The sequence below is a fragment of the Marmota flaviventris genome, chromosome 3 (assembly GCF_047511675.1).
Source record: "Marmota flaviventris isolate mMarFla1 chromosome 3, mMarFla1.hap1, whole genome shotgun sequence".
NCBI classification, from domain to species: domain Eukaryota; kingdom Metazoa; phylum Chordata; class Mammalia; order Rodentia; family Sciuridae; genus Marmota; species Marmota flaviventris.
The window spans coordinates 62,917,027-63,057,934 of NC_092500.1; the positions used below are offsets into that span (position 1 = coordinate 62,917,027).

Consider the following 140,908-nt stretch of genomic DNA (forward strand, 5'->3'; position numbering starts at 1 on the left):
TGGTGGCTTGGGGGACTGAGGCAGGAGAGTAGCAAGTTCAAGGCCAGCCTCATCCATTAAGTGAGGCTCTATGCACTTTAGACCATGCCTTAAATTAAAAACTAGAGGGCTGGGGATGTGGCTCAAGTGGTAGCACGCTCGCCTAGCATGTGTGAGGCACTGGGTTCGATTCTCAGCACCACATAAAAATAAAATAAAGATATTGTGTCTATCTAAAAATAAATAAATAAATAAAAAACTAAAAAGGCTAGGGATGTAACTCAGTGATATGGTGCCCCTAGGTTCAACTCTCACTACTAAAAAAAAAAAAAAATACAATGGCAAATTTTTTTTTTAATTATCTATCCAGGGGAACTATTGTAACTAAAGAGAATGTTAGTTCTGTATGCATTAAATTGGAGAAAGATCAATGGCCCATTAAACAACAAAAGTAAGTTGCAGAGTGATTTATCTGGTGTGATTCTGTTTTTGTTGTTGTTTTTCTCCTTTAAAAAATATAGGCCTGGGCTGGGGATGTGGCTCAAGCGGTGGCGCGCTCGCCTGGCATGCGTGCGGCCCGGGTTCGATCCTCAGCACCACATACAAACAGGGATGTTTTGTCCGCTGAAAACTAAAAAATAAATATTTTAAAAAAATTCTCTCTCTCTCTCTCTCTCTCTCTCTCTCTCTCTCTCTCTCTTTAAAAAAAAAAAATATATAGGCCTGGGGTTGTAGCTCAGTGGTAGAGTACTTTTCTTGCATGTGTGAGGCACTGGATTCAATTCTCAGCACCAAATATAAATAAATAATAGAGGTTCATCGACAATTAAAAAAATTTATATAAAGAAATTATATATAAGAATTAATTATATATATATGAAATTTATATATAAAAAATATACATAAAACTGGACAGGGCACAGTCGCACACGCCTGTAATCCCAGTGGCTAGGGAGTCTGAGGCAGGAGGATTGAGAGTTCAAAGCCAGCCTCAGCAATTTAGCAAGGCACTAAGCAACTCAGTGAGAACCTGTCTCTAAATAAAATACAAAATGGGGCTGGAGATGTGGTTCAGTGGTTGAGTGCCCCTGAGTTTAATCCCCGGTACCCCCAAAAAAGTGTGTGTGTGTGTGTGTGTGTGTGTGTGTGTGTGTGTGTATGAATGACTGGAGGCTGGAGTGTTGCTCAGTGGTAGAGCACTTGCCTAACATGCTCAAGGCCCTGGGTTTGATCCCCCATAATAAATAAAGTAAAAAGACAAGACTGTAATCACATTAAGCTATGTTTGCAAATATTTATATTCTGTTCATTCATTCAAAAATGTTTATTGTCGGCCAATCATGAATCAGGCACTCGTCTAGGCCCTAGGGATAAAGCAGTGAAAAAAACAGTCAAGTCCTTTCTCTTCTGTAACTTGCATCCTAGCTTCAGGGCAGGAACAAACAATAAATGCACCCCCAAAACAGTAAACTGTATAAGGGGTTAGATGGTGATAAATTACATGGAGAAAATTAAAGCTGAAAAGTAGAACACAATTTGGAATGGCATTATTCATGGTGTGGTGGGAGTGGGAGATAGAAGTTCAATAGGGTGGTCAGAGAAGCCCTTACAATAAAAACTATCTATCTTTCTCTCTATTTATTTTTGAGATGGGGACATTTAATGAAAAACCTCAAAGAAGTAAGGCAAATGAAGCACATGGATATTTGGGAAACAAGTATTTCAGCCAAAGAACAGAGGGAGCGGGGGATGTAGTTCAATGATGAAGGCCCCTAGGTTCAATCTCTAGTCCAGACAAGGAAGGAAGGAAGGAAGATAGGAAGGAAGGAAAACTTCTTTGGAGGTGGAAGCAGGAGGATCACAAGCTCAAGGCCAGCCTGGATAGTGAGATCCTGTCTCAAGATAAAAATCAAAAAGGGTTAGAGATACAGCTCAGTGGTAGGATGCCCCTGGTTTCAATTCCCAGTACCAAATAAATAAATAAATAGTTTGTTTGTTTGAATGTCTGTTTTTAATTCTTTTGAATATATACCCAGCAATGGTAAATTCTGTTTAACTTTCCTCAAAGTCAAATGATTTTCCACAATGGTTGTACCATTTTACATTCTTTTCTTTTTTCGGTACCAGGGTTTGAATTCATAGGCACGCTACCACTGAACTACATCCCTAGCCCTTTTTCCTTTTTATTTTGAGAAAAAGTCTTGCTAATTTGCTTAGGGCCTCAATAAATTGCTGAGGCTGGTCTTGAACTTGCAATCATCCTGCCTCAGCCTCAGTCCCTGGGATTTCAGGCATATACCAACATTTTACATTGTTCACAGAAATGCATGAGGGTTCTGATTTCTCCACATTCTTACCAACACTTTTTACTTTCTGAGTTTTTTGGTTTTGTTTTTGTATTTTTTTTTAACAACCATTCTAGTGGATATGAAGTGGTGTCTCATTGTGGTTTTGATTTGCATTTCCCAAATGACTAATGATTTTAGCATTTTTTGTGTGCTTGTTTCCATTTGCATATCTTCTTGGGAAGAATGTCTATTCAAGTACTTGGCCCATCTTTAGGTTGGGTTGCTTTTTAATTGTGAATTAAATCCAGCAGTTCATGCATGCTAAGCAAGCACTCTCCCAACTGATCTATACCCTCAGGCCTGAATTGTAATTGTGTGTGTGTGTGTGTGTGTGTGTGTGTGTGTATTCTGGACATTAGTCCCTTATCAGAAACATGAATTGCAAATATTTTATGCTATTTTGTAGGTTGTAGGAAAGCAATTTTAAGATGATTAATTTTACAGTTTTGTATGCAGAAAGGATTGGAAGAGAGATGGAAGCCAGAAAGATCAACTAGGAACCCCTTGCCATTCTTCAGCTTATAGCGAACACAACAGCAGAAAGCTGTCCCCAAAATACTGTGTACCTCAGGTAAAAGTAGCAAAAGTCAAAGTGTAATGGATTAGATTAGCCATCTGTAGAAGTAGCAGATGATCTGATGTAGTTTGAGAAAAGCATAATTCTATCAACATATCTATAGTACTAGCAACCTAATCACTTAAAGTAAAATGGCTGGAGCACTAACACAATCAAAATCTAACCCAATCAATTATAACAACATGGCTGAAGGGGATATAAAAAGAATCAATTATATTAACTTGCCTGAGCTGAAACCCAATCAATTGAATTGTACCTTGTTTTCATAAGAAGGGGGAAGTTGAGAGATCATCTGCAAAGAATCTTCTCTCCTGAAAAGAAATTGTGTTTCTCTGGTGACATGTAGGAAAGATTTCCTGTTTGACCAATATGAATGATTGTCTTATATCTTTATAAACCACATGAATGCAGTTCTTATTTATTTACTTATTTATTTTGGTACTTGGGATTGAACCCACGGGTACTTAACCACTGAGCCACATTCCCAGGCCCTTTTTTTGTATTTAGTTTAGAAACAGGTCTCACTGAGTTGCTTAGCGCCTCACTAAGTTGCTGAGGCTGGCTTTGAACTCTCAATTCTCCTGCCTCAGCCTTCCTAACTACTGGGATTACAGGTGTGTACCACCGTGCCCAACTAGATGCATTTCTTTTAGTCATGAAAATTATCCAACTAATTTCACCTTGTTCACTAAAAAATCTTTTTTTTTTTTTAAAGAGAGAGAGAGAGAATTTTTAATGTTTATTTTTTATTTTTTGGCAGACACAACATCTTTGTTTGTATGTGGTGCTGAGGATCGAACCCGGGCCGCATGCATGCCAGCCGAGCGCTACCACTTGAGCCACATCCCCAGCCCACTAAAAAATATCTTCTAATTATCATATTTGCCTTCCAAAGTAGTCCACTATTCTATCAGCTAATAGAATCATCTAGGCCACTGTGAGTTTTATAGAGAAATATGTAAATCCATCCTAAGGCTTCTATGTCATTCTCTTTTAAATTTAAATTTGGTCAGCATAAGTGAGGGGTTTTTTTTTAATTTTTTTTTTAATTATTGGCAGACACAACATCTTTGTTGGTATGTGGTGCTGAGGATCTTTTTTTTTTTTTGGTAGTGGGGATTGTTGAACCCAGGGGGTTACCACTGAACTATGTCTCCAGCTATTTGTATTTATTTATTATTTATTTTGAGACACGATCTCACTAAATTGCTTAAGACCTCACTAAATTACTAAGGCTGGCCTTGAACTTGAAATCCTCCTGCCTCGGCCTCCCGAGTCACTAGTATTACAGGGATGTGCCACCACATCTGGCATAAGTAAGTTCTTCCAACTGAATTAATTGGCCAAAATTGAACCTCTGGGTTTAAGCCAAGATCTGGATCTTCTTACAGAAAACAAGCTAGCAACTTTTTTTTGTTTCTTTTTGGTTTGTTTATTTGTTTGTGGTTCCCAGGATTGAACCCAGTTGGACTTTACCACTGAACTATACTCCCAGCTACCCATCACCCTTTATTTTATTTTATTTTTAAAATAACTTTATTTCATTTATTTATTTTTTATGTGGTGCTGAGGATTGAACCCAGCGCCTCACATATGCTAGGCGAGCGCTCTACCACTGAGCCACAACCCCAGCTCCCATCCCCCTTTATTTTAAATTTTGAGCATGGTCTCACTAAGTCACTGTGGCTGACCTCAAATTTACGATCCTCCTGCATCAGCCTCCCCAGCCACTGGGATTATAGGCATGCATCAAGCCCAGCTAAATCAGCAATGCTTCTATTTATTGTCACTAACATCAACTCAGGGTTGAATGGAGTTTTCAGAGAGAGAGTAAGAGGAGTTTTTAAGTTTTGTTTTTCCATTGTAAAGTAAACTGGAGACTCAGAAAAGTCATTCATACTGTCTGGGGAAAAAAAGTTAAAAATTGCCAGGGGCCACATAGTTCACCTTAACTCCACCCCAGGCTTGCTCCGTCTCTTGTTATAGCCATCTTAGGCTGAAATGCAGAATGGGAAACAGACTGAATGGTGGTCATTGCAGGCAGCAGTTCCGAGTGTCCACCTGGAATTGTGGGCACATCCCTGCCACAATGTGACTGATTAGGGCTCCCTGAGCTCAGAAGGGCATTCCTGGCAGTGACACAGGTCTTGGGGAGAGAGTAGAAGAAGGGTAGCATCTTTCTTTTTATTGCGGGGGGGTGTGTGAATGGGGTTGGTACCAGGGATTGAATTCAGGGGCACTCAACCACCAAGCCACATCCCTAGCCCCATTCTGTGTTTTATTTTGGGACAGGGTCTCACCGAATTGCTTACCTCCTTGCTTTTGCTGAGGCTGGCTTTGAACTTGTAATTCTCCTGTTTCAGCCTCCCAAACCACTGGGATTACAGGCATGTGCCACTGCTCCCGACAGGGTAGCATCTTTCTGATGCAACAACAGTTGGCTTAATCTCTGAGGTATTAGAAATGTCTCCCCAACATAGGGGTATGATGAAACTTAAGTCCACAAAGAGGAAGATTCCTGCTACTTATATCCAAAGGGATGGGTACTGATTGGAAAAACTTTTCCTCTTTTTTTCAGTGCTGCAGATTGAACCAAGAAGGGCCTCATGCATACTAACCAAATGTTCTACCACTGAACTACACTGCCAGTTCCCTGGATGAACTAGACTGCTGTTTGAGATCCAGCCCAACCTCTGAATTACTTTGTCACCCTTCCTCAGAACTCTATCACACATTGTCAGCTGTATAGAGATCAACATTGCTGTGGAGCAGAACTGGATGTTAGCTGTGTGTGCTCCCAAGGGAAGGCCTCAAAATAGGAATACCTCTTTCATCTTAAAGAAGTAGAAGGCCATGCATGAGAGAATAGATACAAATAAACTAGTGGATTTGGTATGGAAAGAATAAGACAGGATGATTGCATCTATTTTATCAATGAAATTAGAGGCAAGGTCTTCATCTGCTGAGAGGAAAGTGGAGATGGTGTTGGAGATATAGAAGAAAGAAGGTGTGAAACAGTCATTGCACAGAGTGGAAAAGATAATTCACTAGGGAAGTAAAAAATTAGTTTACAATGTTGAGTTTTGGAGATGTAAATTTAAAGTTATAGTAGTTAGCAAGATTCTGAGACTTTTTTCCATCAATGTTTAGCTGTCCACATATAGACAAGGATAAGACAAGTAGAATTATTTCCCAAGGTAAGTGTGATGGAGGGGGAGAGGATCAAAAAAAATGTCTGCAAGTTTATGTTTCTGAATATGAAGAGGGAATGAAGAATGTTTTAAGAAAGGGGGATAAGGAGCTGGGGTTGTGGCTCAGTGGTAGAGCACTCGCCTCGCACGTGAGAGACCCTGGGTTCGATCCTCAGCACCACATAAAAATAAATAAACAAAATAAAGATATTGTGTCCATGTACAACTAAAAAAAATATATTTTTTTAAATTTTAATGTTTGTCTTTTAGTTTTCGGCGGACACACATCTTTGTTTGTATGTGGTGCTGAGGATCGAACCCGGGCCGCACGCATGCCAGGCGAGCGCGCTACCGCTTGAGCCACATCCCCAGCCCTAAAAAAAATATTTTATTTATTTATTTTTTTAAACATTTATTTTTTAGTTTTAGGTGGACACAAGATCTTTATTTTCTTTTATGTGGTGCTGAGGATCGAACCCAGTGCCTCACGCATGCCAGAGGAGCACACTACCACTTGAGCCACATCCTGAGCCCTAAAAAAAATATTTTAAAAAAGAAAGGGCTGGCGTTGCGGCTCAGTGTTAGCGTGCTTGTCTAGCACATATAAAAACAAATAAAGGTATTGTGTCCAACTACAACTAAAAAATAAATATTAAAAAATATTTTTTTAAAATGGAAGGGGAATAAATGAATTATTTAAAAAACAAAATATGGCCAGGTGTGGTGGCACATGTTTATAATCCCAGTGGCTGGGGAGGCTGAAGGAGGAAGATCTCAAGTTTGAGGTCAGCCTCAGCAACTTCACAAGACACTGTGTCAAAATTTTAAAAATTTTTTAAAAGTGCTGAGAATATAGTAGCAAAAGGACTCCTGAGTTCAATCTCCAGTATCACAGAAAGAAAAAAAAAAAAGAAAATATGGGCCAGGAGTGTAGATCAGTGGTAGAGAAATTGCCTAACATGCTCAAGGAACTGGGTGGATCCCCAGCATGTCACAGATAAATGAATAAAAACACAGATAAATAAAAATAGAGGGGAACGGTGTTGCACACCTGTAATCCCAGCAGCTCAGGAGGCTGAGGCAGGGGGATTGAGAGTTCAAAGCTAACTTCAGCAACAGTGAGGCGCTAAGCAAGTGAGTGAGACTCTGCCTCAAAAAACAAAAACAAAACAACAACAACAACAAAAAAAAACAAAAACATAAAATAGGGCTGGGGATGTGGCTTGGTGGTTGAGTGCCCCTGAGTTCAATCCCCAATACCCTAAATAAATAATAAAAATAAAAGAGTACCCATAGTTTAGAAGTCATTGTGGGAGCCGGAAACCTGTAATCTCAGCAGCTCAGGAGGTTGAGGCAGGAGGATCACAAGTTTAAAGCCAGCCTCAGCAATTTAGTGAGGCCCTCAGCAACTTAGGGAACCAGTCTCCGAATAAAAAATAAAAAGAGCTGGGGATGTGGTTCAGTGGCTGAGTGTTCCTAGGTTTAATTCCTGGTACTAAAATAAAAGAAGTCTTTGTGGGAGGAGGGGCACTTGGGGTGGAAGGAAGGATGTTAGGGTAAGAAAAGGGGTAATAAGGTAAGAGAAATAAATAAAATGTAAACTGAAGGTCTGTGGGCTCAGAGGTAGAGCACTCATACAGTGTGGGCAAGGCACTGGGCCTTCCAACTGAGTGTGGGGGGGCATACCTGTAATCCCAGCGATTTAGGAGCCCGAAGCAGGAAGATTATAAATTGAAGGTTTGCCTGGTCAATTTATTAAGATCCTGTCTCAAAATGTAATAAGGGGGCTGGGGTTGTTGCTCAGTGGCAGAGTGCTTGCCTAGCATGTGTGAGACACTGGGTTCGATCCTCAGCACCACATAAAAATAAATAAAATAAAGATATTGTATCTATTTCCAACTAAAAAAAAATTAAAAGAAAAGGCAGTCTTAATAAAATAAAGTAATAAGGACTGGGGATGCAGCTCAGTGGTAGAGCACTCCTGGGTTCAATCCCCAGTACAAGCAAAAGAAAAAAACAATGTAAACACTGTGAGATACATGTTCATTTCAGAGGGTTTTCTCTAGAATGAATTGCCCAGTTTTCCTTTTCTTTTCCAGTCCTTGTTTTTCCCTTATTTCTTCTTTCCACCTTTTCTCCCGCCAAAGAGAAAAGAACAGTGAAGTATGCTTTTCCTGTTCTGACTGGATGATTTATACAGAGGACTGGCTCTCTACCAATCCTCAATAGGGGCCTCTGCCTCACCTTTTCTAGATCTTCATTTTGGAAAAAGAAAGCTGATTGTTGTGGGGAAGTGAGGCCAGGAGCCCCCTATACCTTCCTCTTAGTGGGTGTGCCATTCTTTGGCAAAACATGGCCAGGGGCAGCAGAAACCAGGTTATGGAATGTTTTTAACTGCAACCACAAAGAACAGAAAAAGGGATCACCAACAGGGAGAATGAGAGGTCCTGGCTTGGAGACAAACATTGTGTGTGTGAGTGTGTGTGTGTGTGTGTTTTGCTGGAGATGGAACCCAGGGCCTTGTGCATGCAAAGCAAGCACTCTACCAACTGAGCCATATCCCTAGCCCTGGAGATAGTCTTGGGGAAGAACTTTAAATATGAGAGAATTTGGGAAGGGGCCCAAGTCATCATGCCAAATTAGATGAACTCTTACCTTGTGTCTCAATGTACTGTACATGAAATTTGGAGGAACCAAATAAGCCTGGGTCCACCACAGTTAAGAGAACCCCTCCTTGTTGGTTTTGGCCAAATGGTCATTCACAAGACTGGAAGTCACTCAGTAAAGCCCTCGGGGTTCTCCCAACAGAACTAGGATAGGTGGGCCCAGCCTGCTCCAGAATACTTGAAGGGAGGGGGCTGAGAACTCTGATAGGTAACCAGACTTCTGCAAGGGAGTGGTCCTTGAGCCCTGACCACTATGACTTATCTCCTGTCTTAGGAAAACTCTGGAAACTTCCTCTCCACCCAAACCTCATTTTACAACAATGGGCTCTTATATGCTACTGTGAATCAAACCTTTATCCCCTACAACTGTATATTTACATATATTGATTTTTTTCTAGCTGGAATGTTGATTCCCATGTTTCTCTCAAGAAAATTTGGGCTTTTCCCTCCTTCAATAGAGGTTGAAAGACTTATCTCCTCCCTGAGGACTTTTTTGTAACAATTAGTTGCTCCCTATCCTTTGTTCTCAAAGAACTTTTTTTTTTTTTTTTGAGAGGGGTCCCACTAAGTTGCCCAGGCTGTGTCTCAATGGGCTATATGTGAGACTTGTCTCTAACTTTCAATCCTCCCATCTCAGCCTCTTGAGTCATGGGGATTATAGACTTGCACTGAGCCTGGTTCAGAGAATTTAATTTACCTTATTTACACATCACTAGCCACATCTATTTGTTTGCTTATATGTGTGTCTGCTCCATTAGACTGTGATTGCTCAAAGGCAAGGATCTCACCTTAATTATCCTGGTATCTTTTTTTAAAATTTTGTATATGTATTTTTAGTTGTCGATGGGCTTTATGTTATTCATTTATTTATATGCGGTGCTGGAGATTTGAACCCAGTGCCTCACACATGCTAGACAAGCACTTTAACGCTGAACCACAACCCCAGCCCCTACCTTGGTATCTTCTGCATTTAGCGGCTGAGTACACACTCTATAAATATTTGGTTTGTTTTTTTAAAATTTTTTTTAAAAGAGAGAGAGAGAGAATTTTAATATTTATTTTTTAGTATTTGGCGGACACGACATCTTTGTTTGTATGTGGTGCTGAGGATCGAACTCGGGCCGCACGCATGCCAGGCGAGCATGCTACCACTTGAGCCACATCCCCAGCCCTATAAATATTTGTTGAACAAATAACTACATATAATACTCAGAACTAGATACTTAATATATATAAAAAAACTAGACTATAATCCCTCCCACTAAAAGTTTATTAGTTAATAAGAATTTAATTAAATAATGATAACTTGATATCTGATATTTATTTAATAATTTAATAATACTGACTATGTGTAATATATATATATATATATATATATATATATATATATATATATATATAGACTGGATTTAATGTATCTGCCTTTTTTTTTTTAATGATGCTGGGGATTGAACCCAGGGTCTTGTGCTTGCAAGGGAGCTACATTCCCAGCCTTGTATCTGCCCATTTTTAAACTTATTTTTTTTTTCACTTACATATAAGTACTAGTATGATCCTCAAATTACAGACAGATAAAATTAAGCTAAGTGAAATTAAAGAAATTGTGCTGGGAACGTGGCCTTGTGGTAGAGCACTTGCCTGGCATCCTGAAGTCCTGGAAATTCCCTACAAAATAAAGACAGAACTTGAAGAATTTGTCTGAGATTTCAAAGTAAACGTCAGCCAGGAATAATGGCACATGCCTGTAATCCCAGCAACGTGGAAGGCTGATGCAAGAGGATCACAAGTTCAAAGCCAGTCTCAGCAATTTAGTGAGACCCTATCTAAAAATTAAAAATAAAAAGGGCTCGGGAGGGCGGGGGTTGTGGCTCAGTAGTAGAGCCCTTGCCTAGCATGTGTGAGGCACAAGGTTGGATTCCCAGAACCACATATAAATAAATAAGTAAAATAAAAGAAAGGTCCATTAACAACTAAAAAGAAAGCTCTGTAGCTCAGTGGTAGAGCGCTTGCCTCTCACATGTGAGGCACTGGGTTCGATGCTCAGCACCACATAAAAATAAATTAATAGGGACTGGGGATATAGCTCAGGTGGTAGAGTGCTCGCCTAGAATGCACAAGGCCCTGGGTTCAATCCACATAAATAAATACATTAGTAAACAAAGATTGTGTCCATCTAAAACTAAAAAAAATATTTAAAAAACAAAAAGCAGGCTGGGGATGTGGCTAAGTGGTTAAGACCCCTGGAGTCAATCCCTGGTACTAAATAAATAAATAAAAATATATAAAAAGTCTGGGGATATAACTCAGTGGTAAAGTGCTCCTGGGTTCAATCCTCAGTATATAAAATAAAAGTAAATGTCAGAGCCACAGTTTGAGTGCAGGCCTTTTGGACTCTGAAACTCATCCTTTGGCGATTATTCTATGGTGCCTGACACAAATATACAATACAGCTTATACCGTCATTGTTATAGGATAATATAGTAAAGCACAAAATTATATGGTTCAGTTAGAAAATATTTAACTGCGCTGGGCACAGAGGTGCACTCCTATAATCCCAGCTACTTGGGAGGCTGAGACAGGAGGATTACAAGTTTGTGGCCAGTCTGGGCAATTTAGTGAGACCCTGTCTCAAATAAATAAATAGGAAAGGAAAACATTTAGCCAGGCATGGTGGTGCACTCCTCTAATCCCAGCTACTAAGGAGAATGAGGCAGGAAGATTACAATTTTTTTTGGTGGGGGGCATCCTGGGGACTGAAGTCAGGGGCACTCGGCCTCTAAGGCACATCCCCAGCCCTATTTTTTTTTTTTGTTTTGATAATTTTAATATTTTATTTTTTAGTTTTCGGCGGACACAACATCTTTGTTTGTATGTGGTGCTGAGGATCGAACCCGGGCCGCACTCATTCCAGGCGAGAGTGCTACGGCTTCAGCCACATCCCCAGCGCCCCCAGCCCTATTTTGTATTTTATTTAGAGTCAGGGTCTCACTGAGTTGCTTAGCAACTCGCTGTTGCTGAGGCTGGCTTCTTTTTTTTAATATTTATTTTTTAGTTATAGATGGACACAATATCTTTATTTTATTTTATGTGGTGCTGAGGATCAAACCCAGGGCCTCACACGTGCTAGGCAAGTACTCTACCGCTAAACCACAATCCCAGCCCCTGAGGCTGACTTTTGAACTCCTGATCCTCCTCCCTCAGCCTCCTGAGCCACTGGGATTGCAAGCGAGCACCACCGCGCCCGCAGAAGATTACAAATTTAAGACCAGTCTCCGTGTGGGCTGGAGATATATAGCTCAGTCGGTAGAGTGCTTGCCTTGCATGCATAAAACCCTGGGTTCGATCCTCAGCACTGCCAAAACAACAGCAACCAGTCTGAGCCTTTCTTAAAGTTAAAAACAAAAAAGACTGGGGATGTAGCTCAGTGTTAGAGCACCTCTGGGTTCCAGTGCCACAAAAAATACAAAGACCCTGCATCAGAAACTATTTAAATGAGGTTAACTATAAAAGGGATTAGAGAAGAGGAATATGCATATGAACTAGTCAGAAAATGTGATGTGAGAGCTTGAAATGAACTGGGCCTTGGAGAATAGATAAGAAGGGAACTAACATTAATATTCTCAGTCATGAACACGGCATGTACATTGCCTCATCTGATCCCACACATCCTGTGACAGAAGCTCTGTTCTCCCCATTTACCAAGGTGAAATAGAGACTCAAGAAGGTTCAATAATTCGTCCAAGTCCACACTTGTTGAGCTGAGACTCGAATCCAGATCTCACTGGTTAGAGAGAAGAAGCAGGCGCAGACGGGATACTGGACAAGCAGGACCTTGTGAAAGGGGTAGTAAGTAAATAGCCTGGCAACTGACCTTCCATCCTCTGAGGGCGGGACTTCCTAGGCAGCTCCGCCCACTGCAGAGCATTGCAACAGTGGGGTGGGGTAGGGGTTCTGAGGTTCCTGGAAGGTGACTGAAGCCCACAAGATTGGCACTGTGCCCACTGGGTGGCTAGCACTAATCCCACCCGACAATGCCAGGATGGAGGAGCTGTGCCCTAAGGGCTCATTCCTGGAAGTCTAGCCACCAGCTCCATGCCTCCTAGTAACAAGTGGTTTCAGCCCTGTACAAAGCATCTCACCACCAGAGGCTGGCCTCCAGATAAGGTGTTCTCAATTCCTCAAACCCCAGAAGACTCTTGCCTCCAGGTACCTAAGCATTCATCTCCTAATAGTAACAGGACTCTCTGTATTTCTATTTCATTTTATGGGGTGCTGGGTATTGAACGTATGTCCTTGTACATGCTAGGTAAGCACTCTACTACTGACCTACATTCCCAGCTGTCTATCTAGATTTATAATTAAGCCTCAGGGTTTATTATCTAGGATATTCTAGATTCTTTTTTTTTTTTTTTGGTACCAGATATTGAACCCAGGAGTGCTTAACAACTGAGCCACATCCCCAGCCCTATTTTTATATTTTATTTAGAGATGGGATCTTAATGAGTTGCTTAGGGCCTTGCTAAGTCACCGAGGCTGGTTTTGAACTCATCATCCTTCTGCCTCAGGCTCCTGAGTTGCTGGGATTACAGGTGTGTGCCACTGCACCCAGCTAGATTCTTCTATGTTGCTGGGTATAGATGCCAGGGTTTAGGAAGCTTGGTCCTATACAACTCCCTTTTGGCCTGAGAGTGGAGCTCAGTCTTCCTTACCTCCTGAGTCAATCCTCCAAGAGTTCTTATCAAAGGAAAGAAACCTCCTCAAAGACTTTTTTTTTCTTTCGTACTAGGAATTGAACCCAGGGACACTTAACCACTGAGTCATATCCCCAGCCCTTTTTATTTTTTTAAACAGGGTTTTACTAAATTGCCTCACTAAATTGCTGAGGCTGGCCTTGAACTTTTAATTCTCCTGCCTCAGCCTCCCGAGCTGCTGGGATTATGGGAGTGCACCACCACACCTGGCTCCTCAAAAGACTTAAAAAAAAAAAACAAAAAAACAAAAAAAAACTATCCTTACCCAAACTGGAACACAAGGAAAAACTGAGTGGATGGCTCATGAGATCTGGCTTCACCATCTGGGCCTCAGTTTATACCATTCCCCTTTCTTTAGTCAAAAGGGCCTCACTATTCCCTGGTCCCAGTCCTTCACCACCTCCCCCATCCGGGGTAACCGCCCGACTCTGTTGCCTAGGATAACGCCCAGCCCTCCCCTTACCCCCTGTGGCTGCCTCCCCTTTCCGTCTGTTGAGAGAGGAAGCCAGGGGGTGGCAAGTGCAACCCTGTGGGGCACTGATAAAGGGCCAGTGCTATCCCCGCCCTCTGGGGCCACTGCGGTCAGACCAGTAGGCAAGCAGGCAGGGCAGCCAGCTCCCTCTGGGACCCATGGCCCTCCCCTGGTTCCACCTCTACCCACCCCGCCCATCTCTTCTCGGGAAGCTGGTTGCATAAGCCAGTGGGGTGTTTGGCAACATTACTTGTGGCTTGACCTGATGCTGATGGTGGTGTGCACACACATTGTAGGGGTGATGGTGGGGGTGGGTTGACCAGGGGTGGCAACAGTTTAACCTTTTAGGGGTTGGTGAGCAGCATAGGTGCAGAATGATAGGACAGGAAAGCTATGTAGCCACCTTTTTCTCTGTATTCGTCTCTGCTACGTTTGTTGAAGTGGAATAATTTGGGGATAGGAAAGTGTTAGGCATCGCTGCCTTGCTGAGCTACAGGCACTAACAACCCAGTCAGGCCAGCACTCACCTAAGGCTTTGCAAATTGTAAACTGAGCCAAGGAGACTTAAAGTAGAAGGGTCTCACCTTTGGACTTTAGGAATCTGAGAGGAGGGGGCTAAAGGACTGATTCCTTCCCCCTGAGGTCTGGAAAGGGTGCTGGGGATTCAGGACACAGTATGGGAAGCATACTTCCCTTGTAGGAGGGGACTTACGAGAAGTGGGAGAGTGTCTTGCCTAAATGAAGGCTGTCTGCTCTTAGCTCACCTTTGTGACCATCTCTGTCCCTACAAGTAAGTAGTAAAGGACTCCAAACACTTCCACGAGTCCCTCTTGCTGCTGGGTGTGGTTCATGTCTGTAATCCCAGTAATTGCAGAGGCTAAGGCTGGAAGAGCACAGGTTCAAGGCCAATCTCATCAACCTACCAAGACTCTTAGCAACTTAGTGAGACCATCAGCAACTTAGCAAGACCCTGTCTCAAAATAAAAAACAAAAGAGCTGGGGATGTAGCTTAGTGTTAAAGTGTCCCTGGATTTTATTAAAAAAAAAAAAAAATTCCCTGGGAGGCTGAGGCAGGAGGATTCTAAGTTCAAAGCCAGACTCAGCAACTTAGTGAGACCTGATCTCAAAATTAAACATTATATATATATATATATATATATATATATATATATATATATATATATATATATATATATATATAGAGAGAGAGAGAGAGAGAGAGAGAGAGAGAGAGAGAGAGAGCCCCTGGATTCAATCCCTAGTAGAAAAAAGAAAAAAAAAATCCCTATTGCTTATAGAGTAGAATATACTCTCCATATCTTGACTTTCAAGACACTTTACAATTCAGCCCCAGTTAAAAATTTCCAGGCTTATCTTCCTTCTTCCTTTCTTCTTTCTTTCTCTTTCTCTCTCTCTCTCTCTCTCTCTCTCTCTCTCTCTCTCTCTCTCTCTCTCTTTCTTTCTTCTTTTGCAATGCTAGGGATATGGAACTCAGGCCCTCACACACCTCCTCTTTTCCAGAGCCTCCTTCAATTGTCAACCTCATCTGTAAAGCCTTTCATGATTTTCACCAGGCAGAATTGATTTTCCTCATCTAATCCACAGCATTTTAGAAAGACCTCTATTAATATAACTCCTCAACTACACTGTGAGGATATAGGCCATGTCTTATTCATCTTTGTGTTTCTGGAATGTAAAACATAGTAGACAGTAAATATTTGTTAAAGGATTGAATGAATGATAAAGGTTGTGTTATCTATAGTTGTATCTGCAATGCAGTGTCCGAAACTGGTAGTTCTCATTCAATAAATGTTTGTGGACTATCTGTAAACTGATATCATCGGATAATCAGCCACAAGCATGACTGTCACCACTTCTCATCCCCTGTGAGGGGTCCAAGTAAGTATGCAATTGAGGGAGCTGTACCTGAGTGCCCATGTATGTGACCTGCCAGATTCATGCCCAGGTCAAGAGATTCTGAGCCCACATGTAATATTTAATGAAGTCATTGGATTGCCGTTTGCCCTACACAAATCATGCATGCACAGTCATGATCTGCTGGGATACAGACGGAATTCAAAGCACTTAGCTATGGGTTTGGCATGGGCATTGATTAATCCCAGCAAGGCAAGCTTACTCAGGAGGCTTCTTGCGGTATCAACACTACTCTCTTCTTGCTTGGTTATATTGCTGGGTTGTGGGGATCTTAGGAAAGAACTGGGATGGCTAAATTGAGGTGCAGTGGTGAAGGAACACTTGGAGGGCTCACAGCAGCTGTTGTTTATCAACTGGGACAGAATAATTTTCCATTATTTTAATGGTGAACCCAATCTTATCAGAATGTGTTGGCTGAATGCCAGCTCTACCTTGGGGTAGCACCTGGTTCCTCAGTCTTTAAATGTTTCCAATTTGGGCCGGGGATGTGGCTGAAGCCGTAGCGCTCTCACCTGGAATGCGTTTGGCCCGGGTTCGATCCTCAGCACCACATACAAAGATGTTGTGTCCACCGAAAACTGAAAAATAAATATTAAAAAATTCTGTCTCTCTCTCTCTCTTAAAAAAAAAAATGTTTCCAATTTAACTTGAACATCATGAAAAAAAAAATAGAGGAAAAGTGGCTGAGTTTGGTGGCTCATGATTGTAATCCCAGAGGGTCTGGAGGCTGAGGGAGGAGAATTCCAAGTTCAAAGCCAGTCTCAGGGGCTGGGGATGTGGCTCAAGCCGTAGCGCGCTCGCCTGGCATGCGTGCGGCCCGGGTTCGATCCTGGGTTCGATCCTCAGCACCACATACAAACAAAGATGTTGTGTCTGTTGATAACTAAAAAATAAAATATTAAAAATTCTCTCTCCCTCTCTCTTAAAAAAAAAAAAAAGCCAGTCTCAGCAATTTAGCAAGGCCCTAAGCAACTTAGCAAGACCCTGTTTCAAAATAAAAATGGCTAGGGATATGGCTCAGTGGTTAAGCACCCTGAGTTCAATCACTGGTCAAAAAAAAAAAGAAAAGAAAAAAGAAAAAAAAGTGTGTGAGCTGCAACTCTAAGTATTGAAGTACTGCAGCTAGACATAAAGGACTTTCCTTATGGCTGAAAATTACTAAAAACTGGGAGGAAGAAAGATTTCTCCTACTCTCTAGAGAGAGATCTGTTTAGTCTGGGTCTTGGATCAAACTCTTGGAGACAAAAGGATGAATGAGAGACACTTCTAGGGGTACAGGTAGGCCTGATGCAGAGCTGCTTGGAGATGAATCTGATAACCTGCACATGTGTCCTGGCTTGTCCAGGGTATGTGGCTGCCATGTGGCTTGGGTACCTTGCCTGGAAGAAAGGAAGCAGAGGCAGGCAGGGGTCTCCTTTTTGGGAGGTGAATAATCCCCTTACTGGGCAGCCCCCAACCCAAGTCTCCGAACACACTGACAAAACAAAGCAAAGCAAAACAAAACAAAAAACCTGGCCAAGAAAGAAGCCTTTGTCCTGGGACATCTGAGGCTGAGGGGGAAAGGGAGAAGTCTAAAGGTGAAAGGACACATCAAAGCAGCCAGCAGCCCCTCCTCCCCCAAGTAGGTCCCTAACCGTGTTCTCAGGGCCTAGGTGTTCCTTAGAGGGAGGCTGTACCCTAAATGCCCACCTGCCTATACAACTGGGAAGCTAGACAGCTGGTCCTTACCTTTAGCAGCCCTTCACCTTGCTATGACTCAGTTTCCCTGTCGCTAAGAAAGCCACGGGGACAGAGGAAGGAGGTTCCAACCTGCATACAGTTTAGAGGTCACTCTTGAGTGGACCATCAGGTTGGAATTCATCATATGCATGGGAGAAACGCAGACCTGGCTGGACTCCTGGGTGAAAAGGAGGGCTGGGAGAGGCTTGGAGCCCTGCGTGCCCCCGCTGGCCGGGAGTAAGGCGGGGGCGGGGTGTGGGCAGAAACCACACCGGGCTCAAGTTTCCTCTCTTGGCCAGAAGGGGCAGGAGGAGAGGAGGGCCACGGGGAAAAGGGGAGGGTTGGAGGAAGGACTGAGAACTCAGACCGAGGGCTTCAGAGACCAGTCCGGTGCTCCAGCCAGCTTCAGGACTCTGCGCTCAGCGGGTTGGAGCCTCCACACTCAACGCCCAGAAATGGCCCAGGGGCGGGGCGCGGCCCTGGCCGGTTCTCAGAGGTAACAGGGATCCTCGCCCAGGAGGTGTCAGCTCTGACCTAGCCTCCCCAGAGCCAACACCCGGAGCCTCACCTCTCGCCTCATCCTGCTTGGATTCTGCCACAGGTGCCTGAAAGGTGGGGTGGGGGAGGGGAGCGATCCTAGGAGGACCCACGGGTCACGCTGGGGAGGTGGAGGAGGTGGAGGGAGAAAATAACCAACTTTCAGTACGGTTCTAGGAGATCTTCCCAGACTGCCCCTGGTTTAGGAATTTGACATCTTTGGGAACTCCTCTGGGAGAAGATCTAGATGGCTTCTTAGGTGTTCTGGGATCCTTCCCATGGGAGGTTGTGGGTGCCGACCACCTGAGGCGCTCCTGAGGGACTGAAGAGTAGCCAGAAGGAACCTTTCACTGGTGGGCTGTCCTGGGGGAACCCAAAGACTCCCAGGTGTTATGGTAACACCATTTCATTCTGCTGCATTGTCCAGCGCGCTGGGAAGATTGTGGGGAATCGCGGGATTGGAGACCCTGGATGTCTGGACTTCTGAGAAGTGTTGCTTCAGCAAGATGTGTTGGTTGGGTGAAGAGTGCTGGGATTTTGCCTCTCATTGTCCCTTCTCTTGTATGGGCCCCGTGGCAGTCGGGATCAGCTGGCACTGCAACAGAGAGGAAGGCATCCCAACCACAGTGTCGTTCCTTCCATCTGGAACTTGGCTACTGGGGAAATGGGGATGCGGTGGAAGAGAATGGGGATGGTATCTGATCTGCTGAGGTCCGGAGTCTCTAGTCATAGGTGTCAGAAGATTGGAATTTGGGGTCTAGGGATAGAATGACAGGATAGCAGAAACCTGTCTCCCCCTTTCCCTTGTTCCCATACACATGTTTGAGTCATATATGTCCCCAGAGGACTGCACTCACTCTGCTCAAATCTCTTTCTTCCCTTTTCCTTCACACAAGTACTTTCTCTGTCTTGCCTCTGTGTGCTTCTCCCTCTTTGGAAGTTCTTCCTAATCTTTTTAACTAAGTTGGTTACCTGATAACCCACACTCCAAATTTTATTGATCTTTCCCCTGTATTGACACCTGGAGAAGTGGAAGTAGTCTAATAAGCCTGAGAACTGGGACACTGGGGCAAGCCCCCTCTCTATCATACTCCTTTGTCAAGGAAGTTAAGAGCCTTGGACAGTGGTGGGGGCCAAATGTCCTCCTGCCACCAGCATCCTTCTCCAAATGATCCTGTATCCCTAAGCATAAAGCTCTGTTTCATTCTGTGAGCACTTCGGGATTGTGATAAGATCTTCCTGGAGATCTGGGGATATAGCTGAGTGGTAGAGCACTTACTTAACATGTACAAGAACTTGGGTTCAATTCCCAACACTGCCAAAAAAAAAAAAATCCTTCTGACTGACACCATCTGGGTGAATAAGGAGGATGGATTTTCGTCCCTGATAGTGACTCCATTTCTACCTGATCCATAATGTTGAGAAATAAGAGAAGGAATGAAGTAAAGTGGTTGTGTGATGTCAAGATTTAGAGATGCTAATTACAAAGAAAAGGGACATAGGGAAGTCCACTCTACTTCTTTTTTTTTTTTTTTGTGGTACTGGGGATTGAACCCAGGGCTTTGCGCGTGTGAGGCAAGCCCTCTACCAACTGAGCTATGTCCCTAGCCCCATTTTTTTTTTTCCTTTTTTAGTACTGGGGATTGAACCCAGGAGCACTAAACCACTGAGCCACATCCCCAGCCCTTTTTTATATTTTATTTAGAGATAGGGCCTTTTTTTTTTTTTTTTTTAATACAGGAGATTGAACCTAGGGGCACTCGACCACTAAGCCACATACCTAGTCTTATTTTGTATTTTATTTAGAGACAGGGTCTCACTGAGTTGCTTAGCACCTTGCTTTTTGCTGAGGCTGGCTTTGAACTCGCAATCCTCCTGTCTCAGCCTCCTGAGCTCCTCAGATTATAGGCTTGTGCCAGCACACCCAGCTGTTTCTGCATTCTTTATGGCCGTTCTGTCTGATTCATTTCTGATTACATCCTCCTTAGTGATCTAGCCACTGGCTGCCAACTTGCTGGTCCTCTGAAAGGTAGGCTTCTAGAACCCCCCAAACTTTACTTCACTTTCACTTGTTATAAAGACCATCATTCATTCTTGAGTTTTGGAGAACATCAAGCTCTTACTTCCCCTGCAGCCTGGTGCATCCTTGCTGCTGCACCAGACAGCTGGCTCAAGCTGGCCCAGAGATCTCAACTCCTTCTCTCTCAGCCTCCTGCCTCTCCCTGCTCTTCTTCCATGTTCTCATTTTCCTATTACAGCAAGAAGGGGAAGACTGAGTTCCAGGTCTTCATCAGAAAGGGCTGATTTTAGCCAGTGTGGTGGTGCATGCCTGTAATCCCAGCTGTTCAAGAGCCTGAGGAAAGAGGATGACAGGTTTGAGGCCAGCCTTGGAAACTTAGCAAGACCCTGTCTCACAACAGAATAAAACAAAGGCTCATGACATCTAGGCTCAGAGATGAACTGCCTAGATCAAGGTTTTTTTGTTTTTTTTTTTTGGTAGGGAGGGTACTGGGGTTTGAGCTCAGGATCACTTGACCTCTGAGCCACATCCCTGGCCCTATTTTTTGGATTTTATTTAGAGACACAGTCTCACTGAGTTGTTTAACATCTTGCTTTTTGCCTGAGGCTGGCTTTGAACTCTCATGGGATTACAGAAATGCACCCCCACCCCCAGCCCAGCCTAGATCAAGGTTTTGAAGCTGGAAGAAATCTAGAGAAGAACATTTGCTGATCTCCTTTCTGGTTTTCTGTTCTTTCCTGTAAATCCATACAGATGGATTATTTTAGTGTTTCTCATGGTGAAATTGGGCTGTTGCATGAGAATCATCAGGCACTTGTTAAAATGCTGGTTCTTAGTTCCTATGCTATGAATTTAACCCAGCAGGTCTGCAGCAGCTTTCTGGAATCTTGTTTTTTACACGTATCCCAGGTGAATGTGGTACACAAAGGTTGTGACTCCCAGAGCTAGATGTAATCTATTTCCTCTCAGCAATAAGTTTCTTCAGTCCTGTCTCCATTTGATGGAAGAGACTGAATGTGAAGTAATTTGCCCAAGGTCCTGCATCTTGAAGGCTAGAGAACCTGGTCTCCTGCCTCCTAGAGCAGAATCTTTGTATTGCACCTTTGGCTCAGATCCAGGAAGACAGGAGAGACAAAGAGGGGTGAGGTGGGTGAAGAACTGTGAAGCAAGAATCATTGTCCCTGCCCTCCAAGCCCCCTTCTCCATTCACTTTGCCTTTGGGCAATTTCCGCCAAACCTGGGTGGGGGAGGGTGGGTTTCCGGTGTTGAAATGGCATCCTGGACAGACATAAACACCCCACCCACTCTGCCCACTGGCCAAGGGCCTGTGCCTACATGGACTCCCAGCTCTGGGGATGGCAGTATAATAAGGGGGTGGAGACAGGACTCAGGGAGATCCTCTTTCAAAAGAATAATTTGTACTTTCCACCAATTTTATAGTTAAGTCCAAGGGTAAATTCCTTATTAAATAGTTGTGATGGTCAATCCTTGTGGTGGGTGGATGAGGTTAACCAGTCCTATCCTCTGTCCTATAAATTTCCTTTACTCTAGCCTGCTTCTCTTCTATGTGGCGGTGGTTGTAATGGTGGTGGTGTATAAACCTAGGCATGCCGTGTCTGGCCTCAGAGATCAGAAATCCCCTGCTAAATCTACTTCTCTTGCTGAAGTCAAGGAGAACAGATGCAGTGTCAGGGAATAGGAAGGTAGGACCAGGAAAGGGACTGACAGAGAGAAGACAAACAGAGATAAGGGTTTTCTGAGGATTTTAAGCTGTCAAGCAGAAAGGGACCTCCAAGTTCAACTTGTCTAACTTCTTAGTTTTATAAATGAGAAAAGAACAGGCTCTGGATAGGAGTGTAGTACTCAAAGGTCTAAAGAGGTATTCCCCAGCAGGGCATGGTGGTGCACACCTGTAATCCCAGCGATACAGGAGGATGAGGCAGGAGGATCGCAAGTTTGAAGCCAGCCTCAGCAATTTATCAAGGCCCTAAGCAACTTAATGAGATCCTGTCTCAAAAAAAAAAAAAAAAAAAAAAAAAAAAAAGGCCTGGGGATGTAGTTCAGTGGTAAAGTGCTCCTGGGTTCAATTTTCAACTCCTGGTACAGGGAAAAAGAGAGAGAGAGAGAGAGAGAGAGAGAGATATTGCCCAGAAGAGAAAAGGGACTGAGACACCACAGAAAGAACTGACTGAAGTAGACTGCCAATAGAGGCCCAGAGTATGAAGACCCAGAAATGATACTGGGAGGCCTTATGGATGAGCAGAGTCAGGTTCCAGATCATATCCTGCCATTTTTCAGCTTGGATCAAAGACCTTATAGGATCTGTGGAAATCTTTTCTTTTTCTTTTTTTTTACTTGGGATTGAGCCCAGGGGCTCTTTAACACTGAGCCACACCCCCAGCCCTTAATATTTTATTTTCAGACAGAGTTTTGCTAAGTTGTTGATGATCTTCTTGCTTCAGCTTCCCTAGTCACTGGGATTTCAGGTGTGTGCTACTGCATCTAACTGTGAAAATCAATCTTATAAACTAATAATGCTTGTAAAGCACTGGAACAGTTCTTTTTCTTTTCTCTCTCTCTCTCTCTCTCGTTGAGACAGGGTTTTGCCCAGTTACTAATGGTCTCACTAGGATGACGAGGCTTGCCTTGAACTTGTGATCCTCCTGCTTTAGCCTCCCAAGTTGCTAGGATTAAGTGAGTGTACCACTATGCTTGGCTTAGGACAGTTTTGACAAGGACTTAATAAGTCTTTGCTGTGGTTGTCATATTACCTCGGAAGAGGAAAGACCCCTATTTATGTGAGTTAGGGTATGGCCAAAATGACCCTATGGGGACACAGGGAAGAGGTCCAGGGTCTCTAGAACCCATTCCTTTTTTGCCTCTGCTGCCTGCGGCTGATAAACCTCTTATCTGGCCCAGGCAGGGGAGCCCAGGGTCAGGATAGGAGGAGAGGGCAGGGCTGCTATCAGCCACCAGGCCTGGGCCCTATCAGAGAAGGGGAGGGGCTGTCTGCACTTCCCAAACACTCCTTGGGGATCCCCCACTTACTCTCAGGAAGAAAAGACTGAGACCCAAAAACTGAAGACACAGGAGGAAAGCTGGGGTGACTCCTGATATTTCTTCCCAAGATGGAAAACCAAACCAAATTTAAGAAGTTCAGAAGATCTGACCCTGTCTCTGGCCAGGAATATAATTTTGGAGAGTGAGAAGTAGGGCAAGGAGAAAGCACCTTGTTTGAAAAAAAGGTAAAAGTTTACTGCGCTCCTCCTAAGGGAACTGCCATGGCCATGGTAGCTGCGATGGAGACCACATCACACAAAAGGACCTTCCAGTTTAAGAGTCCAACATGAGTGCGCCGGCAAGGTCTCCCTCCCCTCAGGTGAAGCTGGAGGGAGCCCAGAGGCAGGACAAACTTGCCAGGCCTAGCAGAAGCTGCTCTAATGCCTTTCTTCCTTCCATACAGGTTGTGGAGGCCCTTCGGGCTTTGGGGGACCCTGGCCCAGATCCTGGCCCAGTAGGATGCCCCCGTGTCCTCCCCAGCAGAGCAGGAACAGGGTGACACAGCTGCCTACTGTAGAGCTGGGCGAGATGGAACTGACTTGGCAAGAGATCATGTCCATTGCTGAGCTGCAGGTGCGCAGGAGGGGAGGACTGGCGCAGGGGTGGGAGGAGCAGATCTCGGGCTGCCAGTGTTGCCAACAGTGGAAAAGAAATGCTGGGGGGTGTGCATGGAAACATCTGGGGACAATGGGGAGATGGGAGCGTGGATGGCTGGGGAAGGAGTGGTGGGGAGGGAAGGGTCTGATTAGGGTAGAGGCCCCTCTCAGAAACTGCCTGCTCGCCTCTCTACCCTACCTCCTTTTCTGCCCTCCCTTTCTCACCTTCTCTTTTGACCTCACTGTCCTCCAATCCTGCTCATCTTCTTCCCTTATTTCCTCCCCCTGCCCTTAGCAACGGGGCCCCTTTCCCCCAGGTAGCAGAGCAGTAGTTCAGGGGCCTTAGGAAGGGGAGTCACACTATGCCGGGGTCCTCTCCTCCTACAAGTTGGACAAAGGGGTGTCTGTTGGCCTAACAATGATGCCTTTGTCCCCAGCTGGGTTGGAGCAAGGTGGCTCCCCTACGTGGGTTGGGGGCCTTGTTTCCAGCATGTTCTCTCCTCGCTGCACCTGGGCAGGGACAGAAGGACTGAAGAGTTAGAGGGTAGAGCTTGTGCAGGTTCCCCAAGGTGCTTCTTAGCCTCCAGGCCTGGCTCTGTGCCTGTCTCCAGTCACTGGCCCTGACACCTTCAGGATCTGCCCTAGGCCCTCCTTCCACACAACAGCTCCCTCTGCTGGCACCCAGGGCATGGCCAGGGACTGAACTTGACCCTTTGTCCCTAGATTACCACAGCAGGAAGGGGTTCTGAGGGGTCATCTTGGCTAACAATACCTTGCCTTCCTGAAGGAAATAATGGAGCAGGAGCTATTTTAATACAGTAAGAGCTTCTCTTGAGGAGGAGGTTCTGTAATTGTTCTAACATTAGGTGGTCTTCTCTGAAGTCTGATCCCAGTGACCTCTATTCTTGCTTATGCTGCTTTCTTCTTGGAATGGTTGCATCTCCACTTTGCAAGAAGCTTCCAATTTTGTGCACATCTTTCCTCATTGGGTCTTTGGAAGGACTGTGATAGAGCTGGTTTCTTCTTTTTCTTCTTCTTCTTCTTCTTCTTCTTCTTCTTTTTTTTGGTGCTGGGGATTGAACCCAGGGTTTTGTGCATGTGAGGCAAGCACTCTACCAACTGAGCTATATCCCCAGATTTCTTTTTAAAAATATTTTTTAGTTGTCAATGGACCTTTTTTAAAAAATTTTTTTTCAGTTGTAGATGGACACAAGACCTTTGTTAATATTTTTATGTGGTGCCGGGATCGAACCCAGTGCCTCACACATGCTAGGCAAGTGCTCTACCACTGAGCCACAATCCCAGCCCCAGGGCTGGCTTCACTTTGGTAGCCTGTCTCCAAACTCTTTTCTTTTTCCTTGCAGGGTCTAAATGCTCCAAGTGAGCCATCCTTTGAGCTCCAAGCCCAGGCCCCATACCCTGGACCTCCACCACCCCCAACCTACTGTCCCTGTTCAATCCACCCAGATCCAGGTTTTCCACTTCCTCCACCACCTTATGAGCTCCCAGCATCTGTGACTCATGTTCCAGAAGACCCCCCATACTCCTATGGCAACATGGCCATTCCAGTCTCTAAGCCACTGACCCTTTCAGGCTTGCTCAGTGAGCCCCTCCCAGACCCCTTAACCCTTCTAGACATTGGGCTGCCAGCGGGGCCACCCAAGCCCCAAGAGGACCCAGAATCAGACTCAGGATTATCCCTCAACTACAGTGATGCTGAATCTCTTGAGCTGGAGGGGACAGAGGCTGGCCGGCGGCGGAATGAGTGTGTAGAGATGTATCCAGTGGAGTACCCTTACTCACTTATGTCCAACTCTATGGCCCACCCCAACTATGCCTTGCCCTCTGCTGAGACCCCCATGGCCTTAGAGCCCTCCTCAGGCCTGGTGCGCACTAAGCCTACTGCACGGGGTGAGGCAGGAAGTCGGGATGAGCGTCGGGCTCTGGCCATGAAGATTCCCTTTCCTACAGACAAGATTGTCAACTTGCCGGTAGATGACTTTAATGAGCTGTTGGCACGGTATCCGTTGACTGAAAGCCAGCTGGCACTAGTTCGGGACATCCGACGTCGGGGCAAGAACAAGGTGGCTGCCCAGAACTGTCGTAAGAGAAAGCTGGAAACCATTGTGCAGTTGGAACGAGAGCTGGAACGGCTGGGCAATGAAAGGGAGAGGCTTCTCAGGGCCCGGGGAGAGGCAGACCGTACCCTAGAGGTCATGCGCCAACAGCTGGCAGAGCTGTATTGTGACATTTTCCAGCACCTTCGGGATGAATCTGGCAACAGCTACTCCCCTGATGAGTATGCTCTGCAACAGGCTGCAGATGGGACCATCTTCCTGGTGCCCCGGGGAACCAAGATGGAGGCTACAGATTGAACTGGCTCAGAGAAGGGGACTGATAAAGGGAACCTTGAGATCCAGAAGACACTGAGTTCATTAGAACTAAAGAAGGGGGAACCCTGGCATTTGGAAGCTACAAGTTGTGTTTGAAGAGGTTTGCCTTGCCTGGGGATGCAGCTGTGGAAGATGATTTGTTTGCTTGCATAGCATGCTTAGCAAGTACAAAACCCTGGGTTTAATCTTCTGCACTGCAAACAAACAAACAAAAACAGGGGGTGGGGGGGGTTTGAGGGTGGGGAAGGAGCTTAGCTTCTCAGGCCTCCAACCTCCACCTCTAGACTTTGGTCTATAAAAAGTTCTGCAGAAATAGCTTTCCACCGTTTTCTTTCTTGAGGGACCTGGGTACTCCCTATGACACTGCTTGTTGGGGTGGGGAGGGAAGCCTAGGTATTTATCTACCTTCATCCCCCTTTAAGAGACAGGGATAATGGATGATCTGAGGAACCCGTCTCTCTCTGAAGACCCATTAATAAAGTTGGGAAAGGTGCCAAAACTGGATGGGCCCTCCATGCAAGGTTCCTGATGTTTAGATACTGGGGATTTAATCCAGGGGTGCTTTACACCCCCATCCCTAGTCCTTTTTATTTATTTTTGAGAGGCTCTCACTAAATTGCTGAGGCTAGCCTTGAATTTGCAATCCTCCAAATTGCTGGGATTACAGGTGTGTGCCACCAAGACCTGTTTAATTAGATCTCTCTTCTCTCTACCTGTGGAGCACAAAAAAGCCCACAGGCTTTTTTCTTTCTGCTTCTCAGCTTTGGTCATGATGTGCCAGAGCTCTCAGAAAACTGAGTGAACTATTGTTCTTGATTGGAATGAATTCAATTACATACCAAAGTTTCAGAGCATTTCATACCCAAGCACTGGTAAAACCTAGTCTAAAGTGAAGTAAAATGTGCACTCTCATAAAATCTTTGGACATATTAGATAATTACTACTCAATTCTTGTTTTGGGGCCTGGGCCCTCTTCAAGATCTTGAAAATCTTTTATTAGCCTTGTCTCACAAAACTCCAGGATATAATAAACTAAGTTTTAGATTTTTTAGTCACATCAAAGTTTAATCAAACGCTTTAACACCATATAATCTTTTCGCTTGGGGTTTGGTGCCTCTCTATCTCCTCCATCACTGAATCACATCACTTCCCTTCTGCAGTGTTTTACCTCCATCCTACCATACCATTTTACAAACTCCATCCCAACAGGGAAAACACACTTCCAGTAGAACCCCAATGCTTACAGATTCTGAAACACATGGTCTCTAGCCTAGGTTTAAGGAATAAAAGCCTAAAGCTTCTTTGCACCCCACCACTGCTAAGGGTGGCTTTGAACTTGTGATCCTCCTGTCTCAGCCTGCCCAGCTGCTGGGATTACAGGCATGCACCACACCTGACCCACCTTTTTTGTCAGGGGAAGGGTACTGGGTATTGAACTCGGGGCCACTTAATCACTGAGCTAGACTCAGACCTATTTGTATTTTACTTAGAGACAGGGTCTCACCGAGTCACTTAGTGCTTCACTTTTGCTGGGGCTGGCTTTGAACTTGAAATTCTCTTGCCTCAGCATCCTGAGCTGGTGGATTACACTTTTGTGCCAAATAGGCTCCATGCCTCCTATTTCTAACAGGTTTGAAGATATTCCCACATTTCAAGTTGTAAAGAGCAGGGCCTTAGACTAGCTGCTTAGAAAAAGCCTTCTTCCCATGATCACATTCTAATGGGGGAAGGCAATAGTGTACTTTTTTTGATACATGGTAATCTGCAAAAGCTGGAAGTTATCTGGAAAAAGTTGGAAGTGATCCAAGTGGTTATAGGAACTTGAATAAGATATCAAATCTATTTCCTCATGTGAAAAGTATGGAATTTGCCAGGTGTGGTGGTACACACACCTGTAGTCCCAGCAGTTCTAGAGGCTAAGGCAGAATATTGAATTTAAAGACAGCCTCAGCAACTCAGTGAGGCCCTAAGCAACTCAGTAAGGACCTGTTTCTTAAAATATAAAAAAGGGTTAGGGATGTGGCTCAGGGGCTAAAGGCTTCCAAGTTCAATCCCCAGTACCAAAAATGGGGAATTTACTTTCATAATCTTGTCTAAGTAGAATATGATAAAACTCACTTTTCAATTTCAATAGGAATTATTTTAGTGAACTACAGGATCCTAGAATTCTTTCCCTTCATATAACTGTCCAAAAGATGCCTTTTAGCAAATCCAAGTCAAAAACAGATCCCTGACACCACTCTTAAAACATGTAAGGGTGGAAGACTCTCACCATGAAGTATTTCAGAGTAACATAGCCATGAACAGAGGAAAAATCTCCCCCTAATTCTTTGCTAAAAATTTAGGGCAGAAATGGCACTGTGTAAAATTGAAATGATCTTACCAAGTTGCTCAGGCTGGCCTCCAACTTGTGATACTATTGTCTTAGCCTCTGGAATTGTTAGAATTAGGCATGAGCCACCATGCCAAGCTTCGTTTTATTCATCACCTTTGACTTTTGAGATGGGTCTTTTGTTGCATAGGCTAGCCTCAAAATCATGTTCCTGTTTCAATCTCCCAAATAGCTACAATTGCAGACATCATGTCATACCTTTAAGAAACTCTTTCCTTTCATATTCAGTTCATTTCTTACCCTTGGAATGAGAATTTTAAATCTGAGGTATCTGGTCAACAAGTACAACTTGTTAATCAAAGATGAGTTCTATCATGCTTCTTCCTCTCCATGATAGGCACACAGCTCCCAAAAGAGATTCATTAAACCCAGTGGCAGGTGTTAAGCTTATATAACTTGACCTTTCCTTGGCAGGGGAGCTAGAAACACATGCTCCAGTAGAGTGAAGTAAACAATGTATTTCTATTGGGTCATATTATCCCCACTGTGCTTTTTTGGCTTTTACTAAACCATGACTCAGTGAGTATGAACCATAATGTATCCCAAACATATAAGCTTAAGGGTACAGAACAGCAGCAAAATATCTGTATAGCATGCTGAAGGCCCAGGATTCAATTCCCAGCACAAAACAAAGAACCAGAGTATTAGAACCACTTCAGGAACTCAATTCGAACAGGAAACAAGATTTCATTTTAAGCATCCATGTTGTTTTTCTGGCTTACCACCAGACAACCAGTGTAAATCACTAAAACCCCTATAACCTATTCGCCAATTTGAAATGGTTTCAAAGATTGCAGCATCAGGTCATTTACTTTTACTATTAACAAAGAGGAACAAGAAACAAAGCTAAAAAAAAAAAAAAAGAAAACAAACAACCAACAACAACCCAGTTTATTAGAAAAGTCACTCACAAAATTGAATGATTACAGAGCTGCAAAGCAGCTAAAAACCAACTGCATGGCAGTGAGAATGAAGTACATTGACTCAGATAAAGGTTGTCCTCACAAGGATGTTCCTGCAGAAAGAAAAAGATTATCAGTATTTACATAAGCAGAGTAGAAAGATTCTATGACTGTATCTACTCATTATGATAACACTTAGTTGTTCTAATAATTCTGCTGACTACAAACAATCCAACATTATGAAATATTTTTGTTTTGATCTGAGGTGCAACATCTCATTCTTTGGAAATGGTAAGTGCTGATTGTTAAAACTTACCTTTAGCAATGAACTTGGACAGAAGTTTCTGGCCCTTTTTTTTTAATCGAGCTGATAAGCCTGTAGTAGCAGATTCCTCCTAGAAAAGTAAACAACCTTTTAGAACAAACTCTTTTCTGAGACCATGTCCCATCTTCAAGTTATACCTCCCACCTCCCATTAAACAGCCCACCCAACCTCCCACCATTTTGGGGAAAGGATTCTAGTCATTACTTTGAGCCACTGTTTTAAGGAAACGAGTGAAAGGAAGGTAATAAGTGAATAATTTATAGGGCAAAAATATACCTTCACAATAGAAATAATTTAATGTGCTCACTTCCTTCAATTGGGAGTCAACAAAGAGCAGGGTATTAAGAATTCATCTCCAGAAAAACCAATTGCAGCTTAACTGGACTAGTTTTGGCTCAATTTATTAAGGAGAATGCAACAGAAAACTGGATTTTAGATAACTAATGGATGTAAGTAAAATCTGTTCTTACCTACCAGCATAGCAATAAAACCTTTCCTCCTGGTTCTGACTGCTAGTCCTAAGAGTCAGGTGTGCCTTACTCTTGTCTGCCTCCTTTCTTGCGATGATCACTGAAACTTCACTCCCTCCTAGCTTTCATGGAGCGTGCCGTGGCCTGCCCCTGGCTTATCTGTACTCCACATACCACAAGTGTCTACTCTCAGCTGCAGAGTGTCTGAGCTCGGAGCCATTCGCGCTATACTTGCTAGCAGTTCCTAGTAGCTGAACATCTCCTGGAACTTTAAAGGCTTTGTCACGAATCCTGAGGTATCTGCAAACTCCCTTAATAGTTAAGGTTCCACCTGCTATTGCAAACTCAGCCAGTATCATGGAACTATCATCCATGCTTCCCCACCCCCACCCCCTCCCACCCACCCCACCCAACCACCCCCCTCCTCCCCAAAACTTCCAAGTGATACACCCATGAGATGGAATATACAGTCCTATTGTATAAACAAATATCTATGCTACTAGGTACAATGGCACTGAAATTGAGAGGGTACCAAAGGGAAGGCTCAAAAGTATCTATGCACAAATAACAATTATTGGGTCTATTTGGAATTTCTACACAATTATCACCGTAGGATGATCGTGTTATCTTTGTGTTGAATTTAAAGGAAAACTGCAGTTAACACAAAATTACATAGAAAACATGGCTCCACATATTTCTAGTTTTACCCTCCAGGTAACTGGTTGATATTATATATAAACCTTTTTAGACCCACCCAAGACCATGACCCAGCAAAACTGCAGTTTTCCTTTAATACAAAAGCCTATTTTCATGTAAATTAAAATTCTTTTTATCAAATGTCTCCCAAACACTTCTAATCTGTGGCCTTGAGGGGTGGCACTAGCCAGCAACTGGTTTCTATTCTCTGGCAGAGCTTTGAACTTGCATTGTGATAGAAGCATTCAACATTTATGGGGTAGTGGGTAGGAAAAGTACAAATCTCTGCCAGTCCCAAATCCATACAGTTTTCATTCCATTCAAGAGAATTAAATCGTTTATTGATTACACATGATAATGGATGATACACAAGCTTCATTCCCATCTATTATTTATCTGGTACCATTATTCAATTTAGATATTGCATAGGATATGCCAACAATCATTTTTTTAACCAAATAATTCCATGACTGCTTGGGTGACCCTTTCAATGGTGAACTTCAGAAGGTCACAACTACACCAAGGTTTCTGAACCTGGCATCATCCTGAATGAATTCTAACTTCACACTGTTGGGGAAGTTTTACCAAGATGGCTTCAGAGTAGACTAACTTTACACAGCACATTTAAAAAAAGACACATTTATTCAGCGTCATGATCAGACTATTACATTTAGCAATCAACAGCATGGATCCAAAAAAAAAAAAAAAAAAAAAAAAAAAAAAAAAGTCTACATTAAAACCCTTTGTTGGAATGCTTTACACTTTCCACAGAACAGAAACTAAAATATCCTGTTATACAATTAGTCACAAATACAGTCCTCGAGTTTTTTTTGCCCATACACATGAGTATTGTCTAAACCATGTCTTCTTTGTAGCAGCTAGGCCCTGCCACCACTGTGCTTGGCTGAGTTCACAAATCTGTTGTAACCTGTAGCTTCCCTGTCACTTCTCTGGCTCTCCTCTCCTGCTAAGCTTTGTTTCCTGTTGAACAATATGGAATAAAGTTGTTAATCTAAACATATTAAGACTCAAGGCTATAATCCAATAGCAAAGTTGTTTCCCACAAATTTTGCTGATCTGAATATTAACTTAACATCCACAATTTACTGCAATTATAATGTTAACTATGTTGCACTGCTCAGCTATATTAGGGTTACTGGGTTCATCAGCAATTATAAAAATTAAGTCAACATGTAAAAAAAATAAAAGGGTACTACTTACTTACCTGGCAGTATTAAAACCTTCTGCCACTGCCATAGCTACTGCTGCTGCTGGAACCGCCATAGCCACCTAAAAAATTTTTTTCATTTATATTTAGGAAATGTCAGTGAAATACCGATTTGAGGCAATGACACGTTCAAAGAAGGAACGGCCATTAAAGTGACCTTCACCTAGAGTGACAAAGGTGTGAGGAGGTCATGTTGAGTTTTCAAATTTGATTGCAAATTACTTACAATTGTTAAATTATCAGCTTTTCATTATTTACATATATACCACCTTCAAAACTGGTAGTCCTATGAGATCAATCAATATTACAAATATATAATACCTTGGTTTCGTGGTTTGGCAAAATATTGGCCTCCACCACCGTAAGGTCCAGAGCTTCTGCCTCCAAAGTTTCCACCCTTCATGGGTCCAAAATTTGATGACTGATTGTTGTAACTGCCAAAATCATTGTAGCTTCCACCACCTCCAAAATTGCTTCCTAGGAATGGAAAGAGGGACTTGTCTATTACTTGAGGAAGATGACTGATAGTGCCCAATTCTGCTTAGTGTTCAGAATAAAAAGAGGTTATATATTAGCTGCCTGCCTTCCTCCCAAACTGGTGGCTCCAAATCCTTATATTTTATCTGGGCAAGGTATTCAAAACCCATCATTCAACTCAACAGTTTTCCCCTAGTGGCATTTGCAAGCACTCTCCAGCCTTAAGGCCTTTCTTCCACATCCAAGGCCAGTGCAAATACAAGCTTCTTGGTTAAATCACCTAAGTACCTAAGGTCCCAATGTTGTTTCAAAACTAAGTGTCCTGCCATGGTACTGCATATCTAACTCAAATTTAAGACACCACTATACACATACCCATCTACTTATAAGGGAGTGAGGCGGCCCCAGCTTAAAGCTAGGAGGAGGTAGCACAGCAAGCTTGTTTTAAATGTACCATGCAGTGTACCACACAATGCTTTAAAAGCTCCAAATTCCAATACAGGCATAAACTCTATAAGGCTAATCTAGCTATCACACCAAGTACTTGGATCACTGGATACCTACCACTACCACCGCCAAAGCCGCCTCCGCCTCCTCCGTTGTTATAGCTGTCATAGCTGCCACTCCCGCCATAGCCACTGCCCTGGTTTCCATAACCCTGTCCACCACTTCCATAGCCTCTGCTTCCTCCAGAGTAACCAGGGCCGCCTCCTCCTCCATAACCACCTACAAGAATACAATTCTTCTCAATAAGACAAAAGTATTCAACAATAAAAACCGGTGCAAATTTAATAGCTAAGGGCCTCCTTTACAGCATGCAAATTATGGGCCAAGTTGAGTTCGTCATGCACTAGGAGTTTTAGTTTCTACCATCCTATTCTAAAGGTATAGGTTGCCAGAAATTTTTACTTACACACACATTTCTCTAAAAACTTACCATCATTACCAAATCCATTGTAGCCATCCCCGCTGCCACCATATCCACCACCACCACGACTGCCACCAAAGCCACCTATAATAAAGATTTTATATATGAGGTGTATAATATGTTAATTGCACACTAAAGATTAACTTTTGGTTAGGGTCAAGCCAGAACCATGATTAAATAAAAATGTAGCTTTGGAAGTGTAGGCCAGTTGTAACTATTGTGGGTTGTAAAAAGGATGTGATGTAGAGCAATAGAATTATATGGTCACTATCAATTTTCACTAAGCCTTAAATAACAACACATACCACGACCACTGAAGTTCCCTCCACGACCGAAATTGTCATTTCCACCAAAACCACCTCCACGACCACCACCGAAGTTTCCAGAACCACTTCGACCTTAATAGAAAAAAAATTTTTACGTGTTAAACCACACATTGGCTCACAGTAACTCAGAATTACCTTTACATCACAATCAAGTAATAATAAATGTACCTCTTTGGCTAGATGAGGCACTAGCCATCTCTTGCTTTGACAGGGCTTTCCTCACTTCACAGTTGTGGCCATTCACAGTATGGTATTTCTGAACTAAAAAAATTTAAAGATAAAATTCTGGTCTTAGATCGAGACTTCAAGTGGATCTTAAAACCCTCAGTAAATGTCAGCAATGTGTTACTTACTGACAATCTTATCCACAGAGTCATGGTCATCAAAAGTTACAAAAGCAAAGCCCCTTTTCTTTCCACTGCCTCGGTCAGTCATGATTTCAATAACTTCTATTTTCCCATACTGTTCAAAATAATCTCGTAGGTGATGTTCTTCAGTGTCTTCTTTAATGCCACCAACAAAGATCTTTTTCACAGTTAAGTGGGCCCCTGGTCTTTGAGAATCCTATCAGGAGGAAATTTACTTAAGTTACTTTACACAAGCAAGATCTATTCCCAAAAGGAGAACTTTAAAAAGCTTAGAAGACTTCCAAATCAGTAGCACACCTTCAAATGAATATTGGGGGAGGGGAAAAATCACTCACTTCTCGTGAGACAGCTCTCTTTGGTTCCACAACTCTACCATCCACTTTGTGTGGTCTTGCATTCATGGCTGCATCCACTTCCTCCACAGTGGCATAAGTGACAAACCCAAAGCCTCTGGAGCGCTTGGTGTTTGGATCTCTCATTACCTGCGAACAGTGTTAATTCACTTAATACACAGCCCAACTCTACAAAGTAATGTCATTTCTATTTTAAGGCCAAGAAGAAACTTTACACCAATCCTGTATACAAAGCCATTCAGTTTCCCACTACGGTAGATTTGAGATAGTTTTGTACACTAAAGAACAAAGGCAGTCCCTTTGCCACGTTATTTCTAATTATTACCTCTATTAACCACCTTCACAAAGCATTCTGACAAGATTAATATCAGGATAAGCCTAGGAAATCAACTAATTCCAACTAATTCTACTGCCTTTTGTCCCTTCCAAGTCTTACCACACAATCCGTGAGTGTTCCCCATTGCTCAAAATGGCTTCTCAGACTCTCATCAGTTGTTTCAAAGCTCAGCCCTCCGATGAATAGCTTCCGCAGCTGTTCGGGCTCTTTAGGGGACTAGAGTGTGGGGAAAACGCGTTTAAGTGGGGCTATAACACGGACGCTTCCAGTTAGGACAAACAAAACCAGACACCAACGTGCGTATAACTTATTGTTCCTTGAAACCCCAACAAACCACGTGCTTCTCTCCATCACTGAGGGTGGTGGTGGTGGTAGTGAGGGCTGGAGAGCACCAAGCGCATGCGCCCCTACTCCAGACGCACGCGCAACAAAAGGACTGTGCGAAGGGGTGCATCGTCAGTAAGATACGAATAGCTCTACGAAATTAGCCCATGCGACAAAGCAAAAACTGCCCGTATGCGTCTACGAGTTTTGACATTAGTAACGAGTCCGGCGTGATAACTAATAATTAGCGGACGGCGGCCTCATGGCGACGACGAGGACAACAAAATGGCGACCTCAACTTTGGGAGGAGTAGGCCCTGGCAGCGACCGAAGGATCTGCTGAAAGCGCTAGTGCAAGCCGCGAAACCACATAGCATCTCACCCAACTCAAAAGGGTCGAGAAAGAAAACTCAACTTTCGAACAGCGTCTAACTCACCTCTGATTTAGACATGACGGCAGCAGGAAGACAGACTTTAACGATGCTTTCTCGGCGGCGTCCACGGGCAGAAAGGAGTAAGCTAACGAACGTATCCACCAGCCTACCTTCAGCCTCGCCTTTTTATCCCGCCTCCTCGCTTTCGGCATTGGCAGACTCCGCCCCTCCAAGGCTCCGATTGGCTGTCTGAAATCACTTCCTCCTTCTATTGGTCTATGGTTCCGTACTGCTGTGAACGTCATCCGTTTGGGCGTTCTACGCAAGCCCCGCCCCCTTGAGTCATTGGTGCCTGAGCTACGTTACTCTTAACCAGTCTGATTGGCTAGCCCGCCAATCATTCATATTTGAATATGCCCAAGGTATGTAAACGCCTTTTTCGTCTTCCACACCCATATAATACATTCACCTCGCCTGGCAAAGCATAACTAATACTATAAATTAGATAAGTAGCTTGTAAAAACTTTTTTTTGCAGTCACTACTTACAGAGCGCATGTGTAGTAAAATGGCGAGTTTACGCAGGCGTATTATGAAGTTCCGCCTGCCGCTGGAACACGTGAAATGGCGGGCGGGAGTGGGCGGTGAACCTATGGCGCCTGCGTAGTGGCGGGAGTTGTGCCCTCTTTTGCGCAGGCGTTATGGGCGGAGAAAGGGTCCGGTTCCAGGATTGGTTGCGCAGGCGCAGGGAAGGATCCGTTTTGGCGGGCGGTTGGCGTTGCGCAGAAGGCGGCGGCAGCGGTGGCTTGTGGTTCGGCCCCACCACACAGGAACAGGGCAGACGTTAGTGTGAGTGATCACTCTCGATCCCGGGTAAGTGGAAGAGAGTCTTGTCTACTCATACGAGGTCTTGAACCGGCTCCATTTGGGCCCGTTATTGTGTGAAATGAATGGACCGCGGGGTGGGGGGGATAGTGAAAGGGCAGCGATGCATCGGACCAACCAATAAAAGAACAGGGGGCGGGATATTTTATCCTTGCAGGTTCTTTGGGGCTTTGCAGCCGAAGAATTTGACTGGCAAGTGTATAGGCCAATTGGGTCTGCCTTGAGCTGCCGAATGACCGGCGCTTGGGCCATCGGAATGTGGGAGGCGGGTTTTTCCCTCCTGAGCAGCGTCTTACTGAGCCAATGAGAACGAAGCGCGCGGTAGGTTGGCCTTCTCCAAGAGGCAGCGGTTTGACTCCAATGGGGAGCGCGGGAGTCGGGCAGTTAAATGGATGGACCGAGTCCGGAGCCAGTAGGTGAACGGGTACTCCAAGAGAGGGAGTTATCTTAGACTAGGAATTGTTACTTGGATTTCAATACCTGTGATGGTGCGTGGGAATGAACATTTTATCCATAGTGACTAACCTAATGAAATCTTCAGGTTTCCATCCCATACACCTTTTGGGGAAAATGTTTTCCCCACCTCGGGACATCATATATCTACCACTTTAGTTTTAGGGAAAACGAGGAGTTTTAGACTTATTTGCTTGTTTAGAAGACCGTTAAGATGGTAGAACAAATAGGATAAATCTTCACGTATCTTTATGGAATGCATCCAAGAAAAATCTACATCATAATCATATTTCCACGGACATATAGGTACGTCTGTAGGTCCAGAGAGAGTTTTGAAAGACTACATATTTGGATATGACACAATGGGATCGAGGCAGATGGGATTTCTAATGTTTAAATCTTTTCAGAGATAATTTGTTATAAAATTGAATAAAAAATGATAATTTGTCATTAAAAGTAAATAAATTTTTTTGTTGTTGTTTCCAGTCATCACGTATTTCTCATTACCTCCTTTCTCTTTAATTATGTATGTTCTGGGTGCTTTTATCTTTGGTCTCTTCCACTGAGGAACTTTCCTTACATAAATGTATATTTGTTTACACCATTAAAGATTTCCCAAGCCCCTCTTTCCTGCTGTTCTTTGAGAATGTCTGGTTTGGGGTGAAAAAGAAGTTGCTTAAGGAGGGTATTGGGGAGGGAAGAACCACCCATCACCTGGATCACCATTCATTGCCTTTTGGTTAGGTTTTCTTCTTCTGTTGGTAATGCCCACTGTATTTATTCTAGGGCTTTTTAAATTTTTTTATTATTATTATTTTTTTGTACTGGGTTTTGAACCCAGCCAGAGGCAGTTTACTACTAAGCTATGTTCCCAGTCCTTTTTATTTTGAAATAAGATCTTGCTGACCATCATGTATAACAAGTTAGAATAAATAAATAATTTAATAAGTAAAGAAAAAGATCTTGCTGAGTCGCTGAGGGTCTCTGCTAAATTGTTGAGACTGGCCTCTGACTTGCAAGTATTCTGATTGTAGGCCTGAGGTATCTACCCTGGCTGTGTCAATTTTAATACTTCATTGTTCACTGGTTAATGGTAGAGTCAAAGGGAAAATATTTAAATGGCCGATAAAATCAACTATATATGAAATAAATTTAGGATTAGAGACCTTTGGGGTTTTTAAAAAATATTTTATTTATTATAAAATTTTAAAAAATATTTATTTTTTAGTTGTAGGTGGACACAATATCCTTATTTCATTTTTATGTGGTGCTGAGGTTTGAACCCAATGCCTCACGTGTGCTAGAAGAGCACTCTACCACTGAGCCACAGCCCTGAGTCCTTTACAGTTTTGTACAAAAAACATAATTCCAGTGCAGCTTATAATGAACAGAGGAGTGATTTCCATGTTAACTGGTGCTTGCAAAGGGATAACATATTATCAGTTATACACCTATTTATAGGTTATGTTAATGATGCAGTTGCTGAGCTTCTAAGAACTAAAGTGATAATGGATTAAGGATATTTATCATTGGTGTATTTAGGTTTGAAAGAAATACCAAGAAAGAACAATAAAGAAAAATCTAATCATGGTCTAAAATGACCAATGCCAGAGTTTATATTTATATTTTGAAAATATTTTATATTTTCAAAATATTTTACCAGTTGGAAATTAGGAAAGCTGGAGATGATGGGTGAGGTGTTGAGGGAGTGACCTTTGGTAAGGGAGCACTACATTTTACCTGATTTAAGTGATTTGGACATTCCTGGAATTCTTTTGGGCCAGAGTCTCAAATTCTCCTTTGACCTTGATTTAGTGAGAAATAGATTTTACACTGGTCCTGTATACATATTGAAACATGTTTCACCAGACAAAAGTGCAAAGAACACTAGCACTTTCTCATCTACAATGTATTTCATTTTTTAAAAAACCAGGTCAGTTTCCACTGAACTGATTTCACAACTGTTATAAACCCACAGTTTTTTTGGGGAGGGGTGTGGGGAGAGCCCTGCTCAGAGGAATGGGCAACCAGATCATAGCACCTTAGATTATTCTGAGTGAATTCATTTCATCTCTAGTTTCAGCTACCTGAATTTATAAGCAGATTCATTGGTGGTCTCTTATATGGTGTTTTTACATGTATTTTAGCTTTGTGAATTGAGCATTTCTAGTTGTTGTGCAAGTAAAAATTGCTTGTTTTATTATGAAGTGTATTCTAATGGGATTGTAGGTTTGATGAATATTTCTCTGTGGTGGGGGTATTTTAATAGATAATTTTCATTGAAATTCTCAAGACTATCACATGAAAAATCCTAACTAGACTTATCCTTTGCCGTGGAAAATCTGGTAGGGTTGTTAACTTAAAACCACCCCACAGTAATACAAAGTGTTGGGCCTCCATTAACAAAAGTTAAAGCACTTGCACTTCGAGTTTGGAGGGCTACTAATGCATCTAAACCTAAAAGGGTTATTTACTAAAAGATGTAACTGAAGATGTTACATCTTCACTGGTCTGTATAAAAAAAATAAGTAGAAGACTTTCCTATAGGTGGTACAGAATTTGCCATCCTCTTGTCTTAGTCTCCGGAGTTGCTAGGATCACATGTTTGTGCCACTACCCATGTCCAGCTATATCAGAGTCTTAGGTAAGCAGGATGGTAATTGGGAGGGAGAGAGAAAGAGCATATAAGTCTGAAGTGACCAGATATTTTCTTTAAATGTCTAAGATAATTTTGTAGACTTTTCAGAGCCTTTAATAATACTTTAGAAAAGAGAATGGTTTGTGATTCAGGATGCAAAGTTTCTGAGGAAGACTAATGGGTGTTTATTTTTGGTTTTGGGGATTTAAACCCACCAGAACCTCTTGCATGCTGAGCCAGTACTGTCGCCCCACCCCCACCTCTTTTTAATTTTTAAGGCAAATTAGTAACCACAGCATAATTTTCATCTTTTTAAAAATATTTTTAGTTGTCAATGGACCTTTATTTTATTTATATGTGGTAACAAGATTTGAACCCAGTGCTTCACCCATGCTAGGCAAGTGCTCTACCACTGAGCCACAATCCCAGTCCCCTAATTTTCATATTTTATTGGAATCACTCATTTAATAAGTTCACCTGGTAGAGAATGTTGAGCTTTCATTTTGTTCTTTTTCTTGGTCTTTTTTTATTTTCAGTTACCTGAAATCAGGCCTAAAGCTGTGCTATGGATATTGATTTTAAAAGCAGAATATTAATGTGGTTATTGTTTGATTCAATATAGGTATTTACATATTATTATTCATGAACTTGGACTCTGGGCAGTCATCTTTTGTCACTAACATAAACTTTGATTTTCCTTTCTTGCTCATAGAGGGTGACTTTAACTGATCATTGTACTAATAGGAAGAAGTCCAGGTCGTCCTGAGAAGAGTTGGCTTATACAGAGTTCAAGATGCACATTTGTTGGATTTCTGTAAGCCATTTGATGCCACATATTCATTTCTGATGACAACTTTACACTTGTGCTGGCAGAACACCCACAGTGACAACTGCTGTCTATGTTTAGTCTGTCCAAGACCTCAACCAGCTAGTATGTTTGTGGAAAAACCTACACTGTTCTTGTTAGCAGCTATGTAAATATTAGACCTCTCTCTGAGTTTATCTTCTCAGGTCTGCCAATTTATTTTTGGGCAGTTTAGATCCTGTGATTGCCTCAATTTACCCTTTGAAATGAGGGATTAAAGGTTTTAGTTATCCTTTGGGTTAAGTGAAGCACAATTCTTTTTGAATCGGTACACGGTTTTATATATGTCCAGTTTATGATGGATGTGTGTGTTGGGGAATGAACCAGCGCTTTGAGTACATGCTCTTACTTCCGAGTTACACTTCAGGTTCCTAGCCCCAATTTATGGTGGTGCCTCCCCCCCACACCGCCCCGCGGCCCCAGTTCCTCACACATGTTGGCAAGCATTCTCCCACTAAACTGCACGCATAGCCTCCTGGTTTGTGATTTCAAAAATTTTACTTCCACTGTTTATTTGCTTCCTGTGGTTCGTACAACATCCTAGCACAGACTTGGTAGCTTAAAACAACAGGAATTTAGCTGAGCACCGTGGCACTGGCCTGTAATCCTAGCTACTCTGGAGACTGAGGCAGGAGGATCACAAGTTTCAGGCCAACTTTGGCAAATTAGTGAGACCTTGACTCAAAGTAAAATATAGAAAGGGTTAGGGATGTAGTAGCTCTAAAAAGAAAAAAGTATAGGGATACAGGTCTATGGTAGGGGGCCCCTGGGATCAATTTTAGTACCACAAAAAATCCTAAACAACAAAAAACCAGGAATTCTCATAATTCTAGAGGCCATAAGTCTGTAGTCAAGGCTTTGAGTCCCTTGTGGAGGCTCCAAGGGATAGTGTCTGTTCCTTGCCTCTTTCAGTTTCTGGTGGTAATTACCATTCCTTGACTTTGGGCAGTTTAGATCCTGTGGTGTAAGGGACTAACTAGGCCATTTCCCTCTGCTCTTTAAAGGATACATGTGAGATTGCATTTAAGGCTAGAAGATCAGGACTAATTTCTCTCAGATCTTTTTTTCCTATATATTTATTGGTGCCTTATAATTACACATAATAATGGGATTCATTGTTACATATTCGTACATGTACACAATATTGTTTTCCCATCCTTCCCTTTCCCTCCATCCCTTCCCCTGGCCCACATCTTCTACTCTTTCTAGTCTCCCTTGTTTTCATGAGGTCCCCTCACCTTTTTTGCCTTATTTCTTTTTAGCTCTCATATATTCCCTCAGATCTTTTAATCACATCTTTTCTTATATAAAACAATCACAGTTTTGTGGGTTAGGAATTGAATATCTTTGGGGGGACCACCATTTGGACCACTATACCTTGGTTCCTTAACTCCTACTCAAATAAATTTGACCTCCCTCAAAAAAAAAAAAACAAAACAAAACAAAAACGTTATTTTAAATGAAAGAGGCAAATGAAAAACAAAAAAAGCTCAGAAACCTTGGTTCTTTTCCTATTTCTGCCATTAACTAGTGGCATATGGGGATCTCTTTGCCGTCGGGTCTGGAGTTGGATAAGGGATAGCTAATAACTCGAGACTAAAACTTATGAAGTGGCTCCTAAGTCATCTTAGAGTTTATTTTTTATACCAATAATTGTAAGTGCCAATTAAGAAATTATTCTAGGTCTGGGGATGTGGCTCAAGTAGTAACGTGCTCGCCTGGCCTGCGCGGGGCGCTGGGTTTGATCCTTAGCACCACATAAAATAAAGATGTTGTGTCCACCGAAAACTAAAAAATAAATAAATTTTAAAAAGAACTTATTCTAAAAAAAAAAAGATCACTCAAAAATAAAAAGTGTGTCTTCACATTAGGGAAAAAAATAAAAGAACTTATTCTAACATTTGGGCCAGTGTGATCCTTTGGTATTCTTTCCTAGGACTTGCAAGACAGAAGACTGACTTGCTGGCTGATTGTCAACTCCCCAGGGCATAACACAGGATAACCTTTACTCTGTGCTTAAAACTTTTTTCAAAGAAAAGATTTTCTGCAAAGGGTGTTAAGGGACTAACTAGGCCATTTTCACCCTTTTCCTAGTGAGACAAAGGGCTATATAGTTTGAATTTCCTAGTAATAGTAGTCCATCTAAATTAAACACAAATTTTTCCATCTGAAACTAGATCATGGACAGAAAAAAATTTCACATGCAATTTTAATCTTCAGACTTACTGTGTGCCTGTTCTATTGTGCTTCATGGCTGGAAGGGCACTAGCAAGCAAGCGTGAGATCAAGAAATGGTATACTTGAAAGGGCTGTTTTAAAGCACACATTATTTCTTCCATGGAGTGGAGGAACCAAATTGAATTCAAGTATTTCTCTGATCATAATCTGTTTCTTAGAAAATAAAGCAAGTTCAATCTGAGCCAGCGGACATAATTATGTCGGAATAAAACGCCCTGTGCTAAAGAGGTCAACTAACAGGCTGGGAAATCTTGAAGTTTAGTTTTGGAGGCAAATCCTTGAACTCCATGTGCCTTGTTTTTTGTCCCTAAATCAGTAAGACTCACCTCACAGGGAGTTGTAGAGGGTAATATATTGCTAATTTGTTCAGTATTTTACAACAATAAATTATCTCAAAAGATCTGATAAAACATAGGCAAACTTCATTTATATGAGTAGCTGGAGACAAGCATAGATAAAACTTACAGATAATTCAGAAAAGTTATTAAAGTTGTTTTTAACTTCCACTATTAAACATTTTACCTTATATGTCCTATATATTTTCCAAATTTTTTTAAGTTGTTGATAGACCTTTATTTTATTTTATTTATTTATATGTGGTGCTGAGGATTGAACCCAGTGCCTCATGCATGCTAGGCGAGTACTCTACCACTGAGCCACAACCCTAGCCTCTCTTATTCTTTTTTTTAATAAAAGATCTATGGCATAGGGCAAATAGCAGCAGGTTAGGTAATAAAGGAATCAGTTCATCAAGAGGATGTAACAATCCTGTGTTTATACAGCTAATAATAAAAGCTTCGTAATACATAAAGGAAAAATGAGATAATAGAAATCTAATTATATTTGGAAATTTTAATACCTTGCTGATTGATAAGTCAAGTAGAAAGATCAATAGGGAAATAGAAGACTTCATATAATTGATGTTTGTAGAATAGTTCACACGACAGCAGAGTACTTTTCAAGTATACATAGAACACTTAACCTAAACAGACCATCCTCTGGTCATAATACAAGTCTCATATTCAAAAGATTCAGTTGTGTACACTATATTTTGTTTTTGCAGTACTGGGTATCAAACCTGCATACATTTGAGGCAAGAAATCTTATCACTGAGCTACATCCCTAGCTGTGTCACTTTTTTTTCTTTTTTAATTACAGTGTGATTAAGTTTGAAGTCAGTAACAAAGATATCTGGAAAGTCCCCAAATATTTTGAACTATAAACACTTCTAAGTAGTCCATGAATTAAAGAGGAACTCATGGATTGGGGATGTAGCTCAGTGGTAAAATGTGAGCTTAGCATGTACATGGTCTTGGGTTTGATCTCTTGCAACACAAATATGCAATCACAAAGAAAATTAGAAAATATTTTGAACTGAATGAAAGTGAGAGCATGACATATCCAAACATGAAATACAGATAGTGCAGTGCTTAGGGGGAAACTTAACTACAAAAGTGAATCTAAAGTCAGCGACTTGGTTTCCACCTTAAAGCCCTAGAAAAAGAGGAATAAAATCCCAAGTATCTTCACAGCCTGTAGTCCCAGCCACTTGGAAAACTGAGGCAGGAGGATCGATCTCTCTTTTTTTTTTTAATATTTATTTTTTAGGTGTAGATGGACACAACACAATGCCTTTATTTATTTTAAAGAGATAATTTTTTTAATATTTATTTTTTAGTTTTTAGGTGGACACAACATCTTTATTTTATGTGGTGCTGAGGATCGAACTCAGCACCCCATGCATGCCAGGCGAGTCCTTACTGCTTGAGCCACATCCCCAGCCCCAATGCCTTTATTTTTATGTGGTGCTGACAGTCAAATCCAGGTCCCACCCGTGCTAGGCGAGTGCTCTGCCACTGAGCCATAATCCCAGCCCTTCTATCTCTTTTTTCATTTTGGTACCAGGGTTTGACCTCAGGTTCATGTAGCCATTGAACCCCATCCCCATCCCTTTTTTGTTTTATTTAGAGACAGGGTCTCACTGAGTTTCTTTGTGTCTTGCCAAATTGCTGAGGCTGGCTGTGAACTTGGGATCCTCTTGCCTCAGCCTCCGGTGTCACTGGAATTACAAGCCTGTGCCACTGCACTAGACCAGGAGGATCTCTAGAAGTCTAGGAATCTAGGAGTTCATGGCCAGCCTGTGCAACACAGGCTGTTATGTTAAACAAACCAACCAAAATTCATCCAAAGTAGGCAGAAGAAAAATAGTAAAGATAAAAGTAGTAATAAATTTATTTTATTTTATTTTGGTACCAGGGATTGAATCCAGTGGCACTTAACCCCTGAATCACATCCCCAGTCCTTTTTTAAAAAGTTATTTATATTTATAGACAGGGTCTCACTGAGTTGTTCAGTGCCTCACTAAGTTGCTGGAGGCTGTCTTTGAAGTCTTGATCCTCCTGCCTCAGCTTCCGAAGTCACTGGGATTACAAGGTGTGCACCACCACACCCGGCTTGAAATATTTTTTAAAAATAAGAAAATAATGAACTGGAAGTTCTTTGAGAAGATCAGAAACTTAATTCTTTGAGATAAATCAGGAAAGATGGACAGATGACTAGCCAGGCATTTTGGCACATTGCCTGTAATCCCAGTTTACTTGGGAGGCCAAAGCAAGAGGATCACTAGTTAAAGGCCATTTAACAAGATTCTGTCAAAAAGACACAAATATTTGGAAAAAGAGGATGGATATTACTATTGATCCCACAGACTTTTTTTTGTGTGTGTATGTTACTGGGGATTGAGCCCAGGCAAGATCTTTATCACTGAGCTAGCTATACTGGAATCCCTGATCCTACAGATAAAAAAGGTAATAAGCCAAGTGCAGTGATACATACCTGTAATCCCAGCAGTTGGGGAGGCTGGGAAGATCACAAGTTCAAAGCCAGCATGGGCAACACCCTGTCTCAAATAAATAGAAAGGGCTGGGGCTATAGCTCAATAGTATGAGAAACTGTGGTACTATATTCCATGTCTTAGTGAAATTAATTGCTTCCTGGAAAAACAAACTATCAAAGCTCACTTCAGTACAGAACTTTATTGGCCCTATATCTGTTAAGGAATTGAGGTTAAAAATATCCCACAAAGAAAACTCCAAACCTGAAATATTTTGTTCTTTTTCCCACAACAGACCTATGAAATATGTAGGGCATATGGCTAACATCCTTAATGTTAAGTGAACTTTCCAATTCAATATTTAGTGATCTGGCATATCTACTTATTCCAGATTCTGAATAGAACTGTTAAAAAGTTGCACATTAAGTTGCTTTTTTGTAACAACCTTTTAAGGTGCTAACAAGCACTGGTTTAACTAAGGGAGAAACTTAAAATCCCCTTAAGTTGAAGACTGGAGTAGACTGCAGTTGTTAGACCCTCAATAAATGTCCCATAACCAACCAAACAATTTTAGAGCAAGGAACAGAATGACTACATTAATCATCCCTTTGGCAAAGGATTTGAATTGGGAAAGTAGTTGGAAACTGTACAAAAAGAAAAATCTTACTTGGCTTAAGTAACATGTCAAAACAGTTGAAGAGCTGGGTGGTCTGAGATTGGCCATCCCTTTAGCCATTTATCTGATGGTGGCCTTTCTTTGCATTTAACTATCAATATATCTGAAGTGTAGAGCACACTTTTATGATATTGTGGCATAGTAACTCACACTTAAATGTCAATAGAGACACTTGCAAAGACCTGCAAGGTTCAATAACTTCTGGTGTGGGTTTGTTTCTCCTGTCATCACCCATTATGTATTTTTTTTTACAGCTTTTAAATTGCCACAGAGTGAAATTGGTTGGGATCATAATAGATGGCCCAGGAGCTGCCAAGGATACCCTTGTATGGGATGGGAAAAATTCAATACTGGCTTGATTTTATTTATCTAAATTGTAGGCTATGAACTTCAGTATAATTCATATTGCAGATACACCAAGGTGATGGCAAAGCACAAAATCATGCCATATGTTGAAGGAATGCTCTTTTATTCCCAGAAGTTTTATAGTCTTGAGATATTTTTTATTCCAATTATATAAAAAAATTTTGTCAGCAGTAGTAATCAGATTTTAGTATTGTTAACATTGGTTTAAATTCTAATATTTTCTCAACAGTGAAATTAGAGAGATTTTAGTTTATGGTTATGAAAATTAGTTTTTATGTCTCTTTAATGTCTTCACTAAACTAAGAAGACTACTGAGAAGCAAAATTGTCTTAATGTAGGTTCTTCCTTAAAATAAATGATATGTTGACAGGACCTGAAGGGGTCTTTGTAATCCTTAAACTGCTGATGTCCAAAAACTGCAAGCTAATACCAGGGTAAGGAGTGAGTTTTAATTTTATGGCTGATGTTGGAAAAATGCTTTATAATTATAATTTTATTTTGGGGTAAGTATTTTAACCCTTCCATATTTTGTGAGCATGATCTGCCAAAGTGGTATGTATAAATCTGTGATTCATGGTAATCTGCTGAACATTGCTATTACCCAGTTTTCTTAAGATTTATTTATGGTGAAATTGCCATGTTCTTTGTGAAAGGTGACAAGGTTTTTAAGTTCATGCTTTATCACGTTTAATTAAGAGAGGAACGGGTGTGAGATTAACACCCATCTAAGAATGGGGTGCCTTGAGATGAGTTTAGTATGTTCCAGAGATAGTTGTTGGAAAGCACCATCTGGAAGACATTTTCCCATAATGGTGCCAAGTTCTACTTTCTCATAAATCTTGGAACGGCTGGATATCTAACCTTTTGCCCAATGGTTGGATTTAGGTGTGCCCTAACTAAATTTCAAGACCGACGCTTGGGAGAAGAAATTGAATAGATTTTAATGAAAGGAAAAGAAAAATTCATAAAATTATTGAGATAATACAGATTTGTTTATTGTTGCTAAATACAACAATATGCGAGACTGACAATTTAAAGCAGTGTTTTAAGATTTGAGTTCTAGAGTGCACATTGATTTATAAAATAATGGTAGTCCACAGTGTATGTTTTAATCTAAAAGAACAAAGGTCTTTACTCTCTTGCTCATAGTTTTAGGAGGCCTGGATAATCAACATATAGCATACATTGCCTCATAGTAGCTGGTTGAAGCAGTGCCTTATTAGTCCCTGATTTTTTTTTGGTCGTGGGAATGGAACCCAGAACCTTGACATCACATGTTAAGTATGTGCTCTACCTCTGAGGTACAGCCACTTTGCCCTGTTTGCTTGATTTTTCAAGGGTCATGAACTGGAGTTTTGCTAGCCAAAGGGAGAGCATTTCCTCTCTAGATACTCCTCTCTATTAATAAAGTTTGTGTTGTCTGTATGTGGCTTGTTAATGATAGGGGTGTTAATGACCACAGTTAATCTTCCTCCTGAACTCTTTCCTAATCCAGTCTCTTAAATAGACATTTAAAAAGCTTTTAACTCCTCTTGAATTGGGTGCTCATGGGCTTTTGGTGGAGGTGGAGTGATAGTTATCAGCCCATTTAACAAAATCCGAGACAGCCAGGACAGCTATAATGTGCATCTCTATGCTGTGTTTTTTGTTGAAGTGCCACATGGCTAATACTTTGGAAATCATAAATCCAGTACAAGAAAACATCTTTATAGAGGGTATTTTAGTTTTATGCTGTATGGGTTACATACCTAAGACCATTGGTACTTTCAATATCCACAAAGAGCAAAGAACATAGAGCAGATTAATATGGTTCTGTAAATTTGGTTTGTTTTCATCCGTTTTATTTGCTGAATAAGACTATATAGAGGACACTTAGAAGACAGTGCTATGCCTGACAATTTAATCTTTCCCTAAACTACTGTCTTTCCCCAAGGGCTTTAGGGGAGAAATGGGAATTTATCAAATCTGGGCCTACTGAAGCCACTCATCAGTAATTAATTAATCCAGGTATCCAGGTGATAGGGAACTTTGCATATGCCCTCTGCCTTCCTTGTTTTTTTTTTTTGTGTGTGTGTGTGTATGTGCGCGCGCGCTGGGGATTGAACCCAGGGCCTTGTGCATGCAAGGCAAGCACTCTACCAACTGAGCTATATATCCCAAGCCCCCCTTGTTCTTTTACCATGACTTTCTGGAGGATTTTGCCCACTTAGTGGGTGTAATATAATTTATATTGAAGCTCTAAAGTGAAGAGAGCTCACTTATTATGCATCTTGACTTTTGTTCTGATTACTACCTCTAAATACTTCAGAATCTAGTTCAGTGAAGCCGCTTATTCATTGATTTTTATTCTTTCTAAACAATAAAAAGAATGCTTAGAGAAAGATACCAGAATTCTCTTATTTGTACTTTTTTCCTCATAGTGGTGATGGAAATAAAATGTGCTACACCAAGATCTAAGAAAAGTCATGAAGCACCTGGCATTGTAAAGAAATTATAGTGGGTCTTCCGCCTGTAATCCCAGAGACTTGGTGTAGGCAGAGGCAAGAGAATCAAAAGTTCAAACCAGTCTCAGCAACTCAGTGAGACCCTGTCTCTAAATAAAATACAAAAAAGGGCTGGGGATGTGGCTCAGTGGTTAAGTGTCCCTGGGTTCAATCCCCACTACCAAAAAGATAGATAGATAGATAGATAGATAGATAGATAAAAAGTTATAGAGGGACCACAGCAAACTGATACTGGGAACCTTATGATGGGTGGTTTTATGATTTTCTGATTGATTGGTTGGTGCCAGCGGCTAGCCTTTATATCTGTTGTTTTGGAATTCCCAGCTTTGTTGTAATGCTGGCTATGTAATTGCTAGGGACTGACAGTTTTTAAATGTTTTTCTTTAACTGCATAATATATGGAATTATTTTTTTTCTTCCTGTCTGCTTTATCTTCTTACTTTCCCATCCCCCCTTTTTTTTTTGGTGGAAGATTCAACTTTTAAGAGTTCCCTGGCAGTGACTTGGAATGTGGGCTCTGACTCTGCATAACTACAAAGTTCTTTGATGATCTTCCAGGACCTCCTTCTGTCCGGATCCCTGGTTTAGGTGTTCTCCACTAGCATTCAGAGGCCTGTAAGGTGAATTTGCCTTGCATTGTTGATAGGAAAGATTGCTGAGGCTGCTCTTTTTCTGTGTCCTAATGCTGTAGCTGGTACAGTCTATCTATAGTGGTTAATCCTTTTACCAGAGAATTTTATCCTTTATCCGTGTTCAAGAAAGGGTTGGGAGCTGTCTTGGTTGAAAGACTCTCTAGAAACTTGAGAAGCTGCTCACCCCTTCCTGTGAAGATTTCCACAAGGATAAGGTTGCAGAGGCTCGTCTTCTCCTCCTCTGTGGTAGTATCAGAATTCTACCTTAATCACTTCATCATCCTGCCAACCGATTCTCATTTCTCATACCAGAAAGCTCCCTTCTCCCAAGCTCAGCGTGAACCACCAGTCTTGATGCTTTATCTGGTCCAGGCTCTAGCCCTTAAATTGTCTGTCTGGCTTTGTGTTTCATTTGACCCTAATACATTGGGTCGCACTGTCTAAAAGAGAATTATGTCCCCTCCAATGTCTGAGTGCATTTCTCATTTTTTACTGCTGCTCCTGAGCAGATCTGTAACTTCAAGGTTAAGATAAGACACATTCCATCAGAACTATGTCGTCATCCTTGCCAGCTTCTGATCTGTGACTGTCCAGGAGATTTACAAGACAATTGCATGCCATTCTTTAAAGAATATTATGGTTGGACTCTGACTCCTGGCATCAGGCCCAATTCTATTTGTCAGCTGTTAGAAAACCCAAAAGAGAAAGGGACCTCAGCCCGTGTGTCCTTTAGGGAGTTCTTAAGAATGAGAAGAAGAGAATAGACCTGAACCTTAATTTCAGGATGTTTTAGGGGGAAGAGTGGACACTAGAATATTTAGTATGGTTATTCGTTGAATTCACTCTTTTTTTGTGATCAGACACTGGTCTCGTGATGCTAAGTATGCACTCTGCAGTAGAGCTATATCCCCAGCATGAATTCTTTTCTTTTTCTGAAAGGTTTCACCAAAATATGTTTTTCCTGTCTTTTATTCCTTCACAGAATTACTGTCTTTTCATTCTGCTATCTCCCACATTTTGTGAGTTTTAAGATGTAGGAATGAGTACTTGACCCTTGAGAGAACATACCTATTCTTCTCTGAAGTTTTATTACTTTTCCAGTGCCTTTACAGAGGTACTGTTCCTCGCTTTTCTTACTGTCTGCTAACATGTTGAACCGCAGGAGTTACTGCATGTGGTGTGGTTTATGGGCTTAGGAATTTGGAAGGTCACATATTTCCTTCTGCTGTTGTATTGGACCCTAACTTATTTTTACAAAAGGTTCTTTTTGGAGGACATAATAGCTCTTTGATTTCAACATAAACTCACCCTTTCCCTAGGAGGTAGGAAGTGGGGATTTATTTGGCCTGTTTTAATGATACTAGGGTTAGATCTAAAATTTATTTATTCATGATCACACATGGCAAATTAATGAAAAATCAGGACACTATTTTAATTTCTATGGCATTGTTTTTAGATTCCTTAGTTAAGAAAAGTAAGAAGAGTTGAAAAGGGCAATTTTTACTCAGAGGTTTCCTGATGGATCCTTTCAATTTTGAGGAAATCCCCTATAATTAAAAATTTTGACTTTTCTGACCTGTAATAGCTGTTTTCTGTCTGACAACCAAATAATCACCTTTATTTGTCTGCTATTATTCAGTCAGATTCTTTTATTTTAATACCAAGGGGTCTCACACACTGAGCTACATCCCCAGCCCTTTTTAATTTTCTTATTTGAGACGGTCTCACAAAGTTCCTGAAGCTGCCTCAAACTGACAATCATTCCGCCTCAGCCTCCTGCTGCTGGAATTGCAGGCTTGTGCTACCCAGCCCAACAGATTCTTTGCTTTTGATTGTTCCTTTTCCTTCTATCCCATGGCAGCAGTCTCTGGCTGTGAAGTTCCCACATAAGAGCTGGGAATGGTGGTGCGCATCTTTAACCCCAGCTATTTTGGAGACTGAGGCAGGAGAATGGCAAGTTCAGGGCCCACCTTTGCAATTTACTCATATCTTGTCTCAAAATTTTGAAAAATATTTAAAAAACTAAAGGGGCTAGGGATGTAGTTTAGTGGTAGCATGCCTCTGGATTTAATCCCCAGTATCATAAAAAACAAAGTTCCCACATAGGACTGCTGTTGTAGCTCAGTGGTAGAGTGTGTTTAGAATGCACCAGACCTTAACACTATAAAAGGTAAAATAAGATAAAGTTCCTGTATGTAAAGCAGAGTAGGATTTGGGAGCTCTAAAATGTTTGTTTAAGGGCTGGCGCTGGGGCTCAGCGGTAGCACACTTGCCTGGCATGTGTGAGACACTGGATTCCATTCTCAGCACCATATAAATAAATAAAATAAAGGTCTATCAACAACTTTAAAAAATATATTTTAAAAAAATAAGATAATTAAAAGCAAAATTTATGGCATTTAGTCTCTTTTCTTCATCCCAGTTCTCCTTTTCTCAAGTATTAGGGATTGTTGACATAGGGAATGATGTATTAATAATGTTTATCAGATGGATAATAATTACTAAAAGATCCATTTCATAACAACATTGCAAGAATGACCAGGACATGGTGATGCAGGTCTGTAATCCCAGCAGCTCTTGAGGCCTAGGGAGGAGAATTGGATTGCCAGTTCAGAGCCAACCTCAGCTAAATGAGGTAGTGAGTCCCTGTCTCAAAATAAAAAAAAAAAGAAAAGGGCTAGTGATGTGGCTCAGTGGTTAAGCACCCCTGGGTTCAATCCCTGGTACCAAAAAAAAAAAAAAAAAGAGTGAGAGGGCTGGGGATACAGCTCAGTTGGTGGAGCGCTTGTTGTCTCACATGCACAAGGCTGTGGGTTCAATGGGTTCAATCCTCAGCACCACACACACACACACACACACACACACAGAAAGAAAGATAAAGAAGCAAGGAGGTTGGAGGATTCTAACTTAAAGGCCTGCCTCAACAATTGAGGGAGACCCTGTCACAAAACAAAGCAGAAGGACTGGGGATGTAACTCAGTGGTAAAGCACCCTTGGGTTTAATCTTCAGTACTAAAACAAAAAATCAAGTGAGAATAAATAGTTCAACAGCCGTGGTTTTGGCTAACCTACTCTCCCTTCCTTTATGTAACTGCTGTATTAGGGATTAATTTTTTCCCTAGCTATAATTTCAGTTGTAAGGTTTTTTTGGTCAGTATTTCAAGCCTTTGGATTCTAGTTCTGTGTCTAGTGTTCCTCCCAAGAAGGAAGCTCATATGGTATCTTTTTTTTGGTGGTGCTGGGGATTGAACCCAGCCAGGGTCTTGTGCATTTGAGGCAATTAATCTCCCATCTGAGCTATGTCTCCAGCCCTTATATGGTATCTTTGAAATGCTTCCCCTCCCCCTCTTTCCTCTGATTACCTCCCAAACAATTTTAATAATTGTACTATACACAGGGAGGTGTTTTTTTTTTCCCCCTCCAGTGTGGTGCTCAAACATAGGGCCTCACATATGCCAGGCAAACACTTTACCATTGAGCTACAACCCTAGCCCATTAACAGTACCATACAGATGGTGAAAAAGGCCTTGTCTAAAGTGCTTCTGGTGGGTTAGGGTACAGATCTTGTTGTAGAAGGACCTGGCCTTTCCATTCCTCCTTTCAGTGAGCTATAATCTTATTAGATGATCTTAAATTGCTATTGATTAATTCACAGTGCTTTTAGAATAATAAGCATAAGTTTTGAAATTAAAACCCAAGGACTAATTCCCTTGGTTTCTGAATGCCTTGCCTTGAGGCCAAAGGAGGTACCGTCCAACTTCTCCACCCAGTCATCACTGAAAAGGAAAGTTAAGCCTTTTAACTTTTCCATTTGCCTCTCCCCCTCAGTCTAGTAAGGCTGCCAGTTGCCATGGCAACGGACTGGGACAGCTGCGCAGTGGCGCCCAGGCAGCTGGGTGGGGGCGGGGGCGCTGCCAGCCCGCCAAGCCCCAGACCTAGGAGGGGAGGCCCCTCCTGTTAGCCCAGAGGGAAAGAAAGAACTGGGGCGATCCGGTAGGTAAAGGAGGGAACCCCCATTCATTTTCTACTTTGGGGGCTTCATGAAGGGATAAAGGGAAATTTTCCTTTTCCCTCCCTCAAACTGAAGAACACATATGTAAATCCTTGTTTTTCCTGCTGAGGCAGGGGAGGCCATAGCCACAATGCTTAACTGCATGCATCTAACATGGGGCTGGTTTTTACCCCAGCGCTCTGACCTAAACTGCTCAGCTCCCGGAAATTCCAAGGTGAGTGGGGGTGGGGGTGGGGACTCTCCCTGGAATATGACATTTCCTGTCTCTGGTGAGGTCGGAGGCTGTTTTTATTTAAATAAACCAAAATCAGATATATTTTCTTGCAGCTTAGGAGTCTCTTCTAAATTCATGGAAAGATATATTTTTAAAACACCTATTTAACATTCTCCCATACTCTTTTCCAGATAAAGTATTTTAATGAAAACTTAGTTTTATTATAGGGCAGTTATGGGTACAGGCAGTTTTTAGGATGTGTATACCTATTGCAGTAAGTTCTAGAATGTGGTTTCCAATAATATTGCAATAATTTCTTAAAATCTAATTTGAAGTGAATTGATGTAACTTTTTATGTTTACTTGACATGAACATAATTCTGACATTAGTGGTCCTTATTCCTGGGAGTGGTTTCCTGGTTAACATGGTAATGTTTAGGAGTGCTGAAAAACATCTTTAAAGATAACAGCAAAATAAAAATGAAGTTCAGCTAAGAAAACAATCCCTGGTACTCTATAATCCAGACTGTAGGCACCATTTAACATGGTTAAGGAAGAATTCTTAAATATGGTTATGGTAACAACAGTGTTGGATTTTAAAAAATTAGAGTCTTTATGGAGCACCCCCTGTTGTGCATATTTCTGGGCTTAACTCAATTTCCATTAGTTTTGCCTTGCTTCAGCTTTCCTTGGGCCTATGAATGGCTCCTCTGTGTTTTGAGGAGGCTTAATGTTGATGCTGAGTCTGGGGCCAGACTTCTTTTTCCTCCTCTTCCTTTGGCCCAGAGTCAACTTCAGTTAAGAGGAGAGGGACCTCCTTAACTATTTAGGTTAGTTGAGCCATGGGAATTACTGAATAATCCAGTGACTAATTTTGAATTTTAGGACTAAAAAGTTTTTCTTCTTCCCTCCCATCCCCAAATGAGCATGCTAAAAAAGGAGGCTTAGTGTGTTTGAGATGTCAGCCTTGCTCTTGTGAGCTGATGGATGCTCTGGAGGGACAAGCTCAATTTGTTTCAAGGAAATGTACCGAGTCACTGAAAATGTGGTGAAAGATGCCTAAGCAAGGCTGTTTTTGTGCTAAGAGACTGGTCAAGATGCTCAGATTAGAGAAAAGTTACATATTGGTGGCTTCTTTTTTCATTTTTATAAAGACTCTATTCACCTTGTAGGGAAATGTTTTCATTCTGTCTTGGTTCATTTAACCAAAGGTTTTCCACATTTTCTCTTTGAATTCCAGGCTTAAAAACAGTTACAAAAGTAACCAGGAGTTAGATAACTGCCATCTGATAATTTTCATCTCTTTCGACAAAGAGAAAATTGTAGCTGGGGGATTGAGGAATTGATCCATTTTTTAATTAAATTCTTTTTGTTTAAATTAAGTTCTTAAGCTGTCTACATAGAATGATCAGAAACTTTGTTCTCTCCGATTCGTCACATTGATAAGAGACAAAGTTTTTAATCCTCACAAAGGTTGTAACCATTTCGTCTTTCCCCTTTGCAGGAACCCGTGGCCTTAGTCCTTCAGGTGGAATAGTGTGCGACATGGGAAAGAAAACCAAGAGGACAGCTGACAGTTCTTCTTCAGAGGATGAGGAGGAATATGTTGTGGAGAAGGTGTTAGACAGGCGTGTGGTTAAGGGGCAAGTGGAGTATCTGCTGAAGTGGAAAGGCTTTTCTGAGTAAGTGCTTTTTTTCAGGCTTTAGGACTCTCTAGAGGTAGAGACCATTGGTTTACTCACCCATGAGCCACCACGGTCATTGTCTTTTTCCCCCCACCTTTTTTTTTTACCTCTCTGAAGAATCAGAAGGTACAGAAGTCACTAAGTAGTCTCCCTTCTCATGGAACTGATTTTTTTTCTTTTTAAATTTTTTTTAGTTGTAGTTGGACACAAACCTTTATTTTATTTATTTATTTTTATGTAGCATCAGGGCCTCACACATGCTAGGAGAGCCACAACCCCAGCCTGGAGCTGATGTTTTGATACAGTTTTTGAGGGGCAGGATAATGGATTGGTTAAGGAGCATAGGCCTTGGGAAACAAAGTTTCCATATTCTTGTTTCACCACTTAAGATGCAAGCTAGATGATCTTGGCTAATTTCCTTATTTCTCTTCAATAAAATTTGGATAAGAAAAAGTACTTGAGAGTTGTTGGGTAGATGTATAGAGTCTGAAACATAAGTTTAGTGTAAGTATAAACTGTTGGTAGTAGCAGTATTTGGGATACAACTAAGATACAAATATGTACATTATAGCAAAGAAAGAAGTAAGTCATCTAGCCTGAATCGGATCTTAAAAGTGTATCAAGATGAATTATACATCTTATTGAAAGACTTATTTGAGGTCAACATTTTATTTGCAGAAATTTCAAACATAGCCCAGGTGTGGTAGCACATGCCTCTAGTCCCAGCAACTTATTAAGAAACTGAGGCAGAAGGATCACAAGTTCAAGGCCATCCTGGCAATGTAGTAAGACCCTGTCTCAAAATAAGAGATAATTCAAGCATTGTAGGATACCTAGCATCTCTAGCACCCAGAGTGCTATACGTGGGTAGTACACCAATCTGAAGATGCTTTCCATATTTTTAAAGAGTGGTAGTAATACAACTTCCACTAGATAAGAACCACTGAGTTTAGGGGAGACTGAGTGCACCGTGAGGTAGGAATTAAAATAATAACAAAAGATTTTGAGGGAGTTCTTTAGGCCCATCAAATCATAACTAGAAGTACTAAGGTACTTAAAACTATCTCTTTTGAGCTACTGGTGTCTCACCATAGATAAAAAGGAAGAAGATGAAGTTTGGGATAGACAGGTTAAGCACTAATCCTTACTTTGTCATCAATACCTGGGACTCATAAATGACTGGAACAAATTTGGCCCTTTACCCCAGCGTTTGACAACAAAAGTACCTGCCTGAGTGCTAGTGGATATCCTCTGTGGATGCTGAAACTGTGGACAATATTGAATTGTATATAAATGCACTATATGTTTTTTTCTTATATATCTATGACAAAATTTAATTTTTAAGTTAGGCACAGTAAGAGATTTCAACTAATGCCGGGTGGGGTGGCACATGCCTATAATCCCAGTGGTTTGGGAGAATGAGGCAGGAGGATCATGAGTTCAAAGCCAGCCTCAACAATAGCGATGCACTAAGCAAGTCAGTGAGACCTTGTCTCTAAATAAAATACAAAATAGGGCTGGGGATATGGCTCAGCGGTTGAGTGGACTCTGAGTTTGATCCCTGGTACTAAAAAAAAAGAGAGAGAGAGAGAGAGATTAACAGCTAATTAATGATAAAATAGAATAGTTGTAGCAACATACAGCAATAAAAGTTATGTGAATGTGGATTTCCCCCAAATATTTATTGTACTTACCCTTCTTATGATGACATGAGATGATATAGTGCTTGTGATACGATGAAGTCAGGTGAGTAACGTAGGCATTCTAATATAGTGTTAGGCTACTGCATATGGTTATTTGAACATAAGTACTACAAGTACCATGATAGTCTGATAGTGGAGATAACTACTAAGTGACTATTGGGCAGATAGTGTGTGGATACTTTGGTCAAAGGATGATTGACATTCACAGAACAGAGTGAGATAGTGCAACATTTCATCATGTTGCTCAAAACAGCATGCCATTTAAAGTGTATTAATTGTTTATTTCATGGAATTTTCCAGTTAATACTTTTGTATTGCAGTCAACCACAGGTAAATTAAATTGCAGAAAATGAGGGGCTAGGGATATGGCTCAAGTAGTAGGGCGCTTGCCTGGCATGCGTGAGGCACTGGGTTTGATCCTCAGCACCACATAAAAATAAAATAAAAAGATATTCTGTCCACCTAAAGCTAAAAAATAAATATTTAAAAAAATTGCAGAAAATGAAACCATAGTTAAGGGGGAACTAGTGTATGTGCTAAGCAGTGATCAGATTCTACTTCCTCTGTTCTATTTAATTCTCATAAAAACCTTTAGAAGAACTGGGCATGGTGGTGCACACCTGTAATCCCAGGATTTAGGAGGCTGAGGCAAGAAGATCACAATTTTGAGGCCAGCTTTGGCAACTTCATGATAACCGTGTCTTAAAAAATAAAAAGTTGGGGATGTAGCTCAGTGGTAGGTTGCCCTTGGGGTCAACTCATAGTAAAACAAACACACACACACACACACACAAGCCTTTAGAGGTATGTTCAGTTTCCAGACGAGGAAATTAGTGAAGCTGTTTCCTAAAGATCACATAACCTATGATAGTGGAACAAAAATCCAGTATCAAGATTTTTTGCTGGGGTGGGGGGGCGGGGCGCTGAGGTTGTGGCTCAGTGGTAGAGCACTCAGAGGACCTGGGTTCAATCCTCAGAACCACATAAAAAAAAAAATAAACAAAATAAAGGTATTGTGTGCAACTAAAAAATAAATATTTTTTTTAAAAAGATTTCTTTGGTTCTAAAATCCTTTGTAAATTATATTGTGCTTTCTTTTGGGTGAAAATTGTTAAAATAGAAGCAGCAGTGCCAAAATGGTAAGAAAGAGATAATCCCATCATAGGTCAGGCTTTTTTGCTATCGGCAGACTCTTTCCCACCCCCAAGTCTACTTCTTGTGTTAGTGTTGGTGTGACTTTTGATTTTGGTGCCTTAATTTCCTCTGGAATAATAAACTATATGGTTTCTGGGTTTGGGAGAAGAGTTGTGTGAATGATTTTTTTGTTGTTGAGAATATGAAAATATTTTTGAATGACTAGTGACAGTAGACTTGTCCATTTGAATTAATATAATCCAAATCCTACTTCTTTGTCTTTATTGTGGTGATTTAGTATAGTACTGTATTGCCCTTTTTTTTCTTTTTTTGGTACTAGGGACTGAATCCAGGGGCGCTTTAGTGGTGAGCTAAGTCCTTAGCTTTTTTTTTTTTTTTGAGACAGGGTTTCACTGAGTTGCTTAGGGCCTCACTAAGTCGCTGAGGCTGGCCTTGAATTTGTAATCTTCCTGCCTCGGCCTCCTGAGATGCTGGGATTCTAGCCATGCAGCACCACACCCAACTTCATTGCCTTTTTCTATGTAACTATTTAAGTCCTCCAATACTTAAACTTTTTCCCAAAATATGAGTAACATTTAGGACAATGAAAACTGGAGGTGAGGGGCTGGGGTTGTGGCTTAGTAGTAGAGCGCTTGCCTTGCATGTGTGAAGCCCTGGGTTTGATCCCCAGCACCACGTAAAAATAAATAAAGGTATCATGTCCATCTACAACTAAAAAAATTTTTTTAAAAACTGGAGGTGAATGATTATTAGGTTGCCCTTTTTTTTTTTAAGAGTTGTACAAATGGTTGATTATATTGTTAAATCATATTTCTTGCTTAATAAGGCATAATTCAAGTTTCAAAAAGTTTTTAAAAATATTTTTGTTATAGGTGGACACAATGTCTTTATTTTACTTTATGTGGTGCTGAGGATTGAACCCAGTGCCTCATGCATGCTAGGTGAGCTCTCTACCTCTGAGCCACAACCCCAGCCCTCAAAAAGAATTTTTAACATGGTACTACAAGGAATTGAACTCAGGGCCTCATACATGCTAGGCAAGCACTCTACCACTGAGTTATAACCTTCTGCCCTAAATTTGAACTGTTGAACAGCTTTACTGAAGTGTAATCTACATAGTATAAAATTCACTCGCTGAAATTATACAATTCAGTAATTTCTCATAAATTTGTAGAGTGGTGCCGTTATTACTATTACTACACTCCAATTTCAGAATTTATATGCCTCCATCCCCCAGAATTCCATTCAACCCATTTGTAGTTAATGCCAACTCCCATCTTCAACCTCAGGCAACCACTAATCTACTTTCCATCTCTTTCACTTAGTTTAATGTTTTTAGGTTCTTTGAAGTTGTAGCATATGTTAGTATTTGTTTCTTTTTGTTGCTGAATAGTATTATCTTGTATGAATATATCAGTTTGTCCAGTTGAAGGATGTTTGTTTTCATTTTTGGCTATTAAAATGCTGCTGTAAATAATTGTGTTCAAGTCTTTGTACGGGCATAGTTTTTTCATTTTTCATAGTAGAAATCTAAGATGGATGCCAGGCATGGTGGTGTACACCTGTAATCCCAGTGACCCAGGAGGCTGAGGCAGGAGGATTACAAATTCAAGGCCAGTCTGGGCAATTTAAGGAGACCCTGTCTCAAAATAAAATAAAAGGCTGGAGGTGTAGCTCAGTGGTAAGGTGCTCCTGGGTTTAATCCCAGTACTGCAAAAATAAATAGATTTAAAATTTATAATTTAAAAAATGTGAAACTATGTAGCTCAGTGGTAGAGCATCCCTGGGTTCACTTCCCAGTACTGCCAAAAATTAGTAAATAAGAATGAAATGCTGGGTGTGGTGGCATACACCTGTAAGCTCAGTGGCTGGGGAGATTGAGACAGGAGGATTGCAAATTTAAAACCAACCTCAACAATGTAGCAAGACCCTATCTCAAAAATATTAATATATATATATATATATATATATATATATATATATATATATATTTTTTTTTTTTTTTTTTTTTTAAGCTGGGGATGTGGCTCAGTGAGTTCAATCCCTGGTTCAAAAAACAACAAAAAAACGCCTGATTTTTTTGTCCACTCATTTTCCTCTTTTCTCCAATCTTGTTGCCCAGGGAGCACAATACTTGGGAACCAGAGAAAAATTTGGATTGTCCTGAGCTAATTTCTGAGTTTATGAAAAAGTATAAGAAGATGAAGGAGGGTGAGAATAACAAACCCAGGGAGAAGTCAGAAAGTAACAAGAGGAAATCCAATTTTTCAAACAGTGCTGATGATATCAAATCCAAAAAAAAGAGAGAGGTAAGTTTCCTTTCCCTGTTCCCCACTGTGCCACTGTGTTAGCTTTTTGTTGCTGTGACAAATACATGAAGGGAAAAAAAAAACAAAACTTAGAAGAGGAAAGATTTGTTTTGACTCATTGTTTTGGAGCTTTTAGTTCATGGTTGTTGACTCCATTGCTTTGAGTCTGAGGCTAGGCTGGACATCATGGCCAAAGGGAATGGCAAAGCAGAGCTGCTCAATTCATGGCAGCTTAGAAGCAGAGGAGAAAGGGGAAGGGGAGGCCAGGAACCAACAAGGGCATGCCCTGTGACCTACTTCCTCAAAAGCATGCCCCCCTGCCTATAGATTCCACCACCCCCTAGTATCCCGTTCAGCTATCAGTGGATTCATTCTCCCAAAAGCCCCACCTCCTAACATTGCTGCATGGGGACCAAGCCTCGACACATAGTCTTTGGGGAACACTTTGTGTGCAAACCATAGCATTCACAAACTGTTTTTAACTAAATAGGGGGCCATATTTTAGGTATTTCTGTTCTAAGGATGTACCTAGAACAAAAGCTTTCAGGAGGTTTGTTGGTTAACTGCAGCGCCCCCTTCTGGCTGAGTGGGAAATGTAATTTGTGGTCAATGGATTTGTATTAAAGTGGCAAAATTAAATCTGTAAAACATTTAACTAGTTTGCCTTCTCAGTAAATAGAAGATTTAGTTATTTTAGAGAGGGAGAATCTTTGATGAATTTTTTAAGAATGGAAAAGACCTTTATTTGTTTTAATGATAGTACTTGTTTTCAACCCTTTCTATTTTTTTAATTGAGATGAAATTCACATAATATACAATTAACTGACATTTCTGTTTTCTCTTGATCCTATTATAGTTTCATACTTCACAAAAGAAATTTTAATCTTCCTTTTGAATCTTTTTGTTGTTTATTTGGAAAGTATATTTATGAAATTTTTGTTTGATTCAGTTGCTTTAATCTGTGCTCTTTAGCTCTCAAGTAACTAGCATAAGCACTGTTATTACCTCCTTTTTCACCTGCATGTGTGCACATAAACACACACCACCCTCCAGCTTTTATTCCTTTCATTTATTTCAAGATTACAAACCTTTTGTGGTGAAGGATATATCACACACTTAAAGTTTAATAAAATAAAAGCATAAGTCCACTTCGGAGTCTTCCAGCATCACTGCCACAAGCACCTCTATTTATCTTTATTCTGCGTGGATACCTATCACTGGCTGCACATTAAAATCACCTGGGGGGCTGCTTTAAAAAATCTCCAGTGCCCAAGATGCACCCCCAGACTAGTTCAAGGAGAATTTCTGTGGTTTGGACCCAGGAATCATGGTTTAGAAAATCTTACACAAGTGATTCCTGGTCTTCATAGGGCAAGATATGGAAAAACAGCTTAAAAAGAAGTGAGCATGAAAGATTGGAAGCTGCAAGTGAAAGGGGACTCACAATTTCTATGTCCTTATTTGTTTCCCCAAATAATTGTTTTGTTTGTTTTGTTTTGTTTTTTGCAACCTTATTTTAAAAACTGCCCTATTTTGGTGAGGTCTGTATATTATTATGATATATTGTAATGATACAGGATTTGAGAATGCTTTCCCTTCTCTAAGGAGGGAGGTCTTGAGTCTCTTCTTTTTTATGAGTCCTTTGTATTCTGGCTTTTACTATTTTATTCAGTTTCTGTCTAAATTAAGAGAGCAAAAATAACATAGTATAAAACTTCTAGTTAGGCATTTGTGGCAGGTAGTGAGTATGTCCTCAGTCTAGGGTTTCTGTCCTTTTGCAAAGGAGCAATCTGAGTAATCTGGCTTAGCGCCACTGGCCAGTACAGAGTTTCATTCCTAAGCCTGATTCTGAGGCTGCCGACCTTGAAAACAACCCCTACCTGTGCTGTTCACCCGAGGCCCTTGATAGCATTCTGAGCAGTACTGGTGGCTATCAGGTAGGCAGCTGGGAAGATAGGTGATTGTATGTTTTAAAGTATAGAGGAACAGAGGAGGATTGCATTTTTTTTTAACACCATTGCATTAAAAATTGGTTAGTTGGTATTATGCCTGATTTAAAATCACTGTCTCTGATGATTTTAGCATTTACCTCGCCTCAGCTCCTTTTCTCCCACCCCCATCCCCTCTTCCCTCCCTATGTGGCAAACTGTTTTCAGCCGCCAACTATGATTTACTACCCAGACCATGCGCCAGCTTTCCAGCTGTGAGCAGCTGTGTGCACATCTGGGAACCTCTTCCCCTTAAGCACCCTCAAAAGAGGCTATGTTTTTAAAAGTCAGTATTTCCCCTTGATCCATGCCTGGAATTTCTTTCCTATTGTGGGTTCTGTATCTTTGGGGGCCACCTGAACCCTGCATCTCTTAGAGGAAAGTAAGGTGAATTTTAGATCAAAGAGATCTTATAAAAATTAGACACAAGGGATTTCATTCATTTGGATAGTTTTCCTAAATTTTTTAGTATGCTGCTACTAGATAAGCTTGCATTATCTTCCATGATATAGTTTTTAAAAATTATGTTTTATATAAAATTTTATTTTCTTGCTCTCCACCTGGATAAGACCCTGTCTAGATAATGATTACATTTAAACCAAGTTTCAGCACTTCTCTTGTGACTTATCAACTAGTTAGTTAGTTCATAATCACAGTCCAATTCTACCTTCACTAACAGCTCATTCACATTGGAGGGGATAGGCAGACCAGGGTCTTCTCTCCAACCAAGTGCGTGGGTATTAGAGTTTGTGATCTTTGAAACTGTTTTGTGTCATCAGCCTTGTATCATTTTTACCTCTGTTCTTTCATAACATAGATGACTATGTGAAAAGAAAAATTTAAATTATTGTTCAGTGTTAAGGGTAAGGGCTGGGGATGTGGCTCAAACGGTAGTGCGCTTGCCTGGCATGTGTGCGGCCCGGGTTCATCCTCAGCACCATATACAAACAAAGATGTTGTGTCCGCCGAAAACTTAAAAAAGAAAAAAAAAAAGAGTTGAGAGAGATGGTATATTTGAAGTTTTTAAGGTGAGAAAAAGTTTAGGTAGAGTAAACATGAACTTGCTTGTCATCTCAGAAACTATAGGACAGGGGCAGCTGCCTAGAACACTAGAGAGATTCAGAGTGAGTAGGAGGATTAGAGGAATTTCTAAATAGTGACTTCAGAACATCTCATGGGACCTTAAAGACTTGTAAGGGTCACTCTGAATCTTTTCAAGGGAATACAAGGAAGGACAATTGCATCTTCTTGCAAAAGGAAAAAAAAAAATCTCTTGGCATCATAGTTGTCACCGACTTAACCTAGTTATTATATTTCTTAAGTCCTAAGAATTTTTTTGAATCAGTGACAGAAGTGGTATCACATGATATTAACCCAGATTGAGCTTGTTGTGCTGAGAAACAGAAATTTTTTTTTACTCTTTCTCCAAGCTGTAAGTAACCTTTCTTTATCTTCTATTTATAGCAGAGCAATGATATTGCTCGGGGCTTTGAGAGAGGACTGGAACCAGAAAAGATCATTGGGGCGACAGATTCCTGTGGTGATTTAATGTTCCTAATGAAATGGTGAGAGAGATTGGGCTCCACTTCATGATTGTGTTTCTTTGAATTTGTATGGAAGATAGAGTGACAAGACTGAGAATTCCCAAACTAAGAATTTTGAATTTCAGAGGTCCAAATCCTATGCCCGCTATCTGGCATTAAATGGGAATTGTGATTCACAATGTATTTATGACATTCTCAAGCTTCATTATGAAACCAAATTATGTTATAGTAGCCCATATATCAGAAAAAAGTAGAAAGCATAAACTATCTGTTTATACAGTTCTGAATTATTTACTGTAAGATCATGAGCCTGTGACAATAAGAGTTGAATTAGACTTTCTACCATTCCTGAGGGCTAAGACCACTGAATGATCAAAAAGAGAAAAATAACCTCAACGAAAAATATTAAGGCTAATACTGACCAAAGCAAAGGTTACTTTGGCCAGTAGAGAAAGTGGCTCTTGAAGTAAAGTGCAGTACTTTTTTCAGTTTGTTGTATCTATTTATTTCTAGGGATTGAATCCAGGGGCACTTTGCCACTGAGCTACATCCCCAGTTCTTTTTATTTTTTGATACAGATTACATTTGCTAAGTTGCTGAGGCTGCCTTGAACTTCAGATCTTCCTGTTTTTAGCCTCCTGAGTCATTGGGATTCCAGGTGTGCATCAATGTGCCCAGCTCAATTTGGGTTCTTAAAGGTGGGGTGATTAACCAAGATAGTCCCAGCCACTTGGAAGCTCAGGCAGGAAGATTGCAAGTTCAAGGCCAGCCTGGGCAATTAGCAAGACCCTGTCTAACAAAATAAAAAGGGGGCTGGGTGCAGAGATGCACACCTATAATCCCAGTGACTCAGGAGGCTGAAGCAGGAGGATCAAAGTTCAAAGCCAGCCTCAGCAGCTTAGTGAGGCCCTAAACAACTTAGACCCTTCTCGGTGTACAAAATGAAAAGAGCTAGGGATGTTTCTCAGTGGTTATATACCACTGGGTTTAATCCCTGGTACCAAAAAGTAATATAACATAAAACATAAAATTGGGGATAGTGGTCCAGCTCACTAGTAGAGCACAATTTATTTTTAACTTTTTGGTTGTAGTTGATACTGGAAATTGAACTAGGGGTACATCTAATCTCTGAACTATATCCCCAATTCTTTTTTCTTTTTATTTTGAGACAAGATTTCACTGAGTTGCTGAGGTTGGCCTTGAACTTGAAATTCTCCTACCTCAGTGTCCTGAGTCACTGGAATTATAGGTGTGCCCACCTGCATTCACATATTTAACTAGTTTTTTCTACCATAGTCCAAAATTAAGTATCTGCTCTAAGCTATGCATTTTCTATTTCCTCTCATCCATAATACTTACCTCTGTGAATTAAATGCTCAAATTTCTAGAAAAGAAAGTATAGCTATATTTGTCCACATCTCAGGAGAATTTAAAAATTTTTTTGATTAATTACAAATAATTGTGTTGCTAAGATAATTTTGTTTTTACTTGGTAATGGGGCTATGTGACTTGGGTAATAGGAATTTTCACCAAATTTCCATGTTCTTATTGTTTCAAATCACAGTTCTTGGGCTAGGGATGTGGCTCAGTAGTAGAGCATCTGCCTGGCATGCATGAGGTCCTGGGTTTGATCCTGGCATTGGTGGGGGGATCACAGTTATGACCAAAGGTAATGAGTATTTAAAAGGCCACAAAATGAGGAGGATTAGATCTCTTTGCTTAAAATGATTCAGAAACTAGGTTTACACATATCATAATTATGCTGAGTACATGTTTAATTGTGTTTACTCACATGTTGAGACACACAAATAAAACTTACAAAAGTAGAATAATGTATTATTTATCCTTTCACCCTGAAATAAAGCTGAGGAGGACATCAAGTCAGTTCAGTGCGCATAGTGACATAAAGTCTGTTTGGACAGATTCTCTCCCTCTTACTTCATTTCCTTCTAAGTCTTTTATTCTTCCTTCCAGGAAAGACACAGATGAAGCCGACTTGGTTCTTGCAAAAGAAGCTAATGTGAAATGTCCACAAATTGTGATAGCATTTTATGAAGAGAGACTGACGTGGCATGCATATCCTGAGGATGCGGAAAACAAAGAGAAAGAAACCTCAAAGAGCTAAAGGACGGGTGGTCTCTGTCATTTCTCTTTGTACATAATACATTCGCCTCCCTGCCTTTCCCTTCTGCCCACCCTCTTCTATCCTAAACACATCCATAAAAAAATGTGCTTATCACTGTGCTCCACAGGAGAAATGTTGGTATTGGTTCTCTTGTAACATAACTGATGGTCTGATTCATGATAAGTGTCTTTCTGTGAAGACCAGGCATTTACATACTGTGTGTAATTCCCATTGCCCTTATCTCTTCCTTCTGCTCCCCTGTGACCTCAAGATAAGTTTTAACTTTTTAATCACCTTAAGAGTCTTGATCTTTTCAGGGTTGGTTGCTTTTTAGATCGGGGGATTTTATTACAATGATGATGAATTTTGGTTTCTTGCTTTGTTTCTTAGAATATGTTGATGACCAGCTGGCCTTTATTTTGACATGTTGGGATGGAAAGAATATTGCCCATCTTTTAAAAAGCTAATAGCAACTGCCTACCTGTTGGGGCTTTCCCAACCTTCTTTAGCTCTACCCAGGAGAATGCAGGGTCCCTGATGTGGTCTTCTTCTGGGCTACCCTCTGTTGTTCATCCTCACCCATCCTCCCAGAATAACTCCGTCCTTTGGAGGACTTGAAATTTTATGTTGAAATTTATCAAGGCCCTCCTTTTAGCCCTAGGATTTTTGGCCTTGTTCTTAGTAATCCCTGATTCTCCTTCTGTAAGTTTGTCATAAAATGACAAGATTATTAACTATGGGACAGGAGGATATGGGGTAGGGGCAAGAAACAGTTGTCTTTATCATGTATGATGTGTATGTATTCTTTCCTTCCATCCCTTATATTTAGACTGTATTTATGTAGGTGTGAGTGATTGCCTGGTGCTTGCTTGTGCCAAGGTGCTAGGCACCCTCCAACCCTGCCAACTTTTGTGGCCTCCCAAAGCATTCCTGTTACCAAAGAGGCTTCAAACCTGACTCTCTCTTCTCAATGGAACTATGTTGCCCTTCCATGTCATTATTTTCAGTGGGGAATTATTGGAGGGGAGCCATTGGCCACAGTATCAATTTTAAATTTTCATTAACAATTATATATATGTTTACTGCTTTTTTTGACTCCTGGATTTGCCAACAGAGTCCACAAAGTATTAATGCTCTTCTCCTTTTCCACCCTCAAATTTTATTTGAATCTTATTTTTTAAAACCCATTTTCATGGAAAACTATCACCTCAGAAAGTGGCAGGTCCTTGCATTAGCATGTCGACACAACCTTTACTCCCTACTCAGCCAAATAGTTCCCTTTTGGTTTCCTCTTGCTTTGCTATTGAGAGATTTTTTTCCTGATCATATCCTTCTGCCTTTGTCCCCCAAACAATGCCCTACTTCCCTTTATCCTTTTCTTGTAATTGAGAGGGCTAGAGAATCAGGACTAAACATAAGGAAGTAGCAGGGTTTGAGCATCCTTGTCCCAGCCTCAAAGCTGAGGAAATAAGAATAAATGCTTGAAGTAGCCTTAATTCTAGAGTTTGCCAGCCATTAAGGCTGTTTTTGTTGTTGTTTTTGATTTTTAAAACATATAGCTGTCTGGCCAGGAGCATTCAGCCATTGCTAGATTATTCATAGTAATGAGGGGAATGGTGGATTGCTCCAGTCCACAGATGAGCCAAATAATATGCAAATCATATACCCATTCATAGCATTTGTTACATTGCTTCCCTGCTCAGCTGCTGATTCAATTCTATATGCTTGTATAAATTATGTCAAAAATTATACTGCACAGTTGAGAAGACAGCTGTTGCTACAGTGACAGGACAGACTGGAACAATGGAGCTTTTGGTTTAAGTCAGCCAGGAAAATCTTTCTGAATGGTAATGTGATTGGGGGAGAGCTCATAACCCATACCTCACGTGGGTAGGAGTTTTTATCTCCATATTCCTTTGCTCTATGAAGGATTTAAAGGCCGGATCAAGTGGTAGATCATTGACAGTCATTTGTATTTAATCTGATGGGCATCAGCAAGAAAAGAAGGATGGTCAGAAAACAGATTTTTCGTACAAGTAACATAGGATATCAGGGTAGGTAAGAAAAGGGCAAAAGATGTCCAGAGCTCCTGAGGAGGGTATCACCCAGATCACTTTGACTGACTGCTGGAGAAAATGCTAACCTACCTAAGTAACCAGTGCATGCCTCCCAGTGATAGTGGTTATATGAACTGCAGTGACCATGTTTTTAAAATCAAATCTAGCACATGGACAAGGAAAACAGCAATATTTGGTACTGAGATTAGTCCTTGAAACCAGGTACACGATGTTTTGCTGTGGCTATAGGTAATGTTGAACACATTTATCAAAGTCTGAATTTCCTTTACCAAAATGACCCTAGTGTCATCTGTTACTCATCACCCCTTTAATTCTCTTCATTTCATCTTTTTCTGTCTTCAGTTTATAGAATCATGGTTTTCTGAGTTACCATCAAAACAACTTTTGTTCTCTCCTTGCTACTCACAGCTGGTTGTGTGGAATGTAGGGAACCAGAGCACCAATACTAATTTCAGCCCTTAGCACAAAGGAAACCAGATGCCTGCCAGTGCCTCCAGCATTTGTTGGTGCTGGGTAGTTGTTCTCTCCATTGGAGAATTGCAGCCTCAAACAAATCTGTTTCATGGAACTTTCTCCTCTCTGAGGAGTTTGTAGCCATGGGTGAAGCACCCCCTTCCCCTTACTGAGGATTGAACCCAGGGGTGCTCACCACTGAGCTACATCCCTAGATCTTTTTATTTTATTTTGAGATAGGGTCTTGCCAAGTTGCCCAGGCTGGCCTCCAACTTGGAATCCTGTCTCAGCCTCCCAGGTAACTGGGATTACAGGTGTGCTGTTGCACCCAGTTTGCAAAGAAAACACTCTTAAATGCGTAGGTCTCAGGTGCTCACGGTATATTTTTCCTGTGTTCAGTTCTCTTTCAAAACATCATTCTAATGCTGAATTTCTTCCAATAATCAGCAGTAAGCGATATCCCTTTCTACAGAGTTTAACAGAGCTTTTTGGAGTAGAGTCTACCAGGGACAGCTTAGCAGGTCTTCTGATTCCCAGGACTGCACAAATGGCTCTCAGGTTAAAGTCCACTACTGGGAAGGTCAGCCTGGAGGGAGGGCAGTGCCCATTTTAAACCTGGAGAGAGCCATATTATTATTATTATTATTTTTCTTGTTCAAACGGGCTCTCAGGAACATTTGAACCTGTGGTGCTCCCAGCACTAACAACTCTAGATGGTCCTTGGCTGTCCCCCAACCATATCTGCATACTTTTGGTTGTTGGTCCTATTCCCACAGCCCAGGCAGTTATTATTCTTAATTCTTTTTATTCCTGTTCTGGAACTACCTGTTGTCTGTTTTCTTTACATTCAGTCCAAATCACAGGGCACTGGGAAAGGTTTTAGGACTTCGTCTTGAGTTTTTATTGGGCCTGTGCTTTAATCCAGCTCACTAAGGAACAGTGAAGGAGCAGCATTTAGACTGAGGAATCATTGTCTCCAGCACTAGGGTTCAAATTTGAGGGTGTAAAACACTACTTTGTGAGGGTGTGAGAGCCCCATTAGAGCTGAATTGAAAAATCTCAGATGGGCTAAAAAAAAGGATTTATGACCCCATCCCTTTGGTTTAGATTTTTAGAGTCAAAGTTAGGGTTATTTACAGTCTTAACTTACAGTCTAACACAGTATAGACTTGAGGTCTGTACTTTTATAATTGAATCATCAGGCATGTCTGTACCAAGGCAGAGAGGAAAGGTCTGGAGCCACTGTTTGACATTGGCTTCACCCTCTAATGAAGATTATGTTTTCAAAAACAGATGTTGTCCAGCCTTGCACACAAAGGCATATGCTCTGAATTGGGTGCCCCGAGTTTTGCATTGAGCTGTCTGAATTTTCGCCATGTTAATGTACATCAACTTTGGTGATTTCATTCAACAAACATTTTTTGGCCTGGGGATACCAAGTTCAAAAAGGGGCCATCCTTCTACACTCAAGAGAATTTTCATATTGGTATGGGATGAACTGATCATTAATAATTTTGTATAGTAAAGATTACAAGTGGGGGCTGGGGTTGTAGCTCAGTGGTAGAGCGCTTGCCTAGCATGTGTGAGGCACTGGGTTCGATTCTCAGCACCACACCAACAACTAATCAAATATTTTTTTTAAAAAAGATAACAAGTGGGTATAAAGTTCTGGTTTAGGGGCAGAGACAGCTGACTGATGTGGTGTAGTTTTGAGCTCTAGAGTAGGAAGGTGACATTAATTAGTTCATATGTGGAAAAGACCTATGGCCTTGGATGAACTGAGCTAATTGGCCATGGAACACAGCAAAATTGTTTTCCAGAAAATAAACAAAGCTGAGTTAAAAATGCTGTCATTATGGAGAGAGAAAACAGATGAGTGGGTATAGAGGACCCCTGATTTGAGTCCCTGGCTTGTCCTCTTTCAAAGTATTCAGTGATGTAGTTAGTTCTTGCTTGTGGAAAGCATCAGCTATGTTACGTATCCTATTGTTTGTAGATTCTGTAACGCTGTTCTTCATGGACATGTTATCAAAGTTGCTCATGCATATTTCAGTTTCTTATCCCTTTTGGAGGAGTGAACATGAGGTGGGCTTTAAGCTTAAAATGTACTATCTCTTGAGAAGATTTGTTTAAAAAAAAAAAAAAAAAAAAAAAGCTGGGGGCACATCTCTTAATACCTGAGCATATACCTCGGGGTAGTACAGTTTTATTCAAGTATAGCAGAAGAGTGATTTCTCACTTATGTCAATTATGTGGTAACCTTTCCCAAAAATACACATAACCTGGAGTCTCAAATGAGTCTAGGATGAATCCTAACCCAGTTATGAAATAGTGTAATCCTAAGAAATTGTCCATTCTAACTCACATGCTCATAAGAAGAAATTTAGCTCTGACTGGATTAGCAAGAGTAAAAGAGCTTTGGAAGTCAGAATTCCCAGGATTTAGACTAATTACTGGAAAGTTAAGTGTGAAGTTCTTTGGATAGCTTCATAAAAACAATTTGTTTCATTTTGCTTGTGCTGGATTTCTTGAATTTTAATCTACCTCATCTTGTCTTTAGTTACTTCTGTCTGTCATTGCCACTTGAACATCATGTTTGACTGGTTGTTTTCTAAGGTGACATTTTCCTATCTGGTAGTTCCTTTTCTTCTGGTCCTCATTTCACCTAGCATCATCTCACATTGCTTCTCTGTCAAAAGAAATGTTTTAAAATAGTTTAAAGTCTTGTTTTATGGGAAGAAGTGATCCTTCAGTGCGGTTTGTCTCTGAGGTCAGTAAGAGAGGAGTTAAAACAAGGTGGTGGGGGAGGGACAGATCCTGCACTGGAGGCAAAAGCTGACAAGGAAAGAGCCATTAATTAAGACAATTTCAAAGTCAACTGATTGTGATCATTAATGTCATAATAGATCAAAACCTAATTATCACAGTCTAGGTAAGAGCCATCAGTATTAATCGGAAAATCTAATAGGAAACTATTATCAAGAAATTAGGCCAAATTGAATGCAATGAACTTTTTATCTTGTCATTCTCTATTTTGTGTGTGTGATGTCCCTTGGCATTGACAGGTATGACCCTGACAGCTGATCCAAGTCCAAATGGTCAGCTCATTACCTTTTTTTTAAGGAGTGTATTTTGGGGGGGTTGGGGACAGTTAAAACTGAACCCGAACTGTCATTGCTGAAGATCAGTCTTGATCTTGTCATTTGGATTTGTCCACTGTGATCAGCCATCAGTAGAAAAAGTTTATATTTAAAGTCTTCAATGGTTCCTGGAACTATAGTGTCCCTGATGAATATGGTACTGTGTTGATAATTTTTTTTAGCTTCTGTTGCATGTAGAAGGTCCTGCTGCACTAGCTGCTGTGAGGGGCATGAAAAAAAGCAAGGTATTTGTCTGGAAATTATTTGAGATCAGCCGAAATGATAGTTTCCTGTGTCAGCATTCTCAAGGCTCAAGTCAGTGTTTTCCAGTTTCTGGTAGCTTTAGGATTTGATTCTAAAACAGGGCTGGCTGGGGTTTGGTACCCTCCTGCCCCCCAACCCCTTGTCCTAGTTTTGGGGTAAGGAACATAATGGTTTCTACCAGAACTCAGAATAAAACCAAAGTGGGTGGGGAATGCATCAAATGTTTTTTTGTCCGTGGGTTTTCTGTTTTGTTTTTTGCCTTTTGCGTTAAAGAGCTATGGTTCTGGCAGGAGGCAAGAATTTTACAAGAGTGTATATGACGAGTTATAGAGGTCACCGTTTATATTCTTAATCTTAAGCTGTTTATGCAGTCCTGGGTTTGAGCTGAGGCAGAGAGGTTGGGAAATGATGCCCTCTGGGTTGGTGGGGAGGGGTGTGCAGCAGCTGGAGGCTGGTTGGTGGTGCTGGGCTTCTGCGCTGTGTGATAAGTAGCCCTAGGAGACTCCATCAAGTCCACCAGTGGGTTAAGGTTTTTCTTGTGCCTACCTGAGAGTGGTCTTGTTTCTTTCTGGATTTTAGGAATTTGGGTTATTCAGTACAAAACCTTGAGAAATCATTGTGACTTAGCTCTTCACGTCTTAAGATTTTTTTCCCCCAAAGGAATTCATGTCTTTAGTGTTTAAAATGTAATTTTATTTTCCACTAACATAATTTTCAGAAGCAGATGGTTTCTTTTAGGTTCCTCACATTATACTAGATAAATAATAAACCCTTAGTTAATAATTGTGGGTTGATTGAGCTCATCTCATTTGCAGAGTGAGGTGTACCTATCAACTTCCTTTTGCTCCCAAGTGTACCTGAGAAGTAGAATACTCTTAAGCAGAAGATGAATTGAGTGGATGCTAACTGTGTGTGCCAACCTCTTCAACTGATTTAATAATGGCTGACCTTGGGCAAGTCATTCCTTTCAATGCCTCAGTTCCCCATCTGTCAAATGGGGGTAATAATACTGACCTACCTCACAGGGGTGTTGTGAGGCATTGTGAATCAAAGTTGATAGAATACTTTAGGTTCCTCTGTGGAGGATTCCTTGAGCCGAAGTGTAAGCCTGATGCAGGCTTTTAATCCTCACTGAGCTGTCTCCAAGTTTGGAACTACTTAGTGACCTCGGCAAACTCTCTGCCCCCTACCCCTCATCAAAGCTGCTAGTTCAGATGTTGACAGTGTTTTCTTGAATGTTGGAGTCTTAATAGTCCAGACTTATTTAGGATGTTATGGGGGGAAGGCACTAGTATCTCCTCTGTCTTGCATTCACAGAGAGGCTTTGGATTAGGGAATCATGAGGGAGGGGTGCTACTGCTTGTTTTTCTTTTCAGGTTGGGAATTAAGATTCCTTTACCTATGGATTTGGAGCCAACAGACTGTTTCCGGAGGGTCTCAGTGGTTTTGACTTCTATCACTTTTAATTCCCCCCAAATGATCCCAGGACTGCTAGGTCACTGTACCCTTACATGCTCCTAAGCCTCCTCCACCTCATAGGAACCAGATGGTTCAATAAATGTTACCACCTCCTCATTCTCCACCAGAAAGAGCTACATTGGAGGGGTTTTTTTACCCCCCAGAAATATGTGTAATGCTTAGAATTGGGCATTGATCCTTAAGACTTACATCTGATTTACTGTATTTAGTATTTGTCATCTCTTTCTCAATGTCCACAATCTGAACCTGACCTTGACCTTTTTTCCCCCTTTGGTTTGAGAAAACCTTGGAAACCATTTCTATTGCCCAGGTATGGGCTCAAGAATGTCCTCTTTCCATTTCATTTTAGGGGCTCTGCCAGCTCCTCTTCCCAATAGGGCTGTTTCTCCTTTCCCTTCCTTAGTCCTAAATTGGTAACCCATGAAAAAGCACAATGTCCTGGCTCCTTGCAGTCACATTCCAGTTCTCTGTGTTTTGTGGACTCTGCTCCCGCTGTTCACCCAGTACTGGGGGTACTGGAGGGTTCTGTGGAGTCCTGGAGGATGGAGAGAGCACAGTCTGACATCTTGCCAAGTAGCCAGGAGTTGACTTGCCCATGGCCTGCTGGCCTTCCACCACTTCCCACGGGATGGGATCTAAGAAACTCAAGAGGCTGGGTTCCTTCCAGCACTGCACCATCCTGAGTAGTAAAGTCACACTTTGTAGCCAGATTTCTGAATGGAAATGAGGCATTGAATTCTCTATGGACTTTTTGGTTTGTGGGGGAGTTTTGGTTGTGTTTTTTAGTTTTATTTCAGCCAAACATGTCTGCTTTTGATTTTTTTTTTTTAAAGGATAAGTGATCTATATGTATGTTTGCCTCTTAAATGTAAATGTTTAAAAGTAGGCATTTATGTGTTTCCACAACTGACATCTGATTCAGACCTCATTCTCTCCCCCTCTTCCACCCTCTTTTCCCTCTTTTCATACTCTTGTATTGGTTCTAATAAATGGTTGCTTTTCAAATATGGATCTTGAGTGGTAGTTTGAAGATCTGGATCTCACACCCTTTCTTAGTTTGGGCCCTGGAATGTCAGACCATAACCATACATCTCGCTTCCAAAAGAGCAGCGGGACTTTAAGAATAGAGGTGGATGAAGGTTGGGGTGCCTTAGGGTGGAGGGCTGGTTTCCTAAGGGTTGTTGGGTCTCTTAGTTGCTGTCTTTCTACAGCCACAGGGTGGTGCAAACCTGCGGGAATACAAACATGTCCCACTCCCCCAGTCTATTCCCTGAACTGGTTCTGTTTGTGTGCCTTCCTGGTTTCCAGGCTCTTCTTGCTGCTGACAGTTCAGAGAATAAACATGACCCATGGCACTCTATAAAAAGTGAGCACATGGTTGTTAGAACTTAAGAAACGCCACATCAAGTGAACAGTCAATCAGGTTTAAGGATTACAATGTATGTCTTTGTAAATATAACTTTGTATTTTATCTTCCTGATTTTTGACAAATGACCCCAAATAATCTGTCTTCTCTGAGGACTAAATGCTTGGGGGCCAGGAGTGTGATGGAGGACAGTTGGAAGCTGGGTTAGCAGGGGAAGCATATGCTGGAAAATCCAGCATTTATTGGGTAACCGAAGTTTCATGCAACCCTGAAGCTAGTGGAGATAGGCAGAAACTCCCAGAAGAGTGAGAAGTGAGGAAGATGAAACATCCCAGAACCAAGGCACCCTCCCATGGAGATGTGACTCTGAGGCAGAGTCCTTGTTCCTACCAGCTCTTATCTGCAGTTCTCCGGTCCTGTTTTCCTTCCTTGCTGTTGAGTTATAGAATTTCCCCAGTCTAATCTCGTAAAGTCTTATGAAGACATCTGTAGGTTGGCTGACTTAATGGTCCATGACCCCATAAACATGGGACAGGAGAGCCATTTGGTCCACTTCAGAGCCAGACCCTTCTGGACATTATTTATTTCCTACCTCTGAAGCCTGGGACTGCTTGCCCCCTTCCCCTTCCATCTCTTTCTAGTTCTCGCACCATCATGACGGTTTGTCTCTGCCTCAGGCCCATCAGAAAGCGCGACTCCAGGGTTTTGACACCAGCATTCTCACCCCTAAACAACTGTGGCTTAGTTTTTGCCTCCTCCAGTGTGCCTGCATGGCGCTCGCTCAGATGAGCTCATCTTAGTTCAGAACTCTTCCCTGTAATCTTGCCTGGTGGTCTGCTGGAGAAGTCCAAAACTGGGCAGTTTGGCCTCTCCTTTTGTCTTTCTCAAGGGCTACAGAGCTAGTGAGATCCATGCAGCACTGAGGATCACGTGTGGGGGTCACCGGGCACATACATGCAGCTCTAACACGCCCTGTTAAAGGCAGCAGCCTTCAGGCAGCCTCTGCCCTTTGGAAGGAAGTGTAAGCCAGGGAGAGAGCCTCATTATTTGTGGCCTGCTAGACAGAACCATGCAGAGGGGAGCCCACTACAGTCCATGGACATACCCAGGTGCTACCCAAACCTTGATGTGACCTGTGTCTGTGTGTGTGTGTTGGAGCAGGGGAACGAGCAGAAAAGCCCGGCCCATTGGTGTCTATGGATGTGCCACACAGGCACAGTGGGACTCTTCAGGCAGAGGTGGGGTTGAGGGAGAGCTACGGAGTGTGAAAAAACCCTGTGAACTCACTTGGAGTCATGGACAAGCTGAAGACAAATGAAGGGAAGGACTGGTTTTGTGCCCCTTGGCCGTCTTCCTCCCCTCCTTCCTACGGCTCTCCTGCTTTCCCTACCCTCTCTGCAGCTGGAGCATCTTGCATTCCAGGTGCTGGCTCCCTCCTCGCCCAGCTTCTGTCTTTATTTGTGCTGCTGTATTTTTTATGATCTCTCCCCTTTGTCTACTATATTGTGTGTATTTTTCTTGTTCTTCATTTTTTTGTTTTTGTTTGTTTTCTTTTTCTCCTCATTTCTGGTCTCTCCATGTTCTCTCCATCCTTTAAATTCCACAAGCAACCTCAATTTGGGCACTTATTTTCAATCCCATCAAATTAATATCTTTCTTGCAACAGTCTGGGACTCTGAGCTCTTTCTACCCCATGCCACCTCTGGAAACAGGTGCATCCCTTTCTGTATCTAATGTGATGCCCCCTTCCAGTCTGGGAGAAGCAGCTGTCTCAACAGCCTCGTGCCTCCTCTCCGCAAAGCCGTTAGATCATTTGGTTTTGAGCCAGGGAGGGAGAAAGAGATGCTGAGAATTGAGCTTGCTGATAAATTTAAATTTGGGGGCTGCTGAGATGAACAGCATTGGGGTTATTATTGCACCCTTTCCTTTTCTTTCCCTTTCCTGCTGCTGCTGTCTTCTGGAGAAAGAAGCTGGTGGGGAGTTGAGGTATTGGCCACAGCTGCTGCAGTTTATGAAATTCTGCTACATCTGCAGCAAGGGGCGGAGGCAGGGGGAGGTGCACTGGAGCCCTCTCCTCTGCTGATAGCAATGGGATAGGCCATTCCTTTCCTGCTGTTTCCCAAACCATCTGCAGGGACCTGTGCAGCTACCGGGTGCAGTGCAGCCCAGCCCCAACTGCCTCTAACCAGGACACGGATGCTTCATGCTTTCTCTGCCCTTCCAGTTGCTTCCTTCTCCCTGACTTTTTTTTCTTGTTCGTTGTCTGTTCTCAGTTGCTGTTTTTTGTTTTTGTTTTTTTTTTTCCTTTATGTTAGAGAGTGAATAAGGGGGATTGAGGGGCAGAGTGAGAGAGGGAGAGAATAAAGATTGTTTTCCTCCTCTCCTTTGGCGCTGTGGGAGAGGGGGCAGGGAGTTGCCATCTTTCTCTTCCTGGAGATTGGGTCATCTCTCCATCCTCAGCCACCAGAATGAGCAGTGATGTATAAAACAAGGACTCTTACTGGGGATATAGCTCAGTGGAGAGAACATGCCTATATTGCAAGGCCCTGGGTTCAGATCCCAGAACTGCAAAATAAAACTTAACAATCAATTTGGAAACTTTCATAACACTCCGGGGGTGATTGGGGCCATCTGGGGTGTTGCCATAGACTGGACATCACTGAACTTTAGTGTCTAGCTAAACCAGCTGAATCCTTATTTTGTCTGAAACTCCTGTTTCCTTGTAGCATAGGAATAAAAAATTTCCTCCTTGAGGGTCTCCCATTGCCCCATTCATCAGCCTAAGGGATCATGAGCAGGTAGAAGCCATTTTCCTGATTCTCCCTGTCCCAATCTGCTCCAGGTAGATGAAGGCCAGGAACTATGTCTGGGCTTTTGGATCTCATTTCTACCTTTGACTTCTATGCTTTCACTCAAAGCAGAGAAGGAGATTTTTGGTTTGGACTAAGGAACTGGTTCAGCGACCAGGTTACAAGCATGGAGAAAGGAGGTAGAAAGACAGACACAGGATTGTCCCTGGAAAGAACTAGGAGACTGGAATAAAATATGGGAAACAAGAAGCTTGAGAAGACAGATGATGTGTAGGGGATGTGTGTGTGCCAACACACAGATGCCAGGAGTATGGAAGCTCACACAAGGAGCAGGTGAGGCCCTTGGCCACTGCGCATCCTCTGCCTCCTGGCGCACCCAGACAAACACAGCCAGCTGGAACTTCCCTTCTGAAGAGCTCTGGGCAATGAATCAACTGAGCATCCACCCTCAAGTGTTCTGAATTAGAAAAGACTGGATGACCTCCCTGGAAATCTGAAAAATATTTGGACTATTTCAGGAGGCTCTTTGGCATCCTGAGGACTTTAATCTCCACCCTAGGGTTGGGAGGATGGAGGGCCTGGAATCCTGAAGTTTCCTTTCCTCAGGCCCCAGTCCTGCTTCAGGTGGTCTCAGGAAGGGACAAAGAAGAGAGTGTGTCTAAGAAAGGAGGTGAGGCATTGGCAGTACAGTGGCTGCAGATAGGGCCACCTCATCCTCACGAGAGATCTCAGAGCTGGATAACTGCTGCTGCCTCCAGAGAAGAGATGGGCAAACAGCTCCCTTCTTCCCACAGGAAATGGCATGTCTCGGTGTGTGTGAGTTGGAGGGATGGATTAATTTGAATATATATTTGTGCTCATTTGAATATATTAAATCCCTTTAAGTCCAAGTTGTGTCACTTTAATAGAAGGGAAGCAATTGCCTAGATAATTCAAGGCAGTAAATAATTCCCAAATTGTTTACGAATCTGAGTAAAGGTTGCTTGGACTGGATCTTGGGGCGACATCAAAAGGTAGGTACCTGTGGGGGTGGCTTCTCTGGGCGAAGAGGAAGAAGTCATTAAAGGAGGTAAAGAAGAAGTTCTTAGATCTGCAGCAGGACAGCTGTACACAACTCAGAAGCAGAAAATGGCAAGCAGAAAATCGAAGAGGCAGGTGGAAGAAAGGTGGGAGGCTCAAGTGAGCCTCAGGGGTAGCAAACTATGGGAAAAATAGCGAGCATGTTGGCAGGCCAAGGGCCCAAAGAGCTGTAGAATAAGGTGGGAGCTGAGAGAGGTTAGGAAGCAATGCAAAGTCACCACTGGCATTTCTCCAGAATTAGCCAGTACACCAGCCCAGACCAGTCCAAGCACTGGGCAAAATCATTAGGTAAGAATTCAAGTCTGGGGCTGAGCATGGATGTGCTCCCCTGTAATCCCAGCAGCTCAAAGGATCACAAGTTCAAAGCCAGCCTTAGCAACTTCGAGGTGTCAAGCAACTCAGTGAGACCCTGTCTCTAAATGAAATACAAAATAGGGCTGGGGATGTGGCCCTGGGTTCAATCCCTGGTGCCAAAGAGGGGGCAGGGAGAATTCCAGTCTGGGGCTGGGGGTGTGGCTCAGTGGAAGGACACATGCTGAGCCTGCACCAGGCCCTGGGTTAGATTCCAGCACCATCCAAAACCAAAACAGAACAGCAAAAAACACAAACTCTGGCTTTGTCATTCTGCAGGCCATAGATCAGTTAAATTAATCCTCCTGTCTGGGTATCAGTTTCCTGAGGGCTTTCTTTTTTTTTTTAATTTATTTTTTTATTGGTTGTTCAAAACATTATAAAGCTATTGACATATCATATTTCATACAATAGATTCAAGTTGGTTATGAACTCCCAATTTTACCCCAAATACAGATTGCAGAATCACATCGGTTACACATCCACATTTTTACATAATGCCCTATTAGTAACTGTTGTATTCTGCTACCTTTACTATCCTCTACTATCCCCCCTCCCTCCCCTCCCCTCTTCTCTCACTACCCCATCCACTGTAATTAATTTCTCTCCTTGTTTATTTTCCCATTCCCCTCACAACCTCTTATATGTAATTTTGTATAACAATGAGGGTCTCCCTCCATTACCATGCAATTTCCCTTTCTCTCCCTTTTCATCCCACCTCATGTATCTGTTTAATGTTAATCTTTTCTTCCTGCTCTTCCTCCCTGCTCTGTTCTTAGTTGCTCTCATTATATCAAAGAAGACATTTCATTTGGTATTTGTTTTTTAGGGATTGGCTAGCTTCACTAAGCATGATCTGCTCTAGTGCCATCCATTTCCCTGCAAATTCTATGATTTTGTCATTTTTTAGTGCTGCGTAGTACTCCATGGTGTATAAATGCCACATTTTTTTTATCCATTCATCTATTGAAGGGCATCTGGGTTGGTTCCACAGTCTAGCAATTGTGAATTGTGCTGCTACGAACATCGATGTAGCAGTATCCCTGTAGTATGCTCTTTTAAGGTCTTCAGGGAATAGTCCAAGAAGGGCAATAGCTGGGTCAAATGGTGGTTCCATTCCCAGCTTTCCCAGGAATATCCATACTGCTTTCCAGATTGGCCGCACCAGTTTGCAGTCCCACCAGCAATGTACAAGAGTACCCTTTTCCCCACATCCTCTCCAGCACTTGTTGTTGTTTGACTTCATAATGGCTGCCAATCTTACTGGAGTGAGATGGTATCTTAGGGTGGTTTTGATTTGCATTTCTCTGACTGCTAGAGATGGTGAGCATTTTTTCATGTACTTGTTGATTGATTGTATGTCCTCCTCTGAGAAGTGTCTGTTCAGGTCTTTGGCCCATTTGTTGATTGGGTTATTTGTTTTCTTATTGTTTAATTTTTTGAGTTCTTTGTATACTCTGGATATTAGGGCTCTATCTGAAGTGTGAGGAGTAAAAATTTGTTCCCATGATGTAGGCTCCCTATTTACCTCTTTTATTGTTTCTCTTGCTGAGAGAAAACTTTTCAGTTTAAGTAAGTCCCATTTGTTGATTCTTGTTATCAACTTTTGTGCTATGGGTGTCCTATTAAGGAATTTGGAGCCCGACCCTACAATATGTAGATCGGCGCCAACTTTTTCTTCTATCAGATGCAGAGTCTCTGATTTGATATCTAGGTCCTTGATCCATTTTGAGTTAACTTTTGTGCATGGCGAGAGGAGGGGATTCAGTTTCATTTTGTTGCATATGGATTTCCAGTTTTCCCAGCACCATTTGTTGAAGATGCTATCCTCCCTCCACTGCATGCTTTTAGCTCCTTTATCAAATATAAGATAGTTGTAGCTTTGTGGATTAGTCTCTGTGTCCTCTATTCTGTACCATTGGTCCACCCTCCTGTTTTGGTACCAGTACCATGCTGTTTTTGTTACTATTGCTCTGTAATATAGTTTTAAGTCTGGTATCGCTATACTGCTGAGGGCTTTCTTTTTCATAAAATATTTTAATGTAATCACAACAAAAACCAATAAAAGGAAAAGTTGGAAAAAACCATAATCATGTTAATACAATACATTTTTTTATGTTTAAGTGCCTGATCAGATTTTGTCCATATCAAGACAAAATTCCTATTTTTACATAGTAATGTTTTGTGTGTGTGTGTGTGTGGTTTTTTTAAATTTAATATTAAAAATAGTTCTATAGCATAATATGTTTTGTTTGGTTTTGGTTTTTGGTTTTGGTACTGGGATTTTAACCCAGCGATGCTTGACCACTGGGCCTCATCCTCAGCCCCTTAGGGTCTCACTAAGTTGCTTAGGGCCTCGCTAAGCTGCTGAGGTTGGCCTCAAACTTGTCACCCTCCTGCCTCCACCTCCTGAGTTGCTGGGATTACAGGTGTGCACCACAGCTTCTGACATTACAGCACTATGTATTTTTAAAAATTGTGTCGAATTATAATATATACCCTTTTACAGGATACAAAGTGGTGTTATATGTATCCAGTGTGGATGACTGAATCAAGCAAATAAACATATTCATCACCTCAAATACTTATCTCTTACTCCTAACTGGAACTTTGTATCCTTTGACCATTGGTTGATCCATTTCCCCCACCCCCAGTCTCAGTAACCACATTCTGTTCTCTGAGTTCAGTTGTTTTAGGTTCTACATATAAGTGAGAACACGCGTCCTGTGCGTGACTTATTTCACTTAGCACAATGTCTTCCATGCCCAATCATGTTGCAAATGACAAATGTTTCTTCTTTTTAAAGGCTGAATAGTATTCAATTGTGTTAGCCACATTTTCCTCATTGATTCATTTGTTTCAACCCAGGGGCGCTCTACCACTAAGCTACATCCCAGCCCTTTTCATCTTTTCTTTTGAGACAGGGTCTTAGAAATTGCTGAGGCCAGCTTCAAACTTGTGATCCTCTTGCCTCACCCTCCTGAGTAGCTGGATTTCAGGTATGCACTACTATACCTGGTCTCATTGTGGGTTTTTGTTGTTTTGTTTTGTAGTGCTGGGGACTGAACCCAGGGCCTTGTGCATGCGAGGCAAGCACTCTACCAACTGAGCTATATCCCCAGTCCTAGTCCCTCATTGTGGTTTTAATTTGCATTTCCCAAGTGATTATTTTTTTCAAATATCTGTTGGCTATTTAAATGTCTTTTTTCAAGAAAAGTCTATTTAGGACCTTTGCCCATTTTAAAATTGGGGGGTTTTGTTTGTTTGTTTATTTGCTATTGAGTTGTTCGTGTTCCTTATATATTTTGGATAGTAATGGATCAGATGTGTGGTTTGTCAATACCGTCTTCCATTCTGTAGGAAATCTCTTCACTCTGTTGTTTTCTTTGCTGTGCAGAAACTTCTTAGTTTGATGTCGTATTTCTTATTTTGCTTTTGTTGACCATGGTTTTGATGTCAAATACAAAAATCATTGCCTGTGACTAACATCATATAGATTTTCTTCTGTTTCCCTCTAGTGTTTTTATGATTTCAGTTCTTACATTTAAATCTTTAGTCCATTCCGTGTTAATTTTTTTGTATAGTATGAGAAAAGGGTCCCATTTCATTCCTCTGCCTGCGGATATCCAGTTTTCCCAGTACCCTTTACCAAAGAGCCTGTCTTTTCCCCATTTGTTTTCCATTCTTGACGACTTTGTCAAATTCATGGGTTTATTTCTGGTCTTTTTATTCTGTTCCTTTTGTTGATGTGTCTATTTTATGCCAGTACCCTGCTGTTTCAGTTATTATAGATGTGTAATATGGTTTGTAAGAATAGTGCAATGCCTCTTGCTTTGTTAGTTTTGCTTATAATTAATTACCTTGGCTATTTGGGGTTTGTTTTTGGTAATTATATATGTATTTTAGATCTTTTTCTATTTCCATAAAATATGACTTTGGAATTTTCAAGAGGGTACATTGAATGGGTAGATTGCCTAAGTATTTTATCATTTTTTTTTTGGATCTACTGTAAATAGGATTGTTTTCTTTTTAGTTCTTTTTTGGATAGTTCATTGTTAGTGTATAGAAAAGCTACTGGTTTTTGTGTATTGATTTTGTGTGCTGCAATTTTACTGTATTTATTTATTCTCACAGTTTTTGTTGTTGTTGGGATTTTTAGGGTTTTCTATATACAGACTCCTGTCATCAGAAAATGATGACAACTTCATTCCTATCTTTGCTATTTGGATGCCTGTTGTTTCTTTCTCTTCCTAGTTGCCTGGCAAGAACTTGCAGCACTCACTGTGTTGAACCCAAGTGGCGAAGGTGGGCACACTTGTCTCATTCCTGATCTTAGAGGAAAAGCTTTCAAGTTTTCACCATCAGGGGTGCTGTTAACTGTGGGCTTGTCATATCCAGCTGTTGTGAGGTTTGGGTACATTCCTTCTACCTAACTTGCTGAGACTTTTTTTTTTTTTTTTTTAATCAGGAGAGGATGTTAAATTTCATCAAGGACTTTTTTCTCTGGATTTAGTGACATATCATAGACTTCATTCTGTTAGTGAGTGTATGTATCCCTGGGATAAATCCTTCTTGATCATGGATATTGATCCTTGTAACTGAATTAATTCTTGCTGCTGAGTTCAGTATGTTATTTTTTTTTTTTTTTTGAGAATTTTTACATCTATGTTCATCAGGAGCACTATATGTTCTTAATAGTTATTATTATTGAAAATCATTATTAATAAAGTACTTGCATAGGTTCTGTCAGGACTCATTGTCTAGAAGGTCCTCTTATACTTCTCTGGCTCTTTCATCTCAGTCTTGTACTTTTTTTTTAATGTTTATTTTTTAGTTTTTTAGGTGGACACAATATCTTTATTTTATTTTTATGTGGTGCTGAAGATTGAACCCAGTGCCTCACGCATGTCAGGTGAGCGCGCTACCACTTGAGCCACATCCCAAGCCCCTCAGTCTTGTATTTTGAAACAATGGTGCTTCCAGAACTTCATTCTTTTCTCATTCTACTTTGTTTTTTTCTCCTTCTCCTTCTTCTTTGTACCAGGGAATTGAACCCAGGGGTGCTTAACCACTGAGCCACATCCCCAGCCCTTTTAAAATATTTTTCTAGAGACAGAGTAGCGCCTTGCTAAGTTGCTGAGGCTGGCTTTGAACTCAAGATCCTCCTGCCTCAGCCTCCTGAACCACTGGGATTACTAGCGTGGGCCACTGCACCTGGCTATTTCCGTTTTCTGAAATAGCTCATACACACTCATTGTTTCAACCATTGCATAGGAACCCATGACCCCCCCAAACCTATGTCTCAGGACCTCAATAATTTCTCTGTTCCCACCCTAGCCACTTGGTCTATGCTGCCTCCTTCCTCCCAAGAAACCTAGAGACTCCTCAAATATAGACCCTCCCTTGTTTAACCTAGACTCCCTTTTCTGCACCTCCTCCACTTCCCTTCTCCTGGTCCCTCTCCCAGCATTTCACAGAACCATGCCCCTGTCCCCCTTCACCCTACATCTTCAGTGGCTCCTTCCTCCTCCATGCCTCATGGATCCTCCAAGCAGAGTTCCTCCCCGTCCCTGTGGTGCTTCCACAGCCTCCTGCACCTCGTCTGTATTATGAAATAAACTGAGTCCTGTGGACAGAGTCCACTTCTAGCTCATTGTTGGATCCTCAACTTCACGTCACCATCGTTAACTTGGTCATATTCACACTCCCTTTGTGGCTGTCATTATTAACTCTGTTGTCCACCCTATCTCATTAATAACAGTGACACCTAAAAACTTGTATTAAATATCATCATCTCTCAATCTGTCCCCCCCTTCCCTCTCTCTCTCTCTCTCTCTTGCATGCACGCACACACACTCTCTCTCACACACACGCTCTAGCCTTAGGTAAGGCAATTGTCAGTTCTCTCACCCCGAAATGATGCCTGGTGGGACTGAATCGGTGGGAACAGGAGCCCTGTGTCAGTTCCTTCAGTGCTGGGCACAGAAGGCTGTGGCCTGAGCAGGTGGAGCTTGGGTGGGGTCAGAGGGAACAATGTTAAACCAGAGAAACTTAGAGCAAATGTGTATTTCCAATATATGAAAGCATTCGCACCTCACAACTCAGAGGAAACTGAGCCCAGGAGAAGGCTGTGACACTTCCCAGGGTGTCACAGTTGATTAGTGGCAGAACCAGGCCTGGAACCCAGGTCTGTCTTCCCCAGGACTCCCCTCTGTGCAGTGGCTGTGCCCTTCCTGTCCTCGGATGCCCACTTAGGACATAAGGAGTCACAATAAAAGGAAGGCTGAGCAGTTAGGAGGTCCCTATGTTTGCTGAAAATTAGCCAGGGAGCACAACGCCTCAGAAGACGGGGGACAGGGTTTCCAGGCCTTCTTAGGAGGGGATGGTGGAGACAGGGGAAGGATGTGCAGACCAGGACTGTCCTCAAAGAAAGGCCCTAAGGATCCTTGCCTCTAGCTCAGCTAGGCAGCCCGAGGTGATTTGGGGGTTTGTGCTGCCCCCTGGTAGCCAGTGTGGAAACGGCATCCAGCCTGGCAAGCAGGCAAGCCAGCATGACCACCTGCTTCACCTGAGGACCTCTTCTTGTCCCTGTGTGCTCACAGAATGCACCCGGGTGAAATTCCTCACACCTCTTGACCTGGATGGTTAGTGGAAGCGCTCCCTTCTTCATGGGTAAGAGAGCAAGATGGAGGCTCACGCCATCTGTCCGGAATCTCCGGGAATCTAGCACTTTTTGACATGCAGTAAGCAGGTCCTGTACTATTTCATTGAATTATTACCAAGTCTCCACTGAGTAGTCAATATCCCCATTTTACAGTTGAATAAATGGCTCTGGAGGGAGGAAGTTCCTTTTTTGAAAGTTGCGCAGTGCCAGAGCTTGAGGCCTCTTTACCATGAGTCCGGTGCTCTTTCCGGTGGCAGCTTCCACTGCCCGGGTTCTCGTCCTTCACAGCCCCTGGGTGCTTGGGACTCTCCTATGGGCTCACAGATGTCACGTAAAGGCTACCTGGGACCAGCAGCACCCTAAGTGTCTATATGTGTCATACTCCAAGTGCCTGAAAGAATCAGGGCTTCCCTCCCTCCCTCCCTCACTCATTCAGTGTTCCTATTATAGTGTCTCCTATTGCTCCAGACTGCCCAAAAGCAGGACACAGCCAAGGACAGACACGGTCCCTGTCTTCACTGAGGGAGCTCACAACCTGGGGAGTGCAACTGACCAAATGTTCATGCGGTGCATACTAAAAGATGTCATTACTAATTGCCTTGGGTGAGAGGATTTAGGGAGGTCTACCAGAGGCAAGAATATTTGAGTTTTATTTATTATTGGTACAGGGGATGGAACCCAGGGCCTTGGGCATGCTAGGCAAGTGCTTTTCCATGGAGCTATGCTACATCCCCAACCCCTTCTCTCTCCCTCTACCCAGTACTGAGGACTGAACCCAGGGGCTGTCTGCCACTGAGCTATATCCCCAGCCCTTTTAATTTTTTTATTTTGAGCCAGGGTCTCCCTAAATTGCCCTGATGCCTCAGCCTCCAGAGTCCAGAAGGCCCCTTAGCCCCTTTTCAAAATTTGTTCGGAGGACTGGGGCTGTGGCTCAGCAGTAGAGCACTTGCCTAACACTTGGGAGGCCCTGGGTTCGATCCTCAGCACCATATATAAATACATAAAATAAAAAATAAATATTAAAAAAAAAATTGTTCTGAGACAGGACTTCCTAAACTGCCCAGGCTGGGCTTCAAATTTGCTATCCTCCTGCTTCTGCTTCTCTAGTAGCTGGGATTGCAGGCTGAGTGATCATTTTCAAAGGATGCCTGCCAAGCAGACAAGAGGGCAGAAAGGCGGTCTAAACATAGCAAGCGCATCTAAAGTCCAGGCAGAGCAGGAGAGCCCTTGAGGAGGCTGTTGTGTGCCTGAGTCTGGCCTGGATGCTGGAGATGAGGCTAGAAAAGGGGAATGCTGACAGAATGTGAGGGGCTTGGCTGGGGCGAACAATATAAGCTTTCTTCTGAAAGCCTGGGAAGTTCAGTTTTAAGTTGTTGAACTTGATCAGTCCCTTTTTATAGCAAGGTAACCTCGCAGGCGGGACTACCACATAGGATACCACGCGCCAGTCCTGGCAGGAAAATCCCAACTAAGTCCCCGCCCCAGGCGTTGGGGAGAAAGGTCAGCACCCCCAGGAGACATTGACACGGTGGAGTCCTAGAGAGAGGGAGGAAACCCGACCCTGTGGTTTCAGGATTGGCCTGCGGCTGTGCGAGGCAGACAGATGCCCAGAAGGTGGCGCGAGCTGGAGGTGGCGGGTAGGGACAGGACGGCACCCGCGGCTGCTCAGGGAGGCGTGAGAAACCGCCAGCACCCGGGGCGTGAACAGCCGCAGCGGAGGCGCAGACAGGGCGCCTGCCCCGCGTGGGGCCTGTTCGCCCGGAGCCGCCTGCCACGAATTTATGGTCCAAAGCCGAATGCAGCTGTGCGCAGCTGGGCATGCAAATGTATGCAAATTACGCTGCCCCGCCGGGGCCCGGAGCCAGCCGAGTCAAAGGGTGGGGGAAGGGGCTTTGTTACTGCCTTTCCTGGCCCAGGAGGAGCTCGGACGGTGGGGGATTGGGGTGGGTGGTGGTGAGGACGCATCTTATCTTCCGCGTCCTGAAGATCCCGCCTCAGGGCCATGACAGTCTTTGGGGAAGAACCTTGTCCCCAACGTCCTGGGTTCCCACGCTCATCCCCACTGCGAGTAAGGTGCAGGCAGAGATTTGAAGGCCTCTGGCGCCGAGAGACCCAAGTGTCCTTCGTTTACCGTTAGCAGGAAGGCCCTCCATAGGATATAATCATCCCACCTTCGCCCCAGCCTTAGAGAAGTCCCTCTCCCCGCGACCAGGGAAGACCCTTCTTCTTTCACCCCTTCATCGCATCCTTCCTCCTGCCTCCCATCCGATTTTTGAGAAGACCTTTCAGAAGTCTAACCACAGTCACCCTTGCTGTTTTGTATTTCCTTGCGGTTTAGTGAGAGGACTCTATTCCCTAAGCCCCAGTTGTTGGGTTTTGAGAGTGTGGAAATAGGGGCATAGTTAAGGACGCCTAGGGAATCGATCGCCACCCGAGGCAAAAACTAGTTGTCTGCGCTGGGGACTGTCATCTCGCATCTTGGGCCCTTTTGCTTGCCTGCTGTTCCCACGATGGCCACAAGGGGTCTTCCTTGCGCTAAGAATGGGAAAACCTCCGCAAGGCTTGAGCGCACAGGGGCGGGAGGGTCTGGAGCGGTTTCCCCTCCGCAGTCCCCAGCTCCCAGACTCGGCGGTGTGCCGCCACTCCCGCCCCACCCAGGCGGCTGCATCCAGTCGCGCACGACCTTCAGCTCGCGTACCCCACGCTCTAGACCTGGAGTTCGACGCTCCTGACTCTGCAGACCTGCCCTTAAGCCTAGAGAGCAGCACCAGGGCTGGGAGCAGAGGCGAGAGCCCCGGGCTGGACACATCATAGACACCCAATGAAAGCTGGTGATAGAAAGGATGTGGCAGTGTCCTGTCCAGAAGCTAGGGGAGCGACCGGATGACCTTGATGCAGGGCAGTAGGAATTCCCAAAGGAAGAGGGAGTTCAACCGCTAACCAAGGAAACTGAGGCCATCTACGGGCCCAGCTACATAAGACTTAGCTATTGATACAGCTGGGGAGGTCGTGAAGTGACCAGGGAAGTTAGAAGGGAATGGGCAGCCAACCAGAAAGCAGCCTCAATATTACCCTGACCACAAAAGGCAAGAGTACCAAAAATCGGAACCGCAAAAGGGCTGCTTTGTCAGGATAGGGAAATGGGATGTGAGCTTGGAAAAAGAGCTGGAAGTTTGGTTCAGAGGAGCAAAGTTAAGGCACCCACTTTCTTCTTTGGGGACAGAACTTGTTACGTTTAGCTGAAGCTGCAGCAGGAGGAAAGGTGGTCAGACACCAGGAAGGACTTCCCCATTGGAGTCGGATCTGGATGTAGTGGGTTAAGGGAGGATGAAGTCGTTCCCGGGGGCTAAAGTCGGGTAATCTGAAACCCCCTCGATAATGGAAACTCATCTTGGGTGATGGGGGCGGGAAATAGAGTTAAGGATTAGACACAGTGGGAAGAAACTCTGGGGGAGTTGATGGCCCTTCCCCCACGGAAGCGGATGGGGCACTGAGGAGCGAGAGGCATCAGACCAGGTGCTCTCTGACCGCCCACCTGGATGACACCCGGGTGGCCCTGTGTCCTGCCCCCGCCGCCTGGGGCTTGCAGAAGCCCCTCCCCAGCCCAACCCGCAGACTGTCTGGATGCGGCTGAGCCTCTGGCGGCACGCGGGCGGCGCACACCTTCTTAAAGACCCCCCGATGGGCTCCAGGCGGCAACCCACTACCCCAAACCTTACCGTAGGCGCGCCCGGGGAGGGTGCTGAAATGGTCTTCTGCAACCCTAGGAAGGGTCCTTAGGAAACTCGCCTTGAATCCTTGGGCCCCTCTACCTGTGTTCCCGGTGACCTGGCTGAGCGGGGACCACACTTTGATTAGTACATAGTAAGGACAACAAGGACAGCTTTGGGATGGAGGCCCGGTGGACCGTGCGACCTCGGCTTGAAACCTCCACGTCCGCATCTGTGACATGCGGAGGCCCCCTGTCCTGTTCGCTTCCCAGCTGTTGGAAGGCCTGCGCCGAGGCCTGGCAGGGGGCGTCCTGGTGCGTGCCCGCCTGCGCTGAGCGAGTCGCAGCGCGCAGCCCCCCGCGTGCACGTGGAGGCACTTGAGCGGCTGGGTCCGCGTCCCTGGAGGCCATCGAGCAAAGACTGGAGAGTCAACTGTTAGAGGTGCTGGAGAGAAAGCCCCCAGTTGAGACGGTCCTCAGAACTGAGTGTCCCAGACCCAGCACTCAGTTCTCCGGGGCGGGATCTCAGGGACCCGGGGACTCAGTGTAGTGGGTCTGGTCCGGGGGAGCCCAGAGACGGGGCTTCTCCGATGGTGCCCGGCAGAGGGCGCTCAGGCCCACGCGGTGCAGTCCCCGAGTGCGACCGGTCTCCCGTGTGCCCTCTGCTGGCCGCTGAGGACACGGCCGCGCGGCCCCTTCCCTGTGGGCACCCAATGGGTGGGTTTCAACTGGCCATCGCTCTCCTGCGGAAGTCGAACAGCACCCAGATGTGGGACCAGCGGTCGGCCTGACTCTGACTCCACTCACCACTCAGCTCCGGAAGGGGGGCCCCAGTCCTCCCCAGCCCTCAGAAGTGTGGGTTGATTAAAGTACCAGAATTCCCACCCAGCTCTGCACCCACACTGGACTGCAGGAGGGTGGCGAGGAGAATCCAGCAGCTCAAGCTGAGGGCCTCATGGACCCCCATGAGCCACTCATAGAGGCTTGAAATCCAGCCTGCCTGCTCCAGATCCCTGGTCCCAGACTGTCAATCTTTCAGAATCTCCATCCTGGGATGTTCCAGACTTCCAATGAATCCCCTGCCTACCATGACTCCTGTCTACCAGGATTATCAGTTTTTTTTTTTTTAAGGTACTGAGTTTGAACCCAGGGATGCTTAGTCACTGAGCCACATCTCCAGCCCTTTTTATATTTTGTTTAGAGACAGGCTTCTACCAAGTTGCTCAGGACCTCACTAAGTTGCTGGGGCTGGGGCTTTGAACTCATGATCCTATCCTCCTGCCTCAGCTTCCGGAGCCGCTGGGATTATAGGCGTGCACCAGGGCACCAGGTCTGAATGATCTTTTTAAAACAAGTAGGTGCAGGTCACTCTCCTAATTTAGCTCCCCGTTGCCTACAAGAGTGGACCCAGACTCCTGCTTGGGGCCCTCTGTATTGGCCAGGCCTGAGCCTGGGATCTCTTGGAACCACCTTGCCTTCCCCTCACAGTTCTCCAAACACCCTGTGCTTCCGTGTCTTTGCTCATGGGGTTTGGTCTTCCCTTGACAGATTCCTACTCATTCCTCAAGGCCCACTTCAGATGTCCCCTCTCTGAGATTTTCTTTCTCTGACATCCCCAGAAAGGGTTTCTTTGAACCCATGGGTGGCATACACACCTCCTCTTAAATGACTTTTATCCTGAGCATTATCTATGTACAAGTCTGTTTCCCCCAGTGGGACTCCTGCTTCTCCAGGATAAGATCTGGTTGTTATCTCTGTTGACCCCACCCGGGATGGCCATATAGGTCCTCTCATTGAAGGACCAAAGGTGACCTCAGCCCCAGACAGGTCTGGCCCTGGGCCTCCAATGTGACAGAGATGCCTCTTCCTGTTTAACAGCAGGCTGGCCCAGCTAGTCATCTCGCTCCCCTGCTCCTGGGGTGAACCTCTATTTTCCCACTCACTCCCAAGAGATCAAGGGTCCCCTCTTTCTCTGTGCTGTTTGCTCCCCTTCCTCTGGGAAGTAGGTGCTCTGGATCTGTTGGTTCTGGGGACCCAAATCTAAATCCCATACAGAGTCCAGGAACAGATGTTAGAGGGAGGCTTGTTCCTGGAGACTCCCCACCGATTCTTTGGCCCCACCCCAAATTAGCCCACCCCCACCCGGAGTTACCCAGTCCTTGCTTGTCTTGCCTGGAGCTTGGGGGCAAAATCATAAATTTGGGAGACAAGAGGCAAGATAAAGATCATTTGTTGAAAATGGTGTCATCAATCATATGCTGCAGAGACCACATCCAAAAATGTCCCAAACCTGGGTGCTCACATGTACTGGCCGCATGTGCCCTGTGGTGTTTCCTCCTATCCGTACCCCCCACCCCCCAAAAAAAATGTCCACAGCCTCTCTGGTCAGCTCCCTTCCTGGGCGTCAGGTTGCCTGGCTGATTCCTCTCTGCATTCTCAGAAGGGCACAGGCCCGCCCTCTCCTCTCCCACCTTGGGAGGGTCTCAGGATGGAGACGCCCCATCCCCCCCTTCCCTTTCCACATTAATGATCACATTTCTGAAAGCGCCTGGAGGGGAGACTCCCAAACTCCTAGTCGCAGAGTTTCAGGCTGAGGATGAATAGATAAATAATGGCTTGCCAAATTAATTAATTATTTTATTAGCCTGAGTAATTATTAATCAGGTCATTAATCACCCAGCTGTGCACTATGAATAGTAATTACGTGTGTGGGGGGGGTGTGCAGTGATGGAGCAGGTCATGGCTCTCAGGTCTGGCAGTGTCTATACCTTCTCCTGGTCCGAGGAAGATTTGGGAAGATTTATGGGCCTCTGTGTCTCCCCTCAGCCTCAGGTCCATGCTAGAGATAGGAGCAGAATGGAGTCTAGTCGCATCCCTCGAAGGGCCAGGCGCTGATTTCACCCTCCAGGCTTTCGAGTTCAGAGCTAGGGGCAGTGCAGAACAGAAGAGAAAGGAAAATGAAGAGCACTTGGACTTGGGAGTGTGTGTGTGTGGGAACAGGGTGGGACCTGGTTGAGGGGAGGTCGAGATGGAGCGAGCCCCGCGTGTGACAGCAACTTAGTGAGACCCTTGTGTGTGTGCAGGTGTCTCCACAGCTGCACTGTGACCGATCATTTGATATGTGAAAGCAAAGCTGGGATTGACCCAACATTTTGCCTTTGAACCTGATGCTTTGGCAAAGTGTAGATGCCACCGGAGACGAGAGAAAACACAGAACAGAGAAGGAAGGAAGGGCAAGGTGAGGCTGAGTAGAGAGGACAGGAGGAAGGAAGCAAGGATAGCAGGGGCTCTTTCTTTCTTTCTTTTTTGGTACTGGGGTCTGAACCCAGGGCACTTTGCCACGGAACCACATCCCCAGCCCTTTAAATTTTTTATTTGGAGACAGGGTCTCGCCAAGCTGCCAAGGGTCTCACTAAGTGAGGCTGGCCTTGAACTTTATGATCCTCCTGCCTCAGCCTCCGGAGGATCGAGGATTACAGCCTGCACCACCATGTCCAGCTTAAAAGTCCCTTGGGACTTGGAACCCGGCCGACTCTAGGGATCTGAGTGTTTGTCTTGCTGGGTGCCGCTGGTTCTGCTCTGCCCTCTTTTCCACGCTCTTCACCCTACTCAGGACCGGCTCTCCACTGCAGTTTGGAATGCACTTCTGAATCTGTCTCCTGAGACTGTTTCCTGGAGGTCTGTCCACTGCCCTGTGGGATTTGGGAGATGACATGAGGATAAAAATAGATGGTGACGTGGTGACAGGTTGCACATGCCCTTGACACAGGAAGTCATTTTGCAAGTATTACCTCCAGCCCTCCTATTGTTTGGAGATGCCATCAACTCGGATCGGGGTGGTGCAGCTTCAGACAGCAGCGAGCTCTTAGCTCTCATGGATGCCTTTCCCCTGGGGACCCCTTCTCCCTGGGCCAGGGGGTCCCGAGTCCTGTCCTTCCACTGTTCACTTGCGAAGGGCCTATGACCATGCTTTTATCTGCTCTGGATTCCTCTGCTCGTAGCCCACTTCACTCTCTGTTTATGGTCAATTTCACTCTATTTACAGTGGGTCTTGCTTTGTTTATGACCTGCTTGAAGTCAGTTCCATTTCTGGATCCCCAGTCCCTCTCCCATGCGCTGTTTGTTTATTCCTCTTCTCAGGCCCTTCCCCAAGACTCTGTTCTGGGAGGGCGCAGGAGAAGGGGAGGCCTGGGTCTCATAGCCTGGACACCTCAGGTCCAGCTTATGGGGGCTGAAGAGAGGCTGCAGGCTGGCAGGGGCAGGTTCACCCCCCAATCTGTTCATAGGGACACCTGTGAAGGGGAATGAGCAGGAGGTGCCCCCCCCCCCCCAGGGCCTGAGAAGGGTCCCTAGGAGTCAAGCCAGAGAAGAGACCCTCACACACCCGACCCAGGCTGCTGTGAGAATATGGCCCTGTACTCTCCTGGGCCCCTGCCCCTGGGGGCCCTGTCCACTGGGCATCCCTGTTCAGTGTATCCTCTCAGCAGAGCTCTGGGGGCAGGGCAGAGGGTCAGATGCAGGGGCAGCTTCTGACATGACAGAGCCTGTCATGAGATAAACATGGGCCTGGAACCCAGCCTCTTGTTTGGAATTCTTGGCGGCTGGGGATGGTGGTGGTGTGGGGAGGGGGTAGTTGGTGGGAGAGCAAGCAGGGGGGGAGGACAGACTTATGGGGGGTGCAGAGAAAGGGGGCCACAGCCCAGCACCCCTTGACATTGTTCAAGGACTTGTCGCTGATGGCATTGAAGAACGTGTAGCTCCCAAAGTCCCTTGGGATTGACTTACCCTCTTGTGAAACTGCTCAGTGCCCCTTCTGAGTGGGTGCCTACTGGGCAGTAGTGAGAAATGCAGAGGATGGGGGTTCCCATAGCATCCAGGTGGACAGACAGGCTCTTCCTCAAACTCCCTCCCTCTGGGTAAAGAATTGGGGACCGGCAGGAAGGTGTGAGGAGGCCCACATTCTGAGCTCTTCCTTCCAGCTCCTCCCTGGGAGGTTCTGAGCCTTATCTAGAGGACGCCCCAGGGGGCTGGCTCCAGCTCTGCAGGGTCCTGACTGCCTTCTCCACCTTGCCAGACTCCCACCCCTCTTCTTTTCTCTCACTCCCTTCCCCTGCCCTACCTTGCAAACCCCTTTCAAGTCCCCTTGCATCTACCCAACATTTTTCTTAGCTAGGCCTCTGTCCTTGACTCTTATTGCCACAACCCTCTGGGCCCACTTCTGTGGTTCTTCCCCACAGATTTCAAAGTGGTTTTCTCAGACCCTTGGAACAGTGGCGAGGACCTCAGGTTCAGGGGCTGGAGGGCCAGGGAGCGCGCAGTTGTTCCCACTGCCAGCAGAGGGCTACGCACACACAAACCCGGGCAGAGGTGAGGTGGGCAGGCCCGGTGGCTGGCTCCCTGCTGAGAGGTGGGACAGAGGAAGCTTGTGGCCTAGGGGCTGCCCTGGGGGCACAATTAGTGAAGCTTTCCTAAAGGGATGGGAATCTGCAGTTCTTTACAAACTCTCTGATGGCTAATCATATCAGTTACTTCAGTTACAATTCTGTCAAATTCTCAAAATAACCACTATTTTCATTTCACAGCAGGGCAAACTGAGGTAGAGGAAAGTTAACTGATGTTAAGTCCTGTGCCCAAGGTCACAGAGCAAGGAACTGGGAGAGGAGGGACTTAGAGCCCTCTGGAGGTGGCCCCTGCCTGGGGGGTCTGCCTCCTCCCTCCCAGACGCACAGCCAGGAGCCTGGAAGGGGCCTTAAGTGGTGGTGCACCCAGCCCCCTCCTTCCGGCACCCAGCAGGGTTCAAAGGAGGGGCTGGGAAGCTGGGCGGGGGACCCCTGCCCCCACAAGCCTCCCTCAGCCTGGCCAGATGCCTTTGGGGCCTGGAGACAAGGGCTGGAGAATGGGGCTGCCATAAACAGTGTCCGGGCTGCACCGCGAGGCTGTAAAACCAGCCCGGCAGAGCCTGGAATGTGGAGGGATCCAGGAAGGATTTTCCGGCCTGGTCTGGCCTGATAGCATCTTTGGGGCCCTGGGGTCAAAGGGGAGCCCGCCTCCCTTCCCTCCCTCTTCCCAACCATCCTGCTGCTCTCTCCTTTCTCCTTGCCTGCCCCTCCTCCCCCACTCCCCATCTCCCTCCTCTGTTCTAGAGACTTCTGTCCTGTTTCTGTAGCTGGGTGTCTGTTTCTGCCTCAACTTGGTCTCTCTCAGCCTCTTGTGTTGGGGCGTGGGTACAGCCCCCCTGTGAACCCATTGGTCATGTCACTTTGGTACTTCTCAGCCTGCCTCCCCTCATCTGCAAAATGGGGATTCAGCTAGCCTCTCTCCCAGAGGATGGACTGAGGCCCTTCAGCCAAGCGCTTAGAACAGCCCCTGGTTCACAACTGCTATCTGTTTACCTGTTAATTTATCTGATTTCTTCCCTGCAGAGGGATCTGGGTCAGCTATGGGCTTTCTTGGGCTCATCAGTTCTCACAACCTTCACCGGTATCCCCGGAAGGACAGCAGTTTTGTGAGGTGACCTCCGCGAATGCTGGACAGACATCCCACCTCCCACCAGGCCAGGCCTCCAAGCCCGTCTCTGCGGGCCAGACCGCCATCCCTCCTCTTACCAGCAGGGGGCAGCAGACGCCAGGGCTGGGATACACAGGAAGGGTGTGTGCGCTCACCTGGCCCTGCCAAGGGAAGGGGCCCAGGGGGCAAAGCGGAGAGCTGGGAGCTGCTGCATGTGGCAAGGCCAGTTAATTCCCAGGTATCTCCCTCCTGGCCCTGTGCCTGTGTGTGTGAGGGAGAGGTGGGAAGGGAGTGTCCTGCCCTGTTATTACCCCTGCTGTGACATGTGGAGGGGTAGTTGTGTGTACCAAACCACCAAATCAACATCTTATGGCCTGAGGGACTCAGAGATTTTCTAATTGTTCAATCGCCTTATCTTCCGAGGAGGACGCTGAGACCCAGAGAGGGCAAACTGCTTATTCAGGCTTGCACAGCATGCTCGTGGCAGAAATTTTGGAATCCTCCTCCACTGTCCTTCCTGTGCATGTCTGTGTGTTCCTGTGAAGTAGGCGTGTGTGCTGATCCATCCAGAACCTCAGGTCCCAGAACATGTGCCTCCTTGGTCATCCACCACTAGAGCTGCCTCTTGGAAGTGCTCCTGTTTATCCTCCCCCATTTTAGCTCCCTCCCTCTGCCCTGGCCCCTTCCTCTGGCTCTGGTGACCCGCAGATGAAGGCGCTGTACCTTCTTCCCTAGAATCGAGGTGTCTGGAGATTGGTGCTCTTGTAATAATAATAGTAAAAGCTATTATTACTATAATTATGGCCTATATTAGTACAGTGATTATTGTCACATGCATCAGATCACTTAATTTCTTAATCCTTCAGCAACCCTCCAAGGGAGGGATTCTGACTGCTCCTATCCACACATGAGAAATTGAGGCACAGAAAGATCATGAATTTTGCCCAAGGTCACACAGCCATCAGGTAACCAGGCTGCTCCAACCAAGCACCATATAGGACACATAATCCGTCCCGTACAAGAGTTCTGTCCATAGTCTTGAGAACCACCTTTGACTGCTAATGGGACCCTCATTGCACGCCAATGGAAGCCTGTTAGCGAGCAGAGGAGCTGGGCCTCTGACGGAGCTCTGGGTGGCTCTGTGCACTTGAGCCTCTGCTGGCGTGATGCTGTCAAACTTCATGTCACCGGGGTCTTGTTATAATGCCAGGTGACCCAATAGGTCAGGTCAGGCCTGAGATGCTGCATTTCTTTTCTTTTCTTTTTTTTTTTTTTTTGGCGGAAGGTGTACCAGATATTGAACCCTGGGGTGCTCAACCACTGAGCCACATCCCCAGCCCACTTTATATTTTATTTAGAGTCAGGGTCTCATTGAGTTGATTAGGGCCTCATTAAATTGCTAAGTGCTGGCTTTGAACTTGTGATCCTCCTGACTCAGTCTCCCCAGCCACTGCGATTACAGGCATGTGCCACCGCCCCGGCTGAGTTGGTGCATTTCTTTTAAAAAGTATTTATTCTTAAGTTTTAGGTGGATACAATATCTTTATTTTACATTTATGTGGTGCTGAGGATCGAACCCTGAGTCTTGTGCAGGCTAGGCGAGCGCTCCACCACTGAGCCACAACCCCAGCCCCAAGTTGGTGCATTTCTGCAGGTCCCTTGGGGTGTGTGTGGGGGGCACTACTGGGACATGGACTCCACTTCAAGTACTAAGGGTCTGGAGCACCTCCTCATCTTCCCACAATAAGCTTTCTGGGGCCTCAGAACTCCATCTGCAAAATAAGAGGCTCCTATTAGTCCAGATTTTCAGTTTAACCTCTTTTCACCCCCGCCCCCCCCCCCCGACCCCCATCCCTGCTCAACCTGAGATCATCTCTGAATGCTTGGCAGCGGGCTCTTAGAGCAGCGGGTGGAGATGGTCTTAAAGGCTTCTCAATCTTCCCCTAATTTTCTTTTCTTTTGTTTTTGACAGGGAGGTGGCATCCTCCCTGGGTTGCCCAGGCTGATCTTGAACTCATGGGCTCCAGTGATCCTCCTGCCTCAGCCTCCCAAGTAGATGGAACTGCAGATGCATACAGCTACCCCCACCTCATTCTCCCCAATTCTAATGATTGGGAGAACTAAGGCCCTGGTGGCACCAAAGCGCATTGCAGTAGACACAGGACCAGAACCCAGACTCTGGCTCCCAGGAGGTGCTCTGTGATCCCCTCCTCTAGGAGTCCTCGGGGAGGCCAAGTGGCTGGCGGATCGAGGGCTGGGGGCTCCCCTGTGAGGCGGGATGATGGGTCCTTGCTATAGGCAAGCACTTCAAGGGCACTCCGGTGCATCTGGGAGCAGGTGGTCCTTCCTTTCACTGTCCCCATCCCGTCTGCCTTGGTTTCTCCCTCCTCCTCGTCCACGGGCCACCTCTCTGTTCCTCGCTGTCTCTGCTTTCAGAGTCCTGGCGTCTCATCCCATCTCTGTTCTCTAGGTGGCTCTCAGCACCTATTTCCGGCCCGCCAGGCCTCCAGATCACAGGTGTGACTTTGAATGGTCATTGCCCAATTTGCCTGGCTCGCTCCACTGTCCTTCTCCAGCTTAGCCTCATCTTCCCGGTGACCTCTTCCCCCCTGGCTCTCTGCAGCAGGAGACCTTCAGGGCCGATGACACTGCCAAGCTGACAGCGAGGGACCTCCCTATCTGAGAGGGCCAAGAGGAAGAGGGGCCTATTCAACCTAGGGACATGGGCTCCTGCTGGACCCAGCCTGGATAGGGGACCCCGAAGGCACCCCTCTGCATCCGGGGCAGCGTTCCTGTTGATTCTCTCCTGGTCTCTGGCTGGGTGTGAGGAGTGCCAGCTGCCCTTGGTCTGCCATGCCATCGGCACTGCCTGGCCTCCTGGGGGCCTGCTGACCCATGTTTACCTGGAGGATGAAGAGGCCGACCACTCACCAAGGTGACCCTGCCCTAGAGCTTGCCTGCAGATCTGGTCCCTGGTGGAGCCCAGAGGGTGGGGACAAAGTGGGAAGTGGTGTGCCCTGGATTCCAGCTCCCTGTGGGACTCGGAAGGAATCAGGAGGACCTGGACTCCCCCAGGGACTCCCCCAGGGACTTGCAGGGAGTTCCTGCTTCGGGGTGCAAGTCTGGAGGAAATGACCTCAGTCACTCATTCCACGGATGCCTCAGGAGCACTTGCCATGGGTTAGGTGCCAGGATAGGCGTCAGACACCTGGCTTCAACTTAGGTCTTGGTGACTGAAAGGGGAGAATCTGCTGGGCACAGTGGCGCATGCCTGTAGTCCCAGGGACTCAGAAGGCTGAGGCAGGAGGATCCCAAGTTGGAGGCCAGCCCGGGCAATTTAGCAAGCCCCTGCCTCAAAATAAAAAATAAAAAAGATTGGGGATGTGGCTCAGAGGTTAGGCACCCTGGGTTCAATCTCCTGTGCCACCCGAGTGGGGGAAGAGAGCTGTCAGGACCTGGGCTGGAGAGTGGGAGGGAGGCCCCAGCAGAGTCTGGACTGAGGGCAGAAACAGGAACTTCCTGATGTGGGGGGCTGAGAAGGGCCTGCAGGACCAGCAAGCGGCCTCCTCCGAGCCTGGGTGTCTGCAGATGGTGACCTGGCAGGTTGCTCAGCCCCTCCAGGCCCTTATTCCTCCGAGAGGTGACAGCAGGAGGCTGAGTCAGCAGTTCTTGGGAGATGACCTAAAACCTCTGGGGGAGTCAAATCCAGGTTCTTATCCAGTCCCTCCCACCCCAAGATCCAGGAGTTCTGGGGTGGGGACCCGCCTGGTCCTGATGGGTGGCCAGGTGACAGGTGGTGGAGTTGACAGCACCTCCCAGGGCCCCTCCTGCCAGGCTGCAGTCCAGAGGAAGCCAGAATTTGACTTCCTATAGGAAGGGCACCCAGTGAGGTTCATTTGGCCCCCGAAGCTGAAGACCAGGAACAGGCCTGGGCCTTTTCTACCAGAGGCCACCAGCACTTCAGTTCTGTACCTTTTTCTTTTAATATTTTTTTAGGTGGGGGCTGGGGATGTGGCTCAAGCGGTAGCGGTAGCGCGCTTGCCTGGCATGCGTGCAGCCCGGGTTCGATCCTCAGCACCACTTACAAACAAAGATGTTGTGTCCGCCAAAAACTAATAAATACTAAAAATTCTTTAAAAAAATATTTTTTTAGGTGGAGATGAACACACAGCATCTTTATTTTTCTGTGGTGCTGAGGATGGAACCAAGTGTCTCACATGTGTGAGGCAAGAGCTTTACCACTGGGCTACAGCCCCAGGCCCTTTTTCTCTGCTGCATTGGTTTCCTCTCTTATTTGCATGTGTGGGGTGGGAGTGGGGGAGTGGTGCTGGGGATCCAATGGAGGGCCCCAGGCACTGCACCACTGAGCCACACCCCATCCTGGTTTTGATGGACAAGTCTCCACCCACGTCCTGCCTGCTTTTCTTCCTCTGTCATCTCCAGTTTCTAATAATCTAAAATATTTTCAGAAAGTGTCTTCCTTGACCCTTTTGTGGGAAGCTCTCCCTGTCATCTGTCCCAAGTCACACCCCACCCCATGTGGAGCCCATATTCCCTGATCCTTCCCTACAGATGGAGAAGAAGAGGATCATGAGCATCACCTCTGACTATCATCTGCTCTGCCTGCCTAATCCAGAATAATCTCCAAGGAGAAGTGCTTTCCAAGTTTTCAATCCCAGCAGGAAGAACTGAAGTTAGATGGCTGGAAGAACTTCCCAATAGCTGAAGAGAGCAGTCTGAAGATCATGGGAGAAAGACTGGTTTCTATCCAGGTCTGTAATCCTCTTCTCTCCCTAGTTCCCCCTTTCTGTGTACCCTTCAACCCCAGTTAGGGTGCCTCTATACCCACCCCATGACCTCATCATGAACGCTGGCAGAGGGGACCGAGGTCACAGCCTCTTCAGGGCCCTGCGGAAGGGTTGGCCCGGACCCCTTCTACCCTGCCTTTGCCCTGCATTTCTGCTCTGAGTCCTGCATTCTTACCACTCTGACCTTCCAGCATGTTCCCGACAGGGCCATGAGAGTCCAGGGCTGGACGTGTCTGTGCAGAGAGGTTTGGGTGGAGCCAGGTGAGCGGCTGTCCAGGGATTGCGCTCACCTGGGTGGCCCGGCATGGCTCTGCCTCAGCCCTGGAGCCGGCTGGCGGGACAAGTCTGTGCCTGCACAGCCCAGGGGAGCCGCTGGCATGGTGGGCTGACGCACTGACACCTGGTCTTCGCTGACATGGGCCCTTCTCCCCTGGGGGCCGGCCAGGTGGCCGCCGGCTCTGGTGCCGATCTGCACCACTGAGGTCCCACCCTCTGGAAGATGGCATGGGTGTCTGTTGGGGAACCTCCCTGGGTGTCCTTTAAGGGCTCCAGAGGGGCGGATCCAGAGGGGCGGGACCGTGGGTCCTGACCCCACCTTACAGACAGCCCCAGAGCCCCGCCCCCGGCTCCTGGCCCCTCCCCCACACCTGAACTTTTACAAACTATTCCACGCTGTTCCCATGGAGGACGGTTGTGCTTTTGGTCCTTCCCTCTCCCCTGTAAGGGAGTTTGGATCCTTTTAACAAGTGAGGATGTGCCCAGGGTCACCAGCTGGGGGTGGCGGACTGAGGTCTGTGGGGCTTGGTGGCTCCCCTCCCCTGCTCGCTCCCCAGCTGCACCTGGGGCCTCGGGACAGGCGCTGCTCCCTGGGCCTCTCAGAAACCGGGCCCCCTCCCCTACCTCGTCTCCCAGAGCCCAGTGCGGAGCGGGGCCTGCGGAGGCAGAGATGCCTGTCCTTCCCCCGTGTGGTCACAAGGGGGCTCTGGGATCAGGTTTTTCTTCCTCCGACTGGAGTTGGGAGAATTCCCAGCCACACACACCAGCCTCGTGGAGCTTCTCTGGAAGCGCTGCAGCCTCCCGCAGCTGCCACTGACGGGTCTCTGCCAGCCCCAGAGGCAGCCAGAGGGGGTGCGGACTTTGGGCTTCAGAATCCCATTCCAGAATTCCTTCCTTCTCTCAGTCCGGAGTCCTCCCAGTTGTCTGCCCCCTGTTTCTACTGCCACTGGGGGTGGGGTGGGGAAAAATAGAATGAACCACCCTTCTTCTTTTGTGTTATGATTTCTTTTTTTGTGTTATGATTTCCCTACCCAAAACTAGAGGGGAAGCACTTGTTCTCTTTCCAGTCCCTTGACCATTACAGTTCACACTGTGATCTCCTGTCACTGCTGAGAACTGAATAGACAGCAGCAAGAAAGATGTAAGCCAGACATCAGGAAGGACTTCCTCCCAGAGAAGGCCATGAACAACAAGAGTTTGGGTAAATGAAGGAGGTTGAACATAGCAAAGTTTCCTGTTCCTCTGGAGGGAGGCTTTGGTTCTGTGTGTTGGGGAGAGTCCTCTGTGGTCCATAGTCCCCACCTTCAGTTCCTTGCAGGCAAGAGGCAGGGCTGAGTGCAGTTGCTGGCTGCTGTGCACCCCTGAGCCTTACAGAACCAGGGACACTGCAGGACCCCTGGGCCTTGGGGGCTCCTGGGATATGGACGAGATCTGTGGGGTTCTTTCAGAGGGATGAAAGGGGAAACCCCTGCGATGCTGGCGGAGGGGAGGCAGGAAGGAGTGGTTTCTGCGCCCATTTTAAATGTGTCCCGAGGTCTTCAGATGGTTAGACTGAGCGCCACTGGCTCAGCAGGAAAGGCCTGAGCAGGGCACGAGGCCACCACTCCACCTGCTCAATCCCTGTGTCCCCTGCCTCCTCCTTGTCCCTGCGATGCCCAGAGATTCCTGGGTGGCCCAGAGCAGGCTCAGGAGCCAGAGCTGCCTCGGGCCACGCCCTGCGGGAAGGCGGAGGGAACACCTGGAGGGGACACCTTCCTCTGGGCCTGTGCAGAAAGCACTTCTGCCATCGTCCCTGCCCAGCCTGGATGTGTCCATTTCCCAGGCAGAGAAATAGGGGCAGGAGTGAGCTGGGGTGGACGCGGTGGGGACAAGCTCCCATCCAGCCGGGGGGCTCCTCCTTCCCAGCTCCCCCCTGCCCCCCTCCCCTCCCCACCCCACCCCACCCCAGCTCTCCTCCCCCTTCAGCTCTCTCCTCCTTCCCCTTCCTCCCCCTCCCTCCTCCATTCAAGTGCCCCCCTCCCTCCCCCCTCCCCCTCCCCCCTCCCGTACTAGGAGTTAAGCCAGGTGGAGGAGTATTTGGAACTAGAGAGGTGCTCCTGCACCCCTGGGGCATCTGGGCTTCCCTGGCCATTTCCCTGGTTCCTGCTCTTTCTTCCTGACTTCCCCCAAGGTTGATGCTTCTGTTCTGTGGGCCTGGGAAGGGGGAGGAAGGCGGGGAAAAGTCTGGCTCAATTAAATAATGCGTGTGCGTGTGCGTGCGTGTGTGTGTGCGTGTGTGTGTGTGCGTGCGTGCGTGTGTGTGTGTGTGTGTGTGTGCGTGTGTTCCTCGGGGAGTGAGCTGAGCAGGCCCCGGTGATCCCTGCCCTTGAAGGACCTTCTTAAGGAGGCAGCTGGGCCGATGGCCGTGTGATGGGCTTCAGGGAAGGCTTCCCAGAGGAGGCGCAGACACTTGAGATGGGTCTTGAGGGATGAGCTGGAGTTTACCAGGCCCCTGAAGGGTGGGGACAGAGGCAGTCCCATCAGAGCCACCACCGAGAACTTAAGGAAGTCGCAGTAGCCCCATAGGCTGGCGAGCAGGCAGGTGGGCGGCTGCGGGCCTGGCTGGTTAGCTTGCCAGGCCCTCGCATGGAGAGATTCAGAGCGGGGCATTGGTCCTGTCTGAATGAGTGACGGGGGGAGAGAGGGGCTTGGGGACATTGAGGAGAGTGTCCTAGGCCCCCATGGTCTCCCTGCTTGCTGGGAAACTTACCTGGCTGGGCCTCAGTTGACTCATCTGTAAAATGGGGAGGGTGAAGCATCTTCTCCTTAGGAAAGACAGACTTTGTCATTTCTCAAGGTGCCTGTCACACAGAGAGCTTCCACGTGGTCACTGTGGGCTCCTGTGACCAGGACAGCCTTCGTGGACGGCTTGAAAGGGTGAGATAAAAGGAGAGGGGTGGGCATGGCCGGGAACCGTGTGGATGAAGGTCAGAGGCTGCGGGAGTGAAGTCACGTGCAAGGACAGCGTCTGGCGGACTCTGGGGCAGGAGAGGAGGCACTGCTTGGCATGGGAGGTGACTTGTGCTGTTGGGAGGTGTCTGAGGAAGAGTCCGGAGCAGCAGCATGTGAACCATCCCCCCATGGCCATCCCCAAGGTCTTGGGGACCAGACTGTTAGAGAAAGCCCCAAATCCAGGCCCCATAGGTCTTCAGGGAAGCTGGGAATCAGGAACATGCAAATGACATGCAAATGACATGCAAATCGGCCACACCCGGAACCCAGGCCTGAGGGCAGTAATTTCTGGGTTTGAGCTGCAGGCTGGGGGCCAAGGTTCCTGCGCCCTTCCCCGTCCTTGCCAGGGCGCCTCCTGCCAATGGCCAAGCCTGTCCAGAGCGAGGACACGGTCCCACACTACTTTTGCCTTCTCCAGGCCTGGGAGCTGTCCCCAAGCTGGGCCTTGGCCTCTCCGTCCTGTGGGAACTCCCAAAGCTCCCAGGAAGTGTCTGGATGTCCCCGAGGGAGAGAGTACCGCAGGGAGGGCAGAAAGGCCACCTGAGGCAGAGGGAGTGGTGAGGAAGGTCGCAGTGCGGGGACTGGAGGGCGAGGGGCCGTGAGCAGGGAGGGCGGGGGACACAGCTTTGGGGGATAGTGCGGAGTCAGGCCCGCACGAGCCCGGAGACCCCAGACACATTCCAGCAGAGACCTTGAGTGACAGAGGCAGGCGGAGAGCGGCCTCTCAGGGTGCAGCCTGGGACCAGCGCCTCTGCCACTTCCTCTCTCCTGCCTGCCTGTCTGCCTGTCCCCGGCTGACGGTCCCTTTGTCTGTCTAGCTCTTTGTTTGCCCATTTCCCTCCCAGTTCTCCTTTCTTTCTCTATGGCTGTCTTTCTGTTGGTCCAGACCTTGCTCTGGGTCACCGCCCTCTGCTTATCACTCCAAGGAGAGAAAACTTCCTGCTAGTCCTTGCCCTTCCTCCTCCTGAGTTTGGGTCTCCATTTCCTCCTGTCTCCACCCTTTGCCTCCTATCAGCATGTTTGTAAAATTCGGGAATGTGAACAGGTGACTACATTTGTGATTGCTTAGGCATTGTAACAAAGGGTTTAATACACGTGGGGGGCCATGCTGCTCGTCAATCTTCTGAGGACAAAGTGAGAAGAAAATGATGACTACAGCATGAGACGCAGTAGTTAGACATTCAGAAGAACTTCCCCAAAGGGAGGTGTAGGAAATATTACAGCAGGTCAACTGGAGAAGGCTAAATAACCACCTTCTGAATCTCCATGGCAGGAGGATGGGCAACATGACCTTCCCTAGTGTGCGCTAAGAAAAGGTCTTTTTTTTTTTTTTAATATTAGTTGTAGATGGACAGAATGCCACTGAGCCACAACCCCAGCCCAAGAAAAGATCTTTTGATGTGAGGCAGCAGAGATGGGCAGGAGGCTAAGGTACAACCGTGGCCATCCCCTCTCCTAGCTCCCACCTGCACAGCCTCTCCTGTGTCTGGGGAGAGGCCCTGGGAGGGGAAGGGGTGCGGAGGAAGTGCCCTGTCCCCACCGCCACCCCGTTTCCCCACCATCTTCCCAAGCTCAGGACCACTCGCCCCCGCCCCCGCCCATGCATGAGAGATGGCTGCTGGGGACGGAGTGATGTATGTAATGCAGATAAAATGTCAGCAATTCTAAATGGGTCCGGAGCTGCAGCCGTGGGGGGGTGGGGCGCGGGCGGAGCAGGGGGAGAGAGAGGAAAATGAGCCGAGGGTCCTCGCGGGGGAGGGCGCGGGGCAGAGCCCCCTCCCCCAGCGGGGCCGGTGGTGGTGGGGCGGCCCGGGAGGCGGGAGCCCAAATGAGATTTTGAAGAGGGAGCTGGAGGGCGGGGGCGGGGCGAGGCGGGGGCGCGGGCGAGCTGCTGATGTATAGCGGTTTCATAACTTCCTCAGTATTAAAGGCAGGTTCATGGGGAGGGCAGCGCCATTAATCACCAGGCTGAATGGGGCTGGGATTTGCTGAGAGGCGCGCTTGCTGTCTGCTGCGCCTGCCCGGCTCAGGGCGGGAGGGGGCAGGCAGGGATGCCCCTCCTGAACCCCTGAACCGGGGGGGGGCGAGACCCCAGGACGCTGCTCTGGGTGTTAGGCAAGAGGGTCCTGGGAGGTAGGGGAGGGCGGGGACGGGAGACCCTGCCAGGGAGGAGCAGGACGAGGAGGGTTGGGGCAGGGGCTGGATCCAGGAAGGGGGAGGCAGGGGCTGGGGGGGATGATGTGGGCAAAGGCTGAGGGAACCCTGGGGGAGAAAAAGTGGGGAGGGACGATTTTGCATTTGAACATGAAATTGATCACATGTAAATATAATGCAAATGACATGCAAACGAGCATAGGATTTCTCTGGGTCCACAGCTCAGGCGTTCTCTTTCTTGGACTGAGAATGGGGCCAATTTGCATCCAGTTCTGTGCCCAGGGCCTCGTGTCTTCGTTATTAATATTTGCAGAGGGAGAACTCAAGGTCTCTCTTGTGAAGGGGGTGGGGGAGCCAGGGTGAGGCTGCCTCTCCAGGCTCCTTGGGAGAGGGTGAGGCCACGCCCAGGAGTAGTGACATCATGAAAACTGACACTTGAGAGCCACAGGGAGGGAGTCCAGTGGTCAGACTCTGGACTGAGTTGAACTGGTGCGGGCAGGAGAGGCGGAGACTCTGCAGTGAGGCAGGAAGATGGAGAGAGCAGATCCCCACAGTGCACTTGACAGGCCTGAGCAGATACATGGAGGATGTGACAATGCCTTCCGCGTCCCCTGTGGTGGGCACTGTCATCCTCTCTTTCAGGTGGAGAGCAAAATGGTCACCCTGAGATTCAGAGAGGCAATGATCTTCCTAAGGTCACACTGCTGGTGAGTGCCAGACCCCCAAATTCAAGTTTCCTTGGAAGTTCAGTGCTCCCTCAACCTGCCCTAAGACACCACTGGCAGAGAGGAGACCAAGATCACCCAGATGGTTTTCCCAGGGAGAGATCTATCCATTGCACTCCAGATGTGCCGGCCACTGTGATGTCCCCAGTAGTAATTTGTGGTAATGGGGAACTGCGTTTGTACTTCCCCTTAAAAAAAGTCGCCCTGGGCTGGGGTTGTGGCTCAGAGGTAGAGCGCTCGCCTAACATGCATGAGGTTTGATCCTCAGCACCACAGAAAAATAAAGATATTGTTATAACTAAAAATAAATATTTTTAAAAAAGAAGTCAATCTACCATAAAATCATCCATGAATGAGATAAAAACAAAACCGAGCAGGCATTCATGTTTTCTAGTTTTTCTTTCTTTTATTTTTATTTTTCTGTCCTGGAGATCAAACCCAGGACCTTAGATATGCTAAGCAAGTGTTCTACCACTGAGCTACACCCCCAGCCCTCCACTGGTATTTATTAAGCACTTATTAGGTACAAGATAAGGGCCTTTGCTCCGGAGGAAGTTTGAGTGTTAATCTCCCAGAACACACAATCCAGCTTAGAATCATGAGGAATTTCAGCAACAGCTGGTGACAATGGTCAGCAGGGAGGTACAGGGAATGCTTCCAAGGGAGGTGGCATTTGACTTGGGCCATGGAGAATGGGTAGAATGTATTCAATGGCAGAGTGCAAACAGTGTTCCAGGCCAGGTATAACATGCGCTGTTATGCAAAGGCAGGAGAGGATGAGTCAGTCACTCTTCCTGAAGTGCTGGAACTTAGGGTGTGTGGAGGGCTGTGAGGGGGTCAAGTTGAGAGGGTGAGGGGTGGGTCAGGACACCAGGGGGCTGGAAGGCCAGGTCTGGGACATGGAAGTTACCTGAGAGGCCAGTTGGGAGTAGGCAATTGGGTAAGTCATTCACTCAATCACTGGCTCATTCAACAACCGTTCATCAGACACCAATGAGTGCCAGGACTATCCCTGTAGCTCCGCATGCAGAGATGGGAAGGATGTGGTCCCTCTCTTCAGGAAGTTCAGTCAGGCCAGGCATGTGGCACATGGCTGTGATCTCAGCTACTCAGGAGGCTGAGGCAGGAGGATTGCAAGTTTGAGTCCAACCTCAGCAACTAAGTGAGACCCTGCCTCAAAATAAAAAAATAAAAAGGGCTGGGGATGGGTCTCAGTGGTAAAGTGCCCCTGGGTTCAATCCCCAGTATAAAAATAATAGATCCAGGGCTGGGGTGGTGGCTCTGTGGCTAAGCGCTTGCTTAGCATGTGTGAGGCACTGGGTTCGATTCACAGCACTGCATATAAATAAGTAAAATAAAGGTCCATTGACAACTGAAAAAAAAAAAAAGGTTCATTCAGCAGCAATGTCTTTAAAATGGGGATGAAGGAGTAGGTCCCTCAAAGTGTGACTGTGAGGACTAAATGTGAGAATCCACATGAAGTACTTAGTGGCATCTGGTGTAGAAGTAAATGTCAGCTTTGTTATCATCCTTATTTTCACCATTTAAAAATTTGTTTTTGGTACTGGGGATTAAACCCCAGGGATATTTTACCACTGAGCCGCATCTCCAGCTCCCCCCTCTTTTGGGGGTATTGGGGATAGAACTCAGGGGCACTTGACCACTGAGCCCCATCCCCAGCCCTATTTTGTACTTAGAGACAGGGTCTCACTGAGTTGCTTAGCACCTTGCTTTTGCTGCAGCTGACTTTGAATTTGTGATCCTCCTGCCTCAGCCTCCCAAGCCACTGGGATTTCGGTGTGCACCACGGCACCCCGGCTATCCCCAGCCCTTTTTATTTTGAGACAGGGTTTTGCTAAGTTGCTGAGGCTGGCCTCGAACTTGGAATCCTCTGGTCTCAGCCTCCAAGTTACTGGGCCTACATGCGTGCTCCACCATGCCTGGCTCTTATCACCATTCTTAAAGGTGTGGATGGAAGGGTGGAGGCAGGGAGAGGGATCAGCATCTGTTGCAAAACTTGGGGTGGGGAGGAGGAGTGGTCCAGTGTAGGTAGGAAGAAGACAGTTTCAAGAAAGCTCTGAAAAGCATAAGGGGAAAGAGAAGGCAAGTGACAGAGTCAGACACCAGAAAAGGGTGGCGTGGGAGTACCACACGTGGGGAGAACAGCCATCCTTCGGTTCAAGTCTCTGCTGTGTTCCTGGGTCCCGGGAGTGTGGGAGCAGGGCCCAGGTGGCGGGCAGGCTGGACGCTGGGGTTCTGGGGTTCTCTTCCCATTTGGCTACTTGGCTACTGTCCCAGACCCAGCTTGCCGCCTCTTCTCAGCTGCTTGATTTGGCTCCACCTGTGGGAGATCCTCTTCTCTCTCTGCCAAAACCTAACTTCCATCCTTTCTGCTGCAGGACTTAGGGATCAATTCCGTTCCCTTGGCTGTCTGTCTGTCTGATGTCTGTGTGGTCTCCTCAGGATAATTGCTCTGGACAAGTGTAACACCACTCAGACAGATTGTCCTACCTCCTGGCCCCGACATCTCCCACCACTGAATCAAGCCAAATTACCCAGCCCCCCCCCCCCAGCCTGGGGCTCTGGTGAAATCCGATTAGTGAGGAGAGAGCTGTGCTGAGTTGACAGCTCCTCCGATAATTGCTTCCCAAGTAAGCGATGCAAATCCACCCACCCACCCGGCTCTGCTCCTCTGCGGGGACCCAGGCATCCAGCCCAGGAGGTGGAGGATACCTGAGTTTGGGAGACTTGAAGCTGTCACGTGTCCCCCGTTAGGTGGGCATTAATTGGTGAAGCTGGGCTCTGCTGCCTTGGGGCTGAGATAGGGATAAGGGGAGGAGAGGCTGAGCCAGGGACCCCACTGGCTCTGCATTTCTGTCCTCTCAGTCCTTGGAGAAGAGACCTATGTACCAATTTCCCTGTAGGTAGAAGGAAGACGTGTGGAAGACGCAGACCAGCAACATCCGAAGCAAAGAGATGTTATGAAACAAATAAATGAACTCGGGGCCTAGCCCTCCTGGTTCTTCAGTTTTGGAAGAGAGGTGGGAATGGGACCTGGGGTGGGGAAGCAGACAGCCTCCTCCATCTGTAAGTCCCCCACCCACCAGGCTGGAGAAGGACATGGAGGGTTAAGTCCTGACAGAAGTGGAGCTGAGCTGTGAGACGAGGTGTCTGGAGGATTGATCAAGCTTTGAGACTTCTGAGCTTGTGCCAAGGATGTGTCCTTGGGATGCAGTGGGCCTTGCTCACTTCATACATCAGGAACCCCTCTCCGCTTCCCTAAGGCAGTGTACTTTTTAAGGACCTATTAATAGCCCTTTCTTTTTTTTTTTAATATATATTTTTTTCAGTTATTGATGGACGTTTATTTTATTTTATGTGGTGCTGAGAATCGAACCCAGTGCCTCACACATGCTAGGCCAGAGCTTTACCACGGAGCCACAACCTTTCTTACTGTCTTCCCTTCCTATATCTTTCTTTCTTTTTTTTTTTTTTGGTTTTGGTACTGGGGATTGGACGAGAGCTTTGTGCATGCTAAGCACACACTCTGCCACCGAGCTACACCCCAGTCCTCCTTTTGACATCTTTACCTCAAGTTCTTCCCTTCTCTGGCCCCTTCAGCCCACCTCTTGCTGACCTTGGAGACCTGAAAAATACTTTCCTTGCAATCCTGAACTTCCACCCCCAAACCTCACTCACGCAGGTCACTGTCTTTGTTGAACTCTTCAGGGATGAGTAGCCCCATCTTGTCCTATGTGCTTTGGTATCTGGTATGGCGTTATGGCCCAGATCTTGGGTACTTAGTTCGGTATCTGCCTGAGACCCTGGCTGTGGTAATAATAGCAATGAACCTTGATCAAGCTTTGAGACTTCCGAGCCTGTGCCAAATTCTGCTTCAGGGAGCACAGATTCTGTGCTAGGCATTGTTGGTTTTTCCCCCTGGTTCTGGGGATTGAGCCCAGGGGTGCTCTACCACTGAGCTATATGCCCAGTCCTTTTTTATTTTGAAATGGTCTTGCTAAGTTGTTGCAGCTGATCTGAAACTTGCAATCCTCTTGCCTCAGCCTTCTGAGTAGCTGGGATCACAGTTGTGTGCCACCATGCCACCATGCCTGGCTGTGCTAGGCAAAGCGTTAAGTACCTTATGTAATTGAGTCATTTCATCATCATTACAGAAGATACACTTTACAAACATTATCCCATTACATAGCTGAAATAACTGAGGCCCAGAGGAATTAAGTAACTTGCCCAAGGTCACCCCTAGGAAGTGGCAGGGCTGGGATACAGATACAGGCGGCCTGGTTTCACAGCCCGTTCTTTTTCCTCTTCAATGCTCTTTTAAGGTTTGTCGGGCTGAGAGAGGGTTCAGGGTAGTGGAGTTGGGGAAGGTGGCTACCCTGGAAATTAAATATCAGAACTCCCTTCAGGGTTCCCCAGGGAGCTGACCAGGACGACACCTGGTCGTCCAGGGAGGGGAAAACATGGCTTCACTTTCTCCAGTATCCAATTTCTGTTTTCTGCAAGCAGAGGTCCTGCTGCTAGGCCTTCTCCACTGGAGAAGCATGGAGGCAGGAGAAGGGCTGAACGACCTGTCTAGAAGCCGGAGCTGGGAGTCAGAGCTAGGACCTCCAGAAGCCGATAGATGGCGCTCGTGGCCCAACACAGCCCCAGTAGCCTGAGAAACTGAAGGGAAACCGTGAGCATGTTAACCCCTTCCCCACTGGGCTCAGGGCTGAAAAGCAGACTAGGGAGCCGCCGGGGCCCTTTCCAGCCCAGGTGATCCAACTCTGCAGCTTCTTTCCCAGGTCACAGCCTAAGCCTGTTTCTGCTTCTGCCCTGAAGGTCCTATGCTTCCCAGAGGGCCAGGAGATTAAGAAATGGATAAGGTTGGGTGGAGGGCCCGCCTAAGCCCATGTTTCATCTTTTGGGCTCTCTCTGTTGAAAGTTTCTGGGTCTCTGCTTCTAAGCACCTTCACTTTAGGAGGCTTCCTCACCCCGACCTTCCCAGAGAGACCCACCAGGTGGTGAGAAGTATCAGGGGTTAGAGATAGAAAGGGCCCCCAGATCCCTTTGGGGTCAACTGTGGTAACTCCCTGTGGACTGCTTAAGCCTTGTCTTTTTCTGGGGAGGCCCTGGGGATTGAATTCGGGGGCACTCAACCATTGAGACAAATCTCCAGCCCTATTTTGTATTTTATTTAGAGACAGGGTCTCACTGAGTTGCTTAGCGCATCACTGTTGCTGAGGCTGGCTTTGAACTCTCAAGTCTCCTGTCTCAGCCTCCTGAGCCACTGGGATTATAGGTGTGTGCCACCGCGCCAGGTGTCTCAGCCTCTCTTTATATCTGGACTCCCTATCTCTGAGTTTCCTGGGGTGGATAGGCTTTAGGGATAGAAAGAGTTATCTAATTCTTCTAGGAAGTTGAAATCAGGGGAAGGGGCTCTTGGGAGTTATCTCCTTTCTTGTTACTCATTTTACTCATTATTGCCTGCCAGAGGCAGATTTGGAATGGGTAGGGGATGCCAGGATGATAAAGTGTGGAGTGTGAAGTGTGAGGCAAGCGAGTGGTAGAGGGTAGGGTGGGAAGGAGGGTGTCTAAGGGATAGTGGAGATCCTAGAATACTTTTTTAATATGTATTTTTAGATGTTGATGGGCTTATTTTATTCATTTATTTTATGTGGTGCTGAGAATTGAACCCAGTGCCTCACACACGCTAGGCAAGTGCCTTAACACTGAGCCACAACCCTAGGCCCATCCTAGAATTCTTAAACAGTGAGATGACACCACAATGAAGTCCCTCCTCCCCTTATTTTTGTTCTGAAACACACAAATGCATAGATATGAGGAGACAGCAGAGCCTGTTCTAGGAGCTTCCTCTTACTTCAGTTATTCCAAAGAAAGAAGCAAAGATAGGGAGATATACACAGAAGGTGACAGAGGCATAGATACAAAGAGGAAGTTGAATAAGAAACTAGAGATAGTGATAAATTTACGTAGGCAGAGAGATGCAAAGACCCAGAGTGGGGAAGAATCTGGTACACATTAAGGCTCAGGAAATAATGGATTTCATGAGGTGGATGATTAATTCAGTTTCCAAAGTCTTGCAGGGGTAGGGATGGTTTCTCACCTCAATGTCAGAGGGTCACTGCTTATAGCTCCCTGAAGCTCCTGCTGTACCCATTAAGTTTTCATCTGTTGATGGGCTTGAAAAAGGGGTAGCATCCTTGTTCACTCATTTCTTCCTGTTCTTGGGTTCACTGGTCTCCTGCCCTCTGCCCACAGGGAGACATTACTTTGGTGTTCAGAGTCCTGGTTATGCTCAGACATGTGTGCAGGGGTGGGGGTGGGAGGAATTCAGAAGATAATTAGCCTTAGGGGGTTTCTAGATTAATGAAAGTCTTATAATCAGGACACAGAAGCAAATCTGGATAGAGGACAAGAACAAAACTATGAATTGAACAGATTCGGACATTGGTACACTGTACATTGGTACAACCACATGAGGAGGTGGGGGAATGGATTATTAAGTGCAGCTATGAGATTAGGATTGATTAGGGAAGGCTTCTGGGCAGAGTATTCAAGAGGGAAGATTTGGAAAAGGGAGATTTGATGGTTAAACTTGTATGTCCACTTTCATGGACAGGGATACCCAGACAGTTTGTAAAACATTATTTCTGTGTATGTCTGTGAGGGTATTTCTGAAAGAGGTCTGCTTTTGAATTGGTAGATTGTCAAAAGATCATCTTCATCAATGTAGCTGGGCATCATCCAATCTCTTGAGGGCCCAGTGGAACAAAGGTGGAGGAAGGGCAAATTTTCTCTCTTTATGAGATGGAACCTCCATCTTCTCCTGTCATTGGAGACCTGTCTGAAGGCCTTGGCTCTCGGGCCTTCAGGTTCTGGGATTTACATCAGCAAGCTTCCCTGCAACTCCCCCATTCAGACTTGGACAGAATGACACCACCAGCTTTCCTGATTCTCCAGCTTATAGAAAGTTCATCAGCAGATGGTGGAACTTCCTGGCCTCTGCAGTCCTGGTACCCAATTCCAATAGTAAATCTACTCATATAGATAAAAAGATAGATAGCCTATTGGTTCTGTTTTTCTGGGGGAACCCTGACTAACATAGAAGATTATAGGGCTAGGCAGATAGCATAGAAGAAGAAGGAGAAAAGTCAAAATGGTAAATCTATAAGAAGGGCTTGTACAGTAATGGGGGACGCTTGTTGCCAAAGAGTTGTGAGGAGATGCCAGAAATGTTTTGATACGTTTTCTATATACAGTAATGGCTCCTGGAGGGCTGAAAAGGAGAGCTCATACCTGGAGCAGCAGGGGGACTGGAAAAGGTCTTTAGCCACTGTCAATACCCTCAGATGGGTGAAGGATTGGGAATAGTTGGAGCTTCCTGTAGTTGTGAGTGAATTTTAGAGTTAGGACCTTACAGAGCCCGGCCCCTCACTTTTCAAGACTTCTTGATTCAGCCCTGATGATAGGAATAAACTACAATTCCCAGCGGCGCTTAGAATTATTTTAGCGCGCCTTCCGGGGATTTGTGTATTTCCGGCGGAAGTGGCTCAGGCTACGCCAATCGCCTCCCCTATATAGTTTAGACTACGACTCCCACTGTCCTTTTCGCCGGGCGTGGGGGGACAGGAACCGGAAACGGATGGGGAGCTGGTCCAGGTGAGGGAGCGGGAGGCCGGGAATCTGGGGCGCAGGGGCAGGCTGGGGGCTCTCAGGGCCCTCGGGGCGGAGCCGAGCGGGTGGTCCGAGTGTCTGTTCTTCGGGGCCTTCGCTCCGTCTGAAGCCTGCTCCGGCGCAGGGGCAGCCGAGCCGGGGGAACCGCCTGGGAGGCCTGCGGGATCAAGGCTTTCCCGTCGGGCGGAGCCCGCGGGCGCAGGCAGAGGTTTTGTCTGGTGCTGCTGTCGTCGGCCTCCTCGGAACCAGAAAGAGGGGTGAAATAGCCTTTTTGAGTCCATGCTCTAATTTTTTGGTTTAAGGGTTTGCTTATTTTCCCTATGGATTCCTGCAGTGCTTGCAAGGGGCAGGGTGGTGGCTAGTGTCTTGGACTTCTAATAAACTTCCTCGACTTGATTCCAATCTGAAGTCTAGCGTTGGTGGCCACACTCATCTCAGAGTCACACTCCGCTGCCTTTGCACTTAATGTAATTTGACATGGACTAAAAAAAGGCTATTTCACCTCTCTTTCTGGTTCTGAGGAGGCCAACAACACCACCAGACAAAACCTCCGCCTGCGCCCACGAGAAAGCCTTGATCCCGCAGGCCTATTTTATAAAGCATCTACATTTCTTACGCCTTTGGTTCTTGGAGACTTTAGGTAGAATTATCAAATCCTTCCTTTGGGCTCCTGTAATGTTCTGTTCAGGATGTTAAAGCTCAAGTTATACTGGCTTACTGTTAGTTGTTTCTCTGTCCTCTCACAGTAGTTTATATCTTACTGAAAGCCTGAATTTCATTTGAATTTCTTCCCCACCAAGAGAGCCATAGTGCCTGTCACATAAAAGATTCAAATATAGGGAAAAAATTAACAGCTGGTAATAGATTGATGGCATATGTGATTTTCATAGAGGAGAGTTAAATGCCTTGCTCAAGAGCACATTCTTAAAAATGAAACCAGGACTAGAAGTCAAGACAGTTGACTTCTACCCTGTCTTCCTATCAGATCAGGCATTGAAACTCTGGAACACTGAAAATAAGGGCTTGTCACTTTTGCATACCCCCATTCTTGCTGTCTTCAGCTCAGATCTCTAAATGCAAAGGTCTCTAGATCCAGCTTAGACTTCAGAGACATCCTAGAATTAGAGCAGTTATCCCTTAATGTTGCAAAGCATGGTAACCTGAATCATTTGCACTTATCACACCTTTTCACCTTTCATATGAGCCACATGGACTGATCAGTTAAAGACTTCTGTGATCAGTCTTGAAAACTTCTTAAGTTGGGCCTCTGAATTTTTTTCTTCTTTTTCCACTTTTCCTAGGCTAGGATCAGAACACAATAACTTGATCTGTCAACCTATTGTGTCAATCTTGAAACAACAACCTCATCTGGGGAAGAGGTTGTACTTGTCTGGAGATTGAAAAGGAGTAGTCCCTGCCCTGTGGGAGGCCCACATGTGATGGAAACACACCCAGAGCCTGGAAAACTGTGAGAAGCAAGCAGAGTGCCAAGTAAGCAGCTGAGCTTTGAATGAACTGATGATAAAGAAGCATAGAAGAGTTGGTTAGCACAGGTCCCCCGGCGATGGGCTTGCCTAGCATGTGCAAGGCCCTGGGTTCAGTTCCTAAACACCACAAAAACGAAAGTAAAACACACATACACACATACACACACATACATATACCTTTTTTTTTTTTTGTACTGGGGATTGATCTCAGGGGCACTTGATCACTGAGCCACATCCCCAGCCCTATTTTGTATTTTTTTTAGAGACAGGGTCTCATTGAGTTGCTTAGTGCCTTGCCATTGCTGAGGCTGGCTTTGAGCTTATGATCCTCCTGCCTCAGCCTCCTGAGCCACTGGGATTACAGACATGCGTCACTGCACCCGACCATATACATTTTTTAAAAAGGCTACAGATGTCGTTCAGTACTTGAGTGCTTGCTAACATGCTTAAGGCCTGGGTTTGATCCCTAGCATATGTGTGTGTGTGTGTGTGTGTGTGTACATACACTCATAAAATAATGGTTCTTTGGTAGAAGGTATTTTTTATTCTTTTTAGTTGTACATGACAGTAGAATGTATTTTGACGTGTTATACATACATGGAGTACAACTGATAGAAGGTATTTTTAAACAAGATTGGTAAAGTAAGGATGGCCAGCACTGAACAGGTGTTTGTTGAGTACTTTATAAGGACCAGGACCTTGAATTATGGAGGGAAATTGAACAGGGCCTGGCTTATTACCTACCGAAGTCTAATTGGGGAGGCAAGGTGTGAATTTGTGAAGACTCCACTAAGCATGGTGACATGCCTTCACTAACCATCAGAATCACCTTGTTTAAAATGCAGATACTAAGGCCTTACAGCCTCCCTTCTTGTGTGTGGGGTTGGGAATCTATCAAAGGGTGGTTTGAGCTTCATTTTGGAGGCTGGGTATCATTTGGATGAGTGGAGGGGTGGGAAAGTCATAATCCAAGTTGACTGGATGGCTGTTGAATGATGTCTGGTTAACTTAAGGAATCTATTTGGTTGGGATTTTAGTAATGGCATGTGCACGATTTTGGTAGTTTTGGTAGGGAAGCCATTTTGAAATTGTAAGTGGAATGGTCAGTTTGGAACAGTGGGTTTGGATAGGAATGCTGGGAAAGAATGGCTTTGCAATTAACTCCCTTTTCTTCCCTCTTTCTCCCATTCCTCTGCTCACCTATATATAACATCTCATTTCATCCTTATAACAGCACTATGAAGTGGGTATTATTATTCTTAGTATTTGGATGAAGAGACTTGAGGCCCTGACCACGGTTGCATTGCTTGCAAGGCTGTTCTGAGTCTGGTAATCATCCTACTCACCACTGAGGAATCTTGAATGTGTGAAAGAAATTGGGCTTGGGCTAAGGGCTTGTAGAATTAGTGGGGTGGCTGATAAAACCATCTAAGGCAAGATGGGAGTGGGTGGTTGAGAGCATAGTGTGGGTTCAAATCCCAGCTTCATTACTTTCTAACTGTGTGACCCTGGGCAATTGCTTGATCTTGCTAAGCCTCAGTCTCCTCGCTTGTAACATGGGAGCAATAATACCCACCTCATGGGGTTGTTATGAAGATCAATGAAGTGTACCTGGCTTAGAGCAATTACTCACCACCTGGAAGCTATTGTAATTAGCCTTCGCAGATCTCTGGGCTGTGGCTGTGCACCTGCATCTCATTCATCAGCACAGTGGTTTCCAGGACACAGCCATCCTGACTGGACTTGTTTTAAGGATGACATTGTGCAGAGAGGATGCCACCAGTAAATGTGTATTGAAACCTACTGTATGCTCAGCATGGCCTAGGAACTAGTGACTCAGACTCATGCCTAATGGAAGGAGGTTTGGAGTGGGGGATGGTTGGTGGTTTTGGCTCATTTTCTCTGGGTGATGAATAAAGAGGAAGGAAATTAAAAGTGGGGAGGAGAAGATCCTTCATTATCAAGAACTGAGGTGAGCTTGGGCCTACTGGACAATTGATGGATTACTAACATGATTTCCTAGGTCTCTTCTGAGCCCAGGAAAATGGTAGTAGGGGCCCTACCCAGCATAGATTTCTTCCACTCTGGGCTGAGGGCTGATGAGACCTCTGTCCTCCTCTATTCCAGGTGACAGCAGCATGGCTGTACCCCAGGCTTTCCCACTGGGGCCCCTCCACGAACCTGTAGGTGCCCTGATGGAGCCCCAGCTATGTCCTCAAAGCTTGGCTGAGGGCTTCCTGCAGGAGGAGCTTCGGCTTAATGCTGAGCTAAGGCAACTGCAGTTTTCAGAGCCTGTGGGCATCATCTACAATCCAGTGGATTACGCATGGGAGCCACATCGCACCTACGTGACTCGTTACTGCCAGGGCCCCAAGGAAGTGCTCTTCCTCGGCATGAACCCGGGACCTTTTGGCATGGCTCAGACTGGGGTAAAGGGCATGGTTTCCCCTGGTGGGTGGAGTGGGAGGCACCAAGGTGGATGCTTGGCTGGGTGTGCTATGGAGGAGGAGCATGTACAGGGCTGTGGACGTGATTGGATCCTCCCCATACACACACTGGCTCCTGTAGTCTCAGACACTCTCTTGGCCTCTCTGCCCGTAGTTAACCAAACACATTAATGGTAGTTCCGTTTCCCCTGTGAGTTGTCCACTAATTGCATCTGAGAGCTCTTCCTTCCGCCATCCCCCATCTTTACCTTCCCTTCCCGGATCTCCCCTGTCCCTAGAGTGGTTGGGGTCAGGAGGGGGACTGCTGGGTCCTCAGGGAGGACTGATTGGCAGGGTGGGTATGTAAGAGAAGCAGGCATTTGGGCAGCCTGGTTCTGTTTCTCAGCTGAGGAGAGATTCAGAATAGCTAGGCTCCAGGGCCCATCTGCTTTCCTTTCAGGGCTCAGGATGAGTGACTGCCTTTCAGAGGGGGTGCTTGGCAGGTGGGGGAGGGGAAGAGGCCTCAGGGCAGGAGGCTCAATCGCTTTTATTGACCCCAACTGGGTGGTGAAAGGTGATCAATGATGATCGATGGAAATGACAGCCTGAGGCTTGGGGCTGGAGAGAGCACCCAGAGAGCGGTGGTCATCCCTGTCCTTTGCCTCCTTTAACCTTGGCGGCCTTTCTTTCTCAGGTCACCTGTCTGTCCCTGTAGTAACCATCAAGCCCTCAATAGGCTCAGATGTCCCTTGTTGGGGAAGAGGCAAACAAATAGGTTTTCTGGATCACAGTCCACAATGAAAAAAATGGAGAAAGAAGGATAGGATCAAAGCGCAGAGCCAGGAGTCCTTGTCTCAGACCTTTGGATTAAGTTGTGTGTGGGGAGTACCCAGACTGGATCCTCCTGAAAGGTGGAAAGGGTTCGTTTGGTCCAGAGCCCAGGCATCAGATCTCTAGTTGAAGCCCTCATGTCTCTCTCCTTCCCTACAGGTGCCCTTTGGGGAAGTAAGCATGGTTCGAGACTGGTTGGGCATTGGGGGGTCTGTGTCATCTCCTCCCCAGGAGCATCCCAAGCGACCAGTGCTGGGACTGGAGTGCCCACAGACAGAGGTGAGCGGTGCCCGATTCTGGGGCTTTTTCCGGAACCTCTGTGGACAGCCTGAAGTCTTCTTCCGTCACTGCTTTGTCCACAATCTGTGTCCTCTGCTCTTCCTGGCTCCCAGTGGGCGCAACCTCACCCCTGCTGAGCTGCCTGCAAAGCAGAGAGAACAGCTTCTTGGGATTTGCGACGCAGCCCTCTGCCGGCAGGTGCAGCTGCTGGGGGTGCGGCTGGTAGTAGGAGTGGGGCGACTGGCAGAGCAGCGGGCACGACGGGCCCTGGCAGGTCTGATGCCAGAGGTCCAGGTGGAGGGGCTCCTGCATCCTTCTCCCCGGAGCCCACAGGCCAACAAGGGCTGGGAGGTGGTAGCCAAGGAAAGGCTCAATGAGTTGGGATTGCTGCCTCTGCTAACAAAATGAGTGTCCCCAGGGCCTGGCCTAGGACAGTCAAGGCCCCCAAGTCATTCTTGCACAGGCAGATGACTACACACCGCCCGGACTGGTGCAACAGGGCCTTCCTGGGCTTTCTGTTGCCAGGAAACATGTTCTTTGATCTGTTGAACTGTCCCCCAGCCTGCAGAGGCAGTCTCTAATTACCAGGGTGAGTAGTTACTCAACTCCTGTTCACCCTCCTGCTTCCTGTGTCCTTGACTGTCCTTTGAGCATTGCCCCTTTTGTCTTACAGTGTTGGCTCCACAGAATCAGCAGAAGGTGGGCTTCTTGCATACTGCTCTACCTCATTATTTCCTTGGGAGTCCCTATGCAGCTGAGTATCCTAGACAGGAACTTCAAAAGGTCAAATTTCCTATTTCAGAGAAAAGACTTTTAAAAAAGTCTTTAATTTTTTACTTTTTGTTGACATGTATTACTTGTACATATTAATGGGATGCAGTGTGATATGTATACATGCATACAGCATGAGTTGACATCTCTTTACCTCCACCACCTCTTTCCCAGCTAGAGGAAAAATCTTGCCAGGATCCTTATCCATCATAGAATAGCTTCTGCCAGCTGATTCCTTTCTCATAGGGATCAGGACAAAATATGGAACATGATGTTCAGAGTGAATTCTAGCGGGGCCCAGTGGTACACACCTATAATCTCAGCAACTTGGGAGGCCAAGGCAGGAGGATCACAAGTTCAAGGCCAGCCTTGACAACTTAGCAAGACTCTGTCTCAAAAAATAGAAAGAGGTAGGGATGCAGCTCAGTAATAGAGTGCCACTGGGTTCAGTCCCTAGTAATACTCACACACACTCACACCCACACAAACACATAAATGAACATTTTATGGGAGACTGAGGCTAAATCAGAGGGAGAATTCAGTGTGGCAGTGTAGAAAAGTCAGAAAACCTGGATTTTTATCCTAGCTTTGAGACTCATAAACTTTATTCTTTTTATGTTATTTTTATATTCCTAGTATTCTTTTTGTGAGACTTGTGAACTCTGATGGAAAAATGGATTAACCTCTCTAAGTCTCAGGATCCTCATCTGTAAATGGAGATACCTCCCTCACGGGGTTGTTTGAGGATTAACTGAGAAAACACTTGAAAGTGCCTTGTGATGGCCTGGCACTCGGGTGCTCACTACATAGCTTTCTTGCTTTCTGTCTGGGTTGGGCAGTCATTGCACTACAGAGGAAACCCCTTTCCACTTTGAAAGCCTGGCTGGGGTCGGGAAGTCTTGCCTACCAGAAATGGATCATGACTTTATGAAAACCCAACCTGCCATTCTTCAATTTAAGCATTAAAAGTTCCTAAACTCTTGTGGTGGTACTTTTTTCCCCTCTGTATGTCAGGGGTGGGAGATCTGTTGTTGAGATTTTTTTTTCTGTACATACCTCTTCATTGTTTGCAAAAGGTTTTCTTGGGTAGCTGGGGGAGGGATGTAACAGATTTCTAAATGCTTCAGCAAAGCTGCAGGGTGGGGGTAGTGGCTTTCTCATAGTAGTTTGTCTAGTAGTTTTTCTGATACTTGGGGCACATGGGAAACAGGGATGGGGTGGCTTGGCATCTCATTTCTTTTTGTCTGCTGAATGGCTGGTTGGGTGCCCCTTTTTTAAGAACTGGGAAAGTGAACCAAGTTGGAAGCAAAACATGCCTTGAGATCATCTTATTGAGGAACACATGGTTTACTCCTGATTTCTTGGGACACAGGTCATCTCCAGTTATTTCAAAATTAAGATCTTTAGAATAAATTATCCTCCCCTCTTAGCATAGAAAGGAATTTGACCTGCCTCTGTCCTCAGATCCTGAGAGGGAGATTTCTAAATCCTGGGAATTTCCCCAGTGATAGGTGTGTCTTTGTTATGGTGGGTCCTCCAAACCACACCTGAAATTAACAATGTTGAGATTTGACCATAGACCACACTTTGTGTTGAAATTTGATCTTGGACCACAGCTGAGTTTTATGCTAAGATTTGACTCAGGATGTAGGCTGACCATGCCAGAAAGACCAACTAACACTTGGAGGATTGGGACTTTCTTCTGGGTGATGTATCAGCCTGATCTCCAGGGAGGAGACGGTAACACAGACTGAGTGCAACCACATGGCCCTTTATTTCAATCAATTAGGCCTTTGTAAAGAAACCCTAATAAAAATGTTGAACACCAAGGTTTGTGTCATCTTCCTGGTTGGTAAAAACATGGATGTGTTGGGAAGGTGATATGTCCTGGTTCTATAGGCAAAGGACATGGATGTGTGTTTGGAATACATCCAGATCTTGCTTATGTTTCTTTATGTTTGGATGGTCCTGATTTGCATTCTTTTCTGCACCGTTGGGGAGGGAACCCAGGGCCTTATGCATGCTAAGCACGTGCTTTACCACTGAGCCGTACCCCCAGCCTCTGATTTGTATTCTTTATAATAATAAAGAATGTACTTAAACAATTATACTGTGTTGTCCTGAGTTCTGTGTGTCTCTAGCCAATTATTGAACCTGAAGGGTTGTGGGAACCCTTGTATTTTTAGCCAGTTGGTTAGAAGTGTTGGTGGCCTGGGGACCCCCAAACTTGGGAATTGCATCTGAAGTGAAGATAGTTTTGTTGGGGACTGTGCCCTTAAACCTTTAGAGTATGTGTAGACCCCAGATAGCATCATAATTGCCTTACAGCATTGCACTGTCATATGCCTTAGTCCCCCTTCCTCTTTCTGCCTTGGTGCTATGGTACTAAGTTGTGGGTGCTCTGTGTTGTGAGTCACTGAATTAGGCATTGTGCAATCATTGCAGAGAAAGAAGCTGTTTTGTATTATATATTTAGCTGAGAAAATCAGAGAAAGCTCTCTGGAGGAGGTGGAATTTCAGGTGACCTTAGAGATGGGAAATTTGAGAGCTTAGTTAACAGCATCATTATGTTCAAAGGGTGGTAAGTAGATTAGTGTTGGCTTGGCCTACTTGGGAGAAAAAAACTGAAGAAGTAAGTTGGGGCCAGTTTATGAAGGGTTTTGAGTGCTAGAATAATCTAAGAATTTGCAGTCCAGTGGGGGAAGTCAGATGCACAGAACACCCCCACTGAAAACACCCAGCTATAGGTGGACACCCACAGATGAAGATGAAGGATGTGTTAGTCACCTTAAGAAAGGGGTCTTTTTGTTTATTCATGATGCGGGGGATTGAACCCAGGGCCTTACACATGCCAGGCAAACACTCTACCACTCTACCTACATCCCAGCACAAAAAAGGCTCAATTTCAGTCTGTGGTCACTTGGCCCTGTTGCTTTGGACCTATAGTGGCAATGGTACATCATGGCAAGAGTGTGGGGCAGAAGAGCCTTCCGGTAGCTGGGAAGCCAGGAGAGGAAGGGTGTAGGGCAGCAATATTTTCTTTAAGGACACACCTCCAGCAACCTAGCTTCCTCTCACTAGGCTCCACCTCTTATTAAAGTTTCTGCCACCTCCCAGTAATGCTATAGGTTAGTGACCACGTTTTCAATAGATGGGTCTTTGGGGACACTCAAGATCCAAACCATAGCAAAGAAGCAGGAGGCACAGTAGGTACAGTGGGGCAAGAAATGGAGAGAGAGAGCATTAGTGTGTAGGGAGGACATCCTAGGGGCACAGCAGATTCTGGGTTAAAGCCCAGACTCGGGGTAGAACCATGAGATGGTGGAGGCAGAGCTAGGTAGTGCGCAGAGGTACTTGGATGGTAGATACCAGGATGATGTCTTGAAGGTCGGGTGTGAAACAGTCACTGTCTGATCTGGCTTCAAGTGGGGCTGTGCCCTCAATTCCTGGGGTATAATAACTTGTCAGGGAGATGATGATTAGGGTCCTGGGTCTGCCATTTCCCAAGGGCACTGTATTAGAATAGTCTGCTAGGGCTGCCATAACAGGAATACCGCATAGAGCATGGCTTAAACAACAGACTTGTCAATTACGGAGACCAGAAGTCTCAAATCAAGGTGTTGGCAGGTTGGATTTCTACTGAGGCCTCTCGTGTTTATGTTTTGTTTTATTTTATTACTGGGGTGGGGGGGGGTTGAACAGTGGTGCTCAACCACTGAACTACATCCCTAGCTTTTTTTTATTTTGAGGCAGGGTCTTGCTAAGTTGCCCAGGCTGGCCTTGAACTTGCGATCCTCCTGCTGAGGCCTTTCTCCTTCGATTGCAGAGGAGGCTGTCTTCACCTAGTCTTCACATGACTTTTCTTCAGGTGTATCTCCTTGGTGTCCCTCTCCCTTCTCAAAAGGACACTAGTTGTATTGGATAAGGGCCCCAGCCTATTGTCTCATTTAACCCTAAGTATCTCTATGGGGCTCTGTCTTCAAATACAAAGTCATTAGGGCTTAATATCTGAATTTTTGTGGGACACAATTAGTCTATAACAGATACTCAAAGTCATATCACTTTTTTTGTTGTTGTTCCTCACCAATGTTAACCTCAAATAGGAAAGGACACTTGGGAATGCCCCCCTTTTCTAGTCTGCAGGGTTGGAAGATAGTCTGGCAGCTTAGCTAGTTTACCAGACTTAATGTCACCAGATTTTCTCTTACCTCCCAGTTTATTCTTGAGTAGTTTCTTTAGTGCAAATGGGAATATCCTAGGGGAAGAAAGCTCACTGTTTTTTCTTGAGCCAAAGGGAATAGAGGCTTCTGCAGCTACTTGACAGTATTCTGAGAAGTCCAAAATCAAATTGAAATAATTTGGGTCATCTAGAATTTTGTAGTTCAGTACAGTAGCCACTAGCCATGTGTGGCCATTTTAACTCAGGCTAACTAAAATTAAGTAGAATAAATACAATTTTTTTTAGTTCACTAGCCCTATTTCAAGTGTTCAGTAGCCACACATGACTAATAGCTACAGATGGAATAACACAGTTATGTAACATTTCTGTTATTGAAAAAATTCTTTAGGACACCATTGATCTAAGTATCAGTGGCTTACAACCCTCCCTGTGAATCAGAATTAACCTGTGGAGGTTTAGAAAATTCAGTGTTTCAGTTCCACTTCAAGAAATTTTGATTCAGGAGACCTGACATGCATCTGGGTATGTCTTTAACGGAATCTCTGTGCTCCTGTTATGCAACCAAGATTTATTCTTCAAGGTCCTCTGAAGGCCATGAAGGTAAGGAGATGGTCTCTTATTTTCCTGTGTAACCCTATACCTGGCACAAAGTAGATGTCCAGGTCAACTAGGCCAGTAATGCATAAATCTAGCGTAGGAGAACTACCCCGCATGGCCACCCAGAAACTTGAGTTTGTCTAGAGTTTGCTGCTTTCATCCTGTGATGGTGATTCAGGTTCTGGTTTAGAAGAAGGCTGGAAATTTAAAAGTCCCACCTTTTAAAATACACACACACCTGGCACAGTGGCACATGCCTGTAATCCAAGTGACTAAAGAGGCTGAGGCAGGGGGATCACAAGTTCGAAGCCAGTCTCAGCAATTTAGTGAGAACCTTTCTCAAAATTAAAAAGGGCTGAGGATGTGGCTCAGTGATAAAGCACTCCTGGGGTCAATCCCCAGTATCTAAAAATAAAATAAAGCAAAATACACACATCCTCATACTCAAACTCAACTTGGTAGAGACAAGGCTGTGTTTGGGGATGCTTTTGAGACTCTGAGGGGTAGAGTGTCTGGGGAAGAGAGACTCTCACCAAGTTTCCCACTTACTTCAACAGGATGGCTTAAAGGACGATTGGGTCTTGAGTTCGAGCCTTGTGTGATCTCTCATTTTCCTTTCTCATTTCAGCAAACACTTGTTGATGTGTGCTGTGAGTCATTCCTGTGTTAGACACTGTAGGGAGTGACAGAGGTGAATTAGATAATTTTTTGCCCTCATGCTGGTCACTCTCTAATCCTGGGAGATACAAGCATATAATATTAGTATAAATCAGAGACATGGCGGCTCCGCTGGGTGGTATGTTCTCCGGGCAGCCGCCGGGCCCCCCGCAACCCGCGCTGGGACTCCCGGGCCAGGCTTCGCTTCTTCAGGCAGCGCCTGGCGCGCCGAGGACTTCTAGCAGCACCTTGGTGGACGAGCTGGAGTCGTCGTTCGAGGCTTGCTTTGCTTCTCTCGTGAGTCAAGATTATGTCAATGGCACCGATCAGGAAGAAATTCGAACTGGTGTTGATCAGTGTATCCAGAAGTTTCTGGATATTGCAAGACAGACAGAATGCTTTTTTCTACAAAAAAGATTGCAGTTGTCTGTTCAGAAACCTGAGCAAGTTATAAAAGAGGACGTCTCAGAACTAAGAAATGAGTTGCAGCGGAAAGATGCGCTGGTGCAGAAGCACTTGACAAAGCTGAGGCATTGGCAGCAGGTGCTGGAGGACATCAATGTGCAGCACAAAAAGCCAGCTGAGGTCCCTCAGGGCTCCTTGGCCTACCTGGAACAGGCATCTGCCAACATCCCTGCGCCTATGAAGCAGACCTGAGAGAGGTCTGGCCTACAAGGTAGCCTCCTGCAGACAGTTCCTCCAGACCTCTCTGTGTGGACGTGGCATTTTAGAACAGCTATTTGCTAGAGAATGAGTTGGTGTTAATTTTACCTCCACCTAAAAATTTCCCCAATTTTTATGAGCTGTTAATTACTTAGTACTTTATAAAGTGCTTGGTAGACAAAGTGAGGTTTCATTTTGTTTGTTTTGTCTGTAGCAAAGTTTAGACTATTAGTTTTCCACAGATTTTTTTTTTCTTGGCTTTTTGCTTGTTTATAAAATTTTATGTAGTTTATATATAGTTTTTTCCCCCCAGTTGTTAGTTTGCTATGATCCGAGGGGGAAAATTAAAGTACTCCTAGAATGAGGGGAGAAGGAATTTGGTTTTTGGTCTTTTATGATTACTACACATCCATGGTAGTACAGAAAAATACGTAAATTTGCTATCTCAAGACTTTGAACTACCTCAAGAAGAGGAATCTAATGCAACATTTGTAATGCTTCCATAGCAGTACAGAGTGCAGATATTTTGTAAATATGTCAGAAAAAAGGGTTCAAGTATGCTAGGTTAGCAGAGATCCTTAAGTTGATGCTGCCTTTTGTTTGGGTGAGTGTATGTGTTATGTGGTGTTTGCTGTGTTGAGGGAGCTGTGTTGGGAGCACGACATGCTGGAGGCCTCATAGTAATGAACCAGTGTGAGTAACAGCAGACCCAGTCTCCCTAGCATGACGCTGGGACACAAGTGATGGACAAGGGGTCAAAGCTTGGTCTGATTCTTTTTCTTTTGAGTTTTGTTTTGTTTGCTTGTGTTTTTATTTTACTTTTTGGAGAAAAGGCAGTTTACATGAAGGAAGGTTCTTGTTCAGTGGATTTGATTCCAAGAACCTAGGGCTTTGGGGTGGAGGTGACCTGCAGAGTGATCCCCAGCTCCTTCACCTCCACCGAGAGCATGTGGATCCTCTGTGGGGAAGGTATTTTGCCCTCTTGTCAGAAGAGGTTTTCTATTTTCTGTTTTACGCAACTCTTAGATTATATCCCTCAGCCAGTACAAACACTCCTCTGTCTTCTGAATAGTCAGTAGGTCTGTGGCTGTGTCTTGGTTCATTTTGTCCTTTCCAACCCTGAAGATCCCTTCCCATGCGCCTTGATATCCACTCATGTTCCTGGTGTGGCCTGGATGCCACCTGGTCCACAAAGCCTCCACTCCATTCCAGGGCACAGGGCTTTTTTTCCTTCCACTGTCTTGTGGGTTAGTGAATGGTATCTTTTTTTGTGCTCCTTGCTGCATTGTATGCTCATGGGAAATGGGCATTACTCCCCTGGAATATACAGGAACATGTATTTTGTACTCATTTTGTGTATACATATTACTCATTTTGTTTGTGACCTGTGAGGATGATACTTGGTTTGTGGACCTATGACCTGTGATGACTAGCCTGAGGCCAGCGTATCTCCCCTTGGTTGGAGTGTATAAGTCAAAACTTAAAAGTTATTTTTTACTCTTAGGGTTTTAACCTGGTCATCTCATGCCAGATAGAAGCTCTGATTGGCAGCTTTAGGTTTCTTGATTAAAAACCTAAATAAACGCCCAGTGTGATGGCACATACCTGTAATCCCAGTGGCTCAGGAGGCTGAGGCAGGAGGATTGCAAGTTCAAAGCCAGCTTCAGCAAAAGCCAGGTGCTAAGCAATTCAGTGAGATCCTGTCTCTAAACAAAATACAAAATAGGGCTGGGGATGTGGCTTGAATGTCCCTGAGTTCAATCCTTGATATCCCTGCCCCCCCCCCCATCCCCCACAAAATAAACTAAGTTTGAGGCAGTCTTTCAATGATAAAAGTGTTTTTGGTGAAAAGATCAGAAACTATTCTACTTGGTGCTTAATGAAAATGTTTTGAATGAATGTAAATACAAGTTACTGTCATTTCTTTATATTAATTCAGAAGTTATCCGTCAAATAAATAATGATTTTCCAATAAAAAAAAATATTAGTATAAATCAATCTAAAAGCATGTTGTGAACACGTTATCAACACAGCACTCTGGGCACAATGAGAGAGGAGGTGTGGGTAGAGGGGTGTGTGCCTGTAGGAAGGGGCTGCCACTGGAAATTTTTATTCCTTGCTAGATCTTACCATCTCCATGGAGTGGATATTTGAAAATGGGAACCACTATGTCAGATTTGTCTAAGAATTTTTCAGTTCCAACTACAAAGTTTTAGGAAACAGGATGAGGGGAGGGATCGAAGACCCAGAATTAGCCAGGAGCCAAGGATTGGACATGGCACTGTTGAAGATGGGGAGTAGAGCCTCCTGTCAGAACAGCTCTCTTGTTCTGTAAACTTCTGGGATGGGAAACTGCAGCAAATTGTGCCAAGGATTGTTCAGGTGCTCTATCAAAAAATGACTGAAGCCTGAGCCGGGCATGGTGGAACATGCCTGTAATCTCAGAGGCTCAGGAGGCTGAGACAGGAGGATCACAGGTTTAAAGCCAGCCTCAGCTATGACAAAGCACTAAGCAATTCAGTGAAACCCTGTCTCTAAATAAAATACAAAATAGGGCTAAGGATGTGGCTCAGTGGTCAGGTGCCCCTAAGTTCAATCCACAGTACCAAAAATAAAAAGACTAGAAATGGGCTGGGGTATAGTACAGTGGTAGAGTACCTACTTAGCATGCATGAGGCCTGGGTTCAATTCCCAGCACCACATGTAACTGGGGCCAAAAAAGCTAGTGGTAGAATGGAATAAGGCAATAGAGATTGTGACATTTTGACTCTTTGAATATACTTGCTTAGGAGGAAGTAGGTTGACTATTTTCTAATTTTCTCTAAACCCCAAAGAACAAAATAAATTCAACTGAACTATGAGACATTGAGGTTCAACACATGGATAAAATTCCCAGATATGACCATCAGGTGATGCAGAAGTAAATTGCTTCGGAAGAATCTGAATTGCTTCCCCTCCCCCCAGGGCCTTAATGTCAACCTGGCCCAAGCCCAAGTTTGCTAGTGAAGTTTGAATTATCAAGTATTTGGGGAAATTCTCTCCCTGCTTGTTTTGGCCCTCACTCTCAAAAACAAAGCAAACAAAACAACTGCAGCAGAATTTTCCTTCACATTTTCTCGCCCATTCTTCTGCCCCTACCGCCCACTCAAAGCTCAAAGCTCCTTAGCCTGACGTCAGTGGCTAGGCCCTGCTTGCAGAGGGGATGGCTGAGAGCCCAGAACAGTCCTCCAGTGTGGCCTGTGCCAAGCCGGGTTGCCATTTCCATTTTCATTAATTGAAGTAGCTTGACCCTGATCATTTCAGGCCAGCAATTTCCTGTCTGCTAGTTGGGAGTGTGTGGAGGACATGCCTCTGCAGGTCATTCTGTCCTTTCATCTACCTTGATGGTGCTAACGCCTCATTCAGGCTGCAAAAGTGAGCCTTCTAATGCTGTTGATAGGGGAGAAACCCAGCCTCACCCAAATACCCAGCCTCACCTCTTGGGATCTTTATCTCTTTGGAAGACCTTCCTGGTGTCTACCCTCAAGCCTACCTGTTGTAATTTTGACTCAATTTTGTTTGTTTCTTTGTTCGATTTTTAGGATCTTGCTTACACATGTGGTTGAGTCTCAGAATCTCATGTGAGGATACTTTCTGCTGTGGCTGGGAGAAGAACAAGATGTCCTTGAGTAGACTTTTGCCTTCCAACCCTGGAAAGGCACACAGAGGAGTGATGAGGGTGTGTGATGGCTTTGCTCTGAGTGTGAAAGTGAATGAGCGCTTTGGTCCTTACCTAGCATTCAGGAAGATCTGTGTGTCACCCCTTTGAGATCAGAGTTAGTTCCCATGTTTGGTAGGGTGGCTCTGTAAGTACCATTAGGAGGTTGGCGCTTTCCCCTGGAGCCGTGGGTCTCTGGTGTTTTCTGTGCATTCGTGTACTTTTGCCATCCATGGGATCTTAAAATCTTCCAGATGGACACTCATGTCATTGAGTGTGACACGTCTTTGCTGCTGTTGTGGCTCTGTGTGTCTGTGGTATTTTTTTGTGTAGCCTCTGAGTGTTCGGGCATCTTCAGGGGGGCTCGTGTCTTTCCGAGTGTCCTCTGGCTCTGCTGGGGAGGGGGAAAAGAAGGAGCCTCGACTCAAGGGGAGCCGTCGGGTGGAGGAAATGTGCTGGGAGGGGGTGTGCTGCAATCTGTGACTTGGAAAACAGACGTGCGGAGCGTGCGGGGCGGGGGCGGGGGCCTCTCTGGCCCCCAGCTCCTCCGCAATCCAATTAAATAACATTTAAATGCATAACCAGCCCGCGCGGCGATGGGGCTGGAGATTGGAGCGGGCGCGGCGGCGGGCCGCGCGGGCGGCGTTTTGTGGAGCTCAGCGATTCTAGCGGCAATTTCCCCGCTCGGCGCGGCTTTTACGAGCCCGCTCCCGGCGCCGCGCCCGCTCCGCTGCGCCCGCCCCGCTCGCCGCCACTCCCGCCTCGACACTTTTCCCCCCTCGCCTTCTCGGCAGCCTTCTGGTCTGTCGTGTGCGCTCTCTGCCCCTGGGTCTCTGTCTCTCCATCTCTCGGGTCCATCCGCCTCTCTCCGTCTCTGGGGGCTGCTCGGAGATCTCTGTACGCCTCTTCCTTTTGGCCTCTCCACTCTCGCGGCCGTCTGTCGGTCTGTCTCTTTCTCCCTGGGTGTCTGCCCGTCTCTGGCTTCTGCCATCTGTCGGCTTTGACTTCTCTCGCTGCTGTTTCTGCCTCTGACTTTGACCTTTTCTCCTGGCCGATGTGGTCCGGCTTCTCTCGGGCTCATCATCTCATCCCAGCCCCTGTCTGTCGTTGCCAGTTTCCTTGTCCCTGGCCTTCTGAGTCCTCCCAGCCCCACACATTTCCCCTCAAGGAGGCCTCACCGCACCACCTGCCCTATGCGCCTTCACTGCCCAGCGCCATCTCCCTTCCGCCCCCACAGCACTGCCCAGCCTCCCTCCCAGCGCCGGTGGAGAAGGCCAGCAGACTGGGAGGATCAGGGAGGGGAGGAGGCTGGCATAGTTAAAAAGAGGGGTGGGGTAGTGGACTAAGCATGATGGGCTCCGGCCCAAGGGGAAGATGGTAGGAGTAAATATGTCGTGAGTGAATAACTGGAAGAGACCCATTCTTCCCTGCATTCTTTAGGAGCAGAGCAGAGAAGACTGTCCCGTCCAAAGTCAGGGGAATACGGCTGTCCCTGTCTGGGGGTCCCCAGGAGTGCTGAAGAGTTGTGAACCCATCAGGGACTGAGGCTCCGCTGGGGTTAGGGTGGAGAGTGGGCACTTCCTGAAGAGCCAGGTGGGCCAACACCAGAGAGCTCCCTGAAGCCAGTGCCGGAGGAAGACAGAGAGCAAGAGTCATTTCATTTCTTACATGGGATCTGCCTCCTCTTCCTCTTCATTCCCTTTCTTATCCCCACTCAGACCCCCCAACATATGGAACCTGTCGTTTACCAGATGCTCCATGCCCACGCAGATTTAGGGGGCAGAGCTTTCCTGGCAGAGAGAACATCAAGGGCAAAGGCCCTCATGTGAGCTTGTCTGGTGTGCTGGAGGAATGGGGCTGAAATGGCTGGAGGCGAGAAAGAGGAAATGGGAACCCAGATCACATAGGGCTAAGAAGTCACAGTAAGGCTTTAGCATGCACGCTGGTAAGATGGGAAGTCACTGGAGAGTCAGAGCAGGGGAGTGATATGATCTGCCTTGTATTTTAACAGAATATTCCTATTACTGTATTGAGAATAGATTGAGAAAACAAGGGCAGAAGCCGAGAGACCAGTTAGGAGTCCATTGCAGTACCAAGTAAGGGATGATGGGGGCCTGGTCCAGGGAGATGGCAGGCAAGATGGCAAGGAGCAGTCACAGCCTGGTATTCTTTGTGGAGTCAGCCAAGGGATCTAATTATGGGTCAGATGGAAAGTATAAAAGAAAGAGAGAAGTCAAGGCTAGGGAGATTGAGATTTTGGGGGCTTGAGTGACTGGAACATTGGACTTGCCATTACCTGATATGGGGGACTATTATAGGAGGAGCTGGCTTGGGGAGACAAGCTTTGGACATAACAGGCTTGAGGTGCCTGCTAAGCATTCAAGTAGAAGAGGCTAGTGGGCAGACACATGCACAGGTCTGTAGTTTAATGTGAATTCCAGGCTGAGATAGAAGTGAGAGTCCTCAGTGACACTGGATGAGATACTCTAAGGAGTGAATGCAGATTAAAAAAAAAAAAAAAAGACATCCAATAAAGGACAGAGTCTAAATACTTCAATATTTTGAAGTTGCAGGGCTGAAAAATCAATGCTGATGAGGATTTGGGGACTAGGTGTGAGGAGATCTTGGCTTGATCATTCTTCCTTCACAGCCACCATGGAGGCCAGGCTACTCTCTGGGCCTCTGCTTCTTTTCCCTTCAGACTCCACACAAGAGCCACCCCTGCTCCTGTCCTCTCCAGCTTGGTCACCTGAATCAGTCACCATTTTATCCCCAATGCCTATCAGTCCTTACAAGGGCTCCTGCAAGTGAGCTTTCTAGTTGTAGAGCCAGGAAAAGAGAATGGAGGTTAGAAGGGACCTGAGGGTCTTGGTTCACCTTTACTGTTTTCCTAATAGGGACACGGAGGTCCTAAGAATCAGGGAACTTGTCCAAGGTCCCTCTGCCAGCAGGTGACCAGGGCTTCCAAAACAGGGTTGAGTGCCCTTCATGCCCACCCACCCTGCCTTTCCCATCACTTCTCCACAAACAGCAAATGGTCACTAAGCCCCAGCTTGTGCCCACCAAGGACTCTGAGGCATCCAGTGGAGACAGAGATGCAGTTCTCATTCTCAAGAAACATCAACTGAGGACCAGAATAGTTATTTTTCTTTTTTCATATCTTCTCTTTCATTCCTTATGACTTAACAACCGGGACTCTCCTCTTCCCCTTCCATGCTCTAGGTCTTTCCTTCCCTCCAAACCTTACTCTGACCCTTTCTTTAGAACCCCTCCCCAGATTCCCTTGGACTGCCTAATGCGCCAGGTGGCTGGACCCTGAAACAAGAGGCAGTCATCTTCTTTCCCTCACTTTCTCATCTCAATACCAGTCCTTATGCTGCAAGTTCTCTCAGCTCTGTCACAAATGGTGTCCCACATCTGACCACATCATCCCACTGTCTCCCCTGTACAGTCCTGGCCACGTCCTGTTTCTCTTACCTGTGCTGCTGACACTACTGCCCTGTCTGGCTCCCCAGCAGTCTCTTCTCCACACAGCAGCCAAGTCCCCCAGTCCCCCAGTACCATCTTCAGACCTTATGTGCTTCCTACTAATTTTGTGTCCTTCAAACCAGTCTGCCTGCCCTGTGGTCCCCCTCCGTCCCTCTCAGATCCTGTGGTAAAGGGTGCTGGAGGGGCCTGGTTGACTTCCGTTCAAGGTGGTGTTTGAGGAACCCATTGTTGGAGGCCATCTGACTGGGAGTCAGGATGTTATCCTGGAGGGGACCTTAAGGTGGAGATCAAGGAGTAGGGTTGAGTATGTCTCTGAAATGGTGGGGGGTGCTGGGGAGTCTTGGGTTCCCTCATTCCCATTCCTCATTTTCTCTGTTTGTGCTGTGTTCTCCCTTGTTCTCTTCCCTCTGTCTCACTGATTCTGTTTTGATTAGGAGGTAGAAGGATCCCTCACCAGCCCCAGGGCCTTAAAAGATTCTCCAGTCAAATGTAACTCTGTCCTGGCCCAAACTCCCTCCCCCCTGGGGATGTGGGCTTGAATGACCAGGTGGGAACATTTATCCTGTCCTCTCAGCTTGGGTACCTGAATCAGTCACCATTTCATCCCCAGTGCCTATCAGCAGTTGGCACCCAGTAGGTGTTTATTATTTGTTGAGTGGACAAATGAATGAATGAATGTCTCAGGCCTTCAGCTTTCCCATTGCATACCTGATCTGGCCTTTTTGGCTTTAGGCTACTGATTTCAACTTTAGTTTTGTGGTACTGGGGTACTGGGGATTGAAGCAAGGTCACTCTTACCACTGAGCCACATCCCCAGCCCTTTTTAGTTTTTATTCTGAGACTGGATTTCACTAAGTTGCTGAGGCTGGCTTTGAGATCTTCCTTCCTCAGCTTTTATAATAGTTGGGATTGCAGTGGTGCACCATTGTGCCTGGCTGTAGATCATATTTTGAGGAGCAAGACTCTAAAAGGAGATGCCTTTCAGGCAGAAGGTATCCTCAACCTCAAATTGCAAGACAGACTGATGAAGATTGAGGGGCACTGAGAGATAGTGAAAAAGAGAACCAAAGAAAGGAGGTCCAGGGCTTCTGTTTTTTTTTTTTTTTTTTTTTTTTGCGGACCTGGGGATAAAACCCAGGACCTCATGCATTCTAGTCAAATTCTTACCACTCAGCTGGGGCGAAGGGGGTGATGGGAGAAGGAGAAACTGTAGGGGCCTGGTGTTAATCTGCATTAAGTAGGACTTTTGATGAGGAATCAGTGTTTTGGTATAAAGGCAGGTTTGCTCTGTATGCTTTAGGAAGCCACAGAAGGAGTTCCATGAGGAGGTATGTGTTTTGGAAGGGCTGCTTCTGGGAGGTCTTTGCATCTACTGTTTACCTGACTAATAGAGTGGGACCCTTCTCTGTGGATTGTCTCTGTGTTTGTGCTCACCCAATGCTTGGTCAGGCTATGAAAGTGAAAGGATTGTCCCTGTGTTGAGCAGAAGCTGGGGGTGGGTTTGATTTTCACTTTCCCTGGTATTTCCTTCAACACCAGCATCCCAAGACCTTGTTACCAATGTCTGATGCTTTGGGACTTTTCTGCTTAGATGCCTCCAGCACTGGCCAGAACAGGTGCTATTCTTCCTAGAAACTAAGTTCTTAGTTTAATACCTATGTTCTTCACACATAGGCTTGTATGGGCTGGACCCTTTCTTTCTGGGTGCTGGGGAAGGGGCAAGATTTTTTGTTTGCTTTTGTGGTGCTGGGCTGGAAGCCAGGACTTTGAGCACGCTAGGTAGGTGCTCTACCACTGAGCTGTACCTCCGGCCACAGGTAACATTTTTGTGATTACTTATGGGAGGGAGCCATAAGTAATCACCCTAGCCAGGGTCCATTTCCTTTTTCCGGGTATGTTCCCTGTCTCCTGTGCCTGAGGTCGCTCTCTTTCTGGTACTTGTTCCTCCTATAGGCCTGAAATTGTGTCAACAGGAAGGGCAGATTTTGTTTCTGTGGGAGGTGTGGGGTGTTATTTTCATTTGATCTTCTTTAGTTGCTGATGATCCTCATGCTGATGTGCTAACAAGCAGAAGCAGCCAGGGGCAGCCACTGGCAGCCTTGCTGGAGGTGGATAGACTGTCGCAGGGAGTTAGTCTCAAATAGGCCATTGAGAGTGGAAGGGTAGCTGAAAGGATTTGGGGGAAAGAACCAATAGAAGGGCTGCCACTGTCACCGTGGACTCAGTTTCTCTGCCCTGGAAAGATTTCATGGGGACCCTTCCTTTCCGGGGTTCCATGGCCTTTGCCTTCCATGTTCCTCACTGCTCTCAGTTCTTTTAGCCCAGCTTCTTTTGCAGCAAATGTGCTCTGCACGTGTCAGGCAAAATCTTCCTGAATGCACAGAGTAAAGTCTATGTCCCTGATGTCAATCACATCTTTTTTTTTTTTTTTTTTTTTGGTACCAGAGATTGAATCAGGGGCACTGGACCACTGAGTCACATCCCCAGCCCTATTTTGTACTTTACTTAGAGACAGGGTCTCACTGAGTTGCTTACTCCCTCACTGTTGTTGAGGCTGGCTTTGAATTCATGATCCTCCTGTCTCAGCCTCCCAAGCTGCTGGGCTTACAGGTGTGTGCCACTGTGTCTAGCTCAATCACATCTTTGATGCAAAACACATAGTAGTGCTCATTACCCGACTGATGAACCTTCTGGTAGAAGTGAAGGTTTGTTTTTTGTTTGTTTGTTTTTGTTTTTTTTAGAGAGAGAGAGAGAGAGAATTTTAATATTTATTTTTTAGTTTTCGGCGGACACAACATCTTTGTATGTGGTGCTGAGGATCCAACCCGGGCCACACGCATGCCAGGCGAGCGCGCTACCGCTTGAGCCACATCTCCAGCCCCAAACATTTACTATTTTTAAAATTTGTTCTTTAGTAACATTTATTCTTTTTAAATGAGAACAGTGTTTTGTAGTTAATATTTTTTTTTTAGAGAATTTTTTTTAATATTTATTTTTTAGTTTTCGGCAGACACAACATCTTTGTTTGTATGTGGTGCTGAGGATCGAACCCGGGCCACAAGCATGCCAGGCGAGCGCGCTACCGCTTGAGCCGCATCCCCAGCCCTTTTTTTTTTAAAGCTGTTAGCCTGGTTTCATTTATTTTTAGTGTTAGGAAGCTGAGGGCTAAGTTTTGGGTTCTTCTGCAGTAACTATCTATTCTTAGTTTCCTTTCCAGAGACATTTTCTCACCCTACTTCTTTGTTCTGATTCTTTCATAGTTTTTTTTTTTTTTTTTCTCTTTTGCAGTACTGGGGATGGAATCCAGCACCTGGCACATACTAGGCATGTGTCCTACCGCTGAGCCCTATCTCCAGTTCTTTTTTTTTTTTTTTTGGGGACAGGGTCTAGCTAAGTTGCTGAGGCAGGCCTTGCTTGACCTTGGGATCCTCCTGCCTCAGCCTCTTAAGTTGGGATTTTAGGCGGGTACTACCACACCACCAGCACCTGGTTGTTTTGATGGTTCTGTTTTTTTCTGTGTTATGTATGGTAAGTCTCCTCTGCTCTTTTTAATGGAAAGTAGGGAAAAACAGCTGCTCTGGAAAGAATTGTCATATTTTATTCCAGCTGCTGTACTATTTCTTTTGAGTTGCCACCTGCCAGCTGATTCCTGAGTGAAAGGGATGCTGGTCTTATGGAATTATGCCAGGTCCTGTTGGGAACGCCTGGAGAGCAAGCAAGAGGCCAAGTTGAAGGTCAGCCATAGTGGCACACACACACTTGTAATCCCAGCGACTTGAGAGACTGAGGCAGGAAGATCTCAAGTTCAAAGCCAGCTTCGGCAACTGAATGAGATCATCAGCAACTTAGGGAGACCCTGACTCAAAAAATAAAAAAGACTTGGGAATGGGGTTCAGTGGTTAAGCACCCTGGGTTCCATCCCCAGGACCAAAACAACGCAAACAACAAAACATGGTGATCATACTGTCAAATTCACAATGGTTGTTGTGAGACCGGGGCTTGGGGCTTATAAAACACTTTCTAGACTGTGAAATGTGAGTGTTTTAACTGCTATTATAAATATTCCACTCTTGCCCTTCTTTCAGTCACTCTCTTGTCTTGGGAGCTGCCAGGAGGAGGCATGGACCCCCAGGTTCTGTTCTGCTTTGGGGCTTGTTTCCTTCCTCCCCTTCTCGCCCCCTGGTGAATGGCATCCAAGCCCCTTGCCCTCCATGATGCCTCTCCTGTCCTCAGGCTGAGCGGGGCGAGAAAGTGGAGGCTGGCAGGAGGGGAGCAGGAGGGAGGCCGTGGGGAAGCCAAGCTGAAAATGGAAGCCAGGGAGGGGCCGGGGAGCAGTTAACGAGCCAACACACTGGCCCACTGCTCTCTCTCCTTTGTCTCCCAGCCTGTATTCCAGGCTCTTTTCCTCTCCTGGCTGCTTCCCCTTATCTCCTTTGTCCCTTAGAGCTCTCCAAAGTCCCCTGGCTCCCTTCTCCCCATTTCATTTCCCTGATCCCTGTTTGAAGCTCCATCCACGTTGCCTCTTGTTCACCCTGATTTCCGCCCCAGGTGGGCTCCCTCTCTCTCCCCCAGTTCCCCCTGTACCTCACCCTGTGCCATCCGTGTCTTTTCTCTCTTTATAAAGTCCCCCTCCTTTTCTCCTCCTGTCTGCTTCTACCTTCTTCTTACAGTTTCTGGCTCCCTTTTTCTGTAGGAACCCCACTGCCTCACCACACAGCCTTAGCCTCTCTTGACTTCCCTTTTACCTCTTGTCTTTGGCAATAGCACCCCTCTCTCAGCTGCTCCGCTTGGGTTCAGAGGACTTGGTGCCTAGAGTCAGGGTCCATATGTAACCCTCCATCCCTCACTTGTTGAAATAATGGTAATGACAAGACTAAAATTTAATGAGCACTTACTATGGGTGAGGTGCAATCAAATACTTTGTGATTTTCTCAATAGCCCTGTAAAACGAGTATTTTTATCCCATTTAGCAGACAAGGAGAGTGAGGTGTAGAGAGGTTAAATAATTTGATGTGGTTCCTCAGAGTGGATAGCACTGGACTCTAACGCAGGCCTGAGTAAGGAGCTCTTAACCACAGCCCTGGGAAAAGCTGCTCGTACTCCCCCTCCCAGTGATACTGATACTGAGAAAACCTCCCTGTTTCTTTAAGCATCATCTCAGCAAACCCAAATTCCTCCAAAGGTCATTTGGTTCCTTCTTGTTCTTCTGTACAAGACCAGACCCAACTTAGCTTTTTTTTTTTTTGTATTTTTTTAATATTTATTTTTTAGGCGTAGATGGACACAACACAATGCCTTTATTTTTATGTGATGCTGAGGATCGAACCTGGGTCCCACCCATGCTAGGCAAGCGCTCTACCGCTGAGCCACAATCCCAGCCCCAATATTTTTTAATTGTAAGACTGGGGTTGTGGCTCAGTGGTAGAGTGCTCGCCTAGCATGTGCAAGGCCCTGGGTTTGATCCTCAGCACCACATAAAAAAACATTAATAAATAAATAAAATAAAGGTATTGTGTTCAACTATAACTAAAAAATAAATATTAAAAAATATTTTTTAGTTGTAGATGGACACAATATCTTTATTTATTTAAATTTTTGTGGTGCTGAGGATTGAACCCAGAGCCTCACACATGTGAGGCAAGTGCTCTACCACTGAGCTACAGCCCCAGTCCCCAACTTAACTTTGAGTGCCACTGAGAAGGTAATACCAGGCACAGATTTAAGAACTTTATGTACGTTGTCTCATTTAATCATCACAACAACAGTGATTATAACTCATTTTGCAAATAATGAAATGGAGGCACAGAGAAGTCAAGTAATTTGCCTGCAGTCACACAGTTAATAAGTGGCAGGGCCAGGATTTGAGTTCAGGAATTTTGGCTTGGGGAATCTGCTTTCCCTTCAGAGATGCTATTTCACACAACTCTTGGAAAACAGCACCATTTTTACTAGCCCAGATGCTCTGAGTAGTTCTTGTGGGTCTGTCCCCAAGCCCGTGGCCTCAGTCTACCTCTGCGACACTGCTGGCTGTGGTGTCATCTCTGTTACAGCACAGACAGCTCTGAAATCTGGTCAGATTGCCAGCCCTAGTCAGGGCCTGAAGGGATTTATTGGTGGCTGCCCCCAGGGATCTGGGACAAGTGTTTTCCTCTCCAGCCTTGCTGTGCAGCCTCCCAGGCCGACAGCTCCCTCGTTCCGGCCCATCGGCCCATCTCAGCAGCTGATTTAACTCTGTGGCTGGGGATTTAGCTGCTGTCCTGGCTCCTACTATAAATCCCTGGGCGAATAACCAAGCTCTGCATCAAATCTGCCCACAGAGGAGTGAGCAGGAGCAGATGGTTACCTTGGCTATGGGGCAGAGAGGGCAGGGGCAGTTGGGGAAGGTTCTGAGCCCCTTTGTCCACCCCTCCTCAAACCCAGGCTACACATGGTTCAAGCCTGTGGGGTCCCCTAACAACTCTCCAAGTGTCTCCCATCCCACAGCACCAGCAGGTTCTGGTGATATGGAGTCCAATTCCCGCCCCATTTGAAGTTTGTTTGCCCGACATGGCCAGAGAGGAGAACCGACCAGCTTCCCTGGTTTTGGACTTGCTTTTGAGTTTAGCATTGCTTGGTTTTCTGGGGCCCTGCACTGTATTGAACAGAGGTGGGCTCTGCTCTCCCAAGGCTCAAGCTGAAGTGAGTACAAAGGACCCTAGGATTTAGGGACTTGG

At 45.3% G+C, this 140,908-nt stretch overlaps 4 protein-coding genes, 1 long non-coding RNA gene, 1 other non-coding gene and 1 pseudogene across 21 annotated transcripts; 5 read left to right on the forward strand and 2 right to left on the reverse strand.

Moving 5' to 3' along the window:
* Positions 1-1,278: 1,278 nt before the first annotated feature.
* On the reverse strand, positions 1,279-17,915 carry LOC114104019 (uncharacterized). Of its 2 annotated transcripts, XR_003584759.2 has the most exons (5): positions 17,648-17,915; positions 16,432-16,497; positions 12,461-12,592; positions 3,161-3,215; positions 1,279-1,343 (listed from the first exon to the last, which is right to left on the reverse strand). It is a non-coding gene; the product is annotated as an uncharacterized lncRNA (long non-coding RNA). The 2 variants fall into 2 exon arrangements; XR_003584758.1 differs by lacking the exons at positions 16,432-16,497; positions 17,648-17,915 and adding an exon at positions 13,778-13,965.
* Positions 6,207-6,279, forward strand: Trnaa-cgc (transfer RNA alanine (anticodon CGC)). The gene has a single exon. It is a non-coding gene; the product is annotated as a tRNA-Ala (tRNA).
* Positions 17,916-18,015: 100 nt separating the features above from the next.
* Nfe2 (nuclear factor, erythroid 2) lies at positions 18,016-26,557 on the forward strand. 5 transcript variants are annotated; one of them, XM_071609794.1, is made up of 3 exons: positions 18,016-18,134; positions 23,659-23,828; positions 25,216-26,557. In XM_071609794.1, exons 2-3 carry the CDS (start codon positions 23,715-23,717, stop codon positions 26,224-26,226), a joined length of 1,125 nt encoding a protein of 374 aa, XP_071465895.1. In that variant the 5' UTR covers positions 18,016-18,134; positions 23,659-23,714; the 3' UTR covers positions 26,227-26,557. The 5 variants fall into 5 exon arrangements, with proteins under 5 accessions (XP_071465895.1, XP_027805785.1, XP_027805784.1 ...); XM_027949984.2 differs by having other exon boundaries at positions 18,047-18,250; XM_027949983.3 differs by having other exon boundaries at positions 18,047-18,239.
* A 2,953-nt stretch (positions 26,558-29,510) lies between these two features.
* Hnrnpa1 (heterogeneous nuclear ribonucleoprotein A1) lies at positions 29,511-35,916 on the reverse strand. 3 transcript variants are annotated; one of them, XR_003584743.2, is made up of 12 exons: positions 35,807-35,916; positions 35,146-35,262; positions 34,692-34,838; positions 34,342-34,552; positions 34,157-34,249; positions 33,968-34,060; positions 33,672-33,746; positions 33,299-33,460; positions 32,579-32,734; positions 32,255-32,319; positions 29,855-29,933; positions 29,511-29,651 (listed from the first exon to the last, which is right to left on the reverse strand). XR_003584743.2 is itself a non-coding variant. In XM_027949743.2 (11 exons), exons 1-10 carry the CDS (start codon positions 35,819-35,821, stop codon positions 32,264-32,266), a joined length of 1,125 nt encoding a protein of 374 aa, XP_027805544.1. In that variant the 5' UTR covers positions 35,822-35,916; the 3' UTR covers positions 31,349-32,010; positions 32,255-32,263. The 3 variants fall into 3 exon arrangements, 2 of the variants coding, with proteins under 2 accessions (XP_027805544.1, XP_027805545.1); XM_027949743.2 differs by lacking the exons at positions 29,511-29,651; positions 29,855-29,933 and adding an exon at positions 31,349-32,010; XM_027949744.2 differs by lacking the exons at positions 29,511-29,651; positions 29,855-29,933; positions 33,299-33,460 and adding an exon at positions 31,349-32,010.
* Positions 35,917-35,951: 35 nt separating this feature from the next.
* Cbx5 (chromobox 5) lies at positions 35,952-74,988 on the forward strand. 4 transcript variants are annotated; one of them, XM_071609796.1, is made up of 5 exons: positions 35,952-36,165; positions 55,561-55,738; positions 60,722-60,908; positions 64,361-64,461; positions 66,415-74,988. In XM_071609796.1, exons 2-5 carry the CDS (start codon positions 55,602-55,604, stop codon positions 66,563-66,565), a joined length of 576 nt encoding a protein of 191 aa, XP_071465897.1. In that variant the 5' UTR covers positions 35,952-36,165; positions 55,561-55,601; the 3' UTR covers positions 66,566-74,988. The 4 variants fall into 4 exon arrangements, with proteins under 4 accessions (XP_071465897.1, XP_071465899.1, XP_027805869.1 ...); XM_071609798.1 differs by lacking the exon at positions 35,952-36,165 and adding an exon at positions 36,475-36,614 and having other exon boundaries at positions 64,364-64,461; XM_027950068.2 differs by lacking the exon at positions 35,952-36,165 and adding an exon at positions 36,479-36,614.
* Positions 74,989-115,061: 40,073 nt separating this feature from the next.
* Smug1 (single-strand-selective monofunctional uracil-DNA glycosylase 1) lies at positions 115,062-121,894 on the forward strand. Of its 6 annotated transcripts, XR_003584752.2 has the most exons (5): positions 115,062-115,103; positions 116,420-119,034; positions 120,022-120,730; positions 120,815-120,840; positions 121,549-121,610. XR_003584752.2 is itself a non-coding variant. In XM_027949857.3 (4 exons), the coding sequence occupies exons 3-4, from the start codon at positions 118,744-118,746 to the stop codon at positions 120,547-120,549; spliced, it is 819 nt and encodes a 272-aa protein (XP_027805658.2). In that variant the 5' UTR covers positions 115,062-115,103; positions 116,420-116,609; positions 118,733-118,743; the 3' UTR covers positions 120,550-120,908. The 6 variants fall into 6 exon arrangements, 3 of the variants coding, with proteins under 3 accessions (XP_027805658.2, XP_071465900.1, XP_071465901.1); XR_004618747.2 differs by having other exon boundaries at positions 120,022-120,840; positions 121,549-121,894; XR_011707077.1 differs by lacking the exon at positions 121,549-121,610 and having other exon boundaries at positions 120,815-120,904.
* A 4,572-nt stretch (positions 121,895-126,466) lies between these two features.
* Positions 126,467-127,385, forward strand: LOC114107286 (mediator of RNA polymerase II transcription subunit 28 pseudogene; annotated as a pseudogene).
* Positions 127,386-140,908: the final 13,523 nt, after the last annotated feature.

Coding starts and splice junctions, on each gene's coding strand:
- Hnrnpa1 (XM_027949743.2), bottom strand. Junction 34,553..34,691: donor AGAGAGCTGTCTCACGAGAA/GTGAGTGATTTT, acceptor TCCTCCTGATAG/GATTCTCAAAGACCAGGGGC. Junction 34,061..34,156: donor TGCCTCATCTAGCCAAAGAG/GTACATTTATTA, acceptor TTTTCTATTAAG/GTCGAAGTGGTTCTGGAAAC.
- Cbx5 (XM_071609796.1), top strand. CDS start 55,602: ATGGGAAAGAAAACCAAGAGGACAGCTGACAGTTCTTCTTCAGAGGAT. Junction 55,739..60,721: donor AAGTGGAAAGGCTTTTCTGA/GTAAGTGCTTTT, acceptor CTTGTTGCCCAG/GGAGCACAATACTTGGGAAC. Junction 64,462..66,414: donor TTAATGTTCCTAATGAAATG/GTGAGAGAGATT, acceptor TCTTCCTTCCAG/GAAAGACACAGATGAAGCCG.
- Nfe2 (XM_071609794.1), top strand. CDS start 23,715: ATGCCCCCGTGTCCTCCCCAGCAGAGCAGGAACAGGGTGACACAGCTG. Junction 23,829..25,215: donor TGTCCATTGCTGAGCTGCAG/GTGCGCAGGAGG, acceptor TTTTCCTTGCAG/GGTCTAAATGCTCCAAGTGA.
- Smug1 (XM_071609799.1), top strand. CDS start 118,705: ATGAGACCTCTGTCCTCCTCTATTCCAGGTGACAGCAGCATGGCTGTA. Junction 119,035..120,021: donor TTGGCATGGCTCAGACTGGG/GTAAAGGGCATG, acceptor CCTTCCCTACAG/GTGCCCTTTGGGGAAGTAAG.